Source organism: Mixophyes fleayi, chromosome 7 (assembly GCF_038048845.1).
Source record: "Mixophyes fleayi isolate aMixFle1 chromosome 7, aMixFle1.hap1, whole genome shotgun sequence".
Classification (NCBI taxonomy): Eukaryota; Metazoa; Chordata; class Amphibia; order Anura; family Limnodynastidae; genus Mixophyes; species Mixophyes fleayi.
In genome coordinates this window covers 12,392,251-12,516,500 of record NC_134408.1, presented here as the reverse complement: position 1 = coordinate 12,516,500, position 124,250 = coordinate 12,392,251, and the positions used below count along the sequence as shown (strand labels likewise).

General features: G+C 42.8%; 6 protein-coding genes across 13 annotated transcripts in view; 4 read left to right on the top strand and 2 right to left on the bottom strand.

The window, feature by feature from the left end:
• Nucleotides 1-19,433: 19,433 nt before the first annotated feature.
• Nucleotides 19,434-33,537, top strand: SH2B1 (SH2B adaptor protein 1). 4 transcript variants are annotated; one of them, XM_075179081.1, is made up of 10 exons: nt 19,439-20,851; nt 22,837-23,675; nt 24,169-24,270; nt 24,872-24,963; nt 25,889-25,998; nt 26,318-26,506; nt 26,663-26,874; nt 26,965-27,136; nt 29,196-29,295; nt 30,314-30,440. In XM_075179081.1, exons 2-10 carry the CDS (start codon nt 22,863-22,865, stop codon nt 30,330-30,332), a joined length of 1,809 nt encoding a protein of 602 aa, XP_075035182.1. In that variant the 5' UTR covers nt 19,439-20,851; nt 22,837-22,862; the 3' UTR covers nt 30,333-30,440. The 4 variants fall into 4 exon arrangements, with proteins under 4 accessions (XP_075035181.1, XP_075035180.1, XP_075035178.1 ...); XM_075179079.1 differs by lacking the exon at nt 29,196-29,295 and having other exon boundaries at nt 19,436-20,851; nt 25,892-25,998; nt 30,314-33,537; XM_075179077.1 differs by lacking the exon at nt 29,196-29,295 and having other exon boundaries at nt 19,437-20,851; nt 30,314-33,537.
• Nucleotides 33,538-38,059: 4,522 nt separating this feature from the next.
• Nucleotides 38,060-48,181, top strand: MTO1 (mitochondrial tRNA translation optimization 1). Of its 2 annotated transcripts, none has more exons than XM_075179075.1 (13): nt 38,060-38,140; nt 39,820-40,024; nt 40,533-40,732; nt 41,099-41,216; nt 41,401-41,690; nt 41,903-42,015; nt 42,550-42,740; nt 42,968-43,098; nt 43,918-44,122; nt 45,050-45,221; nt 45,726-45,844; nt 46,231-46,388; nt 47,760-48,181. In XM_075179075.1, exons 1-13 carry the CDS (start codon nt 38,084-38,086, stop codon nt 47,931-47,933), a joined length of 2,133 nt encoding a protein of 710 aa, XP_075035176.1. In that variant the 5' UTR covers nt 38,060-38,083; the 3' UTR covers nt 47,934-48,181. The 2 variants fall into 2 exon arrangements, with proteins under 2 accessions (XP_075035176.1, XP_075035177.1); XM_075179076.1 differs by lacking the exon at nt 38,060-38,140 and adding an exon at nt 38,352-38,928.
• Nucleotides 48,182-52,388: 4,207 nt separating this feature from the next.
• On the top strand, nt 52,389-62,773 carry LOC142097332 (serine/threonine-protein phosphatase PP1-gamma catalytic subunit-like). The gene is made up of 7 exons (XM_075179074.1): nt 52,389-52,668; nt 57,621-57,752; nt 58,657-58,887; nt 59,086-59,190; nt 59,999-60,222; nt 60,301-60,435; nt 60,652-62,773. Exons 1-7 carry the CDS (start codon nt 52,614-52,616, stop codon nt 60,754-60,756), a joined length of 987 nt encoding a protein of 328 aa, XP_075035175.1. The 5' UTR covers nt 52,389-52,613; the 3' UTR covers nt 60,757-62,773.
• A 3,462-nt stretch (nt 62,774-66,235) lies between these two features.
• TCTN3 (tectonic family member 3) lies at nt 66,236-77,004 on the bottom strand. The gene is made up of 14 exons (XM_075179073.1): nt 76,882-77,004; nt 74,451-74,574; nt 73,601-73,716; nt 72,615-72,745; nt 72,436-72,541; nt 72,187-72,305; nt 70,879-70,914; nt 70,721-70,792; nt 70,265-70,387; nt 69,743-69,835; nt 68,872-68,960; nt 68,636-68,792; nt 68,084-68,218; nt 66,236-66,534 (listed from the first exon to the last, which is right to left on the bottom strand). Exons 1-14 carry the CDS (start codon nt 76,967-76,969, stop codon nt 66,319-66,321), a joined length of 1,605 nt encoding a protein of 534 aa, XP_075035174.1. The 5' UTR covers nt 76,970-77,004; the 3' UTR covers nt 66,236-66,318.
• Nucleotides 77,005-77,808: 804 nt separating this feature from the next.
• On the bottom strand, nt 77,809-111,773 carry LOC142097330 (uncharacterized). 3 transcript variants are annotated; one of them, XM_075179072.1, is made up of 13 exons: nt 111,688-111,773; nt 106,625-106,858; nt 99,409-99,681; nt 97,991-98,098; nt 97,425-97,455; nt 95,093-95,151; nt 93,960-94,073; nt 85,324-85,371; nt 83,819-83,878; nt 83,683-83,733; nt 80,226-80,303; nt 79,247-79,396; nt 77,809-78,815 (listed from the first exon to the last, which is right to left on the bottom strand). In XM_075179072.1, exons 2-13 carry the CDS (start codon nt 106,791-106,793, stop codon nt 78,775-78,777), a joined length of 1,182 nt encoding a protein of 393 aa, XP_075035173.1. In that variant the 5' UTR covers nt 106,794-106,858; nt 111,688-111,773; the 3' UTR covers nt 77,809-78,774. The 3 variants fall into 3 exon arrangements, with proteins under 3 accessions (XP_075035173.1, XP_075035172.1, XP_075035171.1); XM_075179071.1 differs by lacking the exon at nt 111,688-111,773 and adding an exon at nt 110,598-110,925 and having other exon boundaries at nt 83,819-83,872; XM_075179070.1 differs by lacking the exon at nt 111,688-111,773 and adding an exon at nt 110,598-110,921.
• A 5,280-nt stretch (nt 111,774-117,053) lies between these two features.
• The window catches only part of RABEP2 (rabaptin, RAB GTPase binding effector protein 2), a 15,624-nt gene continuing 8,427 nt past the window's right edge, over nt 117,054-124,250 (top strand). Inside the window, exons 1-4 of one of the 2 annotated variants that reach the window (XM_075179068.1) lie at nt 117,054-117,234; nt 118,790-119,058; nt 121,912-122,028; nt 122,114-122,212. In XM_075179068.1, coding sequence (XP_075035169.1) covers nt 118,807-119,058; nt 121,912-122,028; nt 122,114-122,212 — 468 coding nt within the window. In that variant the 5' untranslated portion in view covers nt 117,054-117,234; nt 118,790-118,806. Of the gene's footprint in view, nt 117,280-118,789; nt 119,059-121,911; nt 122,029-122,113; nt 122,213-124,250 lie in introns of both variants that reach the window. The other variant, XM_075179067.1, reaches the window with a different exon arrangement.

Here is a 124,250-nt window from a genome sequence, read left to right as displayed (position 1 = left end):
TACCCTACCCAATGCTAAAAGCATAATTAAGCCTGTGTATAAATTGTAATCCGTGGAAGGTTATGTGACTAATGGCAAAGTTACGGGAGCTGTCCAATCAACTGCAGCAATAATCTCTGCCAACATCGCTTCTCGGCCTTTTGGCTAAGATCAAGTGAGTACCTGTCCAAGTAGGGAATTGCCATCACCCCAAAGGGCCATGGGAAAGCTTGGTCTGGCCAGAAGGCCGGTAGCTTGAAAGCCTGAGATAGTGACCCTGGAGTAGTGAGCCAGGGATGCCTGAACTCACTTGGGGCCTGGTCATCCTCACTTGACACGACTGCACAGAGCACGTACCTCACTTTCAGCTACGCACTTTTCCTTGCCCATGCCTTTTGGCTAGGCAGGAATAATTTTTAACATCTTGGCCGAAAGGCTGGGGCGGCTTTGCACGGCATTACTTATTTTTTCTCACCGTTTGTCACTTGACTTATTTCTGTTTTTTTTCATGGATTGGAGGAGGTATAGCAGCCGTTATGGGTCCCATCCCTGAAGATCATGGGGGGGGGGGGGGTGGGTTGGGTTGGCCCTAGATATTCTAGTTGCTCCCACTTCCCTGAGACATCTGAGGTCTCCCCTGTTGGGGGGGGGGGGGGTCACGGGCACTAGGAGTTTTACCCAGAATTCACCAGGTGTAGCTACACTTACCAGAAATGCGGACCTCTGGGTAGTGTGGTGAATCAGTGGAACCATACAGTAGAATAGAGGAAAGGAATGTCAATAGTATAAATGCTAAGTCTTGGCACCGTGGAACTGTGATGGTACAGCAGTTTAGTAAACAGGATAAAATGAGGAAAGAGTCCAAGTGCCTTAGCACGCAGGTAGCATATAGCAGGCCAGTACTTGATAACTGGATAACGTTAGGCAAAGACCAATCAACAATATAGTAGAAGAGTCAGCGACTTGCAGCTACAATACAGAGGCACTTGTAGACTTTAGTCCAGCTAATAGTTACCATACAGAGTAGTAGCTATATCACAAGGAAACATGAATGGTCTACAGCTGGTAAGTTTCACCACGGATATGTAGAGAAGACTTGTCCATCGCAGGTGTGTAACAGAATAGCGTGAGTGGTCTGCAATTGGCAAGTTGTACCACTGATGTGAAGGGAAGACTTGTCCAGGTGCAGGCGTGGAACGGAGTAACGTGAGTGGTCTGCAATAGGCAAGTTTTACCACTGATGTGTAGAGAAGACTTGTCCAGGTGCAGGCGTGGAACGGAGTAACGTGAGTGGTCTGCAATAGGCAAGTTGTACCACTGATGTGAAGGGAAGACTTGTCCAGGTGCAGGCGTGTAACGGAGCAACGTGAGTGGTCTGCAATAGGCAAGTTTTACCACTGATGTGTAGAGAAGACTTGTCCAGGTGCAGGCGTGGAACGGAGTAACGTGAGTGGTCTGCAATAGGCAAGTTGTACCACTGATGTGAAGGGAAGACTTGTCCAGGTGCAGGCGTGTAACGGAGCAACGTGAGTGGTCTGCAATAGGCAAGTTGTACCACTGATGTATAGAGGAGACTTGTCCAGGAGCAGGCAGGTAACGGAGGTAGCGAGAGTAGTCTGCAGCGGGTAAGTTCTACTACCGATGTGGAGAGGAGACTTGTCCAGGAGCAGGCAGGTAACAGAGGTAGCGAGAGTAGTCTGCAGCGGGTAAGTTCTACCGATGTGGAGAGGAGACTTGTCCAGGAGCAGGCAGGTAACGGAGGTAGCGAGAGTAGTCTGCAGCGGGTAAGTTCTACTACTGATGTGGAGAGGAGACTTGTCCAGGAGCAGGCAGGTAATGGAGGTAGCGAGAGTAGTCTGCAGCGGGTAAGTTCTACTACCGATGTGGAGAGAAGACTTGTCCAGGAGCAGGCAGGTAACGGAGGTAGCGAGAGTAGTCTGCAGCGGGTAAGTTCTACTACCGATGTGGAGAGGAGACTTGTCCAGGAGCAGGCAGGTAACGGAGGTAGCGAGAGTAGTCTGCAGCGGGTAAGTTCTACTGATGTGGAGAGGAGACTTGTCCAGGAGCAGGCAGGTAACGGAGGTAGCGAGAGTAGTCTGCAGCGGGTAAGTTCTACTACCGATGTGGAGAGGAGACTTGTCCAGGAGCAGGCAGGTAACGGAGGTAGCGAGAGTAGTCTGCAGCGGGTAAGTTCTACTACCGATGTGGAGAGGAGACTTGTCCAGGAGCAGGCAGGTAATGGAGGTAGCGAGAGTAGTCTGCAACGGGTAAGTACTACTACCGATGTGGAGAGAAGACTTGTCCAGGAGCAGGCAGGTAATGGAGGTAGCGAGAGTAGTCTGCAGCGGGTAAGTTCTACTACCGATGTGGAGAGAAGACTTGTCCAGGAGCAGGCAGGTAACGGAGGTAGCGAGAGTAGTCTGCAGCGGGTAAGTTCTACTACCGATGTGGAGAGGAGACTTGTCCAGGAGCAGGCAGGTAACGGAGGTAGCGAGAGTAGTCTGCAGCGGGTAAGTTCTACTGATGTGGAGAGGAGACTTGTCCAGGAGCAGGCAGGTAACGGAGGTAGCGAGAGTAGTCTGCAGCGGGTAAGTTCTACTACCGATGTGGAGAGACTTGTCCAGAGCAAACGGATAACACGAGCAGAAACTGAAAACACCTCAGAGTCTCAAGGAATAAGAACCAAGAACAGGCAAAGGTAATAGGGCAACAGGTGCCTTAAGTACTGAGAGGTGATTAGTTAACCAATGAGACTAGAGGCGAGGTATTAACAGTTCAGGGTTTCTGCACATGCGCAATCTTAGTCAAGATGGCAGACGGCCGCGGCTCAGGATAGGCGCCGGCAGGAGCGAGAGAGACCCATGTCTCAACCTAGAGGCACTAACAGTCCAGTGAGTGACAAAGGGAAGCTTCGGCAGGACCCTTGGCAAAAGGGACCGACCTAGCCTTGTGGAGAAAGGGGTCTGAAGACCTTTGCTCCCCTAAGGGGACTTCTGGCTCCAGGGGGTCGGGGATAAAGGGACCCTTCCTTTTTTAAGGAGGGTCTGAAACTGTACGTTTGAGCACGTTTTTTTAAGTTCCACTTCTTTTTTTCGTGCACTTGGGAGAAAGCACTTTTTTCAGGTTTTCAATAAAAAATAATAATCTCTAACATCATGGAGTTCACATTTATTCTGTTCCAAGCGACTAGCATGGGAAAAACATTGGTGTAGGTACAGCGGGTTTGTGCACTTTAAACACTGGGACCTGCTGAAGAGAACCTTTCAGTCCTGTTATATGTGGAAGGGGGGAGTTCATGAGGGAAAAATACTTTCTCCTGCAGTAGGGGGATACAGTAGTGACTCTATAGCTAGCTAGGATTTTTGGAGTACAGCAGACGAATTTCACAAAGTTCCGTCTGCTTTGAAGGAAAGCACAGAGATGAAACATGCGCAAGACTCCTGCCGAACACTATAGGACTAATCCAAATCGTGACCGAGGGCGGTGACCAATGAAAATTGTCCATGTTCATATTTTCTTCCGCTAGCTTACCGTCACTAGTTTACAGTTCAATCTCGTAAGGGAGACAGGCAAGCCCAGTTTGAACTACCGTGGCCCCCTGGAAGCTATGCCCTACAGTGGTACTGGAACCTGAGATGGTCTGGCCCCTAGCCAAGTCTCCAGTCATCAGATTCTTACCAGAGAGTAGGAGGTGCACATCTCCCTATGTATCAGAACAGCGATCTAGTTGGCTTTCTCCGTGGCTGGAGAATCTGTGCTCTCAAAGCTTGTTTTTTTGACCTTGGAGGCTTGTTCTTCCTGGGCTGTGTCAGTGAACGCAGACCAGGCCTGCAGAGGGGCCACCTAGTCATCACTGCCATACCGGAGGCTGCTTTTCACAGAGAATATCTTGGCAAATTCATATATATTTAAATGACATACTCATATCTTCATCTTCCCTTAAGGAACATTGTTATCAGGTCAAGATGATTCTGCAGAAACTAAAAGAAAATAATTTGTAAACCTAAGAAACGTGAATTTGAAGTGGGTAAAGAAGCGTTTCTAGGTTATATAGTTTCCTCTATTAGATTCTGAATGAATCCAGTTAAAGTCAAGGCCATTATCGACTAGACACTACCATGTAATATCAAAAGCCATACATTGATTATTACAGATGGTTTATTGATTCTTTTATTTCCACTATTGTGATACTTAATATGACTATAACCAAAAATGGAACAGACCCATCGGTATGGTCACCTAAGGCACTAGCATCTTTAAAAGTATTATCTTGGTACCCATGATGTAACATCCGAATATTAGTCTGCCATGTATTGTTGAAGCGGATGCCTCAGAGGTAGGGACAGGACCTGTACTGTCTCAGAATAGTAGTGTGGATGGCAAATTGCACCCCTTTGCTTAAGATTCTACAAAACTTAATTAGACTGAGATGAATTATGTCAGTAATGGAGAATTTTTGGCCATTAAATAGGCTTTTGAGTTATGGAGACACTGGCTGCAGGGTGCACTACATCCTGTTATTTACAATAGTTTGTGTCCACTAAAAGAGTAAATCCCAAATAGGCTTGCTGGACTCTGTTTTTCGCTCGCTTTGACTTCATTTCCTTAAGACCTGGGTCAAAAAATACTAAAGTGGTTGCTTTGTCACAGAGTTTTGTTTTATAGTAACATGCTGAGGTGTTGGAAAGTGTACCCATTAGTCTTGTATTTTGATTGCTTTAATTAAAGACTTACCGCTTAAGCTCATGATAACCGGGTTTTTTTTATAACTGAAAGTCTTAGACAAGCTGTCTTGGTGGAGATTGATGATTGTAAGATTTCAAGGCACCCTGGCATCATTAAGAACATTGACCTTCTCTTTTGAGAGGTGTGGGTGGCATCTATTAAGGAGGGGGACACATGGGTAAATGTAGCTGCATGTGAAATTAGTAACACAAGAAAAGTTCTTATAATTAGACCTTTATGACCATTAATTCCTGTGCCTAAGATATGTTGGACACCATTTTCAAAGTGATGCAATCCCATATGGGTCATTATGGGCCGTTTTTGCAAGAGGAGTAATTTTGTAACGATGAGGGATTTACCATCGGCTAAATGTTGGCATCAATATTTGTACAGAACCTAGTCAGATTCCAAGGAATTACAGCTAATATACTGTCTGATAGAGGATTTACATTTGTTTTGTATTAAATTAGGTATTAACCTGTCGCTTTTGTAGACCTATCACACATAAACCAATTTGCAGACAGGATGTAACAACCAGACCCTTAAACAATGTCTGAGGTGTTTTGTTTTCGATTGATGAGACAATTGGGTTTAGTTTTTACCATGTGGCACTCTCATTATCCAAGGTCTCCCCATTTTTCTGTGTTTATGGGTATTACCTAAAATCTTGTTCATTCACACTGGTATGACCTAATGTTCCAGAAGTGGGTGTACTATCTCAAAAGTTCAGTCTTCATTGAATGAGTATGTCTCTCAATTTTAAAATATTTTCTGATCGGCGTAGAGGTCCAGCATTTAAGGTAGGAGATATTGTGGTTATCTACCAGAACTATCAGGCTGCGACTTCCTTCTGCTAAACTTGGACCTAAATATATTGGTCCATTTAAGAATTTATTAACCCTGTGGCCGCGTGATCACAATTACCTCCTTCCATGAGGATAACTAAAACATTTCATATATCCCTACTTAAACCAGTGATTAGGTCTAGTTTGAATAAGAACCCTGCCAGACATTCCCCTATCATCATTGATGGAGAGAGAGTATGCAATTGAAAGTATATTGAAATCTAGGGGGCAGTTATAGTACCTCACACACTAGAACACTAGAAAGGATATGCTTCTGAGGAAAGGTCATAGGTTAAAGACCATGATTTTCAAGCAGAAAGACTTAAAAGAGCTTTTCATAGACAATTTCTGGAGAATCTGCATTGTTCTCCAGAAATTGGAGAAGTTGTGCTCTTTGCACAGCTGAACTCAAAAATGTGCATTCCCAGGTTTAAGAGCAATTTATGCACTGCAATCATCATCACCATCATCATCATCAGCTCTTGCAATAGTCTAAAATTTTCAGTTGATTAACCTTCAGAAGCTTGCCTGGTTTGCAATGCATTTAAAATGAATACATAAATATCACAATTCTGGAGTATGTTGCCCTTTGCTGATGAGGTTTTTCCCTCAGAGTTGCATGCCGATGCGACATTGTAAACAAATTCTTGTAAGCCATTCGCAAGTTGAGCTGTCGGTCACAATCTTTGCATATCCTTATAAACATCTGAATAGTAATATACTTATTTTCTAATAAAATATAGCAGAGTGATGGGTTAATCTGTTTACACTTCATCATGGTAAAATACTATTGTTTGCTGCTTCATTTTCTAATAAGATCAAATCATGGATCATAGATAAAAGCACTACACTTAGAACAACACATTTCTATTACAAATTATTAATATATGTGTCAACTACTGTTACTTTTTTATATTTATTCCTTGAAGCTCAATATATGCTATATGTTAAGGCTAACGGTCTTATCATAAACCAGTAGAAGATGGAGAGGTCTTCACCTATAGCAACCACCTTTCCCATAGAGCTATGCTAACAGGTACTCGGATGCCCCCAGGTCTTATACTCAAAGTAGTACAGGTTTATGAACGTAGCGCAGAGTAGCGGGGTGACGATTTCAGGCGAGGTCTAGGTCCGAAGCAGGTACCTTGGTCAGAGTCGGGTAAGATGTCAGGGCTGGCAGCAAACAAGGAGGATCCAGAAACAAACCAAAGGTCAGGGCAACAGGCAAGAATCAAATCCAATAAACAGGGCTACAAGTCTGCAGCGTCCCGACCGTTGCCTAAAACGGTCGGTGCGAAAACAGGAAGTGACGTCTCGGTCGCCATGGAGACGGCCGGGACGCATCCTGCGGGCACAGTGAGTCGTGGTGGCTTGAGGCACCGCCACGACTTGTGACAGTACCCCCCGTTGAGGAGGGGTCAGAGAATCCCTACATCCAGGTTTTCCAGGAAATTGTAAAGAATTTTTTGAGAAGTTTGTCAGTGTGCAGGCGCTTCCGAGGAATCCACAAGCGTTCTTCTGGGCCGTAGCCCTTCCACTACACCAGGAAATGGGTTTGCCCCTGGATTTTTAGAGTCTAGAATCGTCTCCACAATAAATTCATGAGAACCATGGGTATAAGTTCTCAAAGAAAGGGCAGGGGTGACTCCACCGTCTCGCTGTCAAGTGCCTCCCTTCATTAAGGATGAAGGGAGGCACTTGACAGCGAGACGGTGGAGTCACCCCTGCGCTTTCTTTGAGAACTTATTGAACTCGGGTAATACCCACGTTGATGCTGTACATGCTTTATTGATTTTATTTCTGGTACGCATATTTAGCTATCCTTTTATATTCATTTATACAATAAAACAGTGTTATGCTATGATATTCCTTTTTTATTGTGATTGCATCGCTGGAGAAAAGTATGGAGGATATGACCATCTCTCCATTGGATGTTATCAGAAGTGCTGTGGTACAAGACTCGTGTTTGTAAGCCTAATACCTTTGGGGATTTCCTCACGTGGTGTTAACAATTTGTCCTATCCAGACACTCCATACAGGGATACAGACCAGTAAATTGTTAAAACTAATACTTGTGTCATTCTCAAAACTTTTGGCCATGACTGTATTTTATCCTATCCACCTTCATGTTGTTGTCATTTATCGCCCCCTAGGTCCAATTTCCTAATTCCTTGACAACTTTGCGGCCTGGCTCACTTATCTTCTATCCTTTGATCTGCCTTGTCTCATACTAGGTGTGGTGTGGCATGCAGACGGCAGCTGGAGTAAGCTGTACACTGGCTCTAAGCCCAAGCTCCCACTTTTCCTTATTCTTACAATATAACCCTTTAGATGTTTCTAAATACTGTTGGCAAACGTCAGAGCAGCGCTGAGAATCATCTTCTTACCGAAAAACGAGGCTGTTTTAGGATCTACAGAACTAACATCTCTGTCCAGCTGTGGGACCCACAGAGTATGTGGGTCATTGCTGTTTCAACATCTGTTCAGCTACTCACTGAGCTCAGTTGTGATCGCTGTTACCATCTCTGTTTGGCTGCTGGACTTTCCACACCCAACTGTCAGCATCCTCCTAGATCTCATCGTTTCAGAGCTGCAGAAACTGCCTACGCCGTTAACCCCAGCCAGGGGGCGGTAAAGTATCCTTCACTTCTTCCATTGCCCCATACAATTTGGATCAATTGTTCCTTTATACTCTCTCATTACCTACCATAGCTAATACACATTCACTCACATCTCTGCATCATGCACCTACTCAAATTACAGTCTCTCCTATTTACTGGCACCACACTTCTCTCAGAACGCCTCTTCTTTCTCCATCATCCTATTCCTCCCTCCCCGATTATGATTTCCCTATCACTACTTCCCTCCTCACCAAGCTGTACACATAAACTGTTTTGTCTCCTGCACTCAACACACTGACCAGCCCACATAAACAGAAATAAACCTTACACTTACAAATCCTCCTCACATGTCCTCTTTCTCACCCTGCTCCTTCTCATGGCTGCTGGTGATATCTCACATAACCCTGGGCCCCGTACAATCCCAATTATCTGCTCACGCTCCTCGCTCCACCCCAAACCTTTCCATCCATCCCGTACTTCCAATCCCGCCAACCTTATCCACATATCTCCACTACCCTCTCTTCCCTTCTCCTCTGCACTATGGAACACCAGATCTGTTTGTAACAAACTTACATCCATCCATGATCTATTCATTTCTAAATCCCTCAACCTCCTTGCCATAATAGAAATTTGGTTCACCTCCTCTGACACTACATCCCCTGCAGCTCTCTCCTACGCAGGACTCTCCCTCAGCCATATCCCCAGACCCGGAAACAGACAAGGTGGTGGAGTAGGCATTCTACTTTCTCCAAGCTGCACCTTCCAAGTCATACCCTCTGAACCCTCCCTCTTATTCTCTTCCTTTGAAGTCCACACTATCCATCTATTTTTTCCTCTACGTTCGTGTTGCTGTAATTTATCGCCCCTCAGGTCCAATTCCTTCTGGGGACCCGCAAGGCTCTGTTCTTGGCCCTTTCTTATATCACTGTACACCTCTTCTCTTGGGGAAATAATTCATTCACTTGGCCTCCAGTACAACCTCTATGCTAATGGCAACCAAATCTGTATCTCTTCTCCTGAGCTCTCCCCTTCTGTACTATCTTGTGTAAACAACTGTCTTTCTGCTATCTCCTCATGGATGTTCCATTATCTAAAGCGCAACATGTCCAAAACAGAACTTCTTATCTTCCTTCCTTCCAGAGTCACCACCTTCCCTCAAATCTCCTTCATTATCAATAACACCACTCAGTCTAGTGCCAGACTATGTCCTTTTCTTACCTAACATGCTACCAAAACTTTTATTCATTCTCTCATCATCTCCTGTCTTGGCTACTGCAACCTTCTGCTATCTGGCATTCCCGGCTCCCATATTTCTCTACTTCAATCCATCTTAAATGCTGCTGCAAGACTTTCCTTCCTCTCTCAATGATCCACATCTGCTGGTCACCTTTGTAAATCCCTACACTGGCACCTTTTGTCCTCCAGAATCCAAATCAAATTACTTTCTCTTACCTACAAAGTCCTCAACGACACCACCCCTTCATACAACCTACCAGCAAGACTTCTCCCGTGCTGCTCCCCACATATTTACCTACCATGCCAAATCAGGCTTTCTCACAGCCTTCAAATCTTAGGCACTCTTTGAAACCCATCTCTTTTTATAGAGGTTACCTTATCCCTTATCCCTGGAACGACCTCCCTCGCTCCATCCGTCTCTCTCCTAATCTGTGCTCCTTCAAACGAGCACTCAAAACTCACCTGTTCCTTTAAAGCCTACCAACCTTCTACCTAACCCGCATCTCCTCCAAACGTTCTACCCTCTCTCCTCCCGGTCCCTCTCCCCGCACTTCAACTTCCTCCAATTGTGTCTGTTTCGTTCACCCACCCTTAGGATGTAAGCTCGAATGAGCAGGGCCTTCTTCCCTCTTGTCTCCACACCTGTTATTCTACTCCGCCTCTACTGCATTGACCTAACTGGAGTTTCTGAAGCATTGGTATTTTTGTTTATTGTTCTGCACTGTTATACCCTGTATAGTCTACTGTTTGCTTTGTGTACGGCGCTGTGGAAATCTTGTGGCGCCTAACAAATAAATGATAATAATAATATCCCAGATGAAACTACTCACACTTAAGTACTTTCACAACTGTCCCAATCTCTACTCTGAGCCACATTTGCTCCTCTTGTTTCAACTGTGCCTTCTTCCACTTAGAATGTAAGCTCTGTAATGAACAGTACCCTTTGTTTTCATGTCTGCATTTACTTTGCCTAACCTTGTATGTTCCTGTTTTATGTATGTCCTGTTTTCCTTTCTGTACAGCGTTGGGGAGCACTGGGACACCTTACAAATCTATGATATCTTTTCCAGATTAGTATGGTGTCAACCTGGCGACAAGACATTTATGAATTTATACTCCTATGAGGTATGCTCCCGCAACAAGGTTCCACATGACATTCCTTACGATCTGCTGTATTTGTTCAGAACTCTTAAGATTCTTAAATGCTTTCCATTATTCTTTGCAGAATACAGCTTACGAAAACCGAACCTTTTAGAGAATTTCTTCCAAGGCTTCACCTCCGGTACTTGTTGATGGATCTCCTGAGTATACAGCGGAGAAATTGTTAGATTCAAGAAGGGTGCGCAACCAAGTACAATATCTGGTCCTTTGGAGGGTCTATGGACCTGAAGAGAGGTTGTGGGCCCCTCTCCAGATCTCCCTGTGGAGAAACTAAAAGCAACATTCCATCATTAATCTCTGAGCAAACCCTTAGGGATCCGTTGACCCCTCCTCAAGGGGTTTTATCTGTCAGGTTTTATCTGCTCTGCATTCTGCTTGTTACTCAGACCCGCTGTGCAGTTCAGGTGTGTCTCACTCTGAGTGCCGATTGGAAGGATGCACTTTATAAACTCTCTTTATAAACTCTCACCTGTCTTGCACTCATGCAAATTCAAGAACCAAGAGACAGATGAGAAAGAGGTGTATACAGGGGCACTCTGGGATGTAAAATTGGATATATTAAAATATATAGGGCCTGAGTCATTAAGGCAAAAAAGGAGTAAATGTTCTCTGGGACAAACCATGTTATGATGCAAGGGGTGCAAATCAGTTTATTATTTTGCACATAAGTTAAATACTGGCTGTTTTTTCATCTAGCACACAAATACTTAATAGCTTTATTTGTACACTGAAATTTCAGTTCATCTAGGACATGCCCTACCCTAATTATAAATCTGTCCCCACATTTTACATTTACCTCCCCCTCCAATGCAACATGGTTTTGCCCAGATACAAAGTTACTCCTTTTTTATGTTTTACTCTCCTTAATAACTCAGGCCCATAATCTTTATTGAATAAATGTAAAATAACAAGTTACCCCAATCATGAAAAAACTAGCGTAATATTAAAAACAAAAGTGAACTAAATGTGAAATTAAAATAGCAGACCAATAAATTTGTGTATATAAACACTTTTATTTGTGTCTCTTTTATTGTTCTCCGTATTTGTTTCACTGGTGCATTCAATTAAAATCTTCTTTATTGTATGACTAGCGATGTTAGGGCATGTATTATTATATAAGCTCCATTCATATGTTATAGCAACAATTGTGCATCCAGTAGTGAGTAAAATAATCTCTACTGGTAGTTGTGAGATTTGCAATTAATAAGTGCAATATTCAATCTCTGGTTATTAGCAACCTGTTCCTAAAAAGTAAAATCCCTATAAAAGGCTGAGTTCTTACAATAGTAAGATAGGGAGAGGAGGGGCTACACTAATGATTGTCTAATAAAACATTAGCTGTAGATATCCACATTAACTAACCTAAGTTAGTATACCTATCCTCCCAATACGTCAAAGGTATATAATAATAACTCCTGTGGCAAGAGCTACTGCAGAAGCACACGCGTACAACTTCTTCCTTTTTATGGTTCTTTATTGTCAGGATGGTAATAATGTTTTGACACCGTATACTTGCACAGCAATTATGGAGACCCTCAACGCTTACTATACATAGTCCAGCTCTCTGTCCAGATCAGCCAGCTAGCCCAGCGTTGATCTCCCTGAACAATGAAACAAGCAGGGTTTTATACCCGACACTCCTCCCACAGGCCTAGCTTGATGGACAGGGGACACACCCACCTTCCCTTTAAAAGGAAACGCCCATCCCTGGCTCTGTTTAGACTATCAGACCCACCCTGTCTGTTTGCTGAGAGGAAGCAGCTTTTAAATCATGTAAGTAAACCAATTTTAAACTACACATATGTTTTTAGCTGGTTTAATCTCCACCTAGGTACATAACTGTGCCAATGTTTTACTCTACTTCCCTGCTTTCTCTGCATATTGCCAGCTAAATGCCTCCTTTTGTTACACTCCCTTACTTGGGAATTATTAATTGTTCAATCCATATTATTTGACAAATAGATTGAATATATATATATATATATTGACTGCTGGGTCAGATAGACTAATATTATCTGAACCTAAACAGGTATTAATACAGCTTCCTATAAATTAGCTATGAGGCTGGAAGGAATCTATCCCTATAAGCAGGGGTACAGCTAGAGGTTCCGGGCCTCTGGACAGGAGAAAAGCTTTAGTTTAAGGTCCTTTCCCTACAACATATCGAATGTAAAACAAAAACAACATGACGAAGGCCAACACGCATTTCGCATAAGTAGCCCCTGACAAAGCTACTTATTCGAAACGCGAGTCGACGTTTGCCCTGTTGTTTTCGTTTTACCTCCGATAGATTGCCATTATTAGCTCCATCGAAAATATGTACCCTACCCAGAGAAAGGGCGGATTCCATCAATGCCCACCATCCAGCCGACCCCCACTTGTGCCCAGTGTTTCAGGGAGTGAGGAGTCCCAGAGGAAAAGCTTGGGTTGAATTGTAACGAAGTGAGTGGTGAAATGCGACCGAAGTGCCTGTACCGTTTCCATCAGAGCAGAGTGGGGCCAATCTGGGCTCAGAAACATGTGTAAGATATCGTATAACCATGTGGACCACTTTACAATAAATTAACAAAACATTTAGAGGAGCGATGGGGCAGCACTGTCTCGTTCCATTTGATATGGTGAAGTAATCTGACAGGATGCACCTAAAGAGGGTTCTTGATAGAGAGGGTTTTGCAGAGAGCATTATGGATTCTATGGCTGGACAGAGGGATCAATCCCAAATGCTCCAGCAACTTAGTCATAAACCGCCAGTCAACGATGTCAAAGGCCTCTTCATCGTGTGAAATAAGCCTGTAACTGGAGCAGTGGGATGAGTCATTGGCCTCCTTGGGTAATATAGTAATGTTTGCTTCTAGAGATTGTGTTATCAGCGAATGACAGGGGCTTGTAAGAAAGGTGGAGATTTTTTTTTTCTTTAAAGGTTTCAAAAAGTATAATAGTGAACCTCTGCAGCACGGTGGTGTAGTGGTTAGTACTTCTGCCTCACAGCACTGGTGTCATGAATTCAATTCCCGACCATGGCCTTATCTGTGTGTAATTTGTATGTTCTCCCCGTGTTTGCTCCGGGTGCTCCGGTTTCCTCCCACACTCCAAATAACATACTGGTAGGTTAATTGGCTGCTAACAAATTGACCCTAGTCTCTCTGTCTGTGTGTGTGTGTGTGTTTGGGAATTTAGACTGTAAGTTCCAATGGGGCAGGGACTGATGTGAATGAGTTCTCTGTACAGCACTGCGGAATTAGTGGCGCTATATAAATAAATGATGATGATGATGATGAACCTCTGTGGGCCAGGACTTATCCAACTCCGCAATAGAGAAGGGACAAGCAGTCGGATCCTCCATTTTCTCTGATACGTCTCTACATTTCTATTTTTGACCCTCCATTCCTCTGGAGACAAAATGGTATGTAGGATATATTATTTAGTATAGTATGCATGGAATGACTTGGCTATATCTTCATTCTTGCGCTGTCTATTTGCTTTATTGTCTTTCATTTTTTTGGACCATCTGGTAATATGCGATAATCGTGTACTCTCAAAGTTCCCACCCCAGGAGTTTGCTCGGTTTATCGTCTCATTGGTAGTATCTGTTTCTACATTTGCAGAACGCCAACTTGGCTTTATCATTCAGTAAAGCTGATCTACTTTCTAACAACTCAGCAAATGTCACCTTGGAAACGAGAAGATTTATGGTTTATTTAGAGAGCTTTTTTTTTTTTGAAATAGAGTTTCTTTGTGAGCCTCTTTCTGGGGTTTTATTTTCTAAAGAAAAGACCAAGTTGGATGCATTTTCCTTTGTTTTACAGTCATGGACTTCCTTTAACATGACGTTTTTGGGAAATTGCTAAGAGTGATGTTGTCATCAATGGTCCCCTCAATTTGTGTCTCACTGTCCTGTAAAATGTTTCAGATGCCAAGAACGTTTAGGAATGACTTGTGTCAAGGAGACAGTTACATAAATTGGGACATAATCTGACCTATTTTGGTATCTGTTACAAGTTGTATGTCAGGTGCCGTCCCCGCTTCTACTCCTTTGCCAGGAACGGACGCCGCTCTCTCCTTCCTGTGTGCTCCGTTGCAAGGCAATGGGAGGCTTCCTCCGACCAGACCCATGGCGCATGCAAACTCTCTGCCTACATTGTGGGGAACTTGGTCACGTTTTGTCTACTTGGAGTCCAGTTTACTACTCCCTACACGAGTTGTAGTTCATACTTTCTGATGTCCATCTCGCTGGATTCTCTTGTCGATCCCTTCAGCCTTTGTGGATTCCGGCTCAGCCAGGAATTTCATCTCAGCCACTTTGGCTTCGCAACTCCAGATACCTACTCGAAAATTGCCTCAGCCTCTCTTTCTCACTGTCGTAGATGGGAATCGAGTCACTAATGGTTCTGTATCCCGGATTTCTTCTCCTGGACGGCTGACGGTAGGGTTGCTGCATTCAGAGGCTATTGAGTTTTTGGTGCTTACCCAGTCTGTAAATTCCGTCATTTTGGGATTGCCTTGGCTCAAACTCCACTCACCCCAGTTCGATTGGAGTTCTGATCAAGTTTCCTCATGGGGTACCTGATGCTTCAAATCTTGTCTGTCTGGAATCAAAATTAAACAACCTACAATTTCTTGTCAGATTCTCTCGTCCCAACCTGAGTTGCCTTCTCCCTATTCCTCCTTTCAAGACGTTTTCTGTAAAGTTGCTGCTGAGACTCTTCCTCCACATCGTTCCTGGGATTGTCCCATTGAATTGCTACCTGATAAACCTCTTCATAAGGGCAGGATATATCCTCTATCTCTTCCAGAAAATCAAGCTATGTCTACATATCAGGCCAAGAACCTCCAACGAGGCTTCATCAGGAAGTCCTCCTCTCCTGCAGGTGCTGGCTTCTTTTTTTGTAAAGAAAAACGATGGGACCTGGCATCCTTGCATTGATTACAGGCAGCTGAATGCCATCACTGTAAAGAACAGATACCCTCTTCCGCTCATGTCTGAGCTGTTTGACAGGATCAGTGGGTCCAAAATCTTTACTAAACTGGATTTATGCGGAGCCTATAATCTAATACGCATACATCAGGGGGACGAATGGAAGACCGCCTTCTGTACATGCGAAGGACACTTTGAATATCTTGTAATGCCTTTCGGGCTTTGCAATGCTCCTGTAGTATTCCAGTCTTTCATCAACGTGATTTTCCAGGATCTGCTCTACAATTCAGTGGTTGTGTATTTGAATGATATTTTGATATTCTCTCCTGATCTGTCATCTCACCGTTCTCATGTGAAAGAGGACCTCTCACGTCTCCGGTCCAATCAGTTGTTCTATAAGCTTCAGAAATGTATGTTCGAAGTTCCTCAGATTCCTTTTTTGGGTTACATCGCTTCTAGTGCAGGCTTTCAGATGGATCCAGAGAAGTTATCTGCTATAGTCAATTGGCCCAGACCAACGGGATTGAAGGATTTTCAGAGAGTTATTGGTTTTGCCAACTACTACAGATAATTAATTCAGCAATTCTCTACCTTGATTGCTCCTATCACGGCTCTCATCCGGAGATCGGCCAATCCTCGGAACTGGACTTCCGTGGTCATTGCTGCATTTGACTCTCTAAAAAGGTATTCTCTTTGGCTTCGGTTCTTGCTCAACCCAATCAACAAAGACCCTTCTTCCTAGAGGTAGACGCCTCATCCATAGATGTTGGGGCAGTTCTGTAACAGGGGTCAGTCACCGGGAGGCTCCATCCTTGTGGATTCTTTTCTAAAAACTTTCTCTCCTCCAAACGCAAATACGGCATTGGAGACAAAGAACTGCTCGCAGTAAAGTCTGCGTTAGAGGAGTGGCGTCACCTCTTTACCGACCACAAGAAACTTACCTACCTTCGGGATGCTTGTTGCTTGAACCCACGCTAGGCCAGATGGTCCTCATATTTTGTAAGATTCGATCTTAGACTTACCTACCGCTCTGGAACCTTAAATTCCAAAGCCAATGCTCTCTCCCGGTCCTTTGACATTGCTGATCTTCTACCCGTTTCTGAACCTCCACCCATTCTCGAGCCCTCCTGCATTGTTGCTCTCACAAGAACTTCTCCCATGGATTGTTCTTATTTGGAACCTCATCTTCGTTCTAAGGCTCTCCGATGGGCTCATGCGGCCAAATTTGCCGGACATGCCGGTTTTGAAAAGACTTTCTCTTTGCTGTCCCGGCACTCTTGGTGGCCTACCCTTCGTACTGATGTCAACAAGTTTTTTGCCTCTTGCATGACGTGTGCTCAAAACAAACTTCCCAGACAATCTCCGTCCAGATTACTTCTACCTCTTCCCATTCCTGATCATCCATGGTTAAGTCTTTGAATGGATTTTATCACCGATTTGCCTCATAGTTATGGCTTGAACACCATCTGGGTAACGGTAGATAGATTTTTCAAAATGGCACACTTTGTCCTTTTGAAGGGTCTTCCCTCAGCTGCTAAACTTTCACAAGTCTTTATCAAGGAGATATTATGCCTCCACGGTTGCTCTCAAGAGATAATCTCTGACCATGGTGTTCAATTTATATCCCGATTCTGGAGGGCATTTTGTAAGAACCTAGGTGTTGCTCTAAAATTTTCTTCTGGATATCATCCTCAAACTAACGGTCAAATTGAACAAATACATTAAGACTTGGAACTCTTCCTCTGCTGTTTCTCGTCTCATTACCAATCCAACTGGAGTAATTTACTACCATGAGCCGAATTCGCCCATGACAATCTCATTCATACAACCTCTGGGTTCTCTCCATTCTTTACAGTATATGGTGCCCATCCCATTCTCCCTGATTTCTCTTCGCATACAACTACTGTTTTGGCTGCCCACTTCATGGTCCGGGATATGGCCAAGATCTAGTCCTCTACCAAAGGAAATTTATTGAAGTCTTCCCATCACTACAAATCTTTTGTGGATCGTCACTGGAGACTGGTTCCCACCCTTCAGATTGGAGATAAGGTGTGGCTGTCCAAACGAAACCTTAAACTTCTGGTGCACTCCATGAAATTGGCACCACGTTTTATTGGGCCTTTTCCTGTGATCCAGATTGTCAATCCGGTTACCTACAGACTCCGGCTCACCCCCTAAGAATTTATAACACCTTCCACATTTCATTGCTTAAACCTTAGGTATTTAATAAATTTTCTCGTACTCCATCTTCTCCACAACCTATTCCAACCACGGCTAGTAATGAGTACGAGAGTAGTCAAATATTGGCTGTATGTAAGCTTTGGGGGCGTTCCCAATACTTGGTTCACTGGAGCGGCTTCGGTCCTGAAGAGAGGTTTTGGGTGTTTGAAGAAGACTTACATGCTCCTTGTCTTTTGGCTACCTTCTAAAAGCACTTGCTGACCATTGGTTCTCCCAGTAGAGAGGGGAGTGGGAGCTACTGTCAGGCACCGTCCTCGCTTCTCCTCCTTTGCCGGGGACGGACGCCGCTCTCTCCTTCCTGTGTGCCCCATTGCTAGGCAACGGGACGCTTCCTCCGGCCGGACCCATGGCGTAGGCATGGCCGTTGCTACGGCAACGGGACGCGCTCCTCAGCTTCCTGTCGGCAGTCAGCCACGCTGACCTCCGATTCCCCTGTCCACCAATGAAATCCCAGTGACCTCTATATTAGGGAGACTCTGGCACCCTAATGATCTAGGTCTCCCTATGCTCTAGCACTTTTGTATCCTCTACAGTCTCCTGCCTGATCTGTACCGAACCGGCTTGTCCTGACATTGCATTGGATCTCCCTCTGGTCTGTTTCGTGTTTCCTGGTTTTGACTCCTGGCTTCCTGATTTCACATTGTCTACTCCGCAGTACCTCGCTTGCCCGCTCGGTTACGACTCCTGCCTTTACGACTACGATTGTTCACCACTCATCTCGCTGCGAAACCCAAACTCCCTTGCGGGGGTCCCTGGTGAAGACCAGTGGTGTGTTAGACTTCGCGCCTCCCTGTGTTGCAGTGCTAATATCTGCAGGTGATCTTCAGTCAGAAACATTCCGTGACAGGGACCGTGTAGTCCTTGTTATAAGGAGTAGTCTATTCATGTGTATATAGAGTGTGAGAGCACCCTTTATGGTAGTGTCTCCATGAGTCTGTCAGTTGGTAGATGAAGCAATCTCGCATGGAGTCCAATGCCCAAATTATATCACTTCCCGTTATCAGGATGCCATCTTACAAGGCTTCTATTTGCTCCAAAATCCTGGCTAGGAATGCCGGATGACTCTGGTTGAAAAATCAGTCAGATGCAAATGTTTGGAAAACGATTTGACTCCTCCTTTACCTTTACTCCCAGGTTGTTCGTAAAAGTCCATTAACATATTGGAGATATTCCTGACTTCCTCTCTTACAAATTTATCCTGATTTCTTACTATACCATTTTTTCACCAAAAAAAAGCTACTTTAAGTCCTAATATCCACTCAGTCAACCAACCCTTCACCTGGAGCATATGGTCCTGAGTGACTGTAGTTTACACACAATGACCACTAGTTTATATACAACAATATGATCAATGAATGACTAATATATATATACTATATGACACTGAATTACTGTAATCTATCTATATATAAATAGGAAGTATGACAGTATATATATAGATATAGATATAGATATAGATAGATATAGATATAGATAGATATAGATATAGATATAGATATAGATATAGATATATATATATGTAGATAGATATAGAATAGAAGAGTGCCTGAGGGGTGATCACAACAATGCAGTACAGCCCATGTCGACGATGACCGCACTGTGGCGCTGTGCTACAGCACAGTACGCTCACTCCGCTCTTACCTCGCCTCTATGGTGTGCGTGAGACACTCTTGCTATGTTTACATGCATACTCTGTGGTTCTCGTGGTGACGTCACGCTGATCGCGCAGTCGCACTAGCACCGAGGCCGCAGCCCCATGAACGCGACTAGACCGAGTCAGTCAACAAGAGGACCCGGGGATCACTGGAGGGAGGGGCCGCTGTCATCCGGGGAGCAGGCGTGAGTCAGGGGGTCAGTGACTGGGGAGAGGAGACACGTACAGGGGGATCCATTTACTGAGGCTGCTCCGAGCTGGTGGTGGGCGCAGCTCACATTACCAGGAGGCCATCACTGTCGCAGGGGCCCTGCATCACTGTCACAGGGGCCCTGCCTCAGGAGCCCAGCATCACTGTCACAGGGGCCCTGCCTCAGGGGCCCAGCATCACTGTCACAGGGGCCCTGCCTCAGGAGCCCAGCATCACTGTCACAGGGGCCCTGCCTCAGGGGCCCAGCATCACTGTCACAGGGGCCCTGCCTCAGGAGCCCAGCATCACTGTCACAGGGGCCCTGCCTCAGGAGCCCAGCATCACTGTCACAGGGGCCCTGCCTCAGGAGCCCAGCATCATTGTCACAGGGGCCCTGCCTCAGGGGCCCACCATCACAGGGGCCCTTCAGGAGCCCACCATCACTGTCACAGGGGCCCTTCCTCAGGAGCCCGCCATCACTGTCACAGGGGCCCTTCCTCAGGAGCCCGCCATCACTGTCACAAGGGCCCTTCAGGAGCCCACCATCACTGTCACAGGGGCCATTCAGGAGCCCGCCATCACTGTCACAGGGGTCCTTCCTCAGGAGCCCAACATCACTGTCACAAGGGCCCTTCCTCAGGAGCCCGCCATCACTGTCACAGGGGCTCTGCCTCCGGAACCCAGCATCACTGTCACAGGGGCCCTTCCTCAAGAGCCCACCCATCACTGTCACAGGGGCCCTTCCTCTGGAGCCCACCCCTTAATCTCTTAGGAGATCTTCCTCAGGAGCCTGTCCATCACTGACACAGGGGCCTTTCCTAAGGACTGTCACAGGTGGTTTCTTATGAGCCCACCCATCAGACACTGGGAGCCCCCTCAGGAGAGCGCCACCAGTGTCACATTTAGGCATCCTTCTGGAGCTTGCGCATTATAGTGACAGGAGAACGGTCTCGGGAGTCCAGACAAACATAATTCAGGTTCTCATTTCCAGCAACTCCCCCCCCCCCCCCCCAGGTTAACAAAACAGACGTTGCAGGAGCCCCCACATTCGGAGCCCCACTTGTCTCTCCCTCAGACTGTATCTCATCTAACCACAAATTTCAAGTGATAAATTGATTCCTAAATGACCTGATACCCACGTAAAGGCATTGGGAGCAAGGTACTATAGAGCTAAATCTTACTTAGTGATTGGTCAGGCAGAAAGGCTGGGGCCACAACCCAGAAGAATCGCTCACAGCCCGGGCCCCGGGACAGGATGGGGAGAGGCAAAAGGGATATCAAAAGGTAAATATAAGCTAGTTCTATACTTTCTATGGTATGGAGCAAAATATACATTTGTTGACTATATTTTAGTCTTCACCAGTAAATACATACTCCTCTCTTATATGGAAACCTTATAACTGTATCATTTAATTGTATAAAATTACAAACACTTTTTAATCTACAATTTCTATTTCCTTTTAAGATCATTTCATCTTTTATTTTTTTTTCTACATTTTATCCTATATGCAGTCCATGGAAAAAAAATATAATGCATGATATAAATAAAATCTTAACTCAGTGGGGCATATTCAATTGTTGGCGTTACAGCCAAAAGTAACGCGCCCCGCGCACTATTACCATCATTACGGTAATAGTGCGCGTAAATATCGGTGTTACGGTACTTTTCTTGCTGGATTTCAGCTCGCGGCTCAGGGAGCTGCAAGCTGAAATCCGGCTTACTGTTACCGTAATACCGGTAATAGTTTTTCCGTGGCAGAAACCGCGGACAATTCAATACGCCCCTTAATATGTTTATTTGCATGTTTAGTGTCTATACTCAGCTATAGTCATATACTATAGTTTTCCTGTGACATGCAGTAGTTGCTTGAATTAATGTATTTGTTATCAAATGATCTAAATATCTGTGTTCTTTGTATGACACATCAATCCCTGGCCAGACCACTTGATTAATACTATAAAACATATGCTATGACCTTGTAATCACAAATTTTCATTTTCACGGCTCATTAGTCACTAATGCTTTATTAGCTGGTTTTACAGGTTTTGTAGTATGTTGCGCTGAAAGTGAAACAGCTGTTTATACAGCAGCTGATTATTTGTAGTATCGCTATACACAGGGATTAACATCAGTGAATGTAGATCAACCTGGTGACTCACACTTCTGACTCCACCAGGGCTGGGAATCTGCAAGCCTTAAGTGCTACTACTAGAAGTGATAGGCTTGCACACTGCCCTAGGTCACTGGAATATATCCATATGACAGCATTCACAGGGTTTTCAACAGTTGCTAGAGCTTAGAGTTATAAGAGCGTGGTCTAACTGCTGTTTATATATATCGCCATCATTAGCTATTTATATAGCTCCACTAATTCTGTAGCGCTGTACAGAGAACTCGCTCGCATCAGTCCCTGCCCCGTTGGAGTTTACCGTCTAAATTCCCTAACACACACACACACACTAGGGTCAATTTGATAGCATCCAATTAACCTACTAGTCTGTCTTTGTAGTGCGGGAGGAAACCGGAGCACCCAGAGGAAACCCACACAAACATTGGGAGAACATACAAACTCCAAGTGCTGTGAGGCAGTAGTGCTAACCACTAAATTGCAGTGTTGTGGTTATATATATATATATATGTATTAGTGCAGTGTCAAATTGGCCATGGCCATAGTAGTCTAAGCTAATTTTGAACTTGGTAGGCCGCCAGGACTACTATTAGTATTTAACTCTGTTGCAACAGTTTGGCTACACCAAGGCCAAACTATCAATCCTTAATGAAGCATGTAATCTTAGCTGGCCTGTGCCCCCTTATAAGTAGCATGTTGCCGGCTGTGTCCCCCAAGCAGTCTTATTTATTTATTTTAACTGATATTCATGTGAATCCCCTGACTTATATTGCAGATTCCACCAATAATTAATAGTAGTATATATCTACATACACATGCATACAAGCAACTGCTGCATGTCATGGAATAGCCATGGAAACTGAACAAGGCCCCTTGGATACCTGCTGCGCTAGGAAAATTTACCATGTTATAAAAATCCATGCATTATCCGTTAGAGTGTAAGCTCTAACGAGCAGAAACCTCTCCACCCAATGTGTCATGCCCTCACCTTCTCATTAACCCTTGAATGCCCCTGTTCTGTTTCTACGTATGACTCTTCCTGTATGATGTTGGCGGTCAGGGACTGCAGAGTCTTGTGGCGGCTTATAAATAAACAATGGTGGTGATTATCCTTATACTTCTTTTTTCCCTCCTATCTAGGAGCTGATCCGGCCGGTGCCCCCACGATGAACGGTAGCCTGCCCCCGGAGGGTACCTCCTCCTCTCCTTCTCCAAACTGGAAGGAGTTCTGTGAAATTCATGCTCATGCTGCTGCTCTAGACTTTGCCCATCGTTTCCGGGCTTTTCTGAGCGAGAATCCACAGTACGCCACACCGGGAGCCGAAAGCAGCTTCTCCAAACGGTTCGCGGAGCATTTTGTGGAGCACTTTGAGACAGAAGTGAATAAGACCCATGCTCCCGATGGCCCGTCTCCCACCCGCTGCAGCATTGCTCCATTCACCGGAGCACAGACCTCCACCAGGGACCTGTCGGAGACATGCAGCGACTCCTCGCTGGCCTCCCCAGTTGAGACTCAACCTCGGCAGGACTCCTCTGGGATCACGTCCGGCCTATCCAGCAGTCAGTCTCATAGCTCGGAGGACGTCTCCACGTCTTCAACCACGGCGAAGCCGCGCCTGAAGAAGAGATTCTCGCTGCGCAATGTGAGTCGGAGCGTGCGGGGGAGCGTCAGGGGGATCCTGCAGTGGAGAAGCTCGGCGGAGTCTCCCACGGATGAGACAGGGGCCAACACCAACTGCAATTCCTCAGCCAGCAGGGTTGGAGGAGAAAGGTGGACACACAGATTCGAGAAGCTGAGGTTAAGCAGGCCTCCGGCCCCCAAGGCTGAGCTGCGCGATGTGAGGCGGGAAGGAGTTCTCAATTACGTTGTGGCTGAGGAGGTCAACAGCAGCAGCCGGGCCCGATGGCAGAAGTGCCGGCTACTCCTGCGCAAGGCCGAAGGTGATCGGTACTTGTTGGAGTTCTACATTCCTCCCAAGGTCAGTGGGTCTTCTCCTCCATTTCTTTCCACATTCATAGTTTACTGCCTTCGTGAAGTCCTCCTCATAATTTGCCAAAACTTTATTGTTGCCTTGTATGAGGAGGTGTAGGGGAACCTGTTAGGTTCTCTAGATTGATGTAAGAACGTCACCTAAGCTAGCAGAACCAAGGGGTTGGAGGCCAGGACCTCACCATTTGTGACCTGCTGTCCTCCCATCACGTATAATCAGTGGTCCGTTATCCTGGCAGGAAATGTTTGAAATTCAATTGCTTTGATACCTCTGTACTTTCTTGAGGCAATAGAATGTATCACCAGGGGAAGAGTATCTTACAATGGGTCTGAGGACCCCGTGCTTGACCTAGTTGTAGGGAAATTGAGTTGTTGCATTAAAGTTCTAGTTCTACATGACAAAAAAAAATTCAGACACTTGTGCAGCTTTTTCCTTTTATTTCATAGTCGACTGTTTGTGTATAACGTACGTTTTTATCTAGGCCACAAAGCCACGGGTCAACATCCTTTGTTCGTCTATTGCTGACGTGCGGACCACAACCCCTTTGGAGATGCCAGACAAGGAAAACACTTTTGTGTTGAAGGTAAGGACCATTGGCTGAAATCTCATTTTCACACAAACAAAATTCAGAGCGTGATGTGACAAATAGTGTCGTGAGAGCAAGAACCAAGATTAAATCAAGTAGTTGAATCAGAGCTGATTTCAGGATCTTTTCAGCTGTCGGTTTCTGTAATTGAATGACCATCTCCACTGGCTCCTTCAAAAGACCCTAACGGCTCTTATAGTTCTCCGACTGTCTCCTGCATCATTTTGTCCACCCCTAACCTAGTCAGTAGATATAGAGAAGCTCTTAGGATGATGTGATTGAGACGGCTGTGTGTGTGAGATTTGGACAGCCGTAAATCTCCAGTCTGTTTTGACTGCCAGTTATGGAGGAAGTACAATCCATATTGTTCTAACTGAAAGAATTATAAATATTTTATTTATGAAGTGTCCACATATTCTACAGCGCTGTATATTGAGTGGATCATGATATAAATAACATACAAAAAGATGGCCCTACCCAAATGAGCCAAGACATAACTGTATATATACAATGTATTAATACTGGACAAAGGGGATTAGAGGCTGAGGTAGTGTGCGCTCAGTGCACAGCATGATTGGTTATTTTCCTGGCTCCGCAGACAGAGAATTCCTCGGAATACATCCTGGAGTCGGTGGACCCCCTGCAAATGAGGTCATGGCTGTCTGACATACAGGACTGCATGAGGTCCAGGTAAGAGTCGCCCACCCACTTTGTAGTCTCAGGTGATTTTTGTAACAATTGGATTGGATGGAATTTTGATCAAGCTGGTTGGAAGATCTGGTTGGCCGAGCACTGCATTGTATGACAAGGATCCTCCTAAAATCCAGTCATGTGCCCTGAACAGACCAATGACCTAATCTGTGCAGTGTGGACCTCCGTATGTCTGGCCACCAATCTGGTCATTCAGTGGTAGAGCAGAGTTATCAGACACCACGAGTCTGAGTCTACTATTATATATTCACAGTCACTCTCTTCTTATGCAGTAATTAAATCCTAATTCTTCCTTGTTTTCATTTATTTATTTTATTCTACATTTACGTTTCTTTATCTTTTGAATTGGCCCAGTTGAGAAGACAGAATCTGTTTTGGTACTAAACGTGTCCTCCCCATGATTTTGACATCCATTTATGCCATTTCAGACTTGCCTGCTATAACCATAATATGTGTGGGCCTAAAAAGACATTAGGGCCTATAAATGTAACCGTTGTCAGTCGGGATGAACGGTAAATCTACTTGGACAATGACCTATTTGACCAAGTCTGTGGTTATTGGCCGACAATGCTTATAGGGCCCCGTCAAATTGACCAGCTGGTGTTTTCAGATTTGGCCATAGGCCAATTCAGGCCGTGTATGGGCAACTTAAATAGGGAGTGGGTCACTCGGGTAGGAGAAACTCAGTAAGAGAATGGATTAGAGCGGTGAATATATTTTCCTAAGCATCAGCATAGATGGTAGAAGTCTTGAAAATGAATGTTATATTATTAGTCGAGACGCATTTTGGCTTCTGTGTCCTGTTGCTTATTTCTGTGGTGCCTGAGTAGTGACCGTGTTCTCACCTGTCTCCTTCCAGAGCACTTACCTTTCCCCCCCATAGTAACCTGTGCCCTTTAATCAGCAGGGACAAGGTCGACACCTCAGACCTTCCACAAGTCAATCATTCGGAAAGCATGCCCAGCCGGGATCTACCTCTATTGCCCACAGAGAGCAGCGAACAGCTCTGCCAAGGTACGTTTACCTGCCTGCCGCCTGTACCCTTCATTTATTTATGTTCTTGTAGAACCAAAAATACGATTCAGTGGAACTTTATTATGTAATAGCAGAATACATATTGTGATCTTGCCCGTCACTTCCAGCTGTACCGTAATGTAAATCTGTGACATGATCGCGATATTGGCTCGCAGGGGAGAATAGTCTGCTTGGGATAGTGATTGCTTCCATTGTGCCAGCTTTTCACTTGGTAGATTAAAGCATGAGGAGGGTGTGACCTATGTTTAGTTGCTGTGGAGCACACACTGCGTGACCTTGTCCCTTTCTATATGAACAGGGGCCTACGGGGGCCTATCCGATCGGCCTTCTGCCTCCATCTCGCCCAGCTCCGTTTCTATGACGCCCTCACACTTTGACTCTCTGGAGCTCCTCCCGCCAGAGTTGCCTCCAAGAGCACCGATCGACGAGGGGGAGAGGCCCCAGAACTCTATAAGCGCCCCCTTCCCAGATACACCTGACACTACAGGTATGATTACACGGGAGGAGAATAGGTCACGGTGCTCTGTACAGCTTTTAACTCCAGGAGGAAATAGAACAATCGGTCTGTGTGATTGGGGGGAGGGGGGGGAAGGTGTTTTATGTCCTTGGAACTTATTATCCTGTATTTCAACCCTCTCTTCAGCTTCATTCCTGTTCCAAGGAGAACCAGACCCTGGAGATGGGGAGCACCCATTGTCCGAGTACCAGTGGTTCCACGGCACCCTCTCACGTCTCAAAGCGGCACAGCTGGTCTTAGCAGGAGGCACCAACAGCCACGGCGTCTTTTTGGTGCGGCAGAGCGAGACGCGGAGAGGGGAGTATGTGCTGACCTTTAACTTCCAGGGCAAAGCCAAGGTGAGCCAAGAATCCCGAGAGGCTTCCTTACCTCGTTGTCCGCTGTGTACCTTCTCTTCTTCACCTAAACCTGCGTCCTCTCGCCTCCAGCACCTCCGCCTGTCCCTCAACGAGGACGGTCAGTGTCGGGTTCAGCATCTCTGGTTTCAGACCATCTTTGACATGCTAGAACACTTCCGCGTGCACCCCATCCCCCTCGAATCCGGGGGCTCCAGCGATGTCACCCTCATCAGCTACGTCGTGTCTTCTCAGAGGTTACACGGTAAGAGCAGGGCCGAAATCGCACCAGTGTCTTTTCAATGTGAACGGCAGACTTTCCTAGTGGAAGCGTTCATTGACATAAGGGCAGCGATCAGTTCACGCTCTGTTTAGATTGATAGATGTGGATGTCTCCACCTTCCTGGTCCCGCATGTGTCTGCGTTTCTGGCATGAGAGAGAGCAACATATGGACAATGCAGATCATCCTAGTATATAGAAAGGGTAATAGTAAATTAACATAGTAAAATGTGCGCCTTCTGGTGACCTTAATAGATTGACTTCCTGCGCCTCCCTACAGCTTTTATTAAACAGGTTTAAATTATTTTTTTCTTTCTTCCTCACTTCTGTGATTCTTTGCCAGCAGGAAATACATACGTGTATTTTAAGCCCTGGGAAATGCGCCTTAACGGCACTCTGGTTACATATACCTCGGAGCACCTCCTAATATATATATATATATAATCTCTAAGAAGCGGAGAATTTGGCGATGGGAAAATAAAGGAATGTATTTAGTAAGAGTTCCTAGAAGGCATTTACATGCCAATAAATTAGTCACCTGAAGGTGGAAGGCCACTTTTAAAGACTTGAGTGCATTTGTAGTAATGTCAAATTGGGTAAATTAACATGGACAATATGGTCATCGGACTAATGCAGCTAACTGTAGTGGTTGGTTAGATATACTCTCTAGTTGAGTATATCTAACCACTTGAATTGAATAAAAATCTTCTTCTGTGCTGCTTCTAGTGGGGTGATGTAGGAGGGCGCAGTTTACAGTGCCTGATATATAGATATATGTATAGATAGACAGCGATAGTATCCAGGTGCTTGGCACTTATAAATAACGTGTACATTACCATGTTGCTTTCCTCAGTACTTCACTTGTATGGATAGTACAATAAATAGATTCCAGGTGAGGCGACACTCAAGGATTTAAAACGAATTGTAATTTGTATCAAAAGGGTATATTTAATCCATTCCGACATTTCAATATAGTACTTTCCTCAGGGATATATATATTTATATATATTGTAAGGATCTGCGTTGTCCCTGTTTCTGCTCTCTCGTCCCAGCATCACTGGGGGCAGAGTACTAATCTGTAGCACCTTACAACAATATTATGTAGGTTTTATTGGGCAGCGATCCTTGAGTTGTTTGCAGTATTTAATGAGCAGTCCGGCTGCTCCGCTTTGATGCACATCTCATTCATCTCCACCTAAGACACATGCAGTAATATCCGGAGCCCAGGGGTGCTTGAGAGAGCAGGCTTTTATATAGCTATAATAAATCAGTACTGCATTGTAACCCGTTCCTCCTGTGTGCTTTTACTATAATCTGCCATTTCTGCTCCTGTACTCTACCCACCCTGTATGTGCCAATAACTCCTCTCAATCTGAAACGTCTCTTTCTCTAGTTGGTCTTACATGTGACTGTGGTCTGGCCTCTGCAGCTGAAAGGAGGGATCACTGATCCCTGTTTAAATGCATTTTTCAAAAGCATTTTTTTTGTTTCAAGTAGATAACAAACAGTGAACACCGCACGTTGTCTTTTTGTTGAAAAAGTGCTCACGGGTTACAATATAGAAGTTGAAGACACCAGACCACGGCTGCATGTAAAGTATCCCAGAGTATGAGACTTAAAAGTGACCGGCTTCAAACTACATTGGTCTCTTTAAAATATCTACCAGCTGACTGTGGCTCAATATATCGAGGAGCTGAAATAACCTCATCCCTGCCCAATACAGCAGCAACTGCCCTTTTCTTTGTACTAAACTGCTGCCGAATCTGTCTCCTCCCACCTCATTTGCATACAGATACCCCCGCCATAATACTTCAAGGTCCGGGAGGAGACCGATTGAATAAGCAAACTTTATTTATATATATATATATAATTGTCATGTTCTTGACATTTGCTGGCAGTCTTGTGTTAAGCAGACCTGAGTCCTTAGTTATATCTTTGTTAGAGGACGCAGAGGAGACCCTGCGGAGTTGCTTCCTGCTTCCCACCATGCATTACTCCCCCCACCTCATCCTTTTCTCTGATTGGGCCCGTCTGTTCTTTGCAGGCCGAGACAGGGCTGACAGTAGAACGACCGTGTGTGAGGTTGTCCACCGCATCCCAGACTCACCATCAAACCCCATCTCCATTGGAGCGAATGACTGTATGTAAGTGTTGACTACAACCATTCACGCCCCTTCTGTTTTCCCCCGCTGCGATCCCTCCTGCTGGGAACGCCCTCCCAGAAAGGTGAGCGTATAGAGGGCGTGTGCCATTCTGCATATTATGTATAGCGTACCAGGTTACTGTCTGTATGCAGCATCAAGGCTGAAACAGTAACAAAAATACTGCCTAACAAACACATGCAATGAAACTATACAGGTTGTCTTCTAATATAAAACATAGAAAGTTCAGTGAATCTACAGCTATATTTTCTCAAACAATTGGGTTATCATCAAGACAACACTGAATAATAATTTCCAGGCAGAGGCTTTCCTCTGAACAGTGTCCCTGTAGCGCCACCTCTGGCTGCGATGAGCAACTACCCCGTGACACTGTCGCTGCAGAACAAAAGAAGTTGCAGGGTTCCGAACATCTTTTAAATGATTTGTTGGACAGCAACAAGTGTATCCCAAATTCAGACCACATTCTACCCAAATTTTATGTTTTTATTAACTTATTACAATCCAAAAAATACAGATTTCTGAAATGTATTTGGTTTTTATTTTTGATCAAGTGGGGATTGCAGGTGTATTATTATGAGACCTCCGGTACTGTTCCTCTCAGTTGTGGTAATTCATCATATACAGAAACCCTCCCAGAATGGAATATATGTTGAAATAAAGCCGCGATAAGGGTGGGACAGGACCATTATTTTACATAGACACGGTTGATGTCTCAGACTACTGAGGAACACTTCCCGGAGTCGCGAATCCAAACATAGTCATATGCAAGAATAAACCTTGCACCCTATCACGTAATGATGCGGCCCAGTCATACAGACACTAAGAACGGTTTTGATACTTGTGAACATAAGTACTTTTTCTATCACATCCACCGGTTACTGTATTCTATTTGAAACACGGGTTAAAAGTTATTTGATTGGCTCAGGATGGAGTCTGTTGTTGGCGGTGGGTTAGTTCACGGATCTGTCGCTGATTGGCTCTTTTCTGTTCCTTTCCGCAGAGGCAGCCAGCAGCCGTAATCCTCCCCCACTGCCCCCCCACCCTTTGTCTCGTCACCAGAGCGCAGAGGGGACCCTGCAGCCCCCCTGGCACCCCCTCAGCACCTCTCCCCCAGAGGAACCCCTGGCCAGCAGACCCCCTCCGGAGCCCCCAGCCGCTCAGCACGAGGAGGGGGCCACACCTGCCGAAGACCAGGAGGAGGCCGCCATCCGTCTGCAGCAGCTCCAGCCAGGGGGGGCTAGCTCGGAGGACACAAGTGACGCCAACGCCGCTCTACGGGCGCGGGCAGTAAACAACCAGTATTCCTTTGTATGAATGGGGAGTGACTAACGCACATATTTGGAGTTTAAGCTTTCCTCATTCTATCCCTGCTCTTGTATCACCTGCTTTCTGCAGCTTGCCTTTGTAGTTACATACTCTCCGTGCTCTGAAAGCGACACACTAACATGGTTCTGCTATGGCTGAACACAGACCAGTATAGGTCATAGGAAACACTACATACACATTACTGTTCCCACTACACCTCCTGTTCCTTGACTGCTTATACCACCTTGTCCTACACTACGGGCCTTGCCAAGGCTAGGCGCACCCTATACTCTGCCTGATTGGCATCTCTACATTAAATTCCACTAAACCGACGATACACTAGGAGCCTGCTCGTTCCTGACATTTAAGCACTTGTTTTTTGCATGGCCTGTCATTGGTGTAAGCTCCAAGGCCTGGTGGGCACCCCTGCTAAATTCAATGTACAGTGTCCCCTCGCCCAGCTTGTATGTCTTTCTAGATTACTCATCCATCACCATTACATCCTCCGTGGGGTCTTATACACTTTGCATTTTCTCTCTGGTAATTAAATTCATATCTGTCTATTGTGGGATAAAGGAAAAGACCCAATCTCTGAAGGCAGTGGCCGTAATCACTGAGAGGGACAAGCTCAAATCCTGACACTAAGGGGCCAATACGCGGCCTGCGCGCTATTACCGTTAGTAGTGTAATTTTAACGCTGAGTTTTGCTCGCACCTCTCAGGGTTAAAATTACCGTATTAACGGTAATAGTTCTAACGGCGCGTTAATCCTTGACTAACGTGGCCGAATTGAATCTGCCGCTAAATGTGTGAAATAGAAGCTACACAAGTAACGCATTAAAAGATTAAAGATGTTCGGACGCCTACACATCGTGAAAGCTGACTGTTTGTGGGCTGGACCATTATTCAACTTTTTTTTTTTATTTCTAGTAACTAGCGACATTACGTACATGTCTGGTAAATTAAATGGCTGGATATTGGTTTACCCCACAAGAGGGCTTCCTCAACAGTGTGTAGCTGTTGACTCCGCTTTAAAGGTACTCGGCTTCACCATTTAGGTACTGAGCGAAATAATTTGGTTGAAACCGTAATGATCTGGAAAAGCAACAAGCACGGTGGGTTACACTTTATATGGGGATCAACAATGGTCCTTTGCAGACCTCGGATCGTTCGTAATAATAATTACACTAATTGGAAGTGGATTTGAAGTAAATCGATAAATTTTGGAGGTACCATAAACCAGACATAGGCCCACATCTCCTTACTATAGAAGCTGGCGATACGAGGTGTGAATGGATAGAGCAGCGAGTCGATGAATTGCGGTTCACAAGAGGGGGTCATTTAACACAAACTTCCCACCTCTTAGTTTAAATTTGGTACAGTTGGGAAAGGAGAGGGGGCAATGACTTCAACGGTACGTGGAATACTTAGCAAATTCTAATTAGTTTGGGGTCGTGGATCCCCTTCTTTACCACAATTCACATTAGGTACACGTGTAATGAAATGTAGCACTAGAGTTTCCACAAGTATTACAGGCTGCTTGTCTTTCTATGGCCTCCTCTCACCAAAAGGGGGCACTCTTATTATATTTTTGTTCTTTTATGTCTATCAGAAAAGGCCTTCCTGGTCAGTAACGGCTTCGACCCAAAGGTTACAGTAACCTGGTACTTCTCGTCTTTTTTCCAACCTGCCGCTCGGAGCGGTTTTTTTCCCTGCTGACCTTGAAGCCTGGTTAAGGCCGACTACACACTTTGTCGACCCAACCTGCGACACAGACAAAACAAAACCTCCTACTAAGATTTTACTTCACTGGAGTGTGAGCTATTAAATCACAGTCTCTGAACAAAACCGATGACAAACCAGAGAAGGTTTCTACAAAATGTACGTTTGTGATGAAGTGCGTGTTGATATTAAATATATGTAAGCTTTATTTACAAGAGGTAGGCAACCTGAGCGCTTTCTAACAACGCGTTCCAAGGCGGAAGGCATCGGAACGCGCAGGCAGTAGCAGGTCATTGTTAAATCGCCTGTCTAGGTACGCTTTACCACGAACCGTGGTGTTCCTAAGATTCCCGGAGTCTGCAGCCCAAGGTACCTCCTCCCTCTCCCCATATCCTGAGACAATGCCAGCTCACCCTTTAGTGAGTTGCGGCAGAGTAGTAGTATTTTTGATTTGAGTTAGAACGTATAGGGAATAGAGGATGCGTGCACTGTTTTCTACTGTAAAACCTGATTGAGCGTACCCATAGCATTAACACGGAGGCCGCCATTTTGTGATGAACTAATATTCTTCTAAATTGCTGCTCGAAGTCTCACGTCTCAGTGAGATCGCTAGTTCTTATTAAATTGATAACCTGGAAGGTTATTACAGTTTCATGGCTCGCTGACGTCACTAGTTCTCAGTGAATTACTTGGCCCACAAGATGGCGGCCTCCGTTGTGCATATGCGACCGATATAATTAAACAGTGCATAATCAGTCCATCATTTCAATTGGATGTTTAACCTACATTTTGACAAGGGTGTGGTCTGCTTTTAATTCTGCTTTATGTATGTGTGTATGTATATATATATATAAAATATATATATATATATTTCTCCCAATTAAGTAATCCTTTTTTTTTTTTAATTTATTTTTCTACTGTGTAATAGTGAAAATAGGTACCTTTTTTTTTTTCTGAAGCTGTTTTTATTTTATCTAAGGTTTTCTGTTTGTTTATTTTGCATTTGTAAAACCGTATTTACGTTTAAAAATCTATTTGCCTAAAGTATATCTTTAAATTATTTATTATACAAAATTGTTGGATCGGTTTTAGATACAAAAAATAAAAAAAAGAAGCAAAAAAGTGGGAAAGGAGAAGCTGTTTCTTTCCTCGAGTACAAAAATGTATTGTTTAACAAGATTAAAAACACTTAACTACGCTTTGTCCTCCCCCGCGTCTTCTTGTGTTTCTTTCATTTTATATTATGGGGCTTATTACCTTGGTGGCGTCTGCAAGGATGGTCACAGACAGACCAACCCTATCTCTAGGGCAAATCACAGATCACAAAGGGGCCTGTGAGGTTATAGGAGGATCCCACAGACTCGTAGATCAGTCCTCTGCCAACTGGATTTAATATCGTGCCTGAAAAGGATCCAATCAATTTCATTCTGACGATTATTTGTCCTTACATTTGTTTTAAGAGCATACTCCCTGCGTCTGTGGCCAAAATTATGATGATTATTTTATTTATAAAGTTCCTCTATATTTTAACGTATCGTGCAATGGGCAGATCAATATATATTACAATATAGAACATAACGAGACAATTGCAGAGGGATGAGTTTATAATCTAATAGGAAACAAGGGAATGATGCAGAAGGTACAAGTGCAAGATTCATACACTGGAGCTTATGAATGAATAGGGTATAGAATTTTAAGTACTCATCATCATCATTTATATAGCGTCAACATATTCCGTAGCGCTTTACAATTGGGGACAAACATAGTAAACTAATAAACAAACGGTAAAACGGACAAAGAATCAGACACGCAAGTAAAAGTGATTTGGGAAAATATTGGGGAATATACTACAAATTGGAACCGGATAAAAGGTCCTAGGCAACACGGTTAGGGTAACCATAGCCCACAGGAGCCCTGGAGCCTAATTTGCCTAGTAGATGTTCTGACTACACTACAGTGTATGTAGCTGGGGACAGGATTGATGTAAAATATCAAAAGATTGATGTTTCCTAGAATAGATGATTTTTCAGGGACTGCTTAAAATGAAGATTAGGGGATAATCTAATAACCGCAGCACAAAGTTAGTTCTTTTGAACAGCCCCAACCCCCCACCATCCAGATTTACTCTTCTGTTCAACAATTTCTATATACCCTTCCCCTGAAGAAATATTTATATCTTGCCCTCACTGGTCTAGGGTCCCCTCTGAGTGACTAATCCTCCACACCTCAGAACCTAGAACATAATGAATTTTGCGGGTGTTTCTAAGCAGGTTGAGTTGCATAAAGCTAGCCATCGGGTCCAATTATTTTAGCTGGTATGTCATGAACATGATATCAATGTTTCAATGGTGGTAAATGTACGTTTCTGTGATTTACGTAGCCTATTCTATTCTAGTTCGTATCGTAGGTGAAAAGTGGATTTATCCAAAGATAGAACATAAAAACATAGTATTGTCACATTTACTCTGGTACACAACCCAAAGAGCAATAAATGTCAAGATAAGTGTCCGTTGAATGCTAATTCCACTTTACCATGTGTTAGCGTTTTTGCTGTATATTCTCTAGTACAGTGTATATAAGTTACCTGTCATATCTGGCGAGCCAGCCAGGACTCCTCTGTCTACAGCTGTCCCCATACCCGTGTCACAAAGTCAATGCCATGACACGGGTATGGCTGGATCACGTAGAAATAATTTATTGTAGAAATTTATTTCAATTAGCGGTGCAGGCGCCAATTGACATCATTGCAAATGTAGTTGAACATGCGCACAACAACAAATTATGGTGCTGTACCGATCGGATCACCTCCTGAATGTATGGATCCTCTCATGGAACAGGGAGGCAGAAAAAAAAATCACACATAGTGTAATCATTTAATAATTTGTGGTTCAATCCACCACACTGCACACTCCGTATGTGAATATGTGTACCAGAGAATAAATAGAAGCAGGCTTATCTGTATCGCTTGTTGTTATTCTTCTTTAGGGTCCCTCTAGAATGGTTTGAAATGTCCTTCCTCACATCAGACAGGGTGTGACTGTGTTAGTACAAAAAAACCTGTATAGTATTAGTATGTATTTATATGGAAATGTATTGATTTCTGAGACAGTATGTCATGTTTGGGTTTTGTAACTTTTCTATAGGAAGTCCCAAGTAAGTATCTGAGTGGAGGGGATGTGTTTTTCCAAGTGCCTGGAGACAGGTAATTTCACGTTAATCAGACCTTTTCATCGCTGAATGACCAATGCCTGTTGAGTCCTATGTGTGTAAGACTCAGGATTAAGTGATCACAGATTTTGCAAGTTACAGTGTGAGATTAGAGAAAATGTTATATCCTGATGGTAAACTCTCAATATAAAACCTCAGATGTAGTGGTGCCGCTAGCAGCAATGTAAAAAGGTGTTAAACCCCTTCAGGCTGATTTATGTGCAGGCTGCATGAAGTACATGGATTGGTTAGAGGGGCAGGAGGCTGGATTACCTCCTGCCAAGGTATCTCTGTAAATCTGTATAAAAGAAGGACTGTTTGACCATGTATAATCATTATATATTTATATATCTGTATATAATTATACCATCTGTACTTTTGGATATCACTAGTACCCTAAACTAGTGAGTGTGTAACTGTCCTTTTTAGGACTTCCTGAGCTAATAAACATCGCTGCTTAAGGAACCCGCTTTGACGCCTGCTATAATTCCTGTGACCACAGATTTGACCCAATCTAATCCTTTATGCGGCTGTTCTGAGGTTGGGACCCAGCATCCAGTACCATCGCTCTGCCTGCTACCCTGCAGCTCTGGCCAGTGTGATAGTCCAGGGGGAACCATCCACAGCAACCCTGATCTGAAGGCAAGAGGTTAGGGGTACCAGCCAGGGGGTACACTAGCTAGAGTTACCCAGAAGGACACGGTTCCAGGTGCCACTAAGGAGCTTAGTGTTGGCAGAAGCAAAAGCCCCTCCTACTGTGGTTAGAGGACGCATTTGGGATAAAGAAAAGGGGACCATGGCAAGACAAGCCCAGTCGGTGCCCAGCAACACAACAGGCAGAGTGGCACAGGAGGTCCATCCTGTCACACACTCTACTAGTGAGTTCATTTACAAACTGCACATTTACCCACTAATATAAAAAAACTACACAAAATCAGAGTCTATCTTTAAAGCAACACTAGTAACCTTAACACTTAAGCTGCAGGGCTGTTCTGAGGTTTCAACCTTTGTGAAGGGGATTTTTGTGATCTTCAAGCCAGTAAAAAACATAGGCAGGAAAAAAGAAAGTCTAATAGAGCACTTGGCTGCATAGTTAGATTATCACTACGAGAGGTCTAGATTGTAGTATGTAGAGTTCTACTACATCTTGCCATATAGTGCCTGAACCTGCCACTTACTTGGTATGGGCACAGATTTATAGGTTTTGTATTTCCAGCGCCACCCCGCTGGAAATGACTGATATATAGAGGTATGACTGATATATGTTAGTAAATTATATTTGCTTAATCTCCCGGGACGTCCGGTAGACTCAAGAATTTCTAGGGACCGCCCAGAATACCGTCCATGTGACAATGAGCTGAGTCATCCCAACCCCATCACCTGCTGTATTATTCTGCTAATCGCACCACTGAACAGCAGGGAACTGGGACCAGGATCTCCGAGATGGGAGATCCCATGTGTTGGCAAGTATGTAATTTATGAGATTTATTTAAATAACTCCTGGGGGTTATTACCAACAAATTCGACAATAAAGCAAGCTGAACGGGCAGCACTGTGGCTTAGTGGTTAGCACTTCTGCCTCACAGCGCTGGGGTCATGAGTTCCATTCCCAACCATGGCCTTAACTGTGTGGAGTTTGTATGTTCTCCCCGTGTTTGGGTGGGTTTCCTCCGGGTGCTCTAGTTTCCTCCCACACTCCAAAAACATACTAGTAGCTTAATTGGATGCTATCAAAATTAATCCTAGTCTCTCTCTCGGTTTGTGTATTAGGGAATTTAGACTGTAAGCCCCAATGGGGCAGGGACGGATGTGAATGAGTTCTCTGTACAGCGCTGCGGAATCAGTGACGCTGTATAAATAAATGATGATGATTGATATATGTTAATAAATTATATTTTCCTAATCTCCCGGGACGTCCGGTAGACTCCCGAATTTTTAGGGACCCCCCCAGAATACCGTCCATGTGACAATGAGCTGAGTCATCCCGACCCCATCAGCTGCTGTATTATTCTGCTAATCGCACCATTGAACAGCGGGGAGCTGGGACCAGGATCTCCGAGAGGGGAGATCCCTTATGTTGGCAAGTATGTCATTTATGAGATTTATTTAAATAACTCCTGGGGGTTATTACCAACTATAAACAAATCCGACGATAAAGCAAGAAGGACCTGGGGGCCCGAGGTGAGGGCTGTATGTGGCCCCACCACTGGTTTACATAAATGTAACCCCACAATGTCATTTCCCACTGGACAACATCAGACACTTGCCCAGAATTAATGGAAAGGAGAAAGCAGTGAGGCCTCTGATAGATATTACAGATTATATGACATGAAATACATACAATTAAAGGGCTTTGCTTCCTCATATAAATAAAAGCATTGCTGAATACTGGCATAAAGGAGACTGGAGGCATTACACAACAACAGTGCTGTAAATCACTATATCATTAAGTATTATATCCATTTACTCAGAGTGGCAGCAGCTTCAGTCCTCCACAGCAGTAGAGTGTGTCACAGAGCGCCTCCCTTCTCAACTCTATGGTCGGTCATGTGATCAGCAAGATGGCGACGTACATAGCAGAGCACGGGGGGAAGGTGAGGTCGCTGTATTAGGGTGCAGTGGAGTCTGGGGGAGCAGAGTGGTGTGGAACTACAAGTCCCAGCATGCCCTGTCAGACCTCTGATATAAACCTATAGGGCAGTCCTGATAGTGAGCTCAGTCCTCAGTCTACAGCAGGCGTGGAACTACAAGTCCCAGCATGTCCTGTCTGGCTGCCAGAGCATGCTGGGACTTGTAGTCCCCAGGCAGTTGGAGAGCCACAGGTTGCTCTAGCACCATTATGGATCTGAACACTTTGCCCTCCTGGCTCAGGCTGTCTTTACCATGGGCATGCTGTGCATTAACCAGTATAAGACAAATAATGCTAATAGATGGGAACATAAGCTTTATAAATGGTGTGTTTTGGTTTTGTCACGTCCGTGTATTATAGGGAATAACTTCTATCCCTCTACTGTAAAGTGTTTCTGTAAACTTTACAATAAAGTATTTGGTCTGCAGCCTTATATCTTTATATAGCCCCTCTGTGATTTTAATGTCCTTATAATTTTACTGGAGGGAATATATTATTCAATATAATATTATATGCTGGAGTACTTGTATAGATACCAGATTAGATAAACAAATACTGCTGCATAATGAAAACTAGCTGCGCTTGTGAAATAATTGCATTGCAATTGGTACCGTAGTTTCATCTCCCCTACCCTCCCTGATGGTACTTGAACAACTGTGCGCTGCAATAATTGATTACAGGAACAAGTGCAGGGTGACAGCAATCCTGTGGTCCTTACTGCAATCACTGTAGGAGGAACACTGTGACTGTCTGGTGAGTCGATTAGTGGCAGTAGAGCCTGGATACTTCCTCTCCCTCTTCTCTCCCTACTGCACTCAGCTGCATGTCATGTTCAAACCACAAAAAATGCCCTCTTTGTCAATCAGTAGGTTTCCGTGCCATTTTACACAAATGGCAAACGCAACCTGATATGGAGTGATGCAGCAGGATTGGGCAGTGTTAAGGCGCTGGTTGCTGTTATGTCAGATATCCTAAGGGTGTTGTAAAAACTTTTTTTATTATTATAAAGCTATATAAAAATATACTCCATACATCACTGATCACCTTTGTTATATGAAGAGGTCGCCAAGCGACCATTTTAAAAGTGGACGGTTGACAGATAATTTTTTTTGTGCCCTGTAGTTAGCAATATATCGGCATATAAGAGATGAATGATTAATCTGTTATAATATTTCTGTGTCATGGTGTATACTAACTTTGGTGCTTTCAATGATCTGGCTGACAGGTCGTGCTGGGAGTTGTGGTTCCACAGACTGAGAGCCACCCATTGCCAAGCATGACAAAGCTGCTGCTTTATAAAATATAGTTAAATATAGTTGATGATGTGGAAGGCAACATATAAAAAAAGTAGATAGGTGTGTGCTTCTTTTTAAAAGACACATATCTCTCTTTGGAGTAGGCGTGTTTACGTCAATGTGTTTTGAAATAAAAATGCTTCATTGTCCTACTGTACAAGAGTTGGTAAATTTATACCTTATCCTCCTTATATTATTTTGTATAGAATATGGTGGAACTTTATAAATAAAAAGTAAGAATATGGTTTTCTTAATTTAATAGTGCTTGTCTCCCCTTTACATTCTTATCCAGATAACTGTGTACAGTGTTTGCTAAGATTGCTGAACCTAGTACTATATCCTTTTGTAGTGGATTCTCTATCATGGCGTTCGCTCTTCATTTTCCCGTTTCCGGGTCTCCAGACGCTTGGCCAGCTCTGCTCCGAGTGACGATAATGGTCCACGGTACAATGTGGTGGTTGTAGGGGGAGGACATGCAGGCACTGAGGCTGCTGCGGCGGCAGCAAGGACGGGAGCCAAGACTTTACTCGTTACACACAAGGTGGAAACCATAGGTAATAAATGCAGTGCAATAAACCTCTCTAAACTTATAATGTGTTTTTATGCAGTAAAATATATAGAATATAAATAAATAGATCTATTTTTATTTATTTGTTGTGGATTTATTTGTCAATTCTTAGCACTGCCATAATCAAAAATAACAAAACTATATAATTTCAAAATTATTCTGTTATGCAATGTACATCACTGAATTGAATACTGAATTTACAGCAGAAAGACATGAGGATTACTGGCTGATTCTGTCATTACTGATGACTACTGTGTGCACTATTTGTATGTATTCACTGTTTATAGTGTCATTTATGTGCACGTTATATTAATTTCTGTGATGTACATTGCATAATGTAATTGTTTCAGCACCTCTCCGAGCCTCTTTCATGTTCACGATTAGGGCACTAGAAACCTACAGTCCTGGTAATTTTGGGGTGTTACGCTACAATTGTATTTCTGGAGTTATTTCCATGATCTTCACCCGATGGTGATTTCATTGAACACAACCAGGTCAGATGTCCTGCAATCCGTCTTTTGGGGGCATCGGGAAAGGTCACCTGGTGCGAGAAGTGGACGCTCTGGATGGAGTTTGCGGGAGGATTTGTGACCTTTCTGGGATCCACTACAAGGTCTTAAACCGCCGCAAGGGGCCTGCGGTGTGGGGGCTGCGGGCCCAGATTGACAGGACGCTATACAGGCAGAACATGCAGGTGAGTGACTGATGGGGCAGTTATATGTACAGAGGGCTATTAGCTACAGTCTAAAGATTTATATGCCTATTATGTTATAAGGGAAGTCCACCCTCATACAGCTTTACACACAAGCACAGTTTATTGTCATTGCAGTTGGGTATGACAATAGAACTACTGTGTAGATACAGTTGATTACAATGTACAAAGCTCCACTTATCTTTTGTTGTATCTAAGGGCAGCAGAAATAAAGGAATTTGCCTGGAAGTCATAGTTGTCTGAAGGCGGCTTTTAACTCTTCAAATCAAATATTTGTAGTGTGTTGTGTTTTACTTAGCTATACAATACATGTTATGACATATTCAGCCGGAGAATATTTTTCTACAGAAAGCCATCCTGAACACGCCTGGTCTGACCGTGACAGAGGGGTCTGTGGAAGACTTGATTTTGGGACCCCCCGATCCCACTTATCCTGGAAAGTGTCAGGTCAGCGGAATCATATTGGGTATGTATAACCTACCTGTCCTTCCTGTAACCACCCGGCTATGCTAAATTATACTATTATTCAGAGTGGTTTGACTACTAGGTGGCGCTCCTCTGTTGCCCTGACACCCCCACATAGTCCATGTTATGTGTAATTTGCACTGTGTTCAGTGAGTACCGCTGAATTGCGCCTTGTTCCTCTCCAGCCGATGGAAGTAAGATATTGGCAAACAGCGTGGTGCTGACAAACGGCACATTCCTCCGCGGAATGGTGCGGATCGGGACGGAACACGTTCCCGCCGGGCGCTGGGGGGATGAACCAGCCGTCGGTCTCGCTCACACCCTGGAACGTTTGGGGTTCGCTGTCGGGAGGTTAAAGACCGGGACCCCACCTCGCGTTTTGAAGGACTCTATAGACTACAGTAACCTGCAAAGACACGAGGCCGATAGTGAACCTGTGCCGTTCAGCTTCATGAACGACAGCGTCTGGATCAAGGTAAGAAGTTCATGTAAAGGGACCAATTGCTGAACAAGAAGCCAGATCACAGGCCTTATGCCAATCAATGCATTACTGCTGCCGATATCGGGCAATTGGCCCGATAAGTGTGTTCCGAAAACGGCAGCGATGCCTGAAAATAATCCTGGGGCAGAGGTTCAGGATAAAGTGCCATTTATACAGCATCGTGATCATTCATGTTTTCTGTTTAGCCGGAACTACAGCTTCCGTGTCACCTGACCTACACCACCCCGGGAGTGGAGCAGATCATTAATGAGAATCTACATCTCAGCAGTCACGTCAAGGAGACGAGCGCTGGCCCAAGGTAAGACACACTGGACCTCATGTACATAGCGTGCTGGGTGGTCCGCCGAGCTCACTCCAAGGTGCATTTCTGCGCTCTGATTTCAGGAGACGCCTACGCAATCCAGAAGTGCGCTTAGGTGTGAGGCGAAGTACACTGTACAAACTTGTAAATGTCGTATTATAGTCAATCCTGCGCCCACTGCTTTTCATATAAAGCGTTCAAAATGCTGCTTGGTTTAGCCCAATTTAAGGCTTAAATTAATCATGAGAGGGGTCATCAGGACTGTCTTACATGTAGCCATTGTGTATGTGGGAAGCATTTTATTACGTTGCTTGGGACAAGCGCTTCTCCACTGAACTGCAACTGGAAAGTGAAAACCGTCACTCCGCCCATCGGCTGGTGCCTACTTCTGCTCTCCTGCTTACGGCGCTAATCTATGTGGACCAGCAGAATTCCAGGGGGGCAAACCGCCACCATAAAATGATTTTGTGCTTCGTAATTGAGCCTACCACCTCTTATCAGTGACTTGACCACTCTACGTTTGTCTTCTAGATACTGTCCATCCATTGAGTCTAAGGTCTTACGGTTCCCTGGTAGGAGACACCAGGTCTGGCTGGAGCCAGAGGGTCTGGATTCGGACGTTATCTATCCCCAGGGGCTCTCTGTGACTCTTCCAGCTGAGGCTCAGGAGAGGCTGCTGAGGGCAATTCCTGGACTGGAGGATGCCCAGATGATTAGGCCAGGTTAGTAGTTACACTCACAGCGTGCCCGTGTCTCTGTGTGGACACTTAGTCAGTAGCTGTCTCATGCGCTTGTTGATCGTGATCTATATTACTAGCGAGTGGCGATGTTGTTCCATTCCTGTTGATAACGGTCACTCCAGATGACATTCATAGGTTCAAGAACCATTCTGTATACTGCTTATATTGTTCCCATATCAGAATGTTATAGTCCTCTCTCACATGTGCAGGTTACGGAGTCCAGTATGACTTTATGGACCCCCGGCAGCTTCGCACCTCTCTGGAGACTTTTCTAGTTCAAAGACTTTTCCTGGCTGGACAGATTAACGGCACCACTGGGTATGAAGAGGCAGCAGCCCAGGTATATGACATAACAAACTGAAAATATGTGCAGTAAAGTCCTCCCCCTCCCAGATATACAACTCCGTGAAATAGATCAGATAAGCGTACAGCTGTGGCACGTGGGATTATCCCCTACTGTAAATTATATGGTTATTGCAAGCAAACGATACATTCCTTGGCCATATAAAGGCTGCAAGCTGAGTGCTTTCATACAAGGTCACCAAAACCTGAGGTGACTTCAATATCCATAATAAGTAAGGTCTACATTATTTATTTTCATAACACACATAGCAGCCAATCAGAATCCAGCTATCATTTATCTAGTATATTGTAGAAAACGATAGCTGGAATCTGATTGGTTGCTATGGGCAACGCCTCCACTTCTATTAGTAATAAATGACATCAGAACTCTCCATTTATACTGATACTATTTACAGGAGGTTTTACTTTGGTTAGCATCACTTGTGTATTATTACGTTGGTAGAACAAGCCGGTATAGGTGTTGTATGTGTTTCATTGTGTTGTGTAGCCCAAAGAACACTTTTAGATCTACTTCCAAGAAAACATTAACAGAATTATCAGCTTATAAGTACAATGATTAAAAAAAAGACATTAAATATAGTAACAACTTTCTGACCACCATATAGGATTATTTTCTGTTACCTACTGTCAAGGCATGACAATGTTGGTCATGTCTAAGTAGAGATCTGCGATGGCTGCCTATGTGGTGATGGCTAACCAAGGTTTGTCGGGAAGCAGGATTTACTAAGGTCTTTGTGTATTGGATTTAGCAATGTGCAGACCCATCTGTGATCGCTTCTCTTCTCTGTCCTGCCAGGGGGTGATTGCAGGAATAAACGCCGCTCTCCGGGTTAAAGGTCAGCCGGCGTTCACTGTGAGCCGGACAGAAGGTTACATCGGTGTGTTAATAGACGACCTGACCACGCAGGGCACGAGGGAACCATACCGCATGTTCACCAGCCGCGCCGAGTTCCGCATGTCGCTACGGCCGGACAACGCGGATACGCGGCTCAGTCTAAGAGGTGAGCAGATGACTGACACCTAACATGGATTCGGTGAAGACGGTTCAGTGAGATCTTCCGCACTCCTAAGCTTGAATCTCATTGTCTTTATCTCACATTCACTGTCTGTTTATTACGTATATCCTAATTTCTTAAAAGTGAAAATTCAGTCTACAAGGTCTCTTGGTTTATATGAAGGAAGCACTTGTAAAATTTGAGGATATGTTAAAGTTTGAGGAACATGACAGAACTGAAGATATTTACCATTAAGGTGTGATTTGTGGGAGCAGAGCAAGAGACAACTGCTAGCCCAGCCTTGATAAGAAATAATCACTAATGTGTAGGATAGTTCTAATAACAGGAGAGAAGGACAACTATATGTGGGTGCATCGTACATCTCCGTGCAGTAGGGGGACAGGAAGAAAGACTTCCCCCTTCTCTTCCTATAACGCAGACAATTATCAAAGACAATTATTTATTAAATAATTTCAATTAAATGCAGTCTGTTAAAACAACAACAAGTCAGCCCCAAATAAAGGGACTTTTTAAATTCATCTCAGTGGCTAATTGTAGTCAACTGTTTCTTCCTGCTTGTAAAGTCCCCTACCTGTAGTTTATTTCAGAAACAAATCTTACTTACCGTAATCTGAGGAAAGATGTCCAATTATACTCTGTATGTACATTATTTAGTGACTTTTGCTTCTCTAAAACATGGAATTTGTTACATACTGAACACTCGCAGTCAGAAACTACAGTACAGCACCGTGACATGAACAATCACTGTATCTGGGTCACATTTGTGGTGATGGAGAATCTAAAATCAGTGAAATGGGCCCATTGAGATACCTTAGTGAATGATTGGACAACACGTGTAAATCCTAGTGTGTGTGTGTATATATATATATATCAATGTTACATGTATTTATCAGTCGCTCCTTGGTTTCTCAGGATATAAAGAAGCAGGTTGCGTGTCCCAGGAGCGGTACGATCGAGCACAGACCACCAGAGACACTCTGACCGAGGGGCTCTCTGCTCTACGCTCCTTACGGTTTTCTCCCTTCCAATGGCACCAGCTAATCCCAGAGGCCCAAATCAGCACCGGCCGGTCCGGCCTGCTCAGGTACTGTCTGTACCCGCAGTGTGTGGGGGTAACCTGTAGGTGTCACTGATGAGGCCAGGACAGGCCAAGAATTGAAGCTCCTCCCACTCCACCAATAGCATGCTCCACCCCTCAGGATCCACCTTTGTATCTTGTTTAGGGACACTTAAGAAAACTGGTTCCAAGATAACTCTGCAAAGAAAGGTGCTGTAACCCATAGCAACCAGATTTCTACAGCAGTTTGGAAATTACAGCACCTGTGATTCGCATCATGAATTGTGCACCAGTTTGCATGACTGTTCCACACGATTGTCACTATTACAAATATAAATAGAAAATTGTCCTACATAGATGTTGAGTTATATTTTTTAACCTGTAACATTATTTCACTGCCGATTTCTCACTTCCTAATCATTCTCAGAGTGCCTACGAAACATGCTTCCCCATGTTACATGTGACGTGTGGACAGTTACATACATGCTAGAGGGAGACACATTTCTCACACTGTCTAATCCTTTCCTCCAGTGCTGAGGACATGCTGAGGTACAATGGGGTGGAAATGGAGACCCTCTCAAGGGCTTTTCCGGACCCTCTTCAGAGATTCAGTGAAAGGCGGGATATCACTCAGCGCTTAAAGACAGAAGGTAATCTCAGTCTCCTGAACATTGCCCTAAAACCGTTCCCAGATGAGCTGAACCAAGATCTTCTCTGAGATCACTGCGGATGTCTTGTCTCCGTGGTGATGACGTAAACCTGAATGTTCTAATCCGAAGGTTCTGCTGTTATACAGAGATGGTAGAATTTCCTGACGATCAAATAATGATGTACGCTTGATAAGCAGGACCTTGTGCTTAATCTTTATTGATGATTGTTAATTATTTCCTAATATGATCACTAGATAAAAGGAGATCATTTATATATAAACTTGTGTATTATCAGTATATATTTCACAGTATTCACACTCGTGTGCTCCAGGGAAAATAATGTCCCGAGTTCTGATGGACAAACATGTCACGCTTTCACATTGCAGCTCTGTATGAGATACATGTCAGTTACCAGCAGAAGGAAATCGCTGAAGTTCGGAGAGACGAGTCCTTGGTGTTGCCTGAAGACCTAGATTACATGAACCTTGACGCCATCTTATCTCATGAAGTCAGAGAGAAACTGTCTCAAAGTCGGCCTGAGACGGTAAGTCGGGAATCTCCTACTAATTTATGATCAGCGAAATATACACTTACGCTCTGTCTGTCCCTTGGCTGCCCCAGTTATCCTACCACTTTACCCCAGCTCCTCCGATTCCCAAATTCTTTGGAAAATGAGATTGGAATGGGTTTAGACATTGGTCATTGCCCCGGACGGACCCGTTACACCGATCTGGTTGACCTCTCACATCAACCATCCACTTCATCTCCATCTTCAGTTAGACCATTTTTCCCTAGGCCCCCTTTTTTATCAGGACCAAGATCTAAAGGAGCTGGATTATAACGCAGTGCTCTTAAAGACACCATTCTTAAAATTAAGGGCTTCTGCTGTCTACCAATGTCCCACAAGTTTATGGCACAATCACCCGGGGTGCCTGACCCTTCATGGGGAGTGAGGCATAGGACATTGCTGGATCCAGTGTACTTTTTCCATTCTAAGGGGGGTATTCAATTAGGTTTCCGGTCTGCGGTAACACGCCGGAACGGGACACGAAGGCAATCCACGGTACCGCATTAACGTGGATTTTCGTGCACACCCCAGAGGTTTGAGAAGTAAAATCCGCGTTATTGCTGTTCCGTATTACCGTCAATACTGCGCACTTTTCACGGTAACGCGCGTTACCGTGAACGAGAAAGCTAATTGAATATGCCCCTATGGTTTAGAGGCGGCCTTTGGCAGGAACATCCTTCAGATGGTGGTTATTTGGGCTGGTATTTGGGACACAGACCAGCCCACCCAAGAATGCCAGGGTGGGCTGGCATTCTTGAGTGGGCCTAATAAACCCTGCTCCTCCAACCTGTGGGGGAGCAGGGGTTATTAGGGGTCTGTTTTACATCCAGTGTTTTGATTCACGTAGGGTGGAATATAATCTGTTGTATGTATTTTTCAGTAATACCCTGTGCTTAGCGTTCCATGGTAACAGAGATAACTCTAAACTTTGCAACAATTCCTGCCCCCCTTGGTTCACAGATCCTTAAATACCATTTCACAAAAACAATTTATTCCATCTCCAACATGCAGTATGTCCAATACTGTACCTCTCGAACACCCTAATAGTGATTTCAGCACATTGTGCAATGATCTTTTGAGATATTACAGAGCCTCTAAAGACAGCACCTTGCAGATCGAAAATATTGATTCTGTCCGATGGTCTCTAAAGACAGTGAGCTCAGGAGTGGTCAGTCAGGGGGAACAAAATGAGCATTATTTTTAAAACATAGGTAATATTTAACCCTTTGGGGTGGGATGAAGGATGGAAATGTTAGAGGGAGAATCTCTTGTACAACTTGGATATGTGGTTTTGACTGAGCGTTACTTTCCTTTAATTAAATGTTTTTACTGCTCTTTCATCAACAGATCGGCGCAGCCTTCCGTGTTCAGGGTGTGACTCCTGCCGCCGTATTGAATTTGCTAAGATATGTCAAATCTAGCACCCGAGCGTCCGAGGACACTAAGAAGACGAATAAATTCAGACCTTTAATTGATAGAGAATCCCCTGAAGTCTGTACTGTGAAGCAACACACGGTGTAGGACACAGCTAGAGAACTGTGCGTTCGCCTGTTACCTGCGCTCAGGTAGCGGAGAGCCTGGGTCCTCCGTTCTCTTTCAACCTTCTCGTCCATTTCTAGCACAACTTTATGGCTCTCCCGCTGCTATATATTGCTGCTGTGGTTGTGAGTAGAGACTATACTACCTGTGCGGATCGAGGGACTATAACCTATTTTTTCTGGGGGCAAAATATTTAGAAGACTACAATAAAGAAGGGGATTTACCTGGTATGACCAACTTTATGCGTTTTTATGGGAGTGGGACAGAGAACAATTGTATCGTTGCAAGCAGAGAGCGCCTGCAACAACACAACAAGACGCAAGCCTGATACTTATTATTATATTATATATATCTATATTGAGAGGCTGTTTGCATACGGTTGTTTTTTCAGCCGTCTCAGGCGTATTTGGCATCTGTAGCCGCAGACAATGAGTCATTGAACCCTAACAAAGGACAACTTTGTACGTTCTCGGTTCTGTAGCGTGATTTATCAGTAGACCTGTATGCACAGGCTGTTGGTCACTGTGTAGCCTTCCGCTAGCGCCACAGAAATAGAACACACTATTGACCGATGCCGTCAATGTTTTTGAGAGGCCGTCGGAGAAGTTGCTTGCGGGCAACACAAAAACATTGTATATTATATTCTGTGGTGGTTTTCATGTAGGGCAGTTGTCAGAAAAATGACAACATCTGGAGATCCCAGCTCTAGATTGTCTATGAATGTTACATGCATATACCATAGCGCGGTTATATGTGTGAATATGTACATGCACTTTTACTTATGTTCATTGTGTGCTAAAAGATTGCTACACTTTGTAAAATAATACAGATATTGTCCTTATTAGTATAGAGTTATCTAGGATTAAACTGTGTGAAGTAGAAGACTAAAAAATACAAATATTACCTGAACTTTGGCATTTTTTTTTTTACAATGTACAACGCTGTTAGACCCATGTTTGTATTAAACACATACTTGCCTACTTTTGGAGGCAGCTGTCCGGGAGGAGGTCCATCGAGGGGGTGTGGCCAAGCGCAGTGTGCCGTTAGGCTCCGCCCCCTGTCAATCGGGGGGCAATTTTAGCCAATTGGAGCAGGGGCGGGGCCACGATGCCGCGTTTAGCCCCGCCCCCCACCATCTTAAAGAACGGCGACAGCTGGGTCCGGGATTTTTTCCTGCTCTCTCGTGAGTCCCAAAAATTCGGGAGTCTCCCGGACATTCAGGGAGAGTAGGCAACTATGATTAAACAGCAGCAGAACCTAAAATGCAACAGGGTGTATAACTTTCACAGGCTTTACATGATATGATTTGGACTAATAGAAATTGTTGCTGTGGCTATCATACTTCCTATCTGAATCCGTATTGCGGGACCCTGCAGTGTAAATATGCTGATACCAGAGAGAAATAGCTTGTACACCGCTCCATACCAAGGCATTGTCAATATTATACTCAATCTAGCACCAGCATAATCCTGAGTATCGTACTATATTCCATGTAATACAGTAACATATTGAAACATAACCTGAGAATATCTTCTGTACCTCTATTCACCCAATAGGGGATTTCACCACCGACCGGCTGTATACCCCTCGTCTCTCAGCGCACAGCCTCGCGCACCAGTGTGCAGACAATTAAGCACTATGACGTGCTATCATATATAGACCATTAGAGATATAGGGAAACACATGGAGCTCCGGGTCTGTAAACCTGTCAAGTGGTCTCTTTCCCCAGGAAGGAAAGTATAATAAACAAATTGCGTGATTGGAGCTAGTTTCTTCTCACACCGCTTCCATAAACACCAAGAGGTTTTTAGGTGCATTAACTATGGAGTAGGTGCCCATTGTAAATGTTTCCAGGTCAGTGAGAAAACACGTGGGCAGCACGGTGGCTCAGTGGTTAGCACTTCTGCCTCACAGCACTGGGGTCATGAGTTCAATTCCCGACCATGGCCTTATCTGTGTGGAGTTTGTATGTTCTCCCCGTGTTTGCATGGGTTTTCTCCGGTTTCCTCCCACACTCCAAAAACATACTGGTAGGTTAATTGTCTGCTCTCAAAATTAACCCTAGTCTGTCCGTGTGTGTGTGTTAGGGAATTTAGACTGTAAGCTCCAATGGGGCAGGGACTGATGTGAGTGAGTTCTCTGTACAGCGCTGCGGAATCAGTGGCGCTATATAAATAAATTGTGATGATGAACACGTATGTGTAAGTATTGAGCAGGGCTTGATGCAAATTTTATACCATTTCTACATAGCTCATCTTGTACTATGTAATTGTAAGAAAAAAATATCTATTTCAGTGTTTCCTTCATCTGGGAGAGAACAAAGAAGAAGAGCTCAATGCGTTCAAATATCCCAACTCGGTCAGAGAACAACATTGTTTCCACTAGGGGGCAGCTTCCTGTACGTAGTTCTGCTGCCCCGCTATGAGGATGCTGCTCTAATCCTGCGCTCTCCCCCGGATGTAGGAAGCATCATGTATTTCCACTTACACGTGTATAGTACAAGCAGCTCTATGTACAAGTAGTAACAGGTCCTATTTAAGCCCCATACTGCAAAATGCTGTGCAAGTATCATTACCATATATCTACCTTCAAGGAAATCTTGTGCACTACTTCTTAGGGGTTAATGGGGTATATTTACTAAACTGTGGTTTGAAAAAGTGGAGATGTTGCCTATAGCAACCAATCAGATTCTAGTTATCATTTATTTAGTGCATTCTACAAAATGACAGCTAGAATCTGATTGGTTGCTATAGGCAACATCTCTACATTTTCAAACCCGCAGTTTAGTAAATATACCCGAATGAGTTCTACCGTTTAGATGATTGCAAAACTGTAACCTCATACGTAGTGTTACAGATTACTAGTGAATACCGTTCAACCGCCATTTTTTTTTAGTTCACTTTTCATGCTACTTTAATGCATTTCTATTACCCTGATTTTACATTACAGAATTAAATGTGTTCAACACAATAAATCACTGTGATCAGTGGCAGTGACCTTGTATGCTTTTTTTTTTTTTAATCTTACTTGACGTTTGGGGAGTTATTAAATTCTTCCCTCATTTTATACTTTCACTGACTTTGCAGCACTTTTCCTGGTTGGGCGGTACATACATAAATTGGGCCAGAGGCTATTGTTTTGTAGTGCAGTTATGAAGGATATGTAAACATGTTTGGATGCAGTGGGTAAACCCCTGGTTTTGCTCACCAGTTTCTCATAAACCCCCCCAAACTGAGGAACGACCTGGAATTGTCCCCGGATGTCAGGGAGAACAGTGGGTGCAGAATAGGAACAGGCTAAGGGGTATATTTACTAAACTGCAGGTTTGAAAAAGTGGAGATGTTGCCTATAGCAACCAATCATATTCTAGTTATCATTTTGTAGAATGTAATAAATAAATGATAACTGGGATCTGAATATACGAGCACCGTATTAAAGTGTAAACGTCTCCACAACTTCCACCCTCCTGCCGCTTTACTTCCATCCCTGTCATTAAACGTTTATCTCCTAAAGTCCTGCACGGTTTAGCCTCATCTGAAGCACGACAGTAAGAGGCCACCAGGAGCCGCTACATGTGACACTGATCTACGCCGGGCACAGTGCGCCTAGTAATACGCCATACTAACAACTTTATGTTGGCCACGTCCGGGAGTTCCTGGGGGGCAGGAGGGGTGTATGGGCGGGGCTTTGAGGACTGCATCATTTTGGCCCCGCCCCCAGTGTCACAATGCGTTTTGGGTCTTTTTAGATTATGTCACTGGGGGGCGGGGCAACATGACGCTAATTGCGAACCCTCCCTCAATCCATACGTGGCGGCTCTAATCTGCAGATGCGGGAGAATTGCCAGTTCTCCTGGGGGACCTACCCGGAATTCGGGAGTCTCCCGGACCATCCAGGAGAGTTGGCATTTATGAAATACACTTCTCTAAGTAGCACATAGGGGGGGATGTAAATTGGATCCCACTTATAGAGGATGAGAACAGATTATCACCTGTGTAACAATCTAGTCCTGTGGTGTATATGGGATCTGCCCTCCGTAGTAAGGATCCCCCTAGAACACACCCCTCCACCCCTCATCTAATGCCATTACCCTGGCTTGTACCCCTGAGGCACATACAGGATTCTGCGCCGCACCACAGCCGTTTGCCGCTTAGTAAATACCCTCCAGTGATGATAGGAGAGATCTAGCTGATCCCATACCGGGATCCTTTATACAGCCGCCACAGGCCAATAGCGCTTCGAGCCTCGCCTTCCCGGCGGTGACGTCACCCAACAGCAACCGCCGATCGCCACCAATCAGCGCCGGCTCCGCCTCAGCCAATGAGCAGGCAGCTGGGGCGTCTCGCGCTCTCTCCCTTCCTCATCCCCAAGGACCTCGCACGCAACGGAAAGGGGGCGGGTCCTGGGTTCGAATCCTCCCCGTCACCCGCAGCCAATGGGCGGCCGCCTTGCCCTGGGTCCGCGCGTGCGCGCTGCGTCCTCCTCCCCCCCCCCCCCCCTTCACAGAAAAGACGCAGCAGTCTCGGGGGACACAGGAGGGCCTCGTGCGCGCGGTGACGTCAGCAGCCGGCGGAGAGCGAGACCGGTGAGACACGTGACCCGCCTTGTCCTCCTCCCCCGGACCCTGATCCTCCGTGACACCGGGCACCGGACACAGCCGCCATGGGCGACGGAGAGAAGCTCAACATCGACTCGATCATCCAGCGACTGCTCGAGGGTGAGACGGTGCTGGGACTCTGCGGGCGGCACCCTGCGATGTATTATATATATATATATATTACTGTGCTGTACACAGTGCTGCCCTGCAGAGGGTGGTTGGGGGATCCATATTGCATGCAGCTCTCTATATTTGTGTGTGTGTATGTGTGTGTGTATGTGTATATATATGTGTGTATATATATATATATATATATATATATATATATATATATATATACATATATATATATATATATATATATATACACACACACAATGTTGAGTAACTGCTTCTTCCACCCCAGTTTACACATAGATAATACAGAGTATATATTATATCTTATACACATACTAGAGGTAGTCCGGAATTACATGCATGATAAACCTGTGCATGACATAGATACATTATTCAAAGACAGATCAGCACCTATAACACAATCAAAATGGTTTATAAGATATACACACACACACACTATAGAGAGTTGCATGCATGTATTATGGATACCTCAATTAGCCTACAACAAGCCTAAGCAGGCCAGCACGTACTATGTAAACCACAGTATGTGTGTATGTATATAACGTGTGTGTGTGTATGTGTATATATATATATATATATATATATATATATATATATATATATATATACACTTTTACACACAATTCTTTGTTAAGCCTACTTGTGAGGATAGTATATGCTGTGTGCACAGTCCCTGGAAATGTCTCCTCATTCTCATTCTGTCTTCAAAGCTGGGCCTGTAATTATTGTTTTATCATTTCACGCTGTTGATGTAATTAGCTCTTCTGTTGCCAGTATCAAACTTGTAATCATAACTCCCTATATATCTATGATATACTGTTTAGCTCTTAATTTATCCACCCTGATGGGCAGGGTAAAGGAGACTAATGTCTATATTGCCCCGTATAGTAATCAACTGAGTGCATTTTTGGCTGAGAATTGAACTAAAAATGGTCTTCAGTCCTCTGGTCCCTGTAACTGTGCACAATAAAAGTTAGGCCAATTTGGATTAAAATGTATAGAGCGATTGTCAAGCTTAAGTTGTCTCCACCATAAAGCTGGTCACCCACTGGCATTAAAACAGATGCATTTTTTGCTAGGGCTTTGTTAGTGTCAGTATAAGCCTGTACTAGGGTATTGTAGTGGAGTTTATTGGTGCCAATTGCACCATACTCCTACCTGTATCACTGGACTGACTGTGATGTGAGTCACTGTAGTCCAAGTGTAATCTGTATTTACGTGAGTATAGTATTTATGTATCTACTAGGAAAAACTCTTCCTCTACTAATTTATTGGCCTGTAGGTGCCCTCTTGTTATGATCAGTAAACATGTATTGCAGCTTCCACAGTCTGATTCTCCGCCTTTACCTTGTCATCATGGAACATTGTTTATTGTAACTCGTATAATACAATGTAACTGCTTTCTGCATACAATGTTCTGTCTCCTGTACAATCAGGCACAGGAGGATAAAGCTGTATTTAATTCTTACATGAGCTACTTACAGGCCAGGAAAAGTTGTTCAACAGCTAAAGTACCTTCATTGACTGTCTTAAACTAGTTATTAAATACCACATTGGAAAAGGAACCGGAGGTAAAACATTGACCCGTATGTGCTTGGGGATAATTGTTACACGTGTACGGTCACACTGATGCGGAACAAGATGCATGCACATTAATGAAATGTGTGACATGGCTGTGAAGTGTGTAAATGTCGCTGTCTTGGGCTGGTACGTTGCTCACTGAGCGTCCTGTCTGCAGGGATGTAGAAGAAATGCTCTGTGTGCGATGCAGGGAAGCGTTTCATTAGGTCTATTTAGTGGGATCACAGTTGTCAGTAATGAGATCACCGTGACATCCAGCAGTAAGTAGCTTAGAGATTAGTGGTTGGTTGCTATAGTATTTAACCATCACTCTCACATGTTTACATACTGCCTGTATCCTGAAGTACTAGTATGGTCACTTTGGAGATTGTTCCACTTAAAACGGGGAGTGCAGGGTCCGTGTAATGGCCCCATCCCAACTGTCTGCCATCCAATAAGGGTATTAGACTTGATGGTCCACAGATTGGTGTGTATGGACCAATGGATCTGATCACGATCTACCAGGTGTCGACATGGACTAGCAGAACACGTACTCTGACTCTGCAGTCACTGTCTGATCAGGCTGCATCTGGCTGTGTGAGCGTTTATATTCTTGTATTCTCCGTAAGTTACTCCTAAGAAGCTACCAGTGCTCGGAGACCCTTTGTTGTAGTAAACACAACGTAATCTCTCCTGGAGATCACTCAGCTGCCCGGACAAAGGCCCTTTTAGCCACGGTCTTCCTGTAATTACCTGTGACATGTTAATACCTTTCAAAGTCCACTAGTCTCTACCTGTGTCTGTAATTTATGGTCTTCATAGAACCTTCTCTGGCAGTTCAGTATGGTGTACCCGTCCTACGCACAGATGTACCGTACCTCACTCAGTGGTATCACTAGCTCCTAGTGCGTTGTTGGGCTGCGGACGTGTGACTATCTGTTTAGCCCAAGCAGTAGCTGAATCCATTGTAAGCAGAACACTGCTAAACTTTATGGGCATGTTCAAACTGCAAAGCTTAGAAGGGCTTCTGGGAGTGGGATTATATATATATATATTTCTTTTAGTTCTGCTATCTGAGAAGTTTAAAAATTCTTGCTTAAAGACATGTTAGTAGGCCCTATGTCTTTATTTTTTATTTTTTTTACATATAAAATGCCGTGTAAAATAGCAAAAAGGAGTTTGCATAGGAAGTATAATATTCTGTACATTATCTCTCCTGGGCAGGCCTCCCCTATTAGTACAGGTATCTGGTAAATCAGGCTGGGAGTGAGTCAGGCTGAAGAGTAGCTTCTGTCCTGGGCTCTCTTCCTATTTCCATCACAGCTCTCCCGCCTGGGAGCGAGCATTGCATGTATACAGATAGTTTAATAAACTGCTCTCTCCTAGAGCAAGCAGGGTATCGGGATCACCCCATCCCAGATGACACAATGCACATGGCTCTGTTTAGTAAAGCAAACAATGAGGATATGACGGGTAGTCTCTGCATGCACTGTTTAGCCTATAGCAGGGGTCAGGGAACTTTTTTACCTTTTACCCCCAAATGTATTTAGATACACCGACGTTACCCCCTTGTTTTGAAAGGAAGGAAATCATATATTAATTATTGGAATTCAAAATTTTATTGAATCTTTTCAAAATTTCTTTGAAAGCTTCAACTTCAAAACTTCAGGTTTTGGAGAAATGATGTTTCATTTTTGATACGAGAGCATTAATATTGGGACATTTTGATGTTAGAGCAATTTGGATGCAGTCTTCAGCGTTCAATTGATTTCTCTGCTTTGTTTTTGTTAGTTAGAGTGGAAAATCCTTGTTCGCAAAGGTAGGTAGTTGCAAAAGGCAGCAACTTTTTGACTGCCTCCTCATGTGCAATTTTGATGCCTTTGCAGCTGTTAACATCCAAAAATATGACAGATCTGCTTTGTTTTCAAATGCAATATGTGCTTCATTATTGCATCGAAGCTCAAGAAGTGCCTCTGCCAACCCTTGAGGCTCTTCTGGTACAACAGCAATTTCACATTTAAAGGGGTCTACAATCCAACTGACAGCATGTGAATCGGCAACATTACCCCCAGGAATTACATTTTTACCCCATTTGGGGTAGTTTACCCCCTGTTCCCTGACCACTGGCCTATAGTGTCCTTCACCTTGTGTAACAACACTGTGTGTATTGCAGCACTGCTGATGTAATGGAGAGGATATCTTGCCTGTCACCTGTGCTTTCCTATCTAGTTCCCAGCTTCCTGTGTATTTTCCTCTTATGAGATGACGTCGCTCCCCCCCCCTCTATATTCCATTCATGCTCTGATCACTATACTTGGCTGCAGATTTGCAGTAATCTCTAGTGAGACACTGCGATGCTGTTTGTGTTTGCTGTTGCCTGGGACGTTGGTGTGACCGCTGTCGGATTAGTTTGTGTGCACCTGTCTTGTGACACTCCTGCGAGTAGGAGCTGGCCTGAGGTGAGGCGGGGGATCTCTTCAATCTAGGCTTGGCAGCTTCAATCAGCTTCACAGCAAACTCCCACTTGTGTCTGTTCCAGCCATTGCTTTGTAGTGTGTTCAGGGAGGTGTCTGCCAGACTCGTCACAGCCTGTATCTGTATAGGGTCAGATGTGCTCTGTGCTGAGGAAATGGTTTAGAGGAAATATACGGTAGCACCTGTGTGAGAAGGAAGTAAACATGATATTATCCAATAAAATAATGCTGGGATCATTACACTTCCAACAAGCATTTTGTATATTGAAGCAGATCTATAATTTGTTTCTGAGCAGTGATCTATTGTCGCACATTTATACAGTCTGCTGTAGTAACTTCCATGTACTGGTTCAGCCCACGTAACGCTGCCTTCACTATTTGTCGGCAGTGGCTGCTCTTTGTGGTGGAAAGATGGTATCAGGCACCTGAGTCTAGAATCCCCTAGGGCAGCATGGTGGCTCAGTGGTTAGCACTTCTGCCTTACAACACTGGGGTCAGGAGTTCAATTCCCGACCATGGCCTTATCTGTGTGGAGTTTGTATGTTCTCCCTTTGTTTGCGTGGGTTTCCTCCGGGTGCTCCGGTTTCCTCCCACACTCCAAAAACATACTAATAGGTTAATTGGCTACTAACAAAGTGACCCGTGTCTGCCTGTGTGTCTGCCTGTGTGTCTGCCTGTGTGTCTGCCTGCCTGCCTGCGTCTGTGTGTATGTTAGGGAATTTAGACTGTAAGCCTCAATGGGGCAGGGACTGATGTGAGTGAGTTCTCTGTACAGAGCTGCGGCATTAGTGGCGCTATATAAATAGATGGTGATGATAATCACCATTCCTGGGTGTCTGCAGTGATTTGGTGACTTAAATTAGTTCTTGGTCTATAACAATATTTTTCCGTATCCTTTAGTGAAAGGCTGTCGCCCTGGGAAGAATGTGCAGCTTTCTGAGAATGAGATCCGGGGTTTGTGCCTGAAGTCCCGGGAGATCTTCCTGAGCCAGCCCATCCTCCTGGAGCTGGAGGCTCCGCTAAAGATCTGTGGTAAGTGTGCGTGTTCTCCCCCGTCTAACATGCGACTGCCGTGTTCAGTGCACCGGACATGTTTCTGCTGTGCGGAAAAACCCCAAACCATCTACCACTGTAGCGGCCTTTGATTTATGGCAAGCAGAGGTGTTTGGTGTGTTTTTCATTTTTGGACGTCTGTTCACTCAATCATGGTAACTTGTTGTTTATGTAGTGATATATTACACTAGTGTTTGTGTAACTCTGTGTTTCATGTGCTGGGCTCTGCTTCTGTGAAGTCTCCCTGTACTTTGTGGCCTAATGTTGCCAGCTTCCTGTCACTTTTCAGTACCCCAGCATGGTGGCACAGTGGCTAGCATTGTTGCCTCCCTGTGTCTGCTCAGGTTCATTCCAGATAATGTGAGCTCCAACTTTTCAGTGACTGAGGTAGAATATTTGCTGTACAGCACTGTGGACTATGGTGGTGCTATATAGACGATTAACGGTACTTACTGTTAGAGTGCATGCACAAAGGCCCCTGGTAAGACCAGTCGCTGCACTTGGTGCCCTCTAGCAGGGTATCGGGCTTCTTTCCTAATGTCCCATTAAACCTGAAATTTACACGTATAGTAGAGCTACTAATATTCAGAATCATGTAGAAGTTTGAGGCTTTTCAGAACAAAGGGGAGATTTCTCTACACAGTGAAGGTTCTGTAATCTCGTCCGTCTTCTACAGAAGACGTCTGCACTGTTGTACGCACTCTTGTCAGATGTTCGGCCTGCAGCAAAGTCTGAGGACTTTCAAATATGTGTGCGTGCTGTTAGTAACTCTTTTATATCTGTTCCTCTGTGTCTTTGTTATGTTCTCCAAGGTATTTGTATATTGCAGCATGATGACATATGGGCTGGTGTGACCACGTATCTTCTGCCCCAATCTCTGCAGGCGATGTCCACGGACAGTATTATGATCTTCTAAGACTGTTTGAATATGGCGGGTTCCCCCCAGAAAGTAACTACTTGTTCCTGGGTGACTACGTGGACCGTGGGAAGCAGTCCCTGGAGACCATCTGCTTACTGCTGGCGTACAAGATCAAATACCCCGAGAACTTCTTCTTGCTGCGTGGGAACCACGAGTGCGCCAGCATCAACCGCATCTACGGCTTCTACGATGAGTGTAAGGCTTGGCGGGGAGACGTTCTAGCGGGGGTTTAGGTCTTGGTGTATGTAGGTTTGGGGTTTATTATTTTTATAGTAAAGCTTTATAAGCCATTGTATGGAGACCCGAATGCTGTGGCTAGTAACCTAACAGAGGACTGAGCCTATCATACGTGAAAGTAAAGCGGTGGAACGACCTGTCTCTTTCTGCACGCAGGTAAAAGACGGTATAATATCAAGCTCTGGAAGACGTTTACAGATTGCTTCAACTGCTTACCTGTCGCTGCGATCGTGGATGAGAAGATCTTCTGCTGTCATGGAGGTGAGGAAGGTGGTCTGTCCCCACCAGGTGGACCAGAGCGCTGTCATTCACCATATATAAGCTGTAACCAGTCACCTGTAGGCTGTGAAGGTAAAATACTGTTCAGTGTGACCCTGAACTTACACTGCAGCTGTTATCTCCTCACTTAGCTGCAGCTGACACCATCTCACACAGTGTTCGGTTGGGATCTGAGGTCAAAAAGCAGAGTGCACTGTCATTTTAGCTGCTGTGATGTCCCTGCCCATCACCAATTTGCAAAGTGCATCTCTGCAAAGCAAGTCTGCCAGGCTGTCACTGCTGACTCAGAGGACCCTCTCCTAACATGGCAACCTGCTGTACGAGTGTGACAGAGCAGGATAGTTATACTTTTTTTTTTTTTTTGAGGAATAAACCCTGTTATATAATGCAATTTCAGTTTGGCAACACACAACCTCCAATGTTTGAGGTTAGATTACACAAGACCAACTGTCACGTAACGGTCAATCCCCTCCGAATACCCACCCCGAAGTGCTAAGGAAGGTTTTCCAGTACTAGTTTGTCCTGAGGCTCCCCAGTTATCTCGCCTTGGTATCGATGCACAGACACGGACGGCCACTAGGTGTCGTGTTATGTTCCAGTTCTCTAGACACAAAGCAGCTGAGTCTATCCAGGGCTGCACATGTTTAGACACGGTGATATCCTGCGGACGGGGAAGTGACTCATGTCGGTGACTGCACTATCCAGACATCTGCAGTCTCCCTGGATAGATCCCATCCTAAGTCGTGTAAACCTCACAAGTCACCCTTATGTCTGTGCTTCAATCTCCCAGGTCTGTCCCCCGACCTGCAGTCTATGGAGCAAGTCCGGAGGATATTGCGTCCCACAGATGTCCCAGACCAGGGCCTCCTGTGCGACCTCCTGTGGTCTGACCCTGACAAGGACGTACTTGGTTGGGGAGAGAATGACCGCGGGGTCTCCTTCACCTTCGGGGCTGATGTTGTCGCAAAGTTTCTTCACAAGCACGACTTGGATCTGATCTGTCGAGCCCATCAGGTGAGCACAGCATGCCAGTCAGTCTGCATTCCCCTGTCTCATCCTTTGTGCCCTAACACTGCACATCCCTCCTTGTAGGTGGTGGAGGACGGTTATGAATTCTTTGCAAAACGACAGCTGGTGACTCTGTTCTCTGCCCCCAATTACTGCGGTGAATTTGACAATGCCGGGTCCATGATGAGTGTGGATGAATCGCTCATGTGCTCTTTCCAGGTCAGTCTGTTATAAGATACTCGTTCAGTGGTGAATAGTCTATCTGCATTAATGGCTTAAACCAGGGACAGGGGAAACGAACGTTGTCTGTGCTGGTTCTTGTCATTGAAGTACAACTACACAGCGTCAGTGTGGTATATGTAAAGCCAGTCTTATATGTAGTGGTGTGGTTCTTACAGTGGTTGTACTCTAACATTCTGCCCTCTTCTCCTCTAGATACTAAAGCCTGCTGACAAGAAGCTATTTGCTTATGGGGGTGTAAACCAGACCCGTCCGGTTACCCCGCCTCGAAACTCTGCCAAAAACAAGCAGAAGAAATGACCCCTAGTGGCCCCTTCCAGCTCCCTCTCCCCAACTCCCTGACACACTGACACTGACCTCCCTCCAGGACTCCTAGAATCTATCATCCCTCCCTCCCTCCTCCCTCGGAGGTGGCCGTGGGCCAGGAGACTTCATGTTACCTCGCACTGACACAAGGGGCTCGAGGGGAAAGGGTTGAAGAACACTCGCTACAGGAGCCGTTTCTCTGCCTTAATCCTTCTGACGCGGCCAGTGGGAAGTCATTTTTTTTTTTGGGACTGTCTCAGAAGCCGCTTGGTAAGGGATGAATAATCATGGCGGTGCCTTACTGCAGCGCGACGACCCTACAGCACATGTGACCTCAGGGTTATTACATTACCATTTGCTCGTATGTCTGCATTTCACCATGTCTCTGGACCCAGGCGTGTCTAAACCCCCTGCAGTCTGGGATAGTCAGCAATGCATTGTGGGGTATTCCGGCAGCAGCCGTTAACAGTGTATGAATCCGCAGTTTACACACCTACAGCTGCAGTGGGCATCATGTAACTCCGGCATTTGTAGAACTACAAGTCCCGACACCTCTGGCTGACCCGACATTCTGGCACTTGTAGTTCAGCAGCAGCCGGGGAGTCACATGTTGCCCAACTCTGTTCTAGATGGATCTTTTGGTGTAGTGTTACAATGTAAGAGCAGGATAAAGCTGCCATTTTGATTGAGGGCAAGTGTAGGTGGTTTCATGTTTGCTGAGGGTATTCCAGATCCATTATGAGCTGCTGCCCAGAACAGGGTAACGTGAGTTTTTTAGCCAAAATATCAAGCTAAGTAAAGCCTGCTGGATTTTGTTACATGGGACTGTGCGGTAAGGTCGCTTGTTGGACATCTATTGATCATCGTCCCTCTTTAAGGCTTTGTATCATCTGGCTGAAAGATCTCCTGGGTCTGTGACCACTTTACAAAGTGCCTTCTCCAGTGACCATAGAACCTCTGCAGGTGCAGGGTTTTTGGCCCTCTCAGGCAGCCGTAAGGGTGGAAGTACTGGAGACAGCATTTTGGAAACTGGCATTAGAAAGAAAGGACTTCAGACGTTGGCCTTATCAGGTATTTGTGTTTCAGGATTAAGGGTACATGTTGTATTCACACTAAACAGGACAATATGTTTTCACTTGTGTACTGTACTAGTCATCTATATAGAACTCATGTCTATAGGTGCAAGAACCACTAGAAATTCAGATTACTGCTGTAGTATCTTGCACAGCCGGTGTGAGTGAGACTCTGTATGAACGCAGTCTTTATATAGCGCTGAACATTTCATGTTTAAAGTGTGATGCAGTCACCTACACACAGCGGAAGTGGCCATTTTGGGAAACTGAACCAAAGCTGTGTGACCTAACAGGCACAGCACTGACTCGACACACAAAATGGCTGCCCCGTGTGTGGGGGGTGACTGCTATACATGACTATTTGCATATGCTGGAACCTTGGAAAACGGTTTTCCTGGACTGATGCTGGTTTCCATCCTAATTTCCTCTGCAAATTGTTTTTTTTATTTTTCATTTTAAGTTACTTTGTAGTCAGTGGACCAGCTATCTGCGTGTGGTGATATCTGTATGTACTTTGTATGTAAGGGATAATGTATGTACATTTTGAAAAAAATACCCATTAAAGTTTGAAATAATTGAGACGAGACATTAACCCCTTATCTGCTCAGGGACCAATGGGTATGCAGACTTTTGCAGTGAAGGGATGGTATGTCTGTGCAGAACATTACAGCAGGTGATGACTTGTAGCTCCTCGGAACTTCCTGTCGTCCCGCTAGGGATGCTGGGAGTTGTAGTTCTGGAGCCGCACTGCTTTCCCTGCCATACAGTGACCCCTGGTGACACCGTTCCTGTAAGAATGGATGTACAGGCCGGCTGAAACTGAGCGGGGGGTGGGAGTAAATCTTGTGTGTCTTTATTTTTCCCTGTTGAAAAACTGAGCTGTGGCTTTTTAATGAGATCTTTTTATCTTGTCTGAAATGAAATGAATGTAGAAATTACTTGGACTCCTGTCTTTCTTGTGGGTGGAGGGGGAGGTTGGCACTAATATATGATGTACTGTAAATTATAGATACGAGAAGGCACCACGGAGTTATGTTGCCGTACGAAGGCTGTAGGCAGTCTGGGCTGTTTATAGTAGAAGCATTATTCATTATAATGTTAGTGTAGTGATTATAATGATATTACAGGAGTGTCTACATATAAACACTTTTATAAAGGATGAGTGTTATACATCATCAAAGCCTTGTGTTACTGAGCTACAAATTAGTTTCCTGCAGCTCCATCATTAGATCTCAGTGGGGGAATTAATCCTATTAAAGTAGCGACATATAGTTGGCATTGGATGAGGGTACATAGCTGGGGGCATGTGTGGGCATTCATGCTGCTGTAAGATGGGCATGATAAAGATGCATTTGTAGTTGAAATTTTAGTTTAAGGTCTGTTTATTTTTTTTTTTTACTGGTGTTTGAGTGAGTGGTCCGTTGTATCATTCCTGCGTTTCAGAGAGACGACCACACAGAACATTGACTCCTGGGATTATGGTGTCTCTGGGAACAATTTCTGGTGTCAGATCTGTTTAGAAGCTTTAAAAGAAATACTAAAAACCTCATTGGGGACAAGACCTTGAGTCATATACTGTACTAATGTATTTGATATCTTGAAAAACCTGCATAAGGTGGCAGCTATTCCCTGATCTGGGATTAGATAGGAGCAATAAAGACTTGTGCGCTGGCCACAGGAAAATGGCTTCCCCTGAGCATGTCCATCTCACGATCACTGTGTGATCTGGTCTAAGTGTCTTATTACTGATTATTATTATTATTAATTTTTATTTATAGGGCGCCACTAGGTATCCGTAGCGCCGTACAGGGACAAACAAGTACAATACAAGGTGAGACAGCACGATACAGTAAACAAAATGCACAGTAACTCCGAGATCTCAAAGCACAGCTAGAGGGGCGGGTGGAGGGGAGAGGGGAAGGTCCCGCATACGGCGGAGCCCAAGAGGGCACAGAGGGCAGGGAAACCCCCGGAGAGGAGAGAGCAAGATGGAACGGGGAGGAGGAGGGCAAGGTAGCTGGAGAGCAGAGTTAAAGTGGTGAAGACAGGAGGAGAGATGACCCTGCTCGAAGGAGCGTACAATCTAAGGGGTGGGGTAGACAGACAGAGACACACGAGGGAGGGAGAGAAGGAGGATAAGGGGAGTGATGGGGAAGAGGCAGAAGATCTGGTAGGGAGTTAAGTGGGAGACTGGAAGGCTTTAAGAAAAAGGTGGGTTTTTAGAGCCCGTTTAAAACTGGACAGATTAGGGGAAGTTCTGATGGAGGGAGGGAGCTTGTTCCAGTGGAGGGGGGGGCAGCGTGGGCGAAGTCTTGGATACGCGCGTGGGAGGAGGTGATCAGGGGAGAAGAGAGGCGACGGTCATTGGCTGATCGGAGAGGGCGGGAAGGAGCATGAATAGAGAGGAGGGTGGAGATGTAGGGTGCAGTGGAGTTGGCGAGGGCCTTGTAAGTAAGAGTGAGAAGCTTGAAGAGGATTCTGAAGGGGAAGGGGAGCCAGTGAAGGGATAGGTAGAGGGGGGAGACAGACGCGGAGCGGCGAGAAAGGAAGATAAGCCTAGCGGCTGCATTAAGAACAGATCGAAGGGGAGCGAGATGAGATTGGGGCAGGCCAGTAAGGAGGAGGTTGCAGTAGTCCAAGCGGGAGATTATCAGAGAGTGAATAAGACATTTGGTGGCATCCTGGGAGAGGAAGGGCCGGATGCGAGCGATGTTACGCAGCTGGAAGCGGCAGGATTTCGCGAGAGAGAGAATGTGGGGGCCGAAGGAGAGAGAGGAGTCGAGGATGACACAGAGGCAGCGAAGTTGGGGGACAGGGGAGATAGAGGTGTTGTCGACAGTGATAGCGAGGTCAGCAGGGGGCGAGGTATGAGAGGGAGGAAAGACTATGAGTTCTGTTTTGGCGAGGTTGAGTTTGAGGAATCGAGAGGACATCCAGGAGGAGATGGCAGAGAGGCAGGCGAACACCCTAGAGAGGAGGGAGGGAGGGAGAGAGATCAGGTGAGGAGAGGTATAGTTGAGTGTCGTCAGCATAGAGGTGGTAGTTGAGGCCATAGGAGCTGATGAGTTCACCCAGGGAAGAGGTGTATAGAGAGAAGAGTAGGGGTCCCAGGACGGAGCCCTGAGGGACCCCGACTGGAAGGGAGGACGGGGGGGGAGAGAGAACCAGATGTGGTGACGGAGAAGGATCGGTCAGCAAGGTACGAGGTGAACCAGGACAGGACAGGGCCGGAGAGGCCAAAGGACTGGAGGGTGTGGAGGAGGAGGGGGTGGTCGAAGGCTGCAGACAGGTCGAGGAGGATAAGAAGGGAGGAGTGGCCCCTGGCTTTAGCAGAGAGGAGATCGTTGGTGACTTTAGCTAGGGCCGTTTCAGTGATGATGAAGACACTTCAGTGCAGTGCTATACTGCAAGCCCCTGTGTGTTATACTGGGTTGTGGATGTCTGATCTGGATCTGTGCTGCTTTGTGGTCAGAGCTGTCTGTGTTCAGACCGAAAAGGACGGACTGGTTACACCGCTGTCGTCTTATTGTAACATTTTGTACGGTTAGTGCCATACGCCTCTTATTCCAGCCAATGAGATGCAGTATGACTGCACATATCATCTATTTATATATATTGCCACTAATTCCACAGTGCAGTACAGAGAGCTCACATTGGTCCCTGCCCCATTGGAGCTTAGTCTAAAGACTGATGTCAATTTTGTTAGCAGCCAATTAACCTACCAGTGTTTTTGGAGTGAGTGAGGGAGGAAACCCAGGCAAACACACATTGTCCTTCATCTGGGTTCACATAGATGTGGTAATAGACAGATTTAGCACAGGGAAGGAGTCTTTATTTCCTTTTCAGTGTTTATGGTCTGGAAAACTGAGGGGTGGAGGAAGCGCCTGTATATAGCAGTCAAATACCCAAACCGCACCTGCGGCTGAGGCCACGGTCAGACTAGGGCTTCCTCACCTGTTTCTGCTGGAGTCTTCATCAGTGGGATTCTGTGTCACACATTTGTGCTTTAATGGTGGGTGAGACACGTATGGCCTATTGTTGTACATTGTGTCTTTCATAACAAATCCCATACTTCCTGGAGGCCTAATATTAGGTGATGCCCACAGCCAAATTAAAAACTATCTCCCCTTATGATAAGTGCTATTAGTCTTTTTATATGTGATCTGCAGACAACTAATTGCAGCAGCGTTTAGCTGGATCTTGGCAGCAGAGGGTGAATACTTGTGTTTTTCTGTAACTAGGAAAAAGCTTTAGTATTTCTGTACCATTAGATAATGGTGTTAAGTAGGAACATCCGTTCTTATTCCATAATGTAAAATGTGCCAAGAGGATTAATATCTGTGTGGCCATGTCTGTGGTATATAACTTATTAAACAGAACACGTACTGAGCCACAAGAGGTTTCATAACAAAAATAGTTTATTTAGACAACCATATAAAGTGAATCTATAAATAGTGATTAATCCTCTCCAGCATGATGGGAGTCAGGGAGCGTACAGGGCCCAGCGTACACCCAGCAGACCTAGGGCCAGGCCCAGGAGCGGATTCCTGGACGTCTCCACCGAAGCACTGGTCTGGAATGGAGAAAAGAGCCCCAGCGGGGCTCGGCCAGTGACACTGGGAGTAGAGCGAGGAGCTGGACCACGGCGGGTGAGATCTGTGAATGAGACTCGTGTCTGCAGGACGGTGGGGTCCTGACACTACGGAGAGAAGCAGAAACAAATGGTCAGAAAACTGCTGCACGGACAATCCTGACTACTGTACCTGCGCAGAAGAGCGAATGACCAGGAGTTAGGATATCCCCTGTCAGTCCCCCATCATGTCTGAGGTTAAGCATATGCCCCTCTTTCTATAACAATGTAACAGCCTTTCCCACCACTGACAAAACTCAGCCAGAGCTTGTGTCTGCCCCTCATAAGCCTCAGTCTTCCTGCCCCTTGAGATCAACATTTATTTATCTAGTGCCAGCAAATTCTGCAGCATATTACAATTGGGAATTGTGGAGACATTTTTGACCAGTCTCGATACCGTAAAGAGGGAGGTGACAAGTTTTCCAAAAAACGATTAGATGAGAGCATAGATTCAGTGCAAAAATCTTCACAGATAAATGTAGAATTGCAGCATAACATAGGACTTCTGTACAAGCACAACGAGGCAGAAAACAACACCCCCCCCCCCCCCCCAATACTACCTTTCATAGGGGCCTATTACACATTTATTTTTTTTTAAACTATGATGAATCGTGCAAAACAAACCTTTTCCACTTCACCCTATTCAACTACATGATGCTTCTCGTATAAATACTCAGCAACTCATAACTTAAGTCATTGAATTTCTAGTTTTCGTTAGTCCTCCCGGTATGTATTTTTGAGCGGGAGACACTGAAGAAGTGATCGGAGTAAATCGTCAGGTCCCAAGTGACCTCTGCAGGGGACAGGGGTGTGTGCATCTGCCATCCTGGCAGACAACCAGTGATTACACGGAGGAGAGGAAGCGCAGGAGGTAAAGTACACCCAAAATTCAGCAGTTCAGGTGCTAAATGGGATGTGTAAGTTTTCCTAATTTCACACAACTTTCCTGCTCCCGAGCCCTGAAACTCGGGAGCCAGGACCGGCCACCAGGAACTTCCTTTAGGGAATAATTTAAGTGTAAAGTAATCTTATGCACAATGTAAAGCAATTCAGTCCCGTGGGAGAAGTGAGAGAAAGTTAATGAGAAAATAAAATAGAGTGGAGCCACAGAAAACACTTATTACCCTGTGTTGTACTATAGGGTATAGGGAGCCAAGTGTGTCCATACACAGCCACGGGTTCAGGTGTGGGGGTAGATTCTATACGGCACATGTTGTAGGACAAGAGTGTCACTGCGCGCACACAGATCGTGGTTGTCGCCAGAGACCATCTATCTGTCCAGAATGACGCGGGAGGTCGTTGTGGGACCATACAGTGATGGGCGGCTCATTGAGTCTAAAACACCACAGTTGGTTAAGTACTGGCTCCTACAGGGCAAAGTCACATGACCAGGAAGGTGCATCACTAAAGTGAGGGCGCGTTCTGTCAGCGTAACATTACAGTGAATAGGAACCACTGCATGCGGCTCTGTCACCCTGGTCTGAGAAGGGAACAGCTGACTGGGCAGACAGCCGCTGGTGACCTTGCCTGTAGTACAGTGATTAATATATCCTTATCCCATAACACCACAGAGGGAGATAAAGGGAGGGGGAGAGAAGGGGTCACGCTCCAGACTCACCTTGACAAACTGGCACCTGTACAGGAATCGAGCACCAAGCACTTGAGCCTGAGGATTAGAGAGGAGCCCAACCTTCGCCCACAAGATCTGCATGTGCAGAGAGACTGGCAGGGGGCAGCTGGACGAGCAGTCACCCTGGGGAGACGAATGAACAGAGGGTCGGTCCTTCCACTGTCATTTACCAGACACAAAATGCCCCTTTAACTACACATGCCCAAAAGGCAAGTTTCCTATATTCCAACTCTGATAGATTAATGATTGGTTTACTGCAGTGACCCCTCTCACTGGAGAGTACTAATAATTGCTACAGTCACAATCCACATGATTTATCTCTCATTTGAGATTAAAATAAATTAGAAAACATTTGTGTAATCTAGTGCACAGATAACGACAACTAACAATAATTTGTGGCTCTCAAAGCCGCCATAGGACTACAAGTCCCAGTATGTTTACGGTTTACTAAACATTTATAGAAAATGCAAATAAGCCACGTTTACAAACAGTGTTTCATAAGCGACTGTACAGAGATGATAGATTAATGAGAGCTGTAACCTGGCTGCCGCAGTTCTCATGTATGATAGGTGTCCAGCCATCGCTCTGTGCTGTGGTGGCATTACCGAACATTGCCAGGCTCTGTGGCGCTCTCCCCCCCAGCAGCAGTTGGTATGACCGATCTTGCAGAGCACTGCAGTTTTCCTGGGTCGTTGCACTATGTAAGAGAGAAAACATATTAGAAACCTGATCATTCACCATCCTCACGTACTGCTCTGAGACATAGGAGCACTTACCGGATCGTGCAGCCGCTCAGCGAGTTCATCCCAAACTGGACAGGGCTGTGAGCGCACGATTCTCCCACCAGAGACCTTAGTAACGACAGCTGCCAGGCGTCAGGTGCAATAACGGAATAAAGACACTAAGGGGAGCCATAACACTCCTATACTAATCAAAGCAATCCACATGTAGACCCTCTCTGACTCTCTAGATTTTAGTTCAAAGAGCATGCTGGGATTTGTAGTGCACACTCCGTTGGATAGCTAACAGTGGTCTAATCTTGGATAAACAATTATATAAACCATAATATTAATTACAGCAATGATATAAATGTCACAATTAACCTCTGATTATACTGGATTTACAGTAATAACAGAGAATGTATTAAGCTCAAATCTACAAATCACCACCAGAAATTTGCCTTATTTATATAGATATAATCCGATTGGCTGCTGACCTCACCAGAGATTTTATAATGACAACAGTAATATTAACAGTGATGAATATAACACTTTGTAAACTAATACACTTCTAGTGGGATAACATTACATCATTAATACAATTCACAATTAGAGGCAGCCAATCTGTGGTCTGAACAGTCATGACCATGCAGCCTATCAATTCACTGGAAACCACAATGTGCCTCAGTGATGAGGAGAGGCTGAATCCTAAGTGCCTCGTGCCTCCGTGTGGTCTTCCATCCATAGTGAATGGCACCACCGTTACGACTAAGCCCAGACAATGGCCACTTGTTACTAACACACCGGTAGCCACGTCTGCAGTATCCGTTCAGTCCGGCCTTGTGCCGGAAGTATAGACAGATGGCTCAGCTAACTGAACTCTTCCCACAAGAATTGTCCTGTAAACGCAGCTTTGCCATAAGGATACGTGGCCGATGTCACTCAGCACTGGTAGCCCAACGAGATATCCCGGGTTCCCGCTCCTGCTTTGTGCAGAACTCTGAGCAACTGAAGAAACGGACTGTGAACGAGATTGTGACATCATCAAGGCCCGTGTGACATCACACACAGTATACATGTGACATCACCAAGTATCTCTGTGAGATACGACGTGATGACTGAATGCGCTGTGTCACACGGCAGCTTCCATATGAGGGAGAACAAAAAAGCTATTTGTCTATTCCAATAATAGCAGAAATGTACATTATCTGGTATAGAACATTCTGTATTATCAGGGACGGAAGGGGAATGACCAGCAGGACATTCTGTTATGTACATAGCCAGTAAATAAACATACTGGGGGCTCTAGTCCTTGGATAATGGATCTGGACGAGACGGAGATACTGAAACTCAGACCTGGATGGAGCAGTAAGAAATAGAGAAGAGAACACCCACAATGGAGCCTACAACATCCTACAAAGACATGGTTAGTAAGAGAAGTGTGACCTACCTTATACACTACGGTGAAAGTCTGATTTATGAAGGGACTCGTGCTGGACACGTTGTGGAGAGTGAAATCAGCGCTGACGTTGGCGATACCCTGTGTACCATTGTACAGCACCGTGTACACCACCTGGCACAGAAACAGCAGACGTCATTAATTGTCCCAAACCACAGACTGTTATGGTGCAAGTGTTTATGCTATGGTATGTTAGAAAACTGTGGCTCTCCAGTTATAGAACTACAAGTCCCAGCACGCGGCCTGAGAGAGCCACAGGTTGCTTGCTGTACCACACACAGAATAAGGGGATGTAAGTGTGTATAGAGGAGAATACTGCCAGGAACACTGCGTAAAATAACAATTAAATAAAAGTTCTGTTACTGAATTTGTAATAGATGCTGAAATATAGATAATGCCCCCCGTGAATCAGTATTACCCCAGAGATAACACATAAGGTGCAGTCACCTGGGACACGACATTGGTACATTGGTCTCCTTGTAGGACGGGTCTGCCGGTCACGTTGCTGGTTACGGGGACCTGAGAAGAGCGGAGATACAAGGTCAGAGGTCACACGCTATCTCTGAAAGGAGTCTTGTGTCCTCTCCGTCAGCCTCTTCTCTTACCCCTGTGGCTGTCTGATTCCTCACGTCCGCTGGAACCTTCACAGACGGAGACAAAGAGAATTAGTTTTATTTTCTTATCCCAGCTTCATACTACGGGTGATTATGTGGGTGTATGACATGGTCTGCGACCTCCCCTAGCGATATATACTACCCCTGCTAACAAACTGCGTCAGCTGACACAATCTTTACCTCAGAAGTGACGTTAGGACCCAGACTAATGAATCATGTCTCAGAATTCATTATACTTTTGCAAGTGTCCACAGGGATCACAGATCACTGATCCCTATGACCACCCAGTGTAATCCTGTTGACAGCAGGTATAAGACAGTGAAGAGAGCAAATTACTGCATCTTGGGCCCTTTCACATTCACCTGAGGTAAATCTTTATTGTATAGCAACTGGCAAGTGACGTCCTTTCCCCACCCAGCCTGTAATAAGGGCCGATCTTTTACCCCAGTGTCAAAGTCGAATAATGGGATGAAAGAAACTATATTAATATTGTTTTGCCGTGTGATTGCGATCAGTACGCCACGTGTCATGGCGCAATCACACGATAAATAACGCACGCATACACTCACACACATTCACTTGTATATAGTTCATTTTTATAATCGTTCCAATTCACAGTCGTGTATAAACAGATGTTATTTGATTATAATTAGATATTCTAAGGTTATATGTACATGTTAGTGAGATCTAAGGTTCAGGTCACAAGATATATATCATGTCTGGTATCATTCTAATCCCCTATTTATCCGCAGACGTCCATTTCATTCGCTGAAAGGATTGCACATTGCGCATGTTAGTTATGGATGATAGGGAATAAATGATTAGAATGATATTGTCTGTGTAATGCTAATAGACCAGTTTAAACTAGTTCTTGTAGGGAAGATTAGTATTCATCTGCTGGAGAGCTGACCCCCACCCTTGGAAGGTGTAGTTTGAACTGACCTATGGACTGCATTACACTGGACCTTCCTTAAGCCTGAACCTATGGAAACTTGGCACATCATCTGTATTGTATTTACTGTAACACCAAATGTATATATATTGCTCCCTGGAATCAATATATATTGCTCCCTGGAATCAGTTTGTAGTCACTCTGACCAAAGTCTTCAGGACTGAAGGACTGTAGCTGTAACCAGCAGAGCGCAGCACCGCGCAGCGTATTTATCGGCTGTACTTATTTATTTAACTCTTACACTTTTGCTAAATAAATTGCTTGTGCTTTGGAACCACACAAATCGCATAGACAATGATTATTGGAAAACGATGAAATAACTTTAATACCGGCCCGGCTGTTCTCACCCTCAGCACTGTGATGTCCCGGTAATAAAACGATGCGTCCAAGGAGAGGTCTGTCTCACAGCTGTCTGTCAGATTACTGAACAGGCGTAGACATGACGTGCTCACCGTCTGGAGGAATTCTGGGAAATAGATACAGGTGTCACTGGGAGCGGATGGCTGTGACTGCACATACATGTATTGTGAGGATCATATCAGAGGGACTGTTAATAAAGACAGGGACTGTTAATAAAGACACACACATGCACTCACTTGCAGGATTGTTGCTGGAACAGACACGTTGAGCCCCCAGCGCTGCCGGCTGACTCAGCACCGAGAGCACACCAGATGCAGAGACCGTCAGCACAGGATCGCCCGCCTACAGAGAGACACATATCTGTCAGAATACTATTATATAGCTACACCCCCTAATCCTGCCCGTCTGCCCTCACCCTGTAGAAGGCGGAGAACTGCGGGACGCTGGCAGAGGCGGAAGAGAAGGACGGGCCATTGTACGTCTGGCTCAGGGCGAGGAAGTTTGTCGTATTGACTTTCTGAGGGCTGACAAAGTAATTCAAGGAGGCTGCAAACACAGAGATGGCACAGAGAGCAAGTTACATGCAGCGGTGGAAGAATTTATTATTTCCCGTCATACTTGAAGATATTCGTGGTAATTGGTCACAATAACTTCAAGTTACAGAACAGCTGTGAGAATCCAAAAATAAGATCTTCTGTGACTTATATAACATGCAGTCAGCTCCGCTTTTCAAGGGACAATAGTGACTGATGGGTCGATTTTAACGCAGTAGAGATTGCAGGGACCGTGAAAAAGATGTTAACTCTGGAAAACTGTAAAATCAGTGGATGTAAAATGTGGGTATGACTATATGGGGAAGATTCAATTCAGTGCAATGTGTCTCCGGTACAGTCTGCGGAAACACATGGACGCAATGTTCTGACTGGAATCTCTGCTCATTTTTCCTCGCTCCTTGTACAGCTGCACAGAAAGGCCGAGATTTCTTAATGTAATACCTGACAATGTGCGCAGGCGATGTCCAGCGGTACATCGCTCCTGATTGAATCTCCCCCTGTATTGGTTATGGGGTATCTGGAACAGCAGAGAGTGCATAGTGCTGTGTGGAAAACTTTGCAGTGAATCCATCACCTACACACTGTGCAGGCAGCCATCTTGTGGTATGAGCCAATATTCAGCGAGGCCCGCTGTGGAGGCAGCCACGTTGTGCCTCTGTCATGTCACTTATTCCTGCATTGTCATGAATATAGGGTCAGCTCACAAAGTGACTACCTCCCACTGTGCCTCAGTAAACGTCTCTGGTTCCTGGTGACCTGATAACGATTGGGTCACATCCCCTGCGTGTAGGTGAAGCACATGGATGGGACATGGACACAGTCCGCGGATGACGCTCGGGACTCTTACCGTCAGCTGTAAGGACACAGAACAGTTCTGTAGGAGGGGAGCCAACATGGGCTGTGGTGTAGGGGGTGTTATTACGGAAGATCAGCCAGTTGTAGAGACACACCGATCTCTCTGCCCTATGTACAAGTGACAGAATTAGTCCCACAATACACCCACATAAACTATATAACTTCATATAGGGTTGTTTAGTATATTTACATTTAATGATCAAATAATGCTCAAAATAACACTTTACATTATTACTATTACTCTCACCACAGTGATTATAAAGGCACCAAGCACACACACATTATTAAAAAAAAGTCATAGGAGTATATTTACTAAACTGCGGTTTGAAAAAGTGGAGATGTTGCCTATAGCAACCAATCAGATTCTAGCTGTCATTTTGTAGATTGTACTAAATAAATGATAACTAGAATCTGATTGGTTGCTATAGGCAACATCTCCACTTTTTCAAACCACAGTTTAGTAAACCCCATAGTGTCTAGATTTTTTTAGTTTAGTGTCTCTGCATTTGTTTTGTACTTGATGCGGTTTCTTTCTGTTTGTTACGCTTCTTGTGTGTGGTTTGTTTTTGCGAATACATAGCTGAATTTTCCTGGAAACATGATGTACTTCTGTTCAAAAGGCCATTGCAAATAATGCGTTAAATACAATACATTAGCGACAGCAAAACACACATGCAGTGTTCTAGAGAAGAAGAAAGTGGTGTAGGAAGAGAACGCACTGACTGTGATGGAACGTGTCATTACACGTGTTTATAATCACAGAGACACAGAAAAGGAGATTAAACATATCCATCTACCCAAGGTCTAAAGCTACTTTACAGGTTTAATTCGGATGGACTTACTTGGTGCTCCCCGGCAGACAGAAGGAGAAGACGTTGGTGGAGTCACTGGAGGTGCAGTCAGAGTCACAACAACAGTTAATGTCACAGATCCCAGGGGAGAGGTCACAGGTACAGATGGTCGCACCTGACGGACAGAAATACATTGACCTATAACGCAATATCCAATTACTTGTCAAGTCAGTAAAACTCACCTGAGATATTTTGCATTGTGTCAGAATTGTAGTGATCCAAATCCATCAACATAAACACCTTAAAGCAACAGGTTCATGGAAAACGTGTGTTGTGCAGTTAAGAAATGAGTGGTTTGTGATCAATGTTAGATACATAAAGAGCCGATTCATGTCTGAATGCATCTTGCGTTTAAAAGAAAAATGTCTGGATTTTGAGCCTAAATCTGCCCGTATTGAAATCAGTGCGGATCTCGAGATACGGTTTAATTTGAATCTGGGTGTGAGTATGTTCTGTCTAAACATTACTTGTCCTATATTAACAGACTGCAGGGTACACACATGCATGTGGGCAATATAAAGTCACATCCGAACGCATGCAAAAAAAAAAATAACAAATACCTCATAAAATAAATGAACACCTCATAAATACTATAATCATTAATATAATGTGTTTATATATTTTCTTCTTACATTATATACATAAATCAGGATGTTCTTGACGTGTTCTGTGCATATACACGTTCTTTAATACCTGGTGGCATGCATACATGTAGTTTTTCATATAAAGTCAGTACTGTGTCAGTCATCACTATCAGTCGGCACTTACAGCTGCTCTGTAGCTGGTGCAAATGCATACTTGCCTACTCTCCTAAATTTCGGGGAGTCCTCCCAGACTCCCGGAAGAGCAGGCACAACTCCCAGATCCTAAAAAAATGCCGAAATTAATGGCATTTAATATCGGAAGCAGGGCTTAATGACGTGATTAAGACTCGCCCCCGCTATTCAATGGCGTGAATTTCGGCATTTCATAGTGGTGGTGGTGGGGGATGGGGGGGGCACATGAAACGATTTTTCAAGTCTCGTCCCCACACTCCCACCTGGAAGTCAACTTCAAAAGGTTGGCATGTATGTGCAAATGATACGGCTAAAACAAGCATCATGTATACTTTTAATTATTTTTTTTTAAAACGATGTCCCTACAAGACTCTTTCACAGCAATCACTATCTTTTGCTAGATCCCCTCATTCTTGCTGTAAAGATAAGATAAAGATAATGACAGTGTTATATAGACCCAGGGCAGTAGCAGTTTACAGTGGACCTGTCATCAGGGCATGGGAATTTATTTATTGAAAAGATAGCAGGCTTTTTTTAAGTGGTTTAAAATAAAACCAAGATTACCCCACCTTTCCCCCCCAGTAAAAATATTTCTCCAATCATTAAAATATTACAAATGTAGACTTTTGTGTGGTACAACTGTATCCCCACAAACCAGAGAAAAACTACTCTTTTTAAAGCAATGCTTAAATAATTGAAAGTTTTGAGAATACTTGGGACAATTTATGAAAACCGGGGCACAGACAGGGGCGTAACATTCCCTCGCTTGGTCTATAGCAATATACAGGGAGTGGAGGGGACCCAGCAATGCTGGATATCTTCCAAACACCCGTGGCGTATTGTAGTCTTCAGAGGGGAGTGAATTTTACTAATGGGCAAAAAATAAATAAATTGTGCCCTCCCTCATCAGATGGCCCACCTCTACCACTTCTTCCCTGTGTGCAGTAATGGCGGGAGACGGCGGCAGAGGTGGGGAGTAACAGTCTCAGTGCTGTAACACCATACTGCTCGCAGCGTGGTGCAGCGCCATGACATCACAGCTCGGAGCCCCGCTCCCAGCCTATCACTGACACGGAGGTGACAATACTAGGAGGCAAAGCTCGCAGGGTGCGCTCAAATTAATTCAAATTATTAATTATTGTCGGCCGATGACAAAGGGGGTGCGTTTAATTTAAATCCTGGGTGGCCGGCGGTCGGTGTGGGATCGCCACTGGAAAAAAATAACACTAAGTGAATTACTCATTCACAGGGGGCGGCAAATTTTAGCTCGGCTGCCTATTAGGAACATTTTAAAGGATAATAATGCAAGTGGCCCATTGACCCAGCCCAAGGTAGCCCCCTATGGGACCGGCCCGAGGGGGCTAATGCTCCCCAGACCCTGCTCATTCCACAATGTTGGCGCCCCAGTCAACTGGTCACCTAAATGGGGCTGCATATGGGGTGGGGGGGGGGGCACATAACACCCCATGACTGGTTCATCTGACGTCATTCACGCATCACCCATCCTCAGTGATGACGTCATAGTACATTATTATCGTGTTCTGTCCCCTCCCTGCCCCACAGACCCCCAGTGACAGCCATGAGGGGTACACAGGGGCCGGTATTACCCCCCAACCCCCTCCCAGATAAGGGGTAATGTCACTCACTGCTCGAGGCTCCGCTCAGGGACCCGATCTCCCAGCACAGGGCAGCAGCGAGCAGTAAAAGTCGGGACAACGCCAGCTCCGGGGCCATTACTAGGCCGCGGCGTCCTGTAACCACGGCAACCGCGTCCCCCTGACGTCACTCCTATGCGACGGTGTCTGACAAGCTTATAGCGCCCGCTGCACGCCGGGAAATGTAGTCCCCGACGGTTCTCATCAATCACCACTAGAGGGCGACGTGGAGGTGGATTATTCAACATTTTATTTCAAAGTCGACAACAATCATTATTAAATGACATATATCACATGTTCATTCATAACACTGATGTAATAGAATATAAAGGTAAATAAAAGGTAACTAAACAAAGAATATATAATTGTTGCTTTTATGAACATACCAATAAGCCAACAGAGGGACTGTGGGACAAGAGGATTTTAAATTAAAATCATTGACACTAATGGGCTGATTTAGAGCTAAATGCAGAATTTGGAGCTGTGCAAACCATGTGACACTGCGAGGGGTTTAAATGCAACTGTGGCATGCAGGGCAAATATTACATTCTCTTGCTTACTGCACACATAGTGACCAGCTGTAATTCAAAGCTGCATTTTAAAGTTGTGCATTTTAACTTTACCCTCCTGTTCTTTCCAGGTACACACAGTGGATCTGCAGGTTGTAGAACCAGAAGTCCCAGCGTGCCATAGGTTGCCTCTCCTATGTATAATTATCTGATATGTGGCTCTGGTATATAACTATACAGTGGTGTGATCGTGTCAGAATAGGTAACTAGGTAATATTTACACCACCCTCATCCGATGAGCTGATCACTGGACATGATCATCATAGTACAAGTCGATTGCATTCTAAGTATTTACATTGAATAACTCTTACAGAATACAATACAGAACATAATACACAATTGGTCAGTCTTTAAACAGGAACAGAGACTTTAATGGCCTAATTTTCAATACTGGCCCATGAAAATGAACCAACCACAGTTCGTAACACACTGCACTCGTCTTGTAACATTTCCATATAATCAGATTCAGCTCAATGCTTTCTTTGCATCATTATCTGCTTATAATGTACAATGTCTATAATGAATTGCCACATTGGAGACTCAGTAGAATCATTTTCCAGAACTCCATTGAACAATGTTTAGTGACCTATGAAGTATTTGTTTGGTGGGATCATTTTCTGATTGGTCTAGAACGCAAGCTTAATGGTTTGTAAGCAAATAGGGAAAGATAAAGCATTTAAATAGCACCAGCCCCTCCTTGATTCCTGGGCTGTAATTCTCTGTTTCCTTTTCACTGTTTGTAGTTGAACTACTTAGAGCATCGTAAGTTCCATTTGAAGTCCGGATTCCTCATATTACTGTCAGTTCTGGATATCTTCAGTGGAAAGTATGTAATATATTTGTAATGGGGACATAATTGCAGGATCTATAGGTGAAAATACAATAATATGCAGAAGGTAACATCAGAGGGTTCTAGCTCTGAAAAGTATTGTTGTGAGGTCCAAGTATGGGGCAAAGGGAGCCCAAGATCTTCTTTATTTTTGAGATTACCGCTGTACGTTCAAAAATTTAGGAAATTCAAAAATGACTGTGTTGCAGCCTAGGAACGGTGTAGTACTGTATATTGAAAACTCTGCAACTCTTTATGTGATGACTTCATATTTCCCAGGTAATAGAGACATTAGCGGCGAGTCACACGGATGATAGAAACATTGGCAGTGGATGGTACTGTTAGTGACCGTGGTCTTTTCTTGCTGATGATTTAGTTTCTGGTACGATGCTACAAGTTTTCTTCTAATTTAAACGACCGACGATCCCAAACTCTGCACTGGTGACGGATTCCGGAATTTTGATCGTTTTCTTTCTTTCTTTCGACTCATAATTTGTTGCTTTCATAGGATAGGTAAAAATCTCCATCTGTCAAAAGAGAGAGGAAACGGGAGATCAAACTACGGCCTCAAAATTCTGACGTATCCAATCTTACTCACTGACTAATATGATCTAGAGGCAGTGCGGATATAATTTTCTTTGCTTCTTAAAATAAAGTTATATAAATAAAGGTATAATAATATATAATAGCTCACCAATACCTTCATAGCAACGAATATTGAGTTGTTTAGTTTGAAACGGAATTATTGTCATTTACATTTCATTTAGCAGCCTAAACTTACAGGGACAAGAGGCATCTTTCTTTTTAAACCATCAGAATATCTACTGAATCTGTTTCCTTTAGCATTAGGGGGAGGAAGGTGTCAAAAAAAGGAGAAGGTGAAAATGGCGAAAAACGTAAATAATGCAAATGTAAGCCCCCAGTGCACCAGTTTTGGATGTAGGAGAGTTCAACTGACTTTGTTGCTTAAGTTCTGTGGTCCCATTCCATTGGCGCTGGCATGGTGCCCTGTCCACCGACTGCTCCTCAATTGATTTGTTCAGGGACTTGAGGGATTGATGTGGTAGGGCATATAAAGTAGACTCCATGTTCTCATACGAATCGCCGTCTGCAAGCACAGAATATAATAATGCGGTTATATGAGTTCAGTCGCCAGTGAAGTTTTGCTGCTATGTAGGTACATAAACATTTGGACACGGAACTGAAAATTATGATATTTTTTTTCCATTTTAATCTTAATTGATGAATGTGAAAAAAAATACAGAAAACATAATCAGCTAAAAATAATAATAATTATTTGTATATAATAATTAGATATAATTATAGATTTTATTTCTGAATTGTGTCATAAACCTCTTATGTTTTTCTTTCTGATAAGTTTTGGAATGATTTAGGTAAATTTTAATGAATCTGCCAGAAAATAAGATTTTCAAAGACCGGCAACACGGGCGTCTTGTCTCTACCAGCGTATTGTCAGCTCAGGACCTATATAAGATTAAAGGAATATTCTACCTTTTTTTTTTAATTCCTATCACCCACTTCGTAATCAAATATTTTACATTTGTTTTTGTTTTTCACATATTTATTGGACTGCTGGTGTCTTATGGTTGAAATACAGCACTTAAGAATACTTTTAACCTTAACTGAACTTTTTAAAATCTGAAGCAACCATTTATCAATTTAATCTGTAAATAAACTAGCACGGTCTTCACTGTGCTTCTTTCATGCTCTTATTTATTTCAACTGACTTGTAAGCCTAGGATTTTACTGTCCACCCTTAATGCAACAGAAAAACACATCCTCTATTTCAACCATAAGCAGTAATAACGATTTACAAATGCTCCTACTATCAGTGGATGAATCAAAACCCCAATTTGTGCTGATCCCCATGAATAAAACCATAAGTGATAGAGCAGATAGTGAGAGATAGATCTCACCTTCCTCATTCCTGGTTCTTATAGCGATGGGTCCTTGCATGTCTTCATAGGACACAGAGCCTGTGACACAGGAGCGACCTATAGTTAATGAAAAGAGTATTTTAATGGACTCTATGAAGTTTAAGCTGCGCAAATTGGTTGTCAAAACAGTTTTATCTACTCAGGAAACAGTTGTTTGAGTATGTAAACTGCCTGGACAGCAGCTCAGTGTATGCAATGGCACTTACCTTCCCCCAGGTGGAAGTTTTATAATTAGATATACAACCTAAGGAGTTTACTAAAACTTCTAAAAAGAACAAGTGGAGGTGTTGCCCATAGCAACCAATCACATTCTGGCTATATGATTCCAAATGGATGAACAGTCTCACGCTGCATTAATTCATTTCCTGTACGTTATATTTAGTTAGTAACGTGTCCAAATCATTTGTGAGTTTTTGTGTTGAACCACAAAACAAAGCCACCTCGTAGGACCTCTTCTGCTTTCTATTTGAACCTAGTTACCGCGCTATTCCTTAAATAAATTACTTCCTCTCATTCCAGTAATACATCCTCCCACCACAGGAAGACAAGGTACATGTTGGGGGGCGTGGGAGCAGAAGAGGGGGGTCATGAAATGCCAACAAGCTGATAAATATTGTCCAAAAGACGCTAAAAAGTTTAAACAGAAAGCAAACAAATCTGCAGAACCAGTAATGACCACCAGGTGGCGCCAGACTATGATATGGAGATATTCATGCATAACAGCCTTGTGTGCATTTTATATATATATATATATATATATATATATATATATATATATATATATATATATATATGCAATATACATATATATAATATATATAAATTTATTAACATATAATATGTATGTATATATACATATGTATTATATGTTAATAAATTTCTATATCTAAATCCAATTACAAGAGTTTTTGAATTCTGCCATCTTTTTAGTGTGTTTTTTGTCTTCAATTATAAGAGGCATGTTGTGGATATAATTCAGGGCAATCTGGTGTTTGTCTATTGCATGACACTTTAGCCATGACAGACTTTGTGCCTGAAGGGGACAATGTATTCAATGCAAAAACGAAACCTTTCAGGTTGTGTAGCGACACCTTCTTAAATTTTGGGCAGTAGGAGTCCATCTCGTCCAACGCGTACGATGTTATCATCCACTTCATATTTACTGTATCCACAATCAAGGAATCGATGTCCCATCTGTTCAAGGGCTTATCCAATCTTATTCTCATCTGAGGTTGTTCTTATTGCCGTAAGAGGGAGCCATTTTTGAACCCATGGCTGTCCTCTGCTTTTGTAAGTAGAATGCATTCTTGAATACAAAATATTTTGTATGCAAAATGACATCAATCAAAGGCATAGGAAAATTAGGTCATATTGAATGTTATTATAAAAACTCATGACATCAAGAGTCACATTCAACCATCCATCTTGAAAATCATTAAAGTGGGATAAGTAGTATAGAATATCCATGGTACAGATTATATGACTTTTGGTAAACTAACCACCAGCTGGGGATAAAGGTCAACAAACTGAGATAGGATTCTAATCACCAGTAAGGACTCCATCTCCCAAGTAACCTTGTTGTAATATATTCTGATTATTATATACCAGTTTGATATCGGGCTTTAATTAGTTGTCTATGTATTTACCATATGTTATTTAATTAAATTCAGTTTGTGTGATGCTTGATATTAATTGACTGTAACATCAATGTATGTATATGTATTGAATAAACAGTTAATTTGTTTTCATACTTTTCTTGAAAATGCGTATATTGAGCTTCGTTCTTCTTTATATAGATTTGCTTAGAAAAGTCATCATACCGCTCAAAACATTATTATCGCTTCCTTTTAATAGTTTTGTTTAATAGTAGGAACAAAGGAAAGGCCTTTGGCTGAAAAAGTCATCCTTCCATTTTAAGTTATGGTCAGAGAGATTTCATAAAACCATTTCTATATGTTCCTGTGGCTCCGTTACTATTTTATATTTATGCCCACCTCTCTAGGTGGTCTTGTTGGGTTTCTATCTCCTTCCTACGCGGGTGGCTCCTGTCCTTCTGAGATATCTGTGAGTCACTAGCAGAGGTCTGTGATCGCCTGTCTATATCTGTAAAAGTTACAGCTGTCCTACGCATGTTACGGTTATTAAAAGGGGAATAAGGACAACTTTTGCTGGTTAGGGGGGGCCCCTTGACATCCCCAACTTCCTGAGGATTTATGGACCCTTAGGGGGCAAGGACCTTCAGAGCCACCTCTCCCACAAGGCTTTGGTACCCTCCTTTCTCCCAGAGGTTGGCTGAAGTTTCCCTGGGGGGAACTAAATATTCAGTTTGTTAAGAATATCACACTATTTAATTTCAAAACTTATTCTTGTGGCCCCCCCAAGGTTGGTTGATTTCTAATTCGAAATCACTTCTGTATCAATTGCTCTTTATAATATTGTGACAAAGTTAGTCCGCTCTGGTGCAGTTCAATCTTCCTTTTTGTAACGCTTTTTGTAACCCTGAACTAGTTCCTCAGGCGTTACCTTGTTGAACAAGATTATATCAGCATCCTCTGTTGCAAACTGCAGCGTAGATGTAACATCATCAGCGTTAGCATTCAGCAGAGAATAACCCTCAGTATCCAAGTTAGTGCCAAGCCACAATTTAATAGGTGGTGCACTCCTCACGTAAATCCGAATGTCCACAGAAAGGGAGCAATGGAAACATATAAACGTCAGCTAAAATGCTGTCGCAAACGCACAATGTCCAAGAACATAGACTCGCCCACCGATCCACAAGGACGAATCAGCACCGGGGTTTATACAACCAGTAAGTCTAGTAGAACTTGGTGCTAGTGCACCAGACACGCAACGGTCATTCCTTCACTGTCATGGATCAATCAAAATAATCCACAAACACAGAAATGCAGCATTGTCTCAATTATATAATAATGTGATGCTTTTAAGCCATGAATTGATACCACATAAGGAGACAAAGGTGCGAACAAGAACATAAACATATATCACTTTTATTGGAGGACAAAGGTCTCTCCATGTTATCATCCCCCGGACTGCAGGGGCGGGATAAGACCCAGCTAGTCTGGGCAGCCAATAGAGAGAAAGGCTCTGCAGTTTCATCCAATGAGATTGTGGAGCTTCCGTGCAATGAAAACAATTCTGATTTCAAGTGGTTGCTCTTTGAATCTTATGAATCGGTCAGGGAGCATTATCGGTTGCACCCAATAAAGCGAATGATGCCTCAGTATAGCCTGAGCCTGTGATGGGACCGCTCAGCTGCTCAATGGTTCAGCAATGGCGGGATGGACGTCAAAACCACTGATCGTTGTGGGATGGTGCCACGTAAGGTACCCACTAGGGTGGCACACACGTAGTGTAACATTGTATTTAGGAACCGCTGGTAATGTCAGGTTCTGAAGTACCTGTAAATCATTCTTACCCTCTGATACGTCTTTTATTTCTTCACCGGCGTTCTCATAGCAGTCCCCATCTGAAAAGAGATGAATGTGAGACGCACAGTCACCAAATAATCAGCCGTCTCCGTCTCTTCTGACCGTACAATGCCACCACTTTACCTAGGGAGCCCTCAGTCACATGGACCTCCGGGATGGTGTTTTCATAGCCGTCTCCTGTTGCTGAGGAAAAGATTATTATTTACATATATTTACATTTAACCTCATTACATTTAGAAACAGGACACGCACAGTTCTGCTTCACTAATCTGCACCTAATTTTAGTTACAAGTTAAAAATAAACAACAGACCGTAAAATAAATCGCAAATAAAAATCTGCTAATTTTGGCAAACACTCCTGGAACATCCAGAGCGAGTATGACACACACAGATAGGGTCTGAGTCATTAAGGAAAGTAAGGCAATAAAAGGAGTAAGTTTTCTCCTGGACAATCCATGTTACAATGCAAGGGGTGCAAATTAGTTTATTATTTTGCACATAAGTTAAATACTGGCTGTTGTTTCACATAGCACACAAATACTTATGATAGCTTTATTTGTACACTGAATTTTAAAGTTGACCTAGGACATGTCCTACCCCAACTATAAATCTGTCCCCACATTTTAAATTTACCTCCCCCTCCAATGCAACATGGTTTCGGCAAGGTGCAAAGTTACTCCTTTTTTTATTGATTTGCTCTGCTTAATAAATCAGCCCCCTAGTGTCCAGAAGCCAATTAACCTACCGGTATGTATTTGGACTGTGGGAGGAACACAGAGTGCCCTGAGGAAACCCACTCAAGCACAGGGAGAACATACAAATTCCACCCAAAGATAAAGCCCTGGTCGGCAATTGAACCCATGAACCCAGCGTTGTGATCAACGGTAATGTAAGGAATTGCTCTGATATTTGCACCTGCGACCACTAGAGGTCTCTGTATTCGTAAATTTGCCCTTAGATTTGCCCTTATCCAAGATGGCCAGAATGGTATCAAAGAGAAATTATCTTGGATCCTGTTTCCTATTAAGGCCATTAATAGGCACTTCCTGGATCAGACATGTGCTTGAGTATTCTGCCTGTTCAGCTCCTGCTACTTGTTACACTTCGTTGTATCTGACGACCACTTGTGTACCGACCCGGCAAACGTCTGACTACCCGCTTGTGTACCGACCCGGCAAACGTCTGACTACCCGCTTGTGTACTGACCCTGCAAACGTCTGACCCTCAAACGTTTGACTACCCGCTTGTGTACCGCATCGGCAAACGTCTGACTACCCGCTTCTGTACCAACCCAGCAAACATCTGACTAGCCTCTTGTGTACCGACCCAGAAAATGTCTGACTACCCGCTTGTGTACCGACCCGACAAACATCTGACTACTCGCTTGTGTACCAACCCGACAAATGTCTGACTACTCGCTGGATATCTACTCGGCTATTGGGCTTCAGATAACACCACCAGTATCGTTACAGCTAATCACTGTGCAGCCTACAAATCTGTCTCGTCTGTGCTCTTGTAGTGACTTTCCCCTTCCCATTATCTGCATATTTTGCTAATTATAAACTGTTTCAGCTACTTACATTTTCTATTTTTTCCTTTCTGTAGGAAGCAGAGTTGTCCCCACTTACCGTTAGATATCTGGTCCCCTTCATCAGGCTGAAGATATGAGCCTCCATCTGAGGAACACATACAAATTATACATACATTAAATATAAACACTATGCTAACTGCACCATCACAATCCATCAAAGGCAGGAAATGTTATCATTAAAGTTGCACAGAAATCTTGGTCCCCCCAAGACAAGGGCTGTCTGATGACATCATTCACCAAGACAAGGGCTGTCTGATGACATCATTCACCAAGACAAGGGCTGTCTGATGACATCATAGCATCACATGATGAGCGACATCGTTAATGATGTCTCTGATTACATTTCATAGAACATTTCAAACATTATATTTGACATCAAACAATATACACATTGCCATCAAAATGTACATCAGCAACCTTCTTGGTAAATGACATCACTGTAATATGATATACTATATTATATGATATATTTTATTATAATGGCTATTCTGGAAGAGAAAGAGGCAGTGCAATATGTGTCCTCTGGTTGTACCTTTACAGTAACAAAATGAAACATTCTCATCATGTTTAAGGCTAGATTTACTAAATCTTCTAAAAATGAAAAAGTGGATTTGTTGATCGTAGCAACCAATCAGATTATAGCTATCATTATGTAGAATGTACTAGATAAACGATAGCTAGAATCTGATTGGTTGCTGTGGGCAACACCTCCACTTTTCCTTTTTCGAATGTTTAGTAAATCTACTGTAACATTTTTAAATAAAAGTCCATCGTAAAATTATAACTAACACAAATTGTTTAATTTTTAAAAAATTATTTTACTACATGATGAATCTGTAGATACTACAGTACACAATCCTTATCCAAAATACATTAAAGGAATCATTTTCAAATTTATATGTCTACTAAGAAGCTTAAGATGTAAATGTCATATTTATTGCCTTTCTATATATATATATATATATATATATATATATATATATACACACACCGGTATATATATATATATATATATATATATATATATATATATATATATATATATTGTTTCTCTCCTTTTAATGATTCATTAGCAGGAATTGATTGTCATAATCTTTTTGATGGCTAATGTCATTGTTGATGTCATAGGTCCTGCTGTGTACGATGTAATGAATTATGCAATCAGATCATTTTTGGGGAATTAGTATTTATGGTTTGTGTGCAAACATGATAATGACGTTTCCTATTTTTTTTTGCTTTTGATTGGACCTTAGTGGTGCTTGTAGCAGAGTTTGTTTTTCCATTGAATTGTGTTTTTCTCAGAGTGATATACATTGGTGACAACTACCACAAGATTTATTGTTTAAGCAAACGGCACACGCGGACACATAGGGGTATATTTACCAAACTGCGGGTTCGAAAAGTGGAGGTGTTGCCTATAGCAACCAATCAGATTCTAGCTGTCATTTTGTAGAATGTGCTAAATAAATGACAGCTAGATTCTGATTGGTTGCTATAGGCAACATCTCCACTTTTTCAAACCAGCAGTTTAGTAAATATACCCCCCATGAAGTTTGTTAAAATGGGTAAAGTATAATACATGATTCTAGTCTTCTAGTTCGTCTCGCGTGACGGATGGTGGATGAAGGTGAACAATGTGCACAATAGGGATCACTGATCCATGGAATAGAATTCATAGATGGTGCACGCAAAAAATAAAAACAGGGATTAGCTGAGAAATGTCATGGAAAGCTAAGAAAGCCCACAGCACCAATGTAACAAGTCTGAGATAACTATCAATCCTATAGTCCATGATATTCATAAACATTGGGTGCTCTCTAGAGAACAGTTGCTATACTAGACATGGAAGAGAATACAGTTATCTTGTCTCTCTATGTCCAGCTGCTGAGGAATGCACAGGGCCGTATACATACCAAGTATTGCACAGCTATGAAGCAGCATACCACTAACTGTCCATTCCAGCTCTGTAGAACAACTCTCCATTCACAGCTCTTTAACTAAGAACTGATTGTTATTGCATCTAGTTGTGGTAACTGGGATTAAAATACTGAGCAGTCATCTAAAAGGCTCCGTGGAATAAAGAATTGTGCACAGTGTATACTGAAAAATAGCAGAAAAGATGTAACTTTCCTTGACGTGATGCAGTGCAGGAAATGTCCCTTACACACAGTTTAGTTTTTGGTTTCGGGCAAACCATACCTGCCACACAACACACATTGGCATAGACGAAGCCTGTGGCATAGAGCTGCAGACACAGAACGCTACAGCTTGCAAGAAAAGAGCTATCGGGTATTTTGGTCCAAAAGAGGCAAAGGCAACCTTCATTTATAAAGATAAGGATGCGCCCTCTGCAGACTTCTTTAGAGAAATACTCCTGGAAATATCTATGATAGAAGGGGTTGTACTAACAGGATAGAACTTTATATAACCTAATATTGATGATTTAGAATTACCAGAAATCTTTCTGCCAGGCACTAGCAAATATTTACTTGCCGTATTATTTAGGCAATAGGGGATTCTCCTTTTGGGTGATAGGGGGTTTTTTCATACCCCACTCATACCTAATAATAACCATACAATATAGGGCTTTGTGGCGCGGTCTAGCAGTATCTTACTACTAGTTTTACCAGTTTAATATGTTGTTAATGTTTCTTATTGATGACATCTCATATTAGTTTAATGCATATCAGTAAACTTTATATATGTTTTATTATATTGGTTTCTAAAGTACCCCAACTATACACTCTCTCCTTCTCTTGTCTATAGTCTCTGATTGACTCTGCCTCACCTTATTATTTTTATTATTTTTAACACCCAAACTAATGCCCTCTATCCAAGACAATGCTTTCAGGAATACCATGCAACCTGATGACACGCTGGACAAATAATAACCAAAATTTTAGCTGAGGGCAGTCCAGTCAGTGGGACATTTTGCTAAACCGATCCACAATGATCCAAACAGCGCTGACATCCATAGACGGGCGCAGATTGACTATAAAATCCATTGACAGATGTGACCTAGGGCATTTGGGAGTGGGCAAGGGTAATAGGTGACCTAATGGAATATTCTTATTTCAGGCACAGAACAAGGTTGCTGACATCTGGGCTAAAGTTAAGGCTTCGGCAGACCCCAAGGCTGGATTGTCTCCGTTCCTGGTTACAGCTGTTATGGGTGCAGCTATGGTAGAGAAATTAGCCAAACCTAACTCCAAGATTGTCTGGACATTACAAGTATCCATGGTGAACCCCTTTTGAGAGATGACACCCAAGGAAAGAAATCTTAGGAACTTGGAACTTGCATTTTTCCAAGGTGCCTTACAGTGGGTTGTCTCGTCTTTTGTAGAACCGTCTTGACATGAGACCGATGCTCAGAAAGGGAGGAGGCAATAAGAAAATCTAACATCCCAAAGGCCAAACAGCATTACAAGATATTGATATGTCCAGTGTGTGTATTGAATGTTGTTTTCCTCTCAACTCCTAACTAAGTTATAAACCTCCATAAATCAGTCTTGGAGACAATAACAGACCCTTTTACTTGGTCAAAGATTAGAGAGATTTTATTGAGACCTCTATAATCTATGTAAGGGCATAACCCATCATCTTTTTTGGAGACTTAAAACAATCTGGCTCCAGAAGGAGATTCGGATGACCTGATAAATCCCTACTCTAAATTCTCTTTAATGTATTCCTCTATAGCAGATTGGGCATAACTCTTCCCTCAGGGAAGTTTGGCCCACAGAATGATATCGATGGCACAATCAAAACTCCTATGAGGGTGTATAGTATTGGCAGACTTCTTACAGAACATATAGAAAGCTCCTGTGAATGCTGGGTAATAACTCAAAATTAGCTTCAGCAATCTGTCGCAGGTAAGGAGAGACGACAAGACATATAAGTCTGACTCCACTAGACTGCTTGCCCACTAGAACAGTCAATACCAGGATTTTGATTTGCCACCCAAGGAGATTCCAAAAAGAGGGTGTAGGTGGGGAAACGTATAAAAAAAGGCATCTACTCCACTGTATTCCCCACGCTGACAATGTAAGCTCAGGAGTTTTAGAACAAACAGGCCCCCCAGAATGAGAACTTCCATAAAGAACGCAAATATTAATATGGAGAAACTGTTATGGTAATATCTAAAAATATACCTGCTGGACCACTGTCCACCAAGACACAAAGATTATTGGACACATGAATGAAACTGCACCTTAGCGAGCTTCCTAATGCTCCCCTAGGCTCTGTCGTTTCCCGATTTCTTGGGACAACTGCAAGCAAAGTCACCCTTGTCACCACAATACAGGCACAACCCCAGGGTATGCCAGTAGATAGTCTATAGGCACCAATCTACATAGGCTCTGAAGGTTCTACTGTCAGAGGAGAGGGGGCCAACCAATTAGTGACCACAAAGTTCTAAATGTCTTTCTTTAAAATATCCACCTATCTGAATAAAACGTTGAATAAGGTTCTCCAGAGTCTAAGGGGCTGGGTGTTGCACCAGAAAGTCCTTTATCTTTCGACTCACAGTCAGTAGCACAGAGACGGAATATGGGGATGTCCACCCTGATTGAGAAAAATAAATTCAGTATCCAGGCAGAGGTCAAGGTACAGGCAGCGGTCAAGACAAGCAGAGGTCAATATCCAGGCAGCAGACAGACAAGGCTCAATAACACACACAGCATGGCTACAAATATCACCAGCATAGAGCGACTGGACTATAAGGAGAAGGGAGCCCAACAGAAGGCCCTAGCGGAGCCGAGCCCTCTATATTGATTTGCTGAATGCTTTTTGTGGATTGCCTAAGTAAGCTTAAGACACATCTAAGCATCTCTGTGGTATATTGTCTGTGAGTGCAATTTCTAAATCTAAAGAAATTGCTCTATCTTTGCTTATATTCATGACAAATCCTAGGTTGTGACTGTAAATGTATCTAATCTAAGATATTTAAGTTGATAGATGTGCCTTACCAGATAAGAATATCATCAATATAACAAAGTCACAGGATTATGCATGTGTGTCTAAGTTGTTGTTCCAGATTGTGTACTCTTCCCATTTGACGATAAATAGGCTGGCATAACTAAGTGCAAATGTTGTCCCCATGGCTGTCCCTTGCATTTGGCTGTAGAAATTCCACTCACACCAAAAAATAAAAATATTATTTTTGTTTGAAGAACTCTAATGATAATTTCCTCATGAATTTGTGTAGGTCATTATATGTGTAAAATATACACCAGTGCGTCTGGTCCAATCCCACATGAGAGCTACAGTAGCACAAATTTGCTGAAAAAGTTAAAGCTGGGGCTATGACAGAAAGGTGCCAGAACACACAGTGCATCGCAGCTTGCTGCGTAACAACAGACCGGTCAGAGTGCCCACCATGCTGATACCTGTCAACCACCGAAAGTACCTACAATGGGCACATCAGCACCAGAACTGGACCATGGAGTAATGCAAAAAGTTGGTCTGGTCTGATGAATCACATTTTCTTTTACATCATATGGACAGCCGGATGCGTTGTTTACCTGGGGAAGAGATGGCACCAGGATGCATTATGGAAAGATGGCGAACTGGCAGAGGCAGTGTGATGCTCTGGGCAATGTTCTGCTGGGAAACCTTGGACCCTGGCATTCATGTGGATCTTCCTTTGACACGTACCGCCTTGCTAAACATTGTTGCAGACCAACTACGCCCCTTCATGGCAGTGGTATTCCCTGATGGCAGTGGCCTCTTTAAGCAGGATAATGCGCCCTGCCACACTGCAGAAATTGTTCAGGAATGGTTTGAGGAACATGACAAAGAGTTCAAGGTGTTGTCTTGGCCTCCAAATTCCCCAGATCTCTATCTGATTGAGCATCTGTGGAATGTGCAGGAAATACAAGTCCGAGCCATGGAGGCCCCACCTCACAACTTACAGGACTTAAAGGATCTGCTGCTAACGTCCTGGGGCCAGATACCACAGGACACCTTCAGAGGTCTTGTGGAGTCCATGCCTCGACGGGTCAGAGCTGTTTTGGTGGCAGGGGGACCTACACAATATTAGGCAGGTGGTTATAATGTTGTGTCTGATCGGTGTATGTATAGTGTATTGTGCTGTGTGAATTATAGTTAAGTAATATTACGTGTGGATCTAGCAGATATTCTCTTTATTTTTATGTTTTGGTTTGCATTTATTTCCTCCTCTAGTTCCTCTTAGTGAGTTTCTTTTTCTCCTTAGAGATTTTATTTTTGACTGATTAAGCAGTTTCGGATGTTTTTTGTTTTTTGGGTGTTTTGCGTTTGGGATGAGTAGAATCTAAAAAATGCATCTTGTTTATATGTCAGTCTGGTTCTCTTATGGTGTCATTTTCCCTTATTTTATGTAATGGTACATCTGTGGTATTATCTGTTTGTAATGGTTGTTGTGCCTCTTGCTGAAGAATTGTATTGCTGTGGTTTTGTATTTAGGTATATTTAAGTTAGTGGTAGGTTTGTGGATGAGTTAGTAGGTTGGGTGGTCTGTGGATAAGTTGATGTTTGTTTATATACATGTTGCTAGTTGGTGAGCTATGGAATTTTGTGTTACTATGATAAACTTCATTAGTGTTAATTTTATGTACTTATTGTGACTTTATGTGTAGTTGGTATGCTGGGTTGGTGTATCTTCTTCCTTCTTTTCTATAGTCAGTTTTACAGTCTTGTATGTCTCTTACAAATTTGTTTTGTTCTTGCGGAGTATTCAATTTCCATTTTTTTTCATTAGTGCGTCTAAATATATATAATCCTCCGTGTTATTAATGTTATTGTTTTGATTCCATTTTATTCTATTCTATTTTAATTCTCTTTATTGTCATTCAATTACTCTTATTGTGTTTTTATCAAATTTGTTTACATACATTACTGTATTTTTATCTTCCTTGATATATTTTTTATACCTTTGTAGATTTTTAACATCCTTGTTGCCATTATCAGTGCTTCCTTATATACCACCTCATGCATCAAAATGACCATTATATATCCTTGATTAATCCTCACGATGTCTTAAAAATATCATGCCTATGCTTTCATTCACTCAGTACTTATTATGCCTTGTTCTGTCTATATATCATCATCATCACCATTTATTTATATAGCGCCACTGATTCTGCAGCGCTGTACAGAGAACTCATTCACATCAGTCCCTGCCCCATTGGAGTTTACAGTCTAAATTCCCTAACAGACAGACAGACAGACAGACAGACAGACAGACACACACAGACAGACAGAGAGAGAGGGACTAGGGTAAATTTTGATAGCAGCCAATTAACCTACCAGTATGTTTTTGGAGTGTGGGAGAAAACCGGAGCACCCAGAGGAAACCAACACAAACTCGGGGAGAACATACAAACTCCACACAGATAGGGCCATGGTCGGGAATTGAACTCATGACCCCAGCGCTGTGAGGCAGAAGTGCTAACCACTTACATAGAGTTGTTTGTTTCCGTAAACCTCTGTAGCTCTGCTCTCTGCGATTATATCCAGTGAGCAGGTTTGTGTCTGGAAGATATAACAACTAACTGATGCTATAAACACATGGCTGGAAAGCACAGACAGAAGATAGACCGTGAAAGCTATGCATTTAGTAAAAGTTGCAATAAGTATATAATGCATGAGTCACAAACATAAACTCCTGCGAAAGTGGAAATTCCATTTAGCACGTGCGTTTCCACAGTACAGAGCTAAGTCCGCTTTGGTGGCTATTTCAGAGAAATGTTTTCAGCCTGTGCTGTAGTTTGCGATGCGTAACGCACAACAACAGGACAGAAGAGAACTGAATCTCATTTCCTCTTCTGCTATGACTGGCAGGGTGTAACTGAATTCAGATCGAAAAAATACAGATTATAAATTGCAGATTGGTTTAATGGGGGATGTCAGGGTTCAAAACAAGGTCACAGAGATGAGGACACCCGAATAACTGAGGATCAATTTCAGGGTTTCGAAAAATGACCGACGTAACCGGGAATAAAGTGATATGAATAATGCGAAATACTAACGATCTTTCAATGAAACCCTGCACGCAGTGCAGATGTACAGACTAAAGCTGGAAATAATCATAATTAAAATATGTTATCTGTAATTGACAACTCTGTAAACTGAAGATAGAGGACCAAGGCTGACATGACTTGCTGAGACTTGTAGTTCTACAGAAGAACTCTTAGCAAAAATATAGCGACGGCTAACGTACTGCCCGTTTGACGTAGTTGGAAAAGGCATTTAAGGAAAAGTGTCCAGAAATATCTGCCAAGTGCGAAAATCAAAAGTAATGGGATGTATATCACAGAGGTGTGCATTACCGTCTGAAGGACAACAGTTTTTATATAGGAAGTATGGAGTGAAAATTTTACTTTATTTTTAGACTAAATTTCTACTGCGGCTCAGTTTAAATGTAAAATGGGAAGGACTATTTCCTTCCCATGCCACAAAAAAAAGTTAATAAACATAACCCACAGCTTAAGTTAATAAACAACTGCTTAGATAGGTCAAAAAGCTCAAATGGCAAAGGAGAACATGTCCAGTTATTTTCTTTCAATTTAACTTATTTGTTTTCAAGACTTTTTGGTTACGCTCCTTTAGTCAAATTTACCGTTCTGTACAAACAAATGTCTGTTAACTGGGAGACTGCAAATAGTATTGTGTTATATTTCTATATCTTATACTCACCAAATGATTGGTCCGAGAAGGAACTCTTATCTGAAAAACTGTTGCCGTTGACATTTTTAGGCAAAGTCAGCGAGACATTCTGGTATGTGAGTTCTTGCGGCTTCTGGTTGACGTCTGATTGATGGGGAAATAAACAACAAGCTTTAGTTCATTTAATATTATCTTGAAAACAAATCCTGCAACCCGTTAGGGAGGATCATTCATAAATAATACTGATTACATTATCTATAGATCTTTATTTTTCACAAAATGCTTCATTTATAGAGGCGTATTTAAAGAGTTAAATCATACCAAATTTCTAAATTAATGAATTGTTTCAACCCCTCTTTCAACAGACACTGGTGGAAAAAGCAGTTTTGTCTCTCAGTGCATTAGGCACTGAAGTTGTTTGCTGCTAATGGAAAAAAAGCTAAATTTGCAAAACTGATAAGCAAAATATTTGCCTCATTCAGCATGTGGCTACAAAATTTCACGCGTTTCACAAGTGGAAAATGGGCTTAAGTGTTCACAGTCTTACCCTGACCACAGCAGAATGAATTGACCATCTTTGCCCAAGCTCTATTTATCTAATATAAAGTCTGTGTAATGCAGAATTAAAAAAATACAGCGCAGAATGGCGAAGCCAAAGCGAAATGCGTCACTGCTTTGAATACGCCTAACTTGATTTGCATCATCATTTAGCTTGTCTCATTGCCAACAGGGCAAATCTTCCTTTTCTGTATATTAAATGTTATAGAACCACGTTTTTAAATGCGCCGGAAAACAGCAAAATGTCCATGAAACTATTTTAAAAGTGCTAACTAGGTTCTGCTGTGCCCCCATACTGTGTAAAGAATAAAATAATTATTTAATTATTTGTTGCTGCTTTATATTGACACCTATAGTGAGCCTAGAAATGTCCTCTGAACGCCAAAGGGCAACATGTATCCAATGAACCGCACAAGACCCGATCTCTGCCTGCTCAGAGCTGGAGGAAAACTAAGAACAGCGCTGTCCAACTCCTCCCGCTCCTCCCATTGGCCGGTGCAACCTGTGCCCTTTGGTGGAAATCTAGGACCTCCTGCGCATCACAGAGGATTTTGTGCTGTGCGCTGTATATTTTCCATTCATGTAAACGTCCTCCACTGACTCACCTGGGTCCTGGGTGAGGGAATCCACGTACAGGTTCCTGGCAGTGCTGGCCTTGAAGAAACTGATATACAAAGGGAGAAATAAAAAAGTCTGAGTAAATAAGGTATAATAGACATTACTATCAGCTGATCCTCAAACATGTGTGCAGCCGTGTACTGTATGTTGTGTGTAGCCGTGTATTGTGTGAAGTGTGTAGCAGTGTATTGTGTGATGTATGTAGCCGTGTACTGTGTGATGTGTGTAGCCGTGTACTGTGTGATGTATATAGCTGTGTACTGTATGATGTATGTAGCTGTGTACTGTATGATGTATGTAGCTGTGTACTGTATGATGTGTGTAGCCGTGTACTGTATGATATGTGTAGCTGTGTACTGTATGATGTGTGTAGCCGTGTACTGTATGATGTGTGTAGCCGTGTACTGTGTGATGTGTGTAGCCGTGTACTGTGTTATGTATGTAGCCGTGTACTGTATGATGTGTGTAGCCGTGTACTGTGTGATGTATGTAGCCGTGTACTGTATGTTATGTGTAGCTGTGTACTGTATGATGTGTGTAGCTGTGTACTGTATGATGTATGTAGCCGTGTACTGTATGATGTATGTAGCTGTGTACTGTATGATGTATGTAGCCGTGTACTGTGTTATGTATGTAGCCGTGTACTGTATGATGTGTGTAGCCGTGTACTGTGTGATGTGTGTAGCTGTGTACTGTGTGATGTGTGTAGCTGTGTACTGTATGATGTGTGTAGCCGTGTACTGTATGATGTGTGTAGCCGTGTACTGTGTGATGTGTGTAGCCGTGTACTGTGTTATGTATGTAGCCGTGTACTGTATGATGTGTGTAGCCGTGTACTGTGTGATGTATGTAGCCGTGTACTGTATGTTATGTGTAGCCGTGTACTGTATGATGTGTGTAGCCTTGTACTGTGTTATGTATGTAGCCGTGTACTGTGTGATGTATGTAGCGGTGTACTGTATGTTATGTGTAGCCGTGTACTGTATGATGTGTGTAGCCTTGTACTGTATGATGTGTGTAGCCGTGTACTGTGTGATGTATGTAGCGGTGTACTGTATGTTATGTGTAGCTGTGTACTGTATGATGTGTGTAGCTGTGTACTGTATGATGTGTGTAGCTGTGTACTGTATGTTATGTGTAGCTGTGTACTGTGTGATGTATGTAGCTGTGTACTGTATGATGTGTGTAGCTGTGTACTGTATGATGTATGTAGCCGTGTACTGTATGATGTATGTAGCTGTGTACTGTATGATGTATGTAGCCATGTACTGTGTTATGTATGTAGCCGTGTACTGTATGATGTGTGTAGCCGTGTACTGTGTGATGTGTGTAGCTGTGTACTGTGTGATGTGTGTAGCTGTGTACTGTATGATGTGTGTAGCTGTGTACTGTATGATGTGTGTAGCCGTGTACTGTGTGATGTGTGTAGCTGTGTACTGTATGATGTGTGTAGCTGTGTAATGTGTGATGTGTGTAGCCATGTACTGTATGATGTATGTAGCTGTGTACTGTATGATGTATGTAGGTGTGTACTGTATGATGTATGTAGCTGTGTACTGTATGATGTGTGTAGCCGTGTACTGTATGATGTGTGTAGCAGTGTACTGTGTGATGTGTGTAGCTGTGTACTGTATGATGTGTGTAGCTGTGTACTGTATGATGTATGTAGGTGTGTACTGTATGATGTATGTAGCTGTGTACTGTATGATGTGTGTAGCTGTGTACTGTATGATGTGTGTAGCTGTGTACTGTATGATGTGTGTAGCCGTGTACTGTATGATGTGTGTAGCCGTGTACTGTATGATGTGTGTAGCAGTGTACTGTGTGATGTGTGTAGCCGTGTACTGTATGATGTGTGTAGCTGTGTACTGATGATGTATGTAGCAGTGTACTGTGTGATGTGTGTAGCTGTGTACTGATGATGTGTGTAGCTGTGTACTGATGATGTATGTAGCAGTGTACTGTGTGATGTGTGTAGCTGTGTACTGATGATGTGTGTAGCTGTGTACTGTGTGATGTGTGTAGCTGTGTACTGTATGATGTGTGTAGCTGTGTACTGTATGATGTGTGTAGCCGTGTACTGTGTGATGTGTGTAGCTGTGTACTGTATGATGTGTGTAGCCGTGTACTGTGTGATGTATGTAGCCGTGTACTGTATGTTATGTGTAGCTGTGTACTGTATGTTATGTGTAGCTGTGTACTGTATGTTATGTGTAGCTGTGTACTGTATGTTATGTGTAGCCGTGTACTATATGTTATGTAGCCGTGTACTGTATGTTACGTGTAGCCATTTACTACATACTATGTCATTGCACCTACCCGACTTTGACCTGTTTCTTGGCTCTTCTCTCTGTGAAAACATAATGTAGCTGAATAATAATTGTAGCTGGTGGTGGGGAAAGTGGGTGTGGCTACTGTACAGCCGCAGCATGATCAGCCACCAATTATAAAGCACCATTAGCGGCCGGTACTTCTGTGCAGCTACCAGTCATACGGTGCTGTCAGCTGAGGGCATCCATGAGACAATGTTACTATTTACATTAATTGCACCTCACCTCGTTTTTAAGATTCACTAAACCTAAAAAAATTATATGAGTTACTAATATGTATTTAACTGCAGACATTTGAGAGTTTTCATAACACGGGACAGAGTCAGGCAATTATTTTCATATGCACACCAGACTTCCTGTCAGTAACACCCTGCAGAGCAGCCCATAGACTTATAATACTGGCAGGGTGTGCTGGGGTGTGTAGAACTAGCAGTTGCCTAAGCATGCTATAAATCATGTATACAGAGAGTACATATAGGGCACAGCAGAGCGTAATGCAGAGATATACAAACATACAGAATATATTATATATGTAGGTATTAATATAACACATACTGCGTCTTGTGTACATGTAGACACTTATGATCATCAAGCAAAGCAGCAAATAGCTCAACGCAGTCGCCACGATGATCCAGTATCTCTCCTCCATGAATAGCTGAAAACCTGTCAGGGAACACAAAGTGTCAGTAAGGAGGGGTAAGTTGTCAGACCGTGTACAATTGTAAATCATCTCATCAGCAGTAGTGTGACAAGTAAGTGTGTGACTTATTTATAAATATCTGGCCCTCACACGTTATGTTATCCTTTATATGGATAATTGCAGGAACATTCAGAGCTTGCAATCTAATTTCTAGATGATCAATACAGATTCTCAAAATGTCCACCCGGTTGGAAATTCGATTGAATCTTACTGTTTTGATGGCCACAAAGATGGTCGCTGTACAATCATCAATTCACCACAATTCTAATTTGTGGTTTGAATTAAGCGGCTTGTTCGCACTTCCTGTTTGAGGTTTGCTGTTCGTCTCTCCAGTTCGCCATTGGCAGGTTGCAATAAAATTACTAGAGTATTTTCTTTTTTGAACACCATTTAAATTAGAATTTTATATTAAAAAGTATAGTAACATTTTTTAAAAATTCAAACTTCAAACAGAAGAGTATTTGAAGTTCACATTAAAGGTTCGTTGTTTGCCCAAAAAATATTAAAATTAATCAATTTAAGCTCAGATAGGCTCAAACATAGTTGATATGGTTAAACTTGTTCGATTTTCCCAAATTTAGCTAAATTTTTTCATTTGAACTCAAATTTTATATGTAGCAGGCTTGAACTTCTCTAGCGATCAATAACAAGGCTCTTGGTTTAAAAGTAGAGATGTGATTGGTTGAGAATTGCTCAGTGTATTAATCAGCTCAATGCTGTGTGACTGCTTTTGAAGCCCCAGAATTCCGTTCCAACAACCCTCTATTCCAGGGCTCCAAAATTACATTCTGCACAAAAGGAGAAGCGTATGGAGCCTTCTTCATTTTGTATAGGATGAAATATCTCCTTGTCTAGAGTTTGACCTCAGGAGTCCGTAACTGCAGACATTTCAAAGATATTTCCATGGACACTTAGCACGCATCTAAGCTTCATGCGTGATACTGTCTGAGAGGCCTTGGAGCACTACAACCTCTATAATGTCACATTTGCTGGATTTGATTACACTATTTGCATTTCATATACCCCTCTTCAATTATACTAGGTTATAGATTCTAGAACATAAGAATACATGATAAGAATTGCATCTGACATGAAGAAGAGTGGATTGGTATAATATACTTGGCCAATTAGGGACATGCGGCAACTGTGGGAGTCACATAAGAGGTATGGATGCTGGTGAGGTGTGAAGTCACGTTGCTTCTCAATAGTCTATGGATAATACTCTGAATATCAGAGTGCTTATAGCGATCGGGTATTTACCCAGTAATCTCACCTGTTGCAGCATTCTGCAAATCTACCCAACTGCACGTCACGTTTTGCCATCCTTCGTGAGAGCAGGAATAATTCCCAGAATCCTGTTGGGTGATGTTGGTGACATAGAGGGACGTTCCATTCCCCACCACTTCAATGTTCAGGGGACACCTCCCTCTCTTGACCACTGCAATGACATCTCCATCTCTCGACCACGACAAACTTGTCCAGTTTTTGGTGGCATTGCAGAAAACCCACTCATCCTTTCCGGGGTCAAACGTTACGTTGTTTCGTTCTATACATGGTGGAAGGAAAATCTGGGCGTCAATATTCACTGTACCGTTGAGATATGGTCAAATGGGCAAACAGATTAAACTGATTAGTCTTTTGCTGTTGGCAGCGATGAGTTGGTACATGATAGTACTGCCAGAGCTGTATTTATGATAAGTCGTATTGAGTCCACCTTTTTGACCATGACCTTCAGTTCTAGGTTGAGTTTTACCCACTTCATCTCAATATAACCATATGTAGCTAGATCTACTAAGACATTTGCTGGTATTTTTTTTGTTAAAGATGCCTTCAGCATAATTGGAGAGACTACTGATCCCTGTGTTTTAATACAAAAGGGGCATTTGTCCAAGGCCCACCAGGCCAGGGGCCCACCATGAACTATCTAGTAATGCTGCTGGATAATAAAGGAGCTATGAAACTGACACCTCGGTCATCTGGCTTCCTAAGACTTCAAGAGACCCATCGTTTTAGAGAAGTAAATATCCTGTTTCGTGTGAGTTGCTTGACAAACATAACTCTCAGGTCTCCTGAGTCAAATAGAGAAGTAAATAAAATTGAATAATATGCTCAACTTTAACCTAGTAGAATTAACTGTAACCCTTACATAGCCCTAACATTGACCCCAGTACTGAATATGAGCCTAAATCAAGTTATAATCTAACAGTAGACCTCTCTCCAGCCTAAAATTAATTTAAATCCTGTTTTTACCACCCCATAGTCTGATAATGTAAGAAATCCTTGCAAGGCTTAATTTGTCCCAGTGGCAATGGATTACGCTCTGTAGAACACTGGATGCACTCTGTACTGTAGCATACACTAGAATACAGTATCAATTTACCCCTATAGCTATAACGAAGGTCCTGGTTCTCTGCAGTAAAAGCCTTGTCACACTAACACTTTTTCAAGTGAAAATAACAAAACAAAATTGAGCGCACTCCTAATTCAGTAATTTGTACAGGTGGTGAAATTTAAAAAACAAAAATCGCTACTCCAATAATAACAGGGGGACTGTAATTCAAAACACAAAGTAAAAATAGAAGGAGCGCTATGCAGATGTTTTTGAATGATCATATGATCACAATGACGATTGTGATAAAAACAGCAATGCTAGAAATTAATCGTAGTAGTCATTAAAAAACATCTACCTAGAGCTCCTTTTTTTTTTTATTTACTTTTTCATACACCTAGATAGATTCCTTTGTCAGCATTTACTGACATATTTAGTATAAAGATTAATTATCTCTGTTATTACAGGAACCTGAGCTGTGGTAAATGTAGCTAAAAAAACATGTCTAAACACAGAGGCCTATTTTGCCCTTTGATACGACACATATGCTGCTCTACAACTGTATCTAATGCAGACAGCTTAGCAGAGCTGTGTCGTGTTCCAGGGCAGCAGAAGTAAACAGCTCTGTCTAATGATATTAATGCATATTGTAGAGAAGGAAGTTAAAAGGAAAATGCAATGTATTTAGTAAAAGTTGCAAGGGGCATGTACAAGCCAATAACTGAAAGTCGTCTGGAGGCGAAACACAACTTTAATTGGATACAAATTATTGATGTGATGTCTGCAATAAAAAAAGCTACAAAATACATTTATATATAATACACCCACTAAAGAAACTTCATTAAAACTATTAACTAAACTACTCAATGTAACGCTGTGGCCTAAGAGGACAGCGTTCTGCATTGAGAGAGCACTAGTTTAAGTTGAGTTGAATGCTGTGCGGAATGAGAGAGATCCAATAGAGAGGAGTAAATTAAAGTGTGAGAGCAGAGCGTGCATCGAGTTGGGGAAGAAGAGGGTTCCGAAACGGTGGGAGGACAAGTATATAGGAGTGTAGGTGTCCGCTGGGAGAGTTTGATGTGAGAGATACAGTAAAGAGACTTTATTAAGAGGAGATCTGGAAGCTGTGGTTAGAAGACTGGTAATCAGCTTCTCCACAAGCCTCAGAGGATAGTGAAACAGGGAACACACAATATATCGCTAGTGTCAGTTCCTTGTATATGTGGAATTAGTATCTACTGATAAACCAGAGGCCGGGTGGGATAAACCAGAGTGGATTATGCAGCAACAGTTTAAATTACACAAGTGATTTCTGTTCACATGCAGTACGTGATGTGTGGTCAAGTGAACGTGCAAATAAATATTTGTAATTCCCAAGATAGATCTCTCACCTATTCATTCCATCATCTATATTAGTGCACCACTTACGTTGCTTTATTTAATCTTCTTTTATTCATCTATACTATATATATAGTCTCCTTGCCAGGAGCAAACTTGCCTAGTCTCCCAGAACGTCCAGGAGACTCACAAATTTCATGGAATCCTCCCAGCTCCTGGAATAGTAGATTGACCTCCCGGATCCTGCCTTTCCTCTTGTAAAGAGGTCGGGTCCTAATGTGGCAACTTGCATGCTCATGGCCCAGCTGCGCAATGAAGTGATCACGTCATTTCGGGGAGGGGGAGGCATGCTGCAAATCACGTTGTCCATCCCCCTGCGCTTGCCCTTTGGTGGAGAGTCAAAAAAAATAGGCAAGTATTGCCTCCAGCAAATGGAACCTCTTAAGAGCCACATGCAAACAATGGACAGAGTTACCCGTAGCTGTAGAAACCAAAAGGAATATATGTGTGCTTGGTAGATGTGTGAGATAGTTTAGTAAGAGTTATACAGGGGAGAGGGGAAGGGAACATTGTACTTGGAAATATTGCTACAAGAGGAATGCACCCAACGCGTTCCTGTGAGTTCTGCACTGCGTGGACTCTCTAGCTCACAGACTATTCATCCATTATCTGCTTTCATAAAATGTTCCTACCAGCTTTGCTGTTCTTTGTGACCTCACTTCCAACTCATTACAACTTCTCAGGCCCCTTCTCCCAGGTGCATACTTCTGTTGTTATTCACCGTGGTCTACTAATAAACGTTACACATTCTAGTGACTGTTGGTGGCGAGTGTTGAAAACAAGACTCCCAGGCACCAGTGATCCAAACAGTTGTGACAGTTACTCCTCTCATGCAAATCCCATATAATCACTCACATTTATATCCCCTCTGCTGCTTTCCATGGTATGTGAATCAAACCCTGTCCCCATCAACAAAATGTACACATTATGCACACTGTACCATTCAAACTCTCTACCGAGCTGTTTGCTGTCCATCATCATCATCATCAACATTTATTTATATAGCGCCAGCAAATTCCGTATCGCTTTACAATTGGGAACAAACATTAATAAGACAATACTGGGTAATACATACAGACAGAGAGGTAAGAGAACCCTGCTCGAAAGCTTACAATCTATAGGACAATGGGAGTTAGAAACACAAGGGCATGTGCTACATCATATTGCACAATGGACCAGCCAGACTGCAAAGGTAAAAGTACTGAGTGGGCTGTGTGTGTTGCAATGTTGGTCAGAAGGTTGTTGTCTTGCGTTAGCAGTGTAGAGGATGGCAATAGGGTAATCTAGGGAAATTAAGATGATGGTTGAGGAATATCATAACCTTGTCTGAAGAAGTGGGTTTTCAGTGAACGCTTTAAGGTTTGAAGTCTTGAGGAAAGTCTTACTGTGTGAGGGAGGGAATTCCACAAAGTAGGTGCAGCCTGGAAAAAATCCTGTAACCGAGAATGGGAGGATGTGATGAGAGTTGAGGAGAGACGTAGATCTTGTGCAGAACGGAGGTGTCGAGTAGGGAGATATTTCGAGACAAGTGAGGAAATGTATGTCGGTGCAATTTTGTTGATGGCCTTGTATGTTAGTAGAAGAATTTTATATTGGATTCGTTGAAATACAGGCAGCCAATGTAGAGACTGACAGAGTGGCTCAGCAGAGGAATAACGTTTTGTAAGGAAAATCAGTCTAGCCGCTGCGTGCAAAATAGACTGTAGGGGTTCAAGTCTGACTTTGGGAAGACCAGTAAGGAGGGAATTGCAATAGTCGATGCGGGAGATGATGAGTGCATGAATTAATGTTTTTGCGGTGTCTTGTGTCAGATATGTGCGTATTCTGGAAATGTTCTTTAGGTGTATGTAACATGATTTAGATATAGAGTTGATGTGGGGAATAAACGACCATGTAAATATTCACAGTTTTCTACCTAAGCTGAAGGATTGGTACTTTCAGCATAATCCTATCGTCACAATTTGAACAGGAACTTGGTTAACCAAGAAAACTAGACATGGGTCTACAACCATTCCTGGTTAAGATAGGTTAAAAGAAAAGCAGAGGAATTTTATGATTCCTTAAATGTTGTACCTTTAACTAGCCCCTCTAGTTCATGTACACCCATAATTATTTCTGGCATCTACCACTCCCCCAAAACATCCCTGCAATCTGCATCTAATACGAAATTCTTTCTGAGAAGCATTCCATCTCTTGACTGCAAAGACTTCCCAGAATCCTTATGAACTTAAATCTCAATTGGCTCGTCACTAAATATAGCAAATTCTGTAACCAACCAGCTAAGACCAATCTCAGTTCCTACATTTATTCATTCCTAGACTAGATCCTATCATCATGCCTTAGTGGAATCCACTACTCTGGTATTCAGCCTGACAATTTTAGCAACCATGGAATAGTGTATCGTTAACATAAAATCAAACTTTTAAAAGTTAGTTCGAAAACACTTTGCACAGGAACTTGAAAATATTTCAGTTGCCAACACTTCCTTAATGACTTAATGACTTTACCAACTGTGCCTGGTATAGAGGCAACATGATACCGGACTCTGATTCTGCATTTGAATATTTTCAGTCTGAGTTCCTAAATCTAGGTAAATCATGGTACAAAATCAGAGTGTATGGCACTCACCTTCCCTGGGTTACATTGAATTCTTCCAATTTTGAAGTGGCTTGTGCAAGAGATCGAAACTCAGAAGTGTTAGCCATGATCATATTAACTAGAAAATATATTCACTAGGCAAACAAGGCTAGCTAGACCCTAATACTACTCTGACCATTTGCATCAAAACACTGCAAATCCTGCACAAATGGCCAATAATAATTTAGTTGAGCCCTCTAGCTGTCTGGAGACCACTAGTTTGATAGCGAATGATGTGATGTTGACGAGAAACACTGCAACGTGTTTGATGAATAATTTTTGGAATGTGCTACTTCTTTAATGGCCTGACATAATTGTGACCTTAATTTGGATCTACTAACTGAGGTCACCCATACTCCCTTTCCACAATATACTCATACATTTACATTCATTCCCGCAAGTGAACAAAAGATTGCCTAGGAGATCCATCTTCTCAAATGTAAACAACGATTGTGGGCTGGACCTGTTGTAATCAAAGTTTAGTATCCCTGCCATTGTTAACCCAATTGCCTCCTTACTAAACTTAATTATGTCATTTAGTCAAATTCCCAAGGCTTGGATAACTGCTCGACTGTTCCCTAAAAGTGGTGACAAAAGTACAGATCTATCTCTTTATTATCTGTTTTATCCAGTCAGGGAAAATGTGCTCAATTCCAACTCAACAAACCTGGGGGTCATTCAAGGATATGTTCTGGGCTCATTAATGTTTTCTCTCTTCATCAATGACTTACCCATAGAATGTAAGCCTATTTCCATTATCCACATGTATGCAGATGCTTCTATCATGTTAGTGCACACATTAAGCCTGTCTGACCTTAATTGGGACAAGGGCTAAACTTGAAAAGTGTCCATCACCAGAGCTACAGTTTAGAGCAAACTCCTACTTTAATGTGACACTAATATCCAAACATAAATACCTGGTTATATGACTTTATTCACACCTATTGTTCAATTTACATATAGCACCCTAACATCCAGGGTTTATATGTATTAATATACACTCCTCCCATAGCCAGAAAGGACATAGCAAAACAGATGCTTATGTCAAATACAGGGCAGAGGAATGTAGTTTAAGGAACTGCCCCTCTAACTGTATGCCACATTACATACACTCTAAAATCTACTGTTTTGTTTTGCCCTTTAATTACAGTACTCACCATTGCTATCAGACCTTGTTTGGAAGTTCCTGGAATCCAGATGAAGTGTTCACCTTTTAGACAAGTTACCCAGTTATCTGTCCAGATGTGTGATCTCTGGAGCACGCAGCACTTATCACCTTAGATCCACTTCCGGAAGTCTGCTAAATTTATTAAACAACCTAGTTGCTCTACATTGGTCTACTGGGCACCGAAAGTTTGGTGGGCTTTACAAGTTTTCCTCCAGCCTGACTTAACAGACAGCTGCCCTTTCATATTATACGCATGTAGTTACATGGGATTTTATTTGCAGAATTGCCCTTTATGTAACCACAAAACTGTATCTGATGTACCAAGGACATAATTGAAATGTATTTCTTCCCGGTAAGCGATTTCATAACTATAAAGTAACCATATAGCAGAAAAACCCCATCACTTTGGACCTTTGCTGAGTCATAGTGAAATTATGGTCATGTTTAGGGATGTGAAAGTAGCCTCATTAGATTAGTAACATCCTGTACTATTAATGGCATATAACAAACTATTGTCCCATGTGTCTCAAACTCTTGTCCTGTGTGTCTCATTATATTGCACATTAACCTCCATGGAATAAAGTCTGCATTGTACACTAGCCATTGGGAAAGGATACAGTTTTGTATACTAGCTACCAGAAAAGGGGTGAATAATGTAGACTAGAAGCCAAGAAGGGGGATTGTATTATTCAAAAACCATTAGGAAAGGCCATGTATTGTACACAAGGCGTAAGAAAGAAGTCTGTATTGTACACTAGACACCAGGAAGGGAGTCTATACATTAGCGAGCAGTAAAAGGGTCTGTATTGTACACTAAACCCCAAAAAGGATTATAGGTTATGACCTATGAGGTAAGATGTCATACCTCTCAACTGTACCTAGCTTGGACAACTCAACTGCAAAACAGATAGCAAAAGGATACTGGTCAATATAAAGTCAATTAATTATTGTTCTTACCTGTGCCCCTGGTGTGTTCAGAAGTTTTCCTATTGTCCACTGAGCAGGAATAAATGTGGGCTCTGCTCCTGTTCGCATTTGCGGGGAGCAGCAGAGATGGAGCCAAGGTTTCCAACTTCAGAATTAATGACTTCACCTCCAGTGTCATCCATGACTGGTGGCTACCCATCTCCAACTTGAACTTCACTGGAATCGGCTTGGAGGAAAAGTGCCCGCAGGGTAATGCTATGTTACCTAGAGGGGAAACAGGAAACAAGAAAATGAATAGCGCTGTGTGAACTGCCAATATGCAGACAAAATCCTAAATTGTCAGAACTCCACAACTCAGAGTTCCGGAACTTGAAACTCTCAGAGTTCCGGAACATGGAGCTCTCAGAGTTCCGGAACATGGAACTCTCAGAGTTCCGGAATATGGAACTCTCAGATTTCTGCTCGTTAGAGTAGGAGGGTTACTGGGGAAAGCTAGTGGGACCGTAAAGGCAAAAAATGAATAACCCCAACAGGTAACTGATTCCCCCCCCCCCCCAATTCTGTAACTGTAAGAAAACCCTTACACACACTCATTTGTAAACGTGGTTTTGTCCTGATACAGTTTGTTCTTATTTTAACCCTCATGTTCTGCAAACGGGTATAGGCTCCATTGTGGGAAAGCAACAGGTCCACCCAATCCTGGGAATACTCATGTTTGTATTGTTATAAATGTGTCTTGTATCTTTCGATCTTTTAACAGACAAAAAAAAATGTATACGGCCACGAAACAGTAATAGGGAACCTAGAAATAAAGAAAGAACTAAAATATTCCTGTAACAAACACAAATAGACTTGCGGTCCTGTTTATGTAACCAAATGAGCAAAAAAATACTGCAGATGACCACAGACACTTTAGTTGTTTACATGATTGTTATCTGCAGGTTTGTTACTATGTTACAATCGTATATAAAGTGCGTTTGCAGTTGATTCCCTTTTTTGTCTATTTTTGTAACCTGTGTTTGTGAAACTGCTGAATTTGAAGGGTATTTTTAGTTCTGCCTTTCATGAGTTTTACATACTCATTTCTACGTTGAATTTTACAGTCAGCTTTAAAATAAAGCGAATAAAGTTCAAAATTTCACGGATGAGTTTTTAATGCAATAATTTTCATGCATTAAAAAAAAGCATCAACCATAAAGGAACTGACTCATAAAATCTTGCAAAAATCCTGACGTAACATATGATAAAGAACAAAATGCAGCCATATGTCATTTTAAATGTGCCTATGTAAATAATGCCAAAGTAGGCAATGATTTAAAACCATGGCTTGTGGCACAAGAATTAAGCACATGCAAAGTGCTTAAAAACTCAGCTCTGAAAGTCACGTCATTAATGATATGAGGAACAGGTTATTGTGGGATGAAGTTTGTCAATTAGCCATTTTGTCTAATTCATTAAGCATATATAGTACCCTCACTTGATTGGATGCAATGTAAAAGTAGGATTTTGACTGCAAGCATTCCAGATTTTTAAAAACCTGCACATGTAGCTTTCAGTATGCGGATTGACTCAGTCACACGCACTTCACGTGCGGCTGATCATTGGTGTAATTTCACAAAGACTGGAGGAGTTGTTGAATGACAGATTGCAGGAACCAATAGAAAACTATGACAGGGACAGCAGGCTTTATACTTTCAGAATTACCACCAATTAAACTAAGCTTTTGATTAACATTTTTTAGTTGATGGACAAATTATTTAATGTTACACGATTAATGTTGCTCTACATAACAAAGCTTGTTTCATATGGAAAACGTTTTACCCTTAAGCATAAACTGGAAGGAACTAAGGGCCTGATTCATTAAGGATCTTAAATTAGGAGGATCCTTATTTCAGTCTCCTGGACAAAACCATATTACAATGCAAGGGGTGCAAATGAGTATTCTGTTTTGCACATAAGTTAAATACTGACTGTTTTTTCATGTAACACACAAATACTTGATAGCTTATTTGTACACTGACATTTAAAGTTGATATGTGTGTGTTATAGGAAAAAACAGTCAGTATTTAACTTATGTGCAAAACAGAACACTCATTTGCACCCCTTGCATTGTAACATGGTTTTGTCTAGGAGACTGAAATAAGGATCCTCTTCATTTAAGATCCTTAATGAATCAGGCCCTAGATTACTCCTCTAGGACCTTCTCAGCATTTCTCTCAAACGCAAGTAGAAAGATTCAGATTTAAGGAAGGATTCTACTTAGGTCTACCCATTCATCTTTTTTATAATGTGCTATATAGGAGATATTAGATGTCTAATATCACCCGTAACTTGGTATGTTTAAATTGGAGCGCCTGCCAGATCCTACAACATTTCACTTGACCTGCTTCTGGCCCACAGATCGTAAAAGTGCTTCTTGTGTATTCAATGCTCAGAACATGAAATTCAGCAGTACCATCTAACTACACCTTGACCCTGGGCTCTTCAGATACAGTGTATGGAAGTCCAGGCCTTGCAAGGTCCTCGGTGCTGAACTATGCAGCCTAGTGCACAATTACCTCAACCACCACTGGAGAATAAAGAAAAGGTTCAACACTTCATATTCTGAACAATTGGCCAATAAGTTTGGAGGCGAGAGTGCTATATTTGTGGCTTATCCTTTTTTTTATACAAGGTTTATTAAGCTGTAATGACCCTCACTCCTGGTTGGTTTACCCTTGCAGAAGAAATAAAGCAAATCAACTTCAAGCATGCTTCATTGCATTTCAACATGGACATCTATTATAGCTCTCGGGTTAAACCCACCAGGACAGGGATTATTATGAAGTAGAGAGACACCATGGTGTAGAGTGTACAGATAATAGAACATCACGAAGTAGAGGGTACAGAGAACAGAACATCATGGAGTAGAGGGTACAGAGAACAGAACATCACGGAGTAGAGGGTACAGAGAACATAACACCATAGGGTAGAGTGTACAGAGAACAGAACATCACGGAGTAGAGGGTACAGAGTACAGAACATCACGGAATTGAGGGTACAGAGTACAGAACATCACAAAGTAGAAGGTACAGAGAACAGAACATCAGGGAGTAGTAGAGGGTACAGAGTACAAAACATCATGGAGTAGAGGGTACAAAGTACAGAACATCATGGAGTAGAGGGTACAGAGTACAGAACATCACGGAATTGAGGGTACAGAGAACAGAACATCATGGAGTAGAGGGTACAGAGTACAGAACATCACGGAATTGAGGGTACAGAGAACAGAACATCACGGAGTAGAGGGTACAGAGAACAGAACATCACGGAATTGAGGGTACAGAGAACAGAACATCACGGAGTAGAGGGTACAGAGTACAGAACATCACGGAATTGAGGGTACAGAGTACAGAACATCACAAAGTAGAAGGTACAGAGAACAGAACATCAAGGAGTAGTAGAGGGTACAGAGTACAGAACATCATGGAGTAGAGGGTACAGAGTACAGAACATCATGGAGTAGAGGGTACAAAGTACAGAACATCATGGAGTAGAGGGTACAAAGTACAGAACATCATGGAGTAGAGGGTACAGAGTACAGAACATCATGGAGTAGAGGGTACAGAGTACAGAACATCACGGAGTAGAGGGTACAGAGAACAGAACATCACGGAATTGAGGGTACAGAGAACAGAACATCATGGAGTAGAGGGTACAAAGTACAGAACATCATGGAGTAGAAGGTACAAACCTTGAACTATCATTAATGAGAGTGAGCATAAAAGAGGAGAGACTACAGACTTGGGATCCTGATGGGATATAGAGTACAGAACATGGATCATCATATGGTAGAGTGTAAAGAATGGGGACCATCGTTGGGTTGACAGGACAGAGCAGGGATCATAATGCCACAGAGAGCACCATAGACAGTACACACCGTAGCATAGCCTCATGTTAGTACAAAGCGGGCACCATAGACAGTACAGCCTCATGTTAGCGGAGATAATTTGGCATTTCTTACCTCCAGCAGGCTCAGATATAGTCCTGGCGTCCTCTGGTATTTGGATGGAGGAGGTGATGCAGAAACAGAGGACGAGGAGAACCAGCATGATCCACATAACCCTCACAATGTGTGACAGATTACACAGGGCAGCCAGTAACGGGCACAGACTCACAGAAGCATGAACTTCTCAGCAAGTCTTCCCCTGGGAGGTGATGGCAGCACCTGCAGAGTGGGCGTGGGAGAGAGGAGAGGGGTCCGACCTGACGGAGCAGCAGCGTTCCTCCTCCTCACAATTTCACTTTCAATATGAAACTCTGAGCAGAAGCAAAATATATACAAGAGGAGCGAAAAAGGAAGTTAACTGTTATTGTTAAAGTGGCAAAAGTACACTGTTGTCCTGTGAATAATACGTGCATTGCTCAATGAGAAGTTATTATTGTTGCACATGCATAATGTAAAAATGAAATATAAATATTTCAATAATTCCTAGTCCACCTCTTTATCTGGTTCCAATCGCTGCATCAGAAATAATTTCTTAATTAAGAACATTGCCACAGTGATTTATAAAATCATAGATCCCTCCTGTTCTATACTGAACATTGGAGAAATAGGTGATTGCAGTGATTTTGTGATCTTTATTATTATTATTATTATTATTATTATTATTATTATTATTACTATTATTATGTCTTTGGATTATGTTTTTTTGGGATGTTGTAGATCGATTTTCCTTTAATAGATTTGGTGATTAGCAAATTAACCTGTAAACCACAAAAGAAGTAGCAATATTTTATCACGATTTCTGCAAATGATCCTTTTGTAGGTCCCCGATAATATCACTTGCTGTGAAGCTGAGATGATTACCAATGAAATGCTACTAATATGTCCTATTTACAGGCTGATCCAACGTAACAGCCTACAGCCTGCATTTGGTGTAGTTTCGTTTCTGGAGAAGGGTGGGGTGTACTCAGTACAGCTGTCATTCCCTGGTAATGCAGATACCACACCCCAGAGCGGGTTACTTAAATATAAGTTTGTTGGTACCTACCCCTTAATGCATTGAACCAGGGAGACTTGTCACGTGCATCTGTACGACATTTTCACTTACTATATACAGCAAGGCCATATCTCCCAATGATTTTGGCTGATTCTGTCCTGATTTTCTAACCCCAAAAGGGGTGGACCTTTCATACAGGATCAGTGGATTTCTTGACACGTGGTCATGATTGTTTATATTGGGGCAGGATTTGGACAGATTAGGGTGTCCGGCGGGTCAGGTTGGATGATTATTATGCCCTAATATTGGGAGCTATGCAAAACGGTTGAAGAGAAATCAACAGTAACATTTTTTAATATGTAGTGTAAACTAACTAAATTTTACCATCGCAATTTATTTAATTAAAAAAAATAAATCAGAAATGTGATTACATTTCATGTTTTTGCCAGGATGCACCTCCATAGTTCAGATATTTTCTTTTATATTTTGCAGTTTTATTCATCTGACAATAGTTCCTATTTTCTGCACCCTAAATTGTCATTACCTATCAGAAAATGGTTATGTCCTCACAAGAAATGGGATGTGATTTGGCAGGCGTGGATTAATTTGTCCCAGTTTTCAATAAAACATGTTGGAAGGAATGTAGGATCAGATTCTAGTTATCATTTATTTAGTACATTCTGCAGAATGACAGCTAGAATCTGATTGGTTGCTATAAGCAACATTTCCACTTTTTCAAACCCGCAGCTTGATAAATTTACCCTTTTGTCTTTGATAAAAAAACACACAAAACACTAGAGCAATATTAACACCCACTCCACACTCCACTACAGCCAGCAGAAACTCATAAAGGACAAAAAGCTCACTGTCCCTGTGTATGAATCTATCGATTTTCTGCACAGCAAGTCTGACAAGTTGTCATTCGAACTCTGTCTGCTCAGCCAAGCACCTTCCTTCTAACCAGCTGCAGAGAAGTGAAAAAGCATAGTGCACATATTTAGTTAAGAAAAATCTCTATTTTTATTTCATGTATATTAATCAACTCAGTAATACACAGCCTTTATTATACAGTATATTAATTTTATTTGCTCACTTTACTCACACTTTAAAGTAGGACGATAGTCGTTTACTAAACGTCGCTCTGTATACGGAAAAGTTGTATAATCGTCATGAATAAACTTAAGTTTTCTTGTAAAGTCACTGAAAATAAAACATATGCAAAATAGGAATTATGCAGAGGATGTTAAAAAAACCCCCCACATAAAAACCCATATACAGTGGATAGGGGAAATAAGTTCAATGATTTATAAGTTTGGGCAACTATCACCGCATTAACTGCGGGATACACTCCAGTTTTACATCTCTTGGGTTGATGAAAGTAATGGGAAATGCACAGGTTGGATATGTAAACAAGATATTATTAATATCCACAAATATGTCGGTAACATTATCAGGAGCGTATCAAAACGGAAGATATTTTAGATAACGTTTCTCAAAGGATTGTAAGATATTTTCTTTCATAGAACAGACTTCTTGTCCAGTAATCCCACTGAAGGACATTGCAAGCAGACCAACGCAACCTAACAACAAAGAACAAAGTCTTACACTCAGCTGCACTGAATAGACTTCAATGACAGTAGTTTCCCAGTAGAAAGTAATGGCTCTATTGCTTTTAATGATAGTAGCTTCTCTATAGAACAGTTTTGGTTAACCTGTGACACTCCAGGTGTTGAGAAACTACAAGTCCCAGCATACCCTTCCAACAATAAGCTACTATATATTGGCAAATCATGCTGGGACTTGTAGTTTCGCAACACCTGGAGTGTCACAGGTTAGCCAACACTGCCATAGAAAGTAATAGATCCATTGATTTCACTGGCAATATTTTTTAAACAGGTAAAACTGACCGATGAATGCAAAGTACACTACAAACTGCTTTCATAAATAGCGAATAACAAAGATATGTATTTATGAGATGGTAAGTAGGCAGGATCACCACTTCAATGTTTTAGATGACTCTCTTAGTATTCACTTCTTGCAGTCCAAACTGTTCTATTTAAGCCAAGGCTAATTTTTTTTTTTTTTGCAATACTATACCGCATCAATCACATAGAAAGCAGTTTGAAAAAGATAGGATGCTTGTATATCTATATATAGAGAGATTTTCTAAAACCTCTGATCTTAAAATCATTGTTTATTTATTCATGTATTTATTCATTCATTTTTTTAATGCAAGTAGAAGCATGTAAACAGGAATCAGAATAGAACCCATCTGTTCCAATGACCCCGTACCCACTAGCGTTTTCACTTGCGGTCTGGTACATTTTTGTTACGTCACAGTATTTCTGGCACTGTCTGCCCCATTGTCTGGCATTCCCGTGCATTGACCACCTACACCCCCCGACTGCAAGAGCAAGCATGCATACAAACTGTAGGAAACTGTCACAGGGGGCTAAGCATGAGTTTTGTTTTTAGCATTACAAGAATGAAAACCATAGCACATTACGGTTAAAAAGAATTCAATGCAGGGCCACATACTGGCCAGCGCTCAGCTCGTGTGCACGGATAAATGTCCAAATTGACTACACGTGTAAGAGGCAAAATTGGTTGAAAACTGGCTGCTCGGCATTCATGCCAAGCTACTGAATCACTTCTAACGTGTTTGGGGGCACAGTGTTACTGGCTACACACGCTGCGACATTGGCAGCGATGTTGAGAATTTGGCCCGATACTGCAGCGTGTGCAGCCCACAGGATGTGCCAGCTTTAGGGCAACACTCGCTAAGATGGGATCCAATGAGATGGTGCATGGATCTACCCCAGGACTACATTGTTGCCCTTACTGTAATGTTACTTCCCGCAATAGGTGGGGTGCAGATCTTACACAGGTATTTACTCCCTGCCACAACTGTGTATGTTCTTAAAAGCTGCAACCTAAATTACTTCCCATGAGTGAGGGCGACTGAACGACGGGTGTCTGTATCCGACAAAGCTTAGACCACGCAGCATTAAGATCCCTCAGTATGCCTACTGGGTGCAGTATCTGCCTCTTGCCTCTGTGTAACAGTCTCAGGGTTAATGAGGTGTGGAGGGTCTTCCTCCCCAGTTTGCCAGACACGGCTGCATCCTGTTTGTAGGTTTCACTGAAGGAAATTTGATTATGTGTTGTGCAGCCTGGTTGTTGTGTGCAGCGTCTGAATCAGTAATGAGAAGCTGACTGATGACCTTATATGGAGGCAAAGGTCTTATTCACACTATGACCACCGCACTGAATTACAGCAGCCTCTACAATCCCTTACACCGATTATATGTCTGGTACTGAAATAAACACATTTGGGCCGCCGTCATCAAGGCACGAATCCGCTGATTGTGAGCGTATCGTACGTATATTCACTGCGCAGGCCCAGAACCGTCAGAAACCTCAGTGAACGCAGCTCTGACTGTGTGTCTGCGCAGTGCCGTAACTAGACATTGTATTGCCCCGGCCGAGACAGGGCACCGCTGCCCCCATCTAATTGGGAGTGACATTTCCTGAGTGGGTGTGGCCAACTTAATGTGGGGGTGTGGCTAGTACTTTACTGAAAGAATTCGAATACACATATTTGCAAATGCATGATCTCTATCGCTCTATATCTATCTATCTATCTATCTATCTATCTATCTATCTATCTATCTATCTATCTATCTTTATATCTATCTCTATCTCTCTATAATGCATTTGGCTTATCATGCATTTGCAAATATGTGTAACCGAGAATTCTTATATATATATATATATTCTCACACACACAAAACCTAATAAGCCCTGTCTCCGTGTAATTATGTGTTATATTAGAGAATTTGACTCACTGTTCCTCTTTTTTCGTGTGTTCCAGCAGCGGAACTTGTTAGGTCATGTTTATAGCTCACATATGTTCTAGGCTATTATTCGATGCACAGATGTACAACAATGTTATGAAAATAAATACAAATAAAAATAAATAAAAGATAATATATATATATAAATAGAAATAAAAATAAATAAAAATGAAGATATATACATAAAAATAAAAATAGGGATATTATAAAATAAAAATGAGTATTCAAATAAATTTTAAATTAAAAAAAGAGAAGGAATGAAATAGTGTAAAAATCAAATTAGAATTACTATAAATGGTTGAGAAATAGAGAGAGATGAAGTAAACAAGGTGTCAGTGAGATCAGTCAGGGCCATCTTAACAACATTATGGGCCCCCGGGCAAAGCAGTGCACCGGGGCCCCTAGATATAGATATAGATATAGATATATAGATGTATACAGATACAGATATAGATATAGATATATAGAGATAGAGATAGATAGATGTATACAGATACAGATATAGATATAGATATATACAGATAGATAGATGTACTTGCTCAGTGACCCTTGTAGGTTTTTTTTGCAGGTTTTTTTCTTTTGCAGGATTATTTTTTCTCATTAAGAGCCGTGCCTATGGGGCCCCCTTGCCCGTGGGGCCCCCGGGCAGCTGCCCATCGTGCCCAATGGAAAAGATGGCCCTGAGATCAGTGGGACTATAGGTGGGTGGGGAAGGAGGTGGTATATGAGTGGGCTGGAATAGGAGGTTGGGTATGGAGGAGGTAGGTGGAAGGGATGAGTGAGAATAGTAGTGGTATAGAACTGAGATTTATGCTGTTATAAGAGCATTTTGTTGTGGACATTACTTTTCCTCTCTAGCAGTAGTGGCCAGCGCTGATTGGTGCTGTAGCTGCGGCTTCCTGCATTGGCATTTGGACCCATTTTGTATCACAAATGTCTGCAAACAGAGACTGCATGGCTAGGTGCTTGATTTTATACACCTCTGGCAGCGAGTCTGATTGAAACACCTCAATTCAATAATGAACAGATGCGGCCAAATACTTTTGTCCATATGGTGTATATCATATGGAAGAAAAGATGCTATCAAGAATCAATAAGATTGCAAAGAATTTAAGACACCCACAAAACATTTTGACGGAATTGTTCTGCATTTTCCCCTGTGGCTCACTTGTTACTGTGGAACTACAAATCCCAGCATAGCATGCTGCACTCTCTGCTATCTCTGTTCTGCAAAGTTGCTATTTGTATAACAATCTTCGAGGTCTGCAAATGCTTCTCTAGTACTAGTAGTTGTAGAGCTTTTCTTCATAGATCAGACAAGACACAATATCCCCCTGAACTTGTCTGTGCTAAATTATAATAACTCTATTAAGGAAATACTGGTATTAAGCATAAAACCACAAATATGTTACAAATATTAAGACTTAATAATAAATATATACTGAGCCACTAACGATAAATCATCAATCAATCGTTTTATTTTATTTTTAATTTTGAACATCACCTTATAACAGTCATAAATAAGAAAAATAACCTAAATTGTTCATGTAGCCGATGTAATTACAATCATAACCTGTCGTTGACGGAGATTGCCGAAGAGCCTCCGAGTCTACGAGCCGAGCGTTGGCGGAAACTCACGAACAGCCCAACTTATAGGGATAATAGGAGACGAAGGCTGACGGCCGGGTTCCAGCCGAGCGCTGGCGGAGATTGCCGAGCGGATACGGAAACGTGTTCCATACGGATGCGGATTTGCTTATAGGAAAAGTTGGGGGTCGGGGAGCAGATAAAGAGAACGAGGGTAAGAAGAGATCACCCCAAATATCTAACCACAAACTCAGCACAGGTCAGTTCTGCAGACTGAAATTCTGTATAGTGTTTGTTATATAGTTTACCTAGAAACTATAGTGATACATTGTATCATGTGTTAGACATTTTTTTATTCGTTTTAAAGCATGCAACAGCTTTCCTGAATGTCTCTCTGTAATTTACTCCATTGTTTATATTCTATATCAATAATGTTGTTATTCTAAGAATAATATTTTTTAAAAAAGTAAAAACTATTTTGCTTTTTTTTTTTTAAAAAAAAATTCTTGCAAATTCTGGAAGTGAAACCTACAGATAAGTTGCTTATATTATAGTCTGTAGTTTATAACCTAGGTGGTTGTATAAGGAAAGTCAATAGGTGTATTGCTGCATATAGGCTGCCTGCTGGGGTTTCATGTATAATGAAAGTAAAAGAAACACTGTAAAAAATATAGACTATAAATAAGCTTATAAAGTAGAAAGCAAGCGCAATTGAAAGTCTTAATAAACTGCACAAAAGTTGCAGATGGACTGATGCATTTACTCTGCAGCAAGTTATAACTGTGATATTTTACTTTTCCACTTATTTTTCAATGACGTTGGCAGGTTATATGTAAACAGGCAAGGTTATGTCCTCACACCAAACACTGTGTTCATGTAAACGGGTCTGACAGTAGAAGCCATTGTTTGTGATACCCCCCCAGCACGCAGGTGCTTAAACTCAGTCCTCATGAGCACCAACAGGTCATGTTTTTAGCATTTCTGTCTGCAGAAACAGGTGGTCTAATTACTGACCCAGCCAAATAGATTAAGTCACCTGTGCATGATGAAAGAAATCCTGAAAACATGAACTGCTGGTAGCTCTTAAGGACTGAGTTTGGGCATCTCTGCACTAGCATTTTGTTTTTCTGCATTTGATCCATGTACATTTACCGAGGATGAATGCTTTGGGGAAGCCGCCGGTGACCACCAAATGTGTTGTGGGTTTTGTATGTGCGTTTTAACCCCAATTTTTGCTAGATATTTTTTGTGTGGACACATGTCTTTATGTGTACCCAGCATCATCATCATCATCATCATCATCATCATTTATTTATATAGCGCCACTAATTCCACAGCGCTGTACCCATTGCCTACGTTGTGGCCATCTTGTGAACTGACCCAATGTGGGGACTCTCAACTGGCACAGTGCTTATTCCTGATTAATGTCCCTCATTTCTAGTTAAATTACTAACCTATTGCTTTGGCCACAAATTGGCTAGCTCCACTATGTGTAGATATCTAGGTTTTTTTTTTTTTGTTTTTTTTTGTGTCATTTGCTTACTGATCTGCTATACAAATATTTTGCCGTTTTTCATGAACATTTGGCCAGTAGAGATCACTGTGCACTATGGATATTAAATGACCCCATAACAGGACATGTGCCTGTCTCTTTAATACATAAATACTGTATATGTGAATATATGCTATCTAAGGTTCAGCATTATTATATATAAATAATGTCCCTGTATGTAACCTGTCACCTTTATTATATCATACATGTGCTGCAGGAGGAATCTGTGTCTTGATGTCTCGGATGGAGGATGGATTCAATGGTCAGGACCCTCTTACTTCCTCTCTGGAGTGTTCCGCGGATGACCCGGAGCTCTTGGCAGAGGCGTTCGCACGCGGATATGACTCTGTCTCCATCTCTTCCTTCCCCGGGGATAGGATGAGGCAAGGACAGGAGGATACCGCGTCTCTGGTCTCTACGGCAACGCTGGTACCAGAGTGTATTTACATCCCTCCAGCCGGCTACCAGTTGTTGTCTGAACAAGAGGTAATGAGGATGATGACCTCACTAACCCATGTGCATGTGTCATACCTGTCCTATTGGGAAAGTACGCAGCAAAGTCCCTCATGGGAACAAAGCGTTCACTCCTGGCTCCAAAACGGCGACCTGATTTCTCTTTGGATCAATCTGTGAATGCGTCTTTTTGATAAAACTCTAGATTATGGTTTTCAAAAATCCGATCTATCCAGCTTTCCATTCGGTCTACAGCTGCGGCTTTCTCCAAATGGAACATTCCAAATTTTTATAACAGAAAAGGACTCTTTATGTACCAAAACATAAAAAGATAAAGTCACAAGCCCTGATGGGGGGGAATGGAAATATATACACAAGGCTTTTAGGGGGGCACAACATTTTTGGGGGTGCAAAATTGTGACGGGGAGTAGTATAATCTGAAATTCGTTTTGAAATATAAGAGAATAGTTGTTCTCCAAAGTAAAGAGAAAACATGAAAGAAAAATGTAGTAAGGTTTTAGTCTTGACGTATTTCCGTGGGCGCTGGAGGATAAGTGAGTAGAAGAGAGGAGGACGGCGACAGTTGCAGGTGGGACAGCCCCGTTCACCTTCACATCTTCACCCTCAGTAGAGTTCGTTCGTGCCTCCGTTCTGCTGTACAGAAAGTTCTGATTTTAATGAAAATTGATGATCGACAAAGATTGCTGTGACCTTTTTAAAAGCCAAGTGGAGCTGAGTTTCTAAAACACGTAAATGTAAACGGTGGTGGTGGGAGAGCCGGATTTTAAATTATACCAAAGATTAGCCTGTCATGGAAGGCAAGGGGATGCTAGGAGTGTATTAGCCGAAGGTGGTCTGAACCCTTAATCAGCCAATGATGGATGATACTCTCATAAGCTATATCATTACCTGTTCTAAGAATGTAAATAAGATATAATCCATCCCCATTTCTTAACTGGTTTCTAGACTTGTTCTCATCCTCATGTAACTATGAATTGAACCAAATGAATATTTATGATGTAGATGTAAATAATTGAGTGGCAGGCTGTAGCTTAAAAACGAAAGCACTTTGTAAAGGGTGCACAACACAATAGCCACATCCACGGGGCACTGCTGAACAGGGCGTATCGCCGAAATGTTGTTAAGTTTTATTTCTGTCTTCTATTCTGTATTTGTCTTTGTCATCCACTTATTTTACTGTGCAAACTACTGCTGAGGAGTGTTCTATAGAGATGAATGAGCTTGTGAGAGGCACATTTACTAACGTATAGTGCATTCACTCACAATTCCTAGTACTGCACAAGTGATGATTATGTCCCTAGTTAACCCACCCAGCTCACGCATCAACATTATACTACCGTTACTGGCATTAGTATGTGGGAGGGGGTGATAGTGGCTATATTATAATATAATCGCTTTAGTACAAGGTGGTAGTACAAGGCTGCCCCCACTCCCAGACAGAGATGTACAGGGGCTGCTGGATGCGACTGTTTTTCCTGGGGCTCCTCTGGTTATGTAAGACGGAGCCAGCAGGTCAATTTAACGAATGGGGGGAAGAACAATCACAAACCAAAATCTCTTGATTATGGATACTTGTATCCAAATGACTGATGTGAATGAGTTCTCTGTACAGCGCTGCGGAATCAGTGGCGTTATATAGATAAATGGTGATGATGATGAAATGCTGGCTACCTCCATGGTGCCGCTGCTCTGTATACTCTGTATACTCTGCTTGTTCTGTCTTTATGTATGAATCATAGGCAAACCGAGGGGGTGGGGGCTACTAGTGCCTGGAAACCCCCCTCCAAGCCTGGGGCACTGTATAGTTGAGGTGGCTGGACCCTGCCCCCGCTTCACACGGCTCTGCTTGAAAAGGGAGAGCTGTGTGCACCCAACAGTAGTGCATGGAGCATTGCCCATGTATATTATGGGGAAAGGAAGAGTTGGAGAGCAGCCAAGCACTGTGTAATATTATAGCCACGCCCCCATGCAGGCTGGTCACGCCCACTGGCGGCGTGGTGTGTAAGCCCCTCTCTACAAATCCTGAGTTTGCCCCTGTGAATGATGGCACAGTACCACTTCCCTTGTTCTCAGTGTATGTTTCTCATCTGTATGTATATATAACTGCGCAGTACCAAATCACATGTACTACATGCTGGGTGTATTTCTCAGGAAAAGTTGTATTGTCTGTGTATATAGAAGTATCAGCAAGTGCTACTTATTTTGTGCTTTATGCTAGCTGCAGTTGTCTATAATTTCCTGTTCGGTATGTATGTATGTATAAAGGCACAGTACCACTTCTTGTGTACTGTATGCTAGCTGTAATTCTGCATGTTCCCCTTCTATATGAATAGATGTTGGTACAGTATGATTCACCTTTTAGGATTAACAACTATGATTGTTGCTGTTAAGTGTAGTATTGTTAATCCAGTGTAGCCGTTGGCCTGGATTTGTTGTTGCCAGTCGGATACAGGCAGATCCCCGACCTACTGGAAATTTCAGCCAGGAGGTGAATGGTGTTGAACATATGGGTGGAGATGGGAGTGGTTGATTAATTGTACCAACTTTTAGATCTTTAATTAAATAGATGACGTGATTGAAGTTATTATTGGCTGGATTGTACTTTGATGCTTTGTTACTGGTAACAACAAAGAAAAAAACTAGAAAACACAAAAACATGGTTAAAAATAAATAAATTTGACACCTAATAAAATAAATGCGGAATCCATATTTGGCCCAAAAAAATATTAGAAAAATGTAAATATATATATATATATATATATATATATATATATATATATATATATATATATATATATATATTAATATTAGTGGAGGGGATTTTTTTTTATTGAATTTACATTACAGTCAGTTTTTTCCCCCCAGGTCGCACAACAAAAGGCGTCTCTGAAGAGCACAAGTGAACTTCTGGAGAAAGTGACTCAGGAAAAGGAGGCTCTGCAGGAGGCTCTGCGGTGCAGCTCAGAGGATTGCTCTAACCAGGTACGTCACGACTGGTGTATAAAACAGTACAGAGGTGTTAGTAAATCCCAGTACATACACAATATCCCGCCCCTGTCTCACGCAGGTCAAACAGTTGCTGGATCAGATTAAGAATTCGGAAGAGATTCTACAGAGCTTGCAGGGAAGTTTGTCGGAAACCCAGCAGAAGACTGCACGGAAAATGGTAAGGCACATCCTGGATGTACAGCATGCTCGGTATGGCAGATCGGAGGTCTGACGTTGTATTTGGCTTCTATATCCGCTCTATAATTCTCAACCGTAAAAGGGAAGTGCACATAATTTTTATTTTTCTAAAAATACATGTCCCCAGGGAGTAATTTGATTCATAGTTTATTGTTGTTAACAGTTCAAATGCCATGGATGCAAAATTAATGATATACTGTAAATGTTTTTATTGAATCTGACAATTCCTGGTTTTCTCAGTCCAATTCCGAATATCATTTCCGAAAGCAGAGTGTCCGTTTCTTGTGACGTCGGAATTTTGCGAGCCTTGGATGGCATGGAAGGACTCCTTCCATACTCCCATATACCTTTAATTTCCTTTTCCAAAACATCCTTATCCAAAACCAAAATGTTCAACCACCTTAGTTTTTTATTGCACTTCCAGTAATAAAGCCCCAATAGAGTAACACAAATCTAAACTTTGCTCATGCTAAGTCTGGTAGGAGTGAGGGCCTTATAAAGGCTACATAGAGATGAGGTCTCTTAGTCCTGATTGACTTTTAGCATAAGTCTTGATTGCAGTAAGTGAAAAGGAATGTGCAGTTCTCAGTGTTGATGGTGCGCTGCCACCTGTTATCTGTAGCTGGTATTGCGGCATATCATCACAGTGTGATGAATTCATGCTGATTGAATTGTCTGTTATACTCTGCTGTGCTGTGCCTTGGGAATAATAAAAGCTTCTTAGAAGGTTGCCTGATTCAAGTTTTAAATAGCGTTTCAGTTTCCAACACAGACCATGGCCACTTTTTACTAGTACTGGTCCTGCTACTGTTCATGTTAGTATGCCCAGTGCAAAAGTGTGTACCCTTCAAGATCATGCTTTTTCTGCAATCGTTCATGTATCGCCATCTAACTGTCATCTCCAAAACAGGCACATTAAAAAATTAGAGGCATACTGAGGCCAGAGATGAACCAATTGGTCTTTTATGTATTCCTGAGGAGAGTGTATGAGTATCCGTGAGTTGTATGTCTAACATTTGATAGTCTGCCACAGCCATGGTGGATGGTCTTGTTGGCATGACTCGGAGGATCAGAATGATGAAAAAATTGAGGAAGATGGCAGTTCTGATCCTGAACAATAATCTGCAGAGCAAATCCATTGTCTTTTATTGTGTGTGTGTGTTTGTGTGTAAACAGAACAAGAACTTCAGCTACAAAAGTGACGTTCCGTGTGCACGGATCCATTTACTATTGGGTGTAGGTGGCATTTTCAGCCAGCCCGTTGAGGCCTTTGACCAATGTTGCTAATTGTCAGGTAGTCTTTATAAAATAGACCTAGATCTAGATTTACTAAAGGGTGGTTTTAGGAAACGATCAGTTTTCAGCAACTTTTCCAACGGTTTTAAAATTGTCGGATATACTAAAGGCCAAACCACCAGTTAAAAGGCTGAAAATCACAATTTTACACACTACCACTTTAAAAATAGCAATCCCGATTTTTTTTTTTTTTTTTTTAAACATGATCAAAACACAAACAGCCATATTTAATAAGCTGCTGATTGACAGATTGCTGGGAAAACAGGCAAACAGAAGAGGTGGTTGTGAGAGGCGGGGTAGCAGCATGCAGTTTGAGCTATCTTACCATTCAGAATGTAAGAGAAGGCACCATTGTTCTATAAATTATGGGGGCAACCAATATTTATTGATTGAGGGGTAAAATTTAATTTTCATTATATTAAGGGGGCAAATATTGTATTATATTATGGGGGAAAATGAATATAAAATTATATTAACTGGCCAATACTATTTGATAGTTATTGGGGGATATAATTAATTATGATGCACAGATGTGGAACTACATAATGCTCCCATAATATAATAATACAATAAAATTGCCCCCTTAATATGATGAAAAATAAATTTGCCCCATAAGTTAATTAGAATTTAATTTTGCCCCTTAATAAATAATTATTGCCCTATAATTTATAAGCCCAATGATTCTCCAGCATATTTGAGCTATCGAGCCAATCAGAAGCAAT

Excerpts from the sequence above, each read along its gene's own strand:
- SH2B1 (XM_075179077.1), top strand. The coding sequence starts at position 22,863 with ATGAACGGTAGCCTGCCCCCGGAGGGTACCTCCTCCTCTCCTTCTCCA. Across the intron at positions 24,964-25,888 it reads CAGGACTGCATGAGGTCCAG|CAGGGACAAGGTCGACACCT; the intron begins GTAAGAGTCGCC and ends CCCTTTAATCAG. Across the intron at positions 26,875-26,964 it reads ACTTCCAGGGCAAAGCCAAG|CACCTCCGCCTGTCCCTCAA; the intron begins GTGAGCCAAGAA and ends TCTCGCCTCCAG.
- MTO1 (XM_075179075.1), top strand. The coding sequence starts at position 38,084 with ATGGTCGGTCATGTGATCAGCAAGATGGCGACGTACATAGCAGAGCAC. Across the intron at positions 38,141-39,819 it reads TAGCAGAGCACGGGGGGAAG|TGGATTCTCTATCATGGCGT; the intron begins GTGAGGTCGCTG and ends ATCCTTTTGTAG. Across the intron at positions 41,691-41,902 it reads ACGACAGCGTCTGGATCAAG|CCGGAACTACAGCTTCCGTG; the intron begins GTAAGAAGTTCA and ends TTTTCTGTTTAG.
- LOC142097332 (XM_075179074.1), top strand. The coding sequence starts at position 52,614 with ATGGGCGACGGAGAGAAGCTCAACATCGACTCGATCATCCAGCGACTG. Across the intron at positions 57,753-58,656 it reads GGCTCCGCTAAAGATCTGTG|GCGATGTCCACGGACAGTAT; the intron begins GTAAGTGTGCGT and ends CAATCTCTGCAG. Across the intron at positions 60,223-60,300 it reads TGATCTGTCGAGCCCATCAG|GTGGTGGAGGACGGTTATGA; the intron begins GTGAGCACAGCA and ends CCCTCCTTGTAG.
- TCTN3 (XM_075179073.1), bottom strand. The coding sequence starts at position 76,969 with ATGGCCCCGGAGCTGGCGTTGTCCCGACTTTTACTGCTCGCTGCTGCC. Across the intron at positions 68,961-69,742 it reads TGCTGAGTGACATCGGCCAC|CTGTCGTTACTAAGGTCTCT; the intron begins GTATCCTTATGG and ends GACGCCTGGCAG. Across the intron at positions 68,793-68,871 it reads CTGAGCGGCTGCACGATCCG|TGCAACGACCCAGGAAAACT; the intron begins GTAAGTGCTCCT and ends TCTCTTACATAG.
- LOC142097330 (XM_075179070.1), bottom strand. The coding sequence starts at position 110,694 with ATGTGGATCATGCTGGTTCTCCTCGTCCTCTGTTTCTGCATCACCTCC. Across the intron at positions 94,074-95,092 it reads TTCCCTCACCCAGGACCCAG|ACGTCAACCAGAAGCCGCAA; the intron begins GTGAGTCAGTGG and ends CCCATCAATCAG. Across the intron at positions 85,372-93,959 it reads CTTCTCGGACCAATCATTTG|ATGGAGGCTCATATCTTCAG; the intron begins GTGAGTATAAGA and ends TGTGTTCCTCAG.